The sequence below is a fragment of the Cornus florida genome, unplaced genomic scaffold, assembly GCF_030987335.1.
Source record: "Cornus florida cultivar Cherokee Brave unplaced genomic scaffold, ASM3098733v1 CherokeeBrave_3.0.0_Hap2_Chr06, whole genome shotgun sequence".
Taxonomy (NCBI): Eukaryota; Viridiplantae; Streptophyta; class Magnoliopsida; order Cornales; family Cornaceae; genus Cornus; species Cornus florida.
Window position 1 is genome coordinate 65,696,747 of NW_026775576.1, and position 144,179 is coordinate 65,840,925.

The 144,179-nt window shown below is 33.9% G+C and overlaps 6 protein-coding genes, 1 long non-coding RNA gene and 3 pseudogenes across 9 annotated transcripts; all 10 read left to right on the top strand.

The window, feature by feature from the left end:
• The first annotated feature begins 834 nt into the window (after nt 1–834).
• On the top strand, nt 835–2,378 carry LOC132311791 (uncharacterized). Its single transcript, XR_009483107.1, has 3 exons — nt 835–1,579; nt 1,679–1,782; nt 2,123–2,378. It is a non-coding gene; the product is annotated as an uncharacterized LOC132311791 (long non-coding RNA).
• A 15,437-nt stretch (nt 2,379–17,815) lies between these two features.
• LOC132311788 (tubulin beta-8 chain-like) lies at nt 17,816–22,454 on the top strand. 3 transcript variants are annotated; one of them, XM_059809891.1, is made up of 5 exons: nt 17,825–18,408; nt 18,579–18,723; nt 19,473–19,512; nt 21,874–21,985; nt 22,058–22,454. In XM_059809891.1, exons 1-5 carry the CDS (start codon nt 18,015–18,017, stop codon nt 22,114–22,116), a joined length of 750 nt encoding a protein of 249 aa, XP_059665874.1. In that variant the 5' UTR covers nt 17,825–18,014; the 3' UTR covers nt 22,117–22,454. The 3 variants fall into 3 exon arrangements, with proteins under 3 accessions (XP_059665876.1, XP_059665875.1, XP_059665874.1); XM_059809892.1 differs by lacking the exon at nt 19,473–19,512 and having other exon boundaries at nt 17,822–18,408; XM_059809893.1 differs by lacking the exons at nt 19,473–19,512; nt 22,058–22,454 and having other exon boundaries at nt 17,816–18,408; nt 21,874–21,989.
• A 3,874-nt stretch (nt 22,455–26,328) lies between these two features.
• On the top strand, nt 26,329–35,372 carry LOC132311787 (uncharacterized). The gene is made up of 5 exons (XM_059809890.1): nt 26,329–26,571; nt 26,680–26,810; nt 31,706–31,962; nt 32,738–33,183; nt 34,979–35,372. Exons 2-5 carry the CDS (start codon nt 26,698–26,700, stop codon nt 35,234–35,236), a joined length of 1,074 nt encoding a protein of 357 aa, XP_059665873.1. The 5' UTR covers nt 26,329–26,571; nt 26,680–26,697; the 3' UTR covers nt 35,237–35,372.
• A 2,172-nt stretch (nt 35,373–37,544) lies between these two features.
• LOC132311792 (vacuolar protein sorting-associated protein 60.2-like) lies at nt 37,545–46,755 on the top strand. The gene is made up of 7 exons (XM_059809894.1): nt 37,545–37,869; nt 40,823–40,974; nt 42,850–42,943; nt 43,796–43,867; nt 43,957–44,068; nt 45,563–45,723; nt 46,427–46,755. Exons 1-7 carry the CDS (start codon nt 37,801–37,803, stop codon nt 46,478–46,480), a joined length of 714 nt encoding a protein of 237 aa, XP_059665877.1. The 5' UTR covers nt 37,545–37,800; the 3' UTR covers nt 46,481–46,755.
• A 1,631-nt stretch (nt 46,756–48,386) lies between these two features.
• LOC132311793 (cytosolic sulfotransferase 5-like) lies at nt 48,387–49,704 on the top strand. Its single transcript, XM_059809895.1, has one exon. The coding sequence runs from the start codon at nt 48,479–48,481 to the stop codon at nt 49,454–49,456; it is 978 nt and encodes a 325-aa protein (XP_059665878.1). The 5' UTR covers nt 48,387–48,478; the 3' UTR covers nt 49,457–49,704.
• A 2,854-nt stretch (nt 49,705–52,558) lies between these two features.
• LOC132314222 (cytosolic sulfotransferase 6-like) lies at nt 52,559–62,397 on the top strand. Its single transcript, XM_059813113.1, has 2 exons — nt 52,559–52,598; nt 61,310–62,397. Exons 1-2 carry the CDS (start codon nt 52,559–52,561, stop codon nt 62,197–62,199), a joined length of 930 nt encoding a protein of 309 aa, XP_059669096.1. The 3' UTR covers nt 62,200–62,397.
• Nucleotides 62,398–100,622: 38,225 nt separating this feature from the next.
• On the top strand, nt 100,623–102,167 carry LOC132314895 (cytosolic sulfotransferase 12-like; annotated as a pseudogene).
• A 3,852-nt stretch (nt 102,168–106,019) lies between these two features.
• On the top strand, nt 106,020–107,290 carry LOC132314896 (cytosolic sulfotransferase 12-like; annotated as a pseudogene).
• A 21,091-nt stretch (nt 107,291–128,381) lies between these two features.
• Nucleotides 128,382–128,981, top strand: LOC132314223 (cytosolic sulfotransferase 5-like; annotated as a pseudogene).
• Nucleotides 128,982–133,811: 4,830 nt separating this feature from the next.
• Nucleotides 133,812–135,602, top strand: LOC132314225 (uncharacterized). Its single transcript, XM_059813114.1, has one exon. It carries the CDS (start codon nt 133,812–133,814, stop codon nt 135,600–135,602), a length of 1,791 nt encoding a protein of 596 aa, XP_059669097.1.
• Nucleotides 135,603–144,179: the final 8,577 nt, after the last annotated feature.

A 144,179-nucleotide genomic window follows, 5' to 3' on the forward strand; every position in this document is an offset into this window, starting at 1 on the left:
TAAGTTTTCAAGAAGATAAACTTAAAATAGATTTTTTCTTATATAATCTTATTATTATAATGACAATGACAACTTTACTTGACAGTTTAACAACTGGTCCAATTCCCGTAGAACGAACGGGAATTTAGGCTAATAAAGCATAGTATGCAACACCATTTATCACATGGACAGGCTAAAAAAATTCCATATAAATTTATTTTGGTGCATTTTTTTTTTATTTGATGTTCCAAAAATGACCTAAAGATTTATATCATAAATTTTTAAAAAGTCGTACCATGCTTGTATAAGATAATTTTTTGAAAAGAAAAGAAAATAATAAATCCTTCAGATTTAAAGAATTTTAAATTGATTCTTCGTGAGCGGTCTCCTCACATTATATCAGAGAGCAACGCCCTCACTCACATTCTACCTATTCTACAAGATGCTCTTAAAAAATTCAAATTAGTCAAAGATGAAAATTAGAAAATTAGAAACCGTAACTTAAAATTATTATTATGATATGTGTGTTTGAAATTTTAGAAAAGACAAATTGCGTAAAATAAATTCATGATGAATTGTAATGAAATAAGTACTCCCTCCGTATCGCTTATGAGACAGGATCCTATCCAGAGCTGGAGAGGTTCTGCATAGGTAACAGCCACTGGATAAATGGGACCCACTAGTGGTCTCAATTTAAGTGTCGCTTATAGGACAAGGATCCTATCCGGCGTTGGAGAGGTCCTACACAAGTAACAGTCACTGGATAAATGAGACCCACTAGCGATGATGCAATATCAACTGCTGTTACTTGTACAGGACCTCTTTAGCGCTGGAGAGGATCCTTGTCCGTCGCTTATGGGGTGTAGTAATTTTTAGGGGACCGTCCCAATTTAAGTGTTGTTTATGGGGAGTAGTAATTTTTAAGGTGACATGTGAGACATACATTATTTCCTACTAACTTGCTTTTTTAAGTTTTGAATATTCAAGTTTGAAAATCTTAATTCAAAGGATATATATAAAAATATGTGAAATATGTTGTTTAAAAAAGAAAAGTGGACAATTATTTTAAGACAGACAAAAAAAGAATGACACTTATTTTGAAACAGAGGGAGTATATAAAAGAGGAAAGGTAAAGTGCAAAAAAAAGCCAACCACATAAAAGTGTGCAAAAATAAAAATAAAAATAAAAATAAATAAATAAAACCACTCATACTATTTTAGTGGGTGCATATAAATTGTCAACATTTTAAAATATGTGCAAATAGCTTCTTAATATCTCGGTCAATTTTAAGCAGCTTTTTATATATATAAAAACTTCAAAATGTCATTAATAATCACTCTCTAATCATGAAATCATTGTTTGGCTGTTGGACACCAAACAGCCAAACGGCCACAAATGGATAATTCACACCGAATAATACATAGTATGACGTTACTGGGTTTTGAGAAGCCTACTGGTTTCGTCTGTGTAGATGAATTCCACCTTCTCTCGCTAAAAACACATTCTCTCTCTACAAATTTTCTACATTTTTTTTGCTTCTTTGGCTTCTCTTGTCCTACAACTCACACATATATTCTTTCTCGTCCTACAATTCACAAGGTATTTAATTATATTCCCAGATTATTATACTATTAGGGTTTGAATTTTCTCTCATTATCGTTGTTTGAGCTCTTGTTGCCCTCTCAATTGCGAATTCAGTTGAAGTTGAAATCATCAATGGAAGATTCGGGAAGGAAGAAGAATAGGGTGGTGGTGATTGGAGGGGGAGTTGCGGGCTCTCTTATTGTTGTTCTCATCGATTTGTAAGTTTTTATGCTCTCTACAATCTATTCTTTAAAAGTCCCTTTTTTTTTTTTAATTTAATTTTTTATACTCTGTTGTTAATACTGAAGAAAAATTGAATCGAGCTGAGCTTGCAAAAAATGTTGATTTTTTAGGTAGCTTTGTATTGGAATTTTATTTCCTGTCACATTACTGAATATGTTTGTTTTATGAGGTTTTTGGGAGTAGTTTTTGTTCAGTTACTATAAAATGGGCTGGATTGCTGCCCTCTCAATTTAAACCAGTGTGTTTAATTTTTCCTTTTTCTTTAATTTAATATAGAATTGAGAATAGTGAAAATATTTGTAAATGATGAACTAGGTGGGTGGAGGCATTTTGAGAACGAATTATGCTGTTGCAATCGGCAAGAACGACAATGTTTGGAAAATTAGAAGCGAGTCAATGTGATTAGGCGCAATTCTATATCCTTTTTCAATATTTTTGTTTGCTACACCAATATAATACAATGTAGAACTAAAAGAGTTGAAAGTTATTGATTCTGTACAGCATTTAGTGATTTTGTAAAACCTGACACTCAGTAACAGGAGAAAATATTGATTCCCAGAATTATTATACACGCCTAAGGGATGCTTCATGACTTCTGTTAAATGGAGCACTGTATTTCAAACTACTGAAAGAAGAGTTGCCTGGATGGTATCGGGTGCATCTCATGATACACAACTTGAATCATAACCAAAGTCCCAGGAATTAGTTGGATCCATCATAACTTATTTTGACCTTTTATTTATTTTTTTGTTTCATTTATTAATGAATGGATTCATTAAAACCCCCAAGGGGGACTCTTATGTTCCATGATGTACACACAAGGTGTGGCCCCAAGTGCCATCGCAGAGGCAAAAATTCGTGGTGTAATTTAGCCCTGTGACACAAGGCAACCATACAAACTATATTTTTATCGGTATCCTAAAAGAATCTATCAACAACAAAGAGTTAGCGGTAATTTATTATATACCCACACAGTGAATCTATCAAGTCTGTAACCATTGCACAAATGCGAAATGTGCCCACAAGTCTGTAGCCATTGCATAATTGTGAAAAGATGACCAACAGTCTTTTGATCACTTTTGCTCCTATTTGTTCATGGTCAAGATCCTCCCAAGAACATACATCTGTCCAAAGACAACTACTTTGCAATGCACATTACTGTGTCAAGTAGCTTCCAAGCAAAACCCTCTTAACCGCTACCTCCATTGAATCCACCTCAATGCATCATCTTGTCCACACAATTTGATCATAGAGTGCCCTGGAATGCCACTGTATCGTCCAAATCCTATTCCTGCACCAGCATATGAAAATTGCAATATTACATCCTAAACCTCTCCAAATTCCGAAACCTCGGAGTCTCAAACAAACCATTACAATAGCCTGACGATCAACCAACCATAACTGTATCAAGACCTGGAAAAGGGTTCCTTGGCACATCCATGGTCAAAACATAATATGATTTTTTCCTGTTAACAAGTTTTCAAGAAATAGTAACGATCTTCTTAATACTAAATATTGCTGTATAAAGGACCCAGGTTTAGCAGTGTATTGGAACGAACATTGTTGTTGGATCCGTGAAATTTTTCTAGTCATCAAACTTCACTTAAAATGTACAGACAACATTTTCTGATCCGGGATTTCCATAAATTTGGGTTTTTAATGTCTTTTACTGAAATTTGTTTAGTTTATGAGAATTATTTACAATGAAATAATCAGTTATATATTTTGCAGTCAAATTAGTGGTGAATTAACAAGGTTAGTGAGCGTATCTATGTCATTTGAGCAAGGTGTGGAATTAGTAGAGGAAATGTCAACCATTTCACAATGATGTTAGAAGATCTTGATGTATATATATTTTTCATTCTTAAGGAAAACTGAGAATGGTGTTAATGTCCTAAATTTTTTAGTAGCCCAATTGTATGTAAACGCCATTTAGAGTGGAACAGGGCCATTCATGTGCCCTAATTTAATGCTTCTGTAGGCACTAAAGAATGCTAGGGGCTGGGCTGGGCGGGGTATTAAATCAGGCCATAAATATGCTGTAGGTTGAAATACGCAGGACATATTTTTATTTTATTTTATTTATGGGGCTGGAAATTACTTAAGATTGAGAAGTTGTTTTGGTAGTGATTCGAGATTATAGCCAAGGAATATATGCAAAATGTTGAAGGTAGGTTTTTTTATAGGGTTTTTTAGACTGTAGGAAAATGAAGATTGAATATTGTTTGTCAAGAGTGTTTTTTGCCATTATTGACTTTTAAATTTCATCAAGATAGCCTTATATTTGTTCTGTTCGTCACTTTGGAGTTTGGAATGGACTGTCTGACAAGTTAACTAAGTAGGAGTAATTTGTGGGTGAAGAAAGGTCAAGAACATTGCTTATTTGTGGTTTGATTGGTTAATGTGATAATGCCTCGTAAGGGATCGATATGGCAGTCTCTCTTCCAGTCCCAACTAAAAGGAGAGGCAAAAACTATGAATATGTCGACACCATCGACCTATTTCCTCATATTATCCATAAAATAATTTTTTTATAATCATGTTGTCCAGTAACTTAGTTTCTTTATTTCTTCTCTCTCTCAATGAGGGTGGGGGTATAAGGTGGTGTCGGGAAACTGAGATGTGTTCGCAAGCTCTTATATGAAACTGGGTTGTAGTTGAACAAAATGTCTATGGGTGAGTCATTTGTTTACAACTGAAGATGAAGAAGATGCACTGACATTGGAGATCATATGGAGCCTTTCACTAAAATCAATCACATGGTTAGGTAAATTTCAAATGAGACTTTAATTGACTTAGGTATCTCGGTGGCTTAATTTATTATATAGTTGGACAGCCCATGACCTAAGTCTGAGCATCAATAAACATTTAAATTAAAATAATCTCAAGTATTTAAACAGAGAACTTCAATCAAACCCAAACGTGGATCGGTCCAGCACTTGTTAGAATTTTGAAAATAAAAACAGAATCAAACGATCAAAAGCCCAATCAATCAATCTTGTCAATCAGTGGCTACTGGTGTACTTTGAACAGTTGAACCTGAGGCCCGATTTATTGACCATCTGTAAGCAATCTTATTGATAGACATTTCCTATTTTTCTTAGGATTCCTATATTGGCTATTAACACATGCTTATAGTCAGTCTATGGTGATACAGAGAAAGAGAATTGAGAAATATAGAGAGAAAGAGCATAAAGTTCTGATATTCAATCTAGGGTTTTATATTTTTCCTTCAATGATGTTGGTGTCGGGCCTCTTAGAGCACCCCATAATCCACCATCGGGCACATGCACCATAAAGTTTTGATATTTAATTTAGGGTTTTATATAATCCACCATATTTCATATGTGATTGATAGAACCAAAGTAATGAGTCAAATTAAGTTTGTCAAACATCAATCAGGAGCAGAGGAACAACCGAGGGGAACAAATGTTGTTGATCGAGATGAGTTTCAAGGGAGAATATCGTGCGTGGGACTAGATAAGCGGTAACTAGGTGATTCTAGGGTGTATAATTTGATACCTAGGGTTTTCTATGTAAATCTTGATGTCTGTTTATTTTTGCTCTGTTGCTTATGTGTTTGAACTCACTTGTGATATTGAGACACATGATCAAATTGCATGATTAAAAATTGAACAATTAGAACTGAAGAATCAAAAAAAGCTGTTATTGGCAGTTAAATTCTTCAAGTATTCACTCTCCCCCTAGGAATGAAAATTCAGTTATGCCTCTCTTGCTTGGGTAGGCTCTTGCATCAAGGGCAGGCGAGGGGAGCGGCGTATTTAGAATATGACCTGCGTGTAGGAATGAATGGTTTGCAATTCGGTTATTCCTTTCTTGCTTGGGTAGGCGAGGGGAGCTTGTGGCGTGTTTAGTATATGACCTGCATGTAGGAATGAATGGTTTGCAATTCGGTTATTCCTCTCTTGCTTGGGTAGGCTCTTGCATCAAGGGTAGGCGAGGGCAGCTTGCCGCGTATTTAGAATATGACCTGCATGTAGGAATGAATGGTTTGCAATTCAATTATTCCTTTTGTTTGAGTATTTTTTTTCTCAAAGGGATCTAAGGCAGCGGTTCCCCATCCGCGCAAGGTCTGGTTTTTGTGTCAATTTTGCCCTAACAATTATAAAATCATAACGAAAACATCACATCAACACTAGCTACAATGCGCAGGCGGCAAACACCTCGAATAAAGGAGATAGGTACATGGCATGCCTAAATTGCAATGAAGATACATGCAATTGCAATTGCTTGTTTGCACTAATCCATTTGGAACTGAGGCAGCAAGGGATGAGCACTACCATCCAAACGTGAAAACTTGTGTATACAAGGCCTTTATAAGTGTAGCCTTTTTTTTTTTTCTTTTTTTTTTTTTTTTTTTTTTTTTTTCAAACCTTGTTTCTCATTCTGCAGGAATATGCTCTAGCGCTCATGGCAGCAATTCGTTCGTTTGGTTAGGCTGTTGAAAGGTGCGGCAGCAATCCAAAAATGTTTCTGATCTGATTTTTTAATTTCTCACTTGCATTTATGTTAGTTTATTTTAGGATTAATTACAACGACATCTCATGAGGTTTGATGTATTGACAATCATATATAACTTAGCTATTTTTTTTTGGACGATGACACCATTTGATAAAGTTAAGAAAGACACTCCCAAGGGTGGCCCTTAGAAGATGTGAAAAGACAAGAGTGCCCTCAATATTTAATTCATTTTAACCATAAAATATTAAACATTTTAAAAAGACTAAAACACCCACAGAGCTTAACAACCGCTTCATCCACTTCCTTCCCACGTAAAAACACCATCATACCTCTCAAAATCCACCCAAATCTGAATGTACTATGCAAAATTACCACCTCCTACCAACCAGATTTGGTGCTAAGAAACAATGATTCCATTATCTTCAACCAGACCACGATGGGTTTCAGCGTCATCCGTTCTTGATCTTCTTCGTCCAAACCCAAATACACCAATCTGTAATAAAGAACTTCATGTTCACAAATTTTCAACTAATTAACCTGCACATTTTCAGCTCAAGAGTGAAGACCCCAAAAAAAACACCCTCACACAAACCCTTATTGCTTGCTTCAACTCTAGAAACCTCCCGATTCTCATCTACCCGAAGGTCATGAGCTTCTAATTCCTAAAAAACATGACGAACTCTTCAGGTTTCAGCTTCACTGATCACTCACAGACAATCGAAGCAATAACCACCGAAATACCCTAATTTTGGACTTCAAAGGCACAAAAAACTAAATTCAACAGAAAAACCTTTGAGTAAACCAGATCTCCACACAAAATTGACAGATTCAAGTCAGCAATCGAGCATATTCATAGCTCATTCAAGCTACACATTACACAATAATATTGTTCTCTTCAAAGAAGACTTCCACAGTTCCACGTACATACATATATATATGTGTATACATATATATATGTGTGTGTGAAGGGAGTGAGAATGGAAAAAGACTTGGGCTTTTGCAATAGGTTTGGAGTGATTGAAATGGAAGGTACTGAGAATACTACTGAATGGGGCTGTTTGTGCCTCTGCTTTTACTTTCTCTCTCATCAATTTATCGGACGGTGGAACTTGGGGTTTCTGCGGTGGCGACCCACCCCTCTTCTTCTTCAACGACCGCGAAGACCCACCGCTCTTCTTGTTCAACGACGGCAACAAGCCCGAAGACCCACCACCGGTAATCAACTAAAAAATGAAGAAGACCACTTCCATGATCGGGGTGCTAATCGTCGATTCGTTGCGGACGTCGGCTGATGGTGGTGATGGTGGGTGGTAGTGGTGGCGATGGCTGGCGATGGTGCCGCTCCTCTTTTCCTCTCTGCTATACTATATATATATATATATATGGGCAATAGTGTATATAGTGTATATATGTTAGGGCAAATTTGACTTTTTATGAAATCTGATATTTTACAATAAAAATGAATTAATATTGAAGGGCAATATTGTCTTTTCAAACGTTTTAAGGGCTTGTTTGGATTACAAATATTTGTTGTAATTAACCCTTTATTTTAAATCAAAGTACTGCATTTAAATCAAAGTACTGCTTTGGTTAGGCTGTTGAAAGGCATGGCAGCAATCCAAACTATTTGTGATCTGATTTTTTAATTTCTCATTTGCATTTATGTTAATTTATTTTAAATCAAAGTACTGCTGGATTTTTGTTGGGGATCGCATGACTCGTGGGATTTCAAAACTCTCTTATGTTTGTTTTGTTAAGTGAAAAAACAGGATGTGTTACAAGGGCTCCTTAATAAGATTGTGTCTTGAAATTCATTTGAAATAAAATTTATTTTTATTTTTATTTTTATCCCCTTTTCATATTTCTCCAATGCTTCTCAATATGAGTCAAGTCCAAACAATGTATTCAAATTCTGTTCAAGAAATCCAAAATTGGAAACCCTATTCACTCCTCTCCCCAATCAATCTCCCATGAATAAATATATAAATATAAATCGAAACACTAGAACAGTCCCATCAATCGATCAATCAGCTTCCAGACCCTAACCCTAAATGACTCTATCAATGTCCTTGGATTTTTTAAATTTTCTTAAATTTTTATTTTTTAAAAATAAAAAAGGAAATGAAAACCTAAAACAAAAATTATTTTAAAGAAAACCTAAAAATTATTTTAAGGAAATGAAAACCTAAAACAAAAATTATTTTAAATTAATTTTTGAAAATTTTATATTAAAGGGCATTTTTTTATTATTATTACATCACTTAATGGTGTGTAATTTTCAAAATTTTCTTGAAGTTTTATTTTAAAAATAAAAAGGAAAAGATAACCCTAAAATGAAAATTCTTTTATTTTTTTAAATTTAAGGGACATTTTCGTCATTCGGGTACAGTGTTGCAACAATGTTAGGGGGGTTTTATGTAATTTGTCCTATTTTAAGGACAAGTACACTATTCTATGAGCATTTAATTTTTGAATGTATCCAGCCAGTCAAACATACAAAATTAATTAAATAACATGTAGTTGGAATGTCATCCGAACAGCGGGTCACTACACAACAAGCATATTTTCTCACATGAATAAAGACGGAACAATCTAAGTATGACATTGGCAAATTTGATAGTAATATTTACCTTTTGAGTGCAAGTATAAAAGCCAAGTAAAGCAATCATTCCTTCGCTCTCTTATTTTGTTTGAAGGTTGTCAGCTAGAGTCTTGGCTTCATAGTCGGAGGCTCATGAGAGGGAGAGGAAAAAAAATTTCTGCCGGAGGCTTATGATAAGGAGGGAAAAAATATATATTTTTATGCTCTTTTGTTTGTGTGTCGACCACTGATATACTTCGTGGTTGCATGTCTGTATTTGTTTTGTGGTCTGTGTGTATTGGTCCGTATAATGGATGGGTCTATCCTCCTGTTGTCATTGGTATAGCGAGAGTATTTATTGGACTATTGTGCTTGGCCAACAAGCAATTATTTTTTATAATGTTGAATATGATCCCAAATATTGGATAAAACTTGGAAAATAATTTATTTTAATAATATTGAATATTGTCACGAATCTTGGATATGACCAAAAAGGGAAAGAAAAAATGGAGCCTCTAAGCTAATCCTCGGTGCAAGCAATCTATTGGTGTAAAATGAGTGGGTGGTACATCACCTAAATTTAACTTTTTATTTCCTTTCTTCTTTCTTATTTTATTAACAGTGATTTTATATTTGTTTTACTAATAAGTTGGTATCACATAATTATAGGTTACACCAGGAAACCTTATAATCAGTAGCGGGGATTTGGCTACTTGAGTTGACATATATAATTATTTACTATAACTGTAGTTGACATTATGTTATGATACATATATTACATGCACAATCATGCTAGATACAATTTAATTATTAATATTATATAATATTTTATTATCCTTTTATTTTCCTTATTATATTCAGGTCCTGGCTTGATCTATATTATTAAATATTTATTACATGTATTTTCCCCTTATTCCTTTCATTTCTTTTTATTTTATTATTTTATTTATTTTTGTTATGAACTTGACCTAAGTTTATATTTTATTTTATTACTTTATTTTGCTGTTTATTATTTCTTACTTTTTTTTTATATATCATTCTTACCGTTATGGTTTAGACCACGGGCTGGCGAATGGATCCAGAATGATCAAACGATGGCCTAATCCCTGACCTATACATTCAATTAAATAGTTATTATTATTATTATTATCATCATCATTTAATATTTATTAACTTTTTATCAACTCGAGAGTTTTGACACATTCCGACACAAAGGAAAGGTCCATTTTTTATTTAGAGATTAAATTCAATCCTTTCTCAAGTTGTAATCAAACTTGAACGGGTTAGGGGTGCAAAAATTACGATTTTGCCCCCTGCATTGATGGAGTGCTACGAGTCGCATTACGAACTTGACTCTAGCTGTACCTTAAAGTTTTGGGACGTTCCAGATCTAATAGTGACATCTATTTTATAATCTAATGGTCGAATTTTCTGATTTTCCTAGCTTGGCCAAACTAGTTTTACTGGAATACCCTTACAAATGGGTAGGGGCAAAATGTGGTGTCTACACATGGACTCAACAAACACATAATTGATCAAATCAGATTTTTTGATTCAAACAGTTCTCACTCTCATTTCCTGAAATTCTCTTTCTTTCTTTACCTCCATCTTAGGCAAATTTTTAGCTTTAGAAGTCTTAGGTGTTACCACATTCTTTTTCTTCCTAGAACGCACATTTTTCTTAGCACGAGAATTTTGAGAATGAATTTTAGAAAAATCTTTCTTTTTCTTGTGTGAATTCGTTTTAGCACGAAATTTTTTAGATTTATTCCAATTTTGCTTTCTAGCTTGAAACCTATTTTGTGCAAAGGAATTATAACCATGAAAATCATAAAAAGTATTATCTCTTTTCTTTTTATAATAATAGTGTTGACTATGTCCATTTCTACCACAATAAGAACAATAAAGCACTTTGAACATTCTTAGCATACATAGGCTTAACAAAAACTTTAGGCTTAACAATAAGCACATTTAAGTTCATGGGTTTAACAAAAACAATTTGACCATTTTTACTAGATGAAGCTTTCATTAAAACCTAATCCAATCTGCCCAGAAGTAAAAACAATTAATTTCTCTTGAGATTTTTTCAATTCCAGTTCAAGAAAATTAAATTTGACAATAAAAGATTCTCTAGCAGAATTAGCTTGACTTCCCTCGCTCTCAAAGAATTTTACCTTGTCACGAAGATTTTGAATTTCAGATTTGTTCTCTTCAAACAATTTCTGCTTTTACTTATTCTCCTTCTTTAAGGAATCATTCTCCATCTTCAATGTATCTCTTTCCTTTTTCAAGGCATCTTTAATGCTTTCTAATTCTCTCAACTTCTTAGATTACTCATTGACATCCTTGCTCAATAACTCAAATTGGGTAATATTTCCTACATAAAAAGAAGAATTATTAACAGTATCATCATTAACATGAGCAATAAAAGCAATAGAAGCATCTTTTTTATTTTTCTTATCTTTCAATTTAGAATGATCTCCTTTATTACAATTTATATTCTTTCTATTTTTAAGGAACCTTCTAGAATTTTTAGACATAGTGAAAATAATTTTTGAAATAAATCAAAACTTTCCATAAAGATCAACTTAATGTATAGAGATTGGCTTTGTACCAATTTATGAGTCGTATGCAGCGAAATATTTAGAAAGTTTTGTTTATTTTAAAAACACATCTTGTGTTTTTCTAACTTTCTTTATTTTAGCAGTTAATAAATTAATATCATTCAATATAAAATAAAGTAAAGTAAAGTTGAGATGACACCAAGATTTTTAGTGAGGAAACCCAGTTGATAAAATACGTCAACTAGCTGTTTGTGTGGGAAAAATCTTGTGGACTGTGTAGTCTAAAGTAAACCGATCCACTACGCTTGAAACAAAGTACACTAAACTTTGACTCTGGCTTACACTCTATCGTTCTACTAAATACCAATTGCTAACAATCCTTTGGCTTTGTGACTCCCCGTCCAATAGCAACTTGACCTCAGGCTTATACTTGATATTTGTAGAAGAGGAGCAGGTAGATTAGACAACACTCCACGAATGCTCCAATCCTTTCAAAGTGTGATCGCTTTTACTTCTGTTATTCAATCGTCTAAATTCGATGTAAAAGTATATATGCTTTTGTCTGATTGATGTAGATGCAATTGTATGATCACAATCAGGATTTGAACACCACAACTCTAAACTCACTATGTGTTTAGGTGTATGTGTTCCTGAAAGATGACAGAAATCTTTTGGATTTTTTACAAGACTAATCTTCCTAAGGCTTTTAAAAATAATGAAGTTGTAGAACAAAAGCCGTAAATAAACCTATGTGTATGACATGGTTTATATAGAGGTTTGCAAAGTCCTATTCTTTCTAAAAATAAAAGAAATTTCGTGCATAGGACTTAGAAGGAAAGTTGGATCAAAAAGGAATCAAACAGAACAAAGAAACTGAAAACCTTTTGCTGTCATGACTTCTGAAACCGGTTCCCAAATCTTGGTACCGGTTCACAAAAGACAGAATGGAGTTCTCTTGAATCTCAGCTTCTGGAACCGGTTCCCAAATTCAGGTATCGGTTCTCACTTGACAGAATTCAATTTGAACTTGAATTTTCTGTTTTTGGAAACTCTGGAAAATATACCATATAGGTATTTGTGTCCTAAGTGGGAAACGATGTCCTGATGTGTTATTCTTTCCTTTTCGATGATCAATAGTACTTTCCTCTTCTTAATAACCTTCGAATTCTGCAGTCAATGTCGATTCTAATATGGTAACTAAAATTACAACTCGACTAGGACTTTTATTACCGAAATATGCCAATTACAAAAATATATCTCATATTCCTTTGTCACCAAAATATGGCTCCTAAGAGTGAACGATGACCTGCGATGACAAAAGTTGTCACCATAGTTTCAAAGATTCTGTCTCCAACACTGAATACCCCATCTTTTTGAATTATCATGATTTAATTTCCTTTAATTTGGGCAAACCCATATAAGAATTTGAAGGTGGGAAACCATGAAAACATGGAAAATAAATTCAAATTAGGAGATACATATTTGTCTTCAGAAATTTATGGTTGCCCGATTAAGATAGTCGCACGTTCGATCAGTCCTCGGAGATTTGGAGATCATCGGTGAGTGAAACCTAAAAAGGACTGGTAGAATGGAGAAAATGAAGTTAATAGATCAATTGGGTTTAATAATATAAATAAATACAGTTTCGTCTTTAGTGAAAACCCTTTTTAGTAATTTGAACGTTTACTCGTTTTGTATTATTATTGTAAAGGGAATTTTGGAGGGCATGTTCGTATTTTTACCTATCCCATTTTATTTAGAGGACTATAAGTCTTTCATTACTCATTTTACATACAACAACTACACTATAATTATAAAGGACGTAGTTATAAGCTAAGGTTTGAATGCAGTGTGAGGTCATTCATATATGAGATTTTAAACAATAAATTTGATGATGTTTATGATTTAATATTTTTTGACAATTGGTGTCTTGTATAATGAGGGCAGGGGATTATAAGAGAATGTATTAGAAGTTTCGACTTCTCATATAAAAAAATATAGGTTCAAAATTTTCTGTGATCCAATTTAAGGATAATTATGGATTGGTAGAACAGGGTTCTGAAATAGAACTGACGAGTTCTTTAAAGTGAACCTAAATTGCTGTTTTGATTAAAACATCCAATTAGTGCGAAATTGCTATAATTTTGGTTAAATACGAAGTGAGAGAGAGAGTAAATGATGAAAGATAAATAGAAGTAGAGAAGGTAAAGAAACCAAGAGTAAAAAGCAATCAATCTCTCAAATAAAGCTTATGAATAATTTAATTGAGATTGAAAATGGTACTTTGCGGGCAAGGTTAGAGAGAGAGACAGGAGAGAAGTCCTAAGGCAACGTTTGCCTTGCCGTTGATCATGCTTATTTTTTGAACTACAGTAGATTTTATTTTTTAAAATTGACGTGGCCAAATACTGTCCGTTGATAAGAGGAGCCGGATCCTTGACTCAGATGGCAACCCGTTAAAAGCCTAACAGTACTGGATATCCTTTGACTGGCCTACGTCAAGGCAGCTACGCTTCACGTGATTGATGTCAGCCTTTTGTTTTGAATGAAACCCTATTGTATCTATCTACTAATCTAGTTTGGGCAGGGCGCGCGAGAGAGAGAGAGAGAGAGAGGTAAACAATACCAATTACCAAGACAAACACCGAGTTAGAGCATTTCCAATCTTAAATGTCATTTCGGTCGTCAAATTTATATTCTGAGAGGGATTATAATGTTAAAATATTATATTTTAATAATTTGACTCCAATAATACATTTTATCCAAAATACTATATTTTAATAATTCTTACTCTCTATTAAACCAAGTCCAACTCACTTCTAACTTTTTAATCATACGAGTTAATTTCGAAAGTACCTTCCCATCTTAATCATTCATTGCATTACGTCCCACATAATATTTTTAGGGCAAATCATTTCACCCTCCCCAATCACCTCCATCTTTATTCTCGTTCTGGACTCTGAACTTGCCCTTACCCACACATACACATATACATATTACATGCATAAAGCCACACACACACACACATATACATATAACAAAATAGTGATTTGCAAAAAGAAAATTATTGCAGCCACCACTACCACCCTTAACCACCATCATTTCCCTGTTTAACCTTTATTCTGTCTACCCAACACCACCGACTGCTGCCACCGCTCACCCCATCTTTATTTCTCTCTCTTCACTCACCACCGTAACCACCACCCCCACAACCACCAACCTCTTCTCTTAATATGAGTTGCTATATATATTATTTATCCATATACATGCATATATATATAAACATATATAAACCTCTTCTCTCGATCTGGGTGTATACGAATTAGAATTTTCTGTTTAACGATATGGGATCTATTCCCTAATTCACACTCAATTTGATCTAAGTCGTCAATTTCACTCGCATCAATTCGAATATTCACGATGATTACCATCAAATTGGGGGAATTTTGAGTTCGATTTTGTGGACGAACTTGTTCGAGCCTCTGATTACTTCGAAGATCATGGCCTGGAAAAATCCCTAGTCTGATCAAGCCCTCACTCAAATCTGTTGCCATCACCGTTGGAAAATCAGTGCTCCGTTCGCCTTCTCTGCCGTCGCCGCTACTTATAAACCAAAGAAGTCTCTCTCTCTCTCTCTCTCTATGCAACTGCAAACTATAAAATCTACAAGAATCAGAAGTTCAAAACCCATATATTTTCAGTTTATCTATTTGTTTGCAGGAATCAAAAGCTCAAAACCCATATCGGCATATCATTTCAGATTGTTCAAAAAATCAAAACCCATATCCGCATATCATTTTAGGTTGTTCGAAAAATCAAAACCCATATCTTTCAATTTCAATCGCCCGCTGTTCCAGTTCGGGTTTGCCGTTCGCAAGCTTCAACCGTTGTCTCTCAACTCTCAAGCTTGCCTACCTCTCTCTCTCTGCAACTGCTAACTCTCAAGCCGGATCTGTAAATGCCATCTTCGACCATGGATAAATTGGAATCATTGAATTGAGAGGGAGAGATTGAAGTCAGATTTTGTATTGAGAGTTAGATATACAAACATACACATATATATATATATAGAGAGAGATTGAAGTCAGATTTTGGAAATAGCAACAAACTTGTCCTTGCAGATGAGAGGGAGAGAGAGAGATTGTTGAAGCAACCAGTCGGAAGAGGGGAGGAACATAATGGACAGTCTTAAAGCCGTTCCAAACGGCGTCGTACAGAGAGATTTTTTGGCAGCTCCTATATTTGAGAAAAAATATAATATTCTCAAAATTTGAGAGCACAAATGAAAGCCCGTTAGGAAGCCCATTTTCTACACCTCTCTCAAATTTTGAATTTGGCAGTCCAAATGAAAGGTGCATGGCAATCCAGTTCTCTATTCTATTCCCCAAAATCTACTTCTTCCCTTTGTCTCTCTCTCTCTCACTATGCGAAGAAGAAACCAGTCCACCTTGTTTTATCAGACCAATCAAAGATGAGAAATCAGAATGTAAAAATGAGGGCGTTTTGACATTCTGAAAATGATGAGAAAAATTAGGGTTTTGAAATCATGCAAAAAAAAATTATTTTTTGGATTCTTTTGGTTTTCTCTATTTTCTTGCTTACCAAACACAGTACAAAGGGTCTGAGTTCAGTTTGTTTGCTAAATCTATGGATAAGTAAATCAGACACCAAAGTGGTCAAGACTTCGGTCCCACCAATTGTTGAAAAGGAATCAATGCTTAATTCCACTCAGGCCCAAGTTCCGGCAGCAGCTTTTCTCCGGTTAAATCAACAATGCTTTGGTTTTTATTTATTTTTTAATCTTTGAAAGATAAAACTTTCTGACCTGAGAGTCAGTTTCTAAAAAGAATTTTTCTTTGTAATCTTTGTAGGAGGTTGAATTGGCGAGGAGTACTCCAATGGGTGACCCTCTTGAGTCAGCTTCATTTGATGACATGGATGACTATATCTTTGTAGAGACTGATGCACCCTTTGACTCCATTACTGAAGGATTGGTTGCAGCCTCCATACCTCAATCAACTATTGATGAAGCTAAAAAATTCTTTATAAAGATGTTATCTCGGGACCTATCAGAAATTCTTGATTTTGCCGCGCACATTACAAAATCCATCTGTGTCTTGTCAGAGTGCTGTGACCTTACTTCAGCCCAGCTTGCACAGTTGAACACCAATAAGGTCAATTTTCCAACAGTTCTCAGATCTTTGACTTCTAACCATTCTTTGAAGGAGGTGAGGAAAAAGTAGCAGAAAAGCAAGGAACAAAGAAGCCTTTGGTTGAGCAAATAAAGAGTAATGCATTCGCACTCCAAATGCAGAGGGCTATTCGGAAGGACTTGATCGCGAAGGAGGCCGAGCTTCGACAAGAACTGACAAAGATCTTTGAGAAGAAGAAAAAGTGCTGAGAAAGAGATCAAGCAACTGCACGAAAAGATGGTTAATCTAGAACAGTCTAGGTCCTCTGTTCTTGAGCTCTCCGTCATGGGTCCAGCAAAAGTGGACTGAGCTTAGGCACATATTCATGGAATCAAACAATTAATCTTTTTTATTTTGCAAGAAGAATAACTTTTGTTGGTCTACTGTCATATTTCTCTCTATAGACCATTTACATTCTACTTTTAATATCATGTTTTTGGATATTTAACTTATTTCTGGTTTATTGGGTTCAATATTAATCTATACTATTAGGCTTTTAGTCCTTTAGTTCTACCAGCAATGTGTAGGTGGCAAAATTGCGGACATCAAAATTGGAGTCTGGTCCTAGGTGCATATCAACAGAAATTTGGAATAAATCTTTAAATTATAAGTTTCAAATTACACTCTTGACTTAAATAATAAGTGTGATTGATATACATATTCGAAAAAAAAATAATAAATAAGCAACGTTGATTCCAATTACGGATAATAACAAAAATAAAAAGTACTTCCTTTTTTCTACAAAAAAAATGTTATAACATAACATTTTTTTGTGAACAGAGGGACTAATTAATATTTTAAGAAAGTAAGATGTCATAAAAAGTAATTTATTCTCGTTGAAAGAGGTCAATTTTGTAACTAATAAATTGATAAAAAATCATTTTATTCTCAGTTGTGACCTGACAATGTACTTGCAACAACGCAATGGCTGGTACGTGATCATCTTCAATATCACGTGTTATCTTTAACAATTTCATGCTCACAGACAACTGGCAGGATTTTAATATATTATTATCGGAGTTTGCAACTTGCATTCCTTTTCCACGTGGCAGTTGCGTTCAACCAAGAGCGTGTACGAATCAAAATATTCAAAATTAGGGTTTCAAATTTCAAATTTCAAATTTTAAATTCCCACTTAAACCAGACGGCGACATTACCATTCCCCTCCCAACTCTCTACGCTCACATAACGGCGGACAACGGCCGTTAACATACCCCCATAAAACCCCACCTCTCATTTCCCCCAGACGGCAAAACCAGACCTCCCCTTCTCTCTATCTAAACCCCCGATTCGCCGCCCCTCCTCTCTCTAAACCCCCAATTCGCCGCCCCTCCTCTCTCTAAACCCCACCGCCTTCTCCATCTTCGTTCTACTTTCTCTCTCTAGAAATGCGTGAGATTCTGCACATTCAGGGGGGCCAATGTGGCAACCAGATCGGGGCAAAGTTCTGGGAGGTGGTCTGCGCCAAGCACGGCATAGATTCGACGGGTCGATACCAAGGTGACACGGACCTGCAACTGGAGCGGGTCAATGTGTACTACAACGAAGCCAGCTGTGGCCGGTTAGTCCCACGCGCCGTCCTTATGGACCTCGAACCAGGCACCATGGACAGTGTCCGATCCGGGCCCTACGGCCAGATCTTCCGAACCGACAACTTCGTGTTCGGGCTGTCCGGCGCCGCCAGTAATCGGTCCACAGGTCACAATACTGGAGGGGCTGAGCTCATCGATTCTGTTCTTGATGTGGTTCGGAAAGAGGCAGAGAATTGTGTCTGCCTTCAAGGTAATATAATTATATATATATTTTGTGCTTTTAGACAGCTAGTTGTTATTTCTTTCGTCTGCCTGAATGGGTTGATTCAATTTTTAGTGATATTTTTCCAGTATTTAAGCAATTTATTCAGTATGTGTAGTGTAGATCTGATGATCTGACTATTCGTTGAATTAAATTAGATATGATGAGAAAAATCTATTGTGGAAAGAGAGACGGAGAGAAGAGAAGAGAGAGATTCAAGAGAAGAGAAGAGGCCTCACAAAGGAAGAGAAAGAGATTCAAGAGAAGAGAAGAGCCTGATTATAGCCTAGGTGGAAGGCAAAGGTGAGATATTCGATATTTTTTAACTTTGCTTCTCCATTTCTTTCTTTTCTTTTTTCCCCTTCAATGTCAATTCGATCTGTGAATCAGATCTTTTTTTTTTTTTTTTTTTTTTTCAAAGGCCATCGTTTTCCAATTCCTAAATCAGACCCCAAAGATCGATTCTTTTTTAGAATATGATAATCCAATATATGTTTCAATTCTAAGTAATTTTTCCAAGGATTGAGATCAAAGATCGATTTTTTTTAGAGTATGAGATCCAATATATCCAACATATGTTTCAATAAATTACAAGGATTGATTAAGTGAAGAAAATAAGATCCAATATATCCAACATATGTTTGAATTCCTAAGTAATTTTCAACATAGGAACGTTTTCAATTCCAATTTTTAATTAAGTTAAAACATATTTGTTTTCCAAAGATTTTCTTTAGTATTATTCTTTTTTTAATATATATATTTTTCTCAATATGTGTTGGAAGGACCCTCTGTCCCCTATATAAATATAAATCAAAACCCTAGAATAGTCCCATCAATAATCAGTCAGCTTCGAAACCCTAACCCTAAATGACTCTCTCAATGTCCATCTCCCAACCTCTGCTGAGCCCTTCTTTGGCTCATTCTCAGTCATTTCCTCGCTTGTCGTGGCACAGAGAGATTTCGTAACCTTTATGTGTTTTCATTTCATCTCACCTATCAAACTATGACCATAATGCAGGTATAATTCATGTCCCTCAATCTTTTTGATGCAGGTTTACATTTTGGGATGGGAGGAATAGGAAAAAAAAAGGGGTAAGCTCGTGAGATCTATTGTTCTATTTTCATTGTTTTTCTATCTTTATTTTGCATTAAAATACACATTTATTATAATATTATTTTTATTGTTTTTTCAACTTTGCTTCTTCCTTCTTTTTTTATTTATTATATATATAAAATTTTCCCTTCAAAGGCCATCGGATGTCTCCTTTTTTTCAAAGATCGATATCCAATATATGATTAAATTTCTAAGTAAATTTTCCAAGGATTCATTCATTCATTTTTTTTTTTTTTTTCCCATCATATTTGATTTGTGAATCAGACCTTTTTTTTTTTTTTTTTTTCTTCTAAGGCCATCGGATCTGTTTTCCAATTCCTAAAACAGACCCCAAAAATTGATTCTTTATTAGCGGCTAAGTCAAATCTGTTTTCCAATTCCTAAGTCTTTTCCAAAGATCGATGATTCAATTTCTAAGTAAATTTTCCAAGGATTCATTCTTTTTCCTTTTTTTTCCCCTCCTGATTAAATGTTAAATCAGAGATTTTTTTTCCATTCAAAGGCCATCAGATCTGTTTTCCAATTCCTAAAACCGATTCTTTTTTAGCTCTGTTTTCCAATTCCTAAAACCGATTCTTTTTTAGCTCTGTTTTCCAATTCCTAAAATAGAGATCTTTTCCGAAGATCAATTCTTTATGAGAAAATATTCCAATTATTCAAAAAGAATATGAAATCCAATATGTCCAATTAATTTTCAACATAGGAACGGTTTCAATTTCAATTTCTAATTAAATTAAAATATATTTGTTTTCTAAAAGATTTTTTTTTTTTTTTTTGAGTATTTTTCTTTCTCTATTTTTTTGATGGAGAATAATATATTTTAGAATCAAAACTCATGAATTTATTTCATGAATTAAACTATATTTGTGTTATGAATTTATGTCATAACACCTTTGCTGATCAGCAAGAGCTTGGTCGTCATTTACCGAACTGTTCTCATTTTTAGAGGTGGGGTTGCAGCTGTGATGGGCTCCTAGTGTTTGAGATCAATTGCAATAAGATATCAAAATAGGACAAAACGGCGTCTTCCGATTAAGAAGTACGTTCCGATTAAGAGATACGACCCTATCTCACTACAACAGAATAAAAACACCAAACCCGCCTATTTCACTAAAACAGAATAAAAGCATCAAAGCAGTTGTAACACATTTCTCTCTTTATCAGATGGCACAACATAGTCAATTATAGACTTTTCTTTTTGTTTTTTTTTTTATCGGAACAGATAGACTAGAGAAACGAGCCAATTTCACAAAAATTTTGAACAACTCGAGAAATTGGAGAATTGTTGCTGATTTTGAGGTTTTTCTTTGTTGTGTTTGAAATTTTGGGAATGTCCATTTTTTAGGGGAAACCATGATTTGGTTTGGTGTGTTCTTAGTTTGCTAGCTTTTGTGGGTGTTCTAGTTCTTTCTCTCACTCAAAATTTTAGGTTTGGTTGAGTTTCATACTGTGAAATAACTCCAAGCACTCCTAGTGAAACCCTAGCTGCATTTAGGTTTGGGTCACCATTGTCCGGGGTTCGGACTTTGGCATATCCCTCTTCAGGTCCCGCCGGATTGACAATCCAAAGTTGAACCACGTAGTCATGAACTGAATTCCCCGTCCCCCACAGTGAACTACCGTGCGCGCCGGTGCCCATTAGGCCACCAATGGTCAAGCGCCACCAGTATGGCGCATATGGCGGTGCTAGCCCAGCCTTGGCTGCCTCATTAATAAGTTGCCTCAATATTGTCTTGATCAACATTTAATGTGGTTTAAATACTTTGCGCTTATGAGAAGCCCATTGTCACCGTGAGGACAAACCAGCTCAGGAATGCTGTGAGAGAACCACTCTGGTGTGGTAGGCAACATTAGCGCTCAATCATTTATTTTTTCTGCTTGCACCTTGGGACAGAGAACTCCAATCTTCTCATAAAATGAGAGTATTTCTTGGGTAGATGAAAGGGGAGAGTGGAGCTTCTCTGAAATGAGAAATGAGAGTATTTGGGGAGAGGGGAGCTTCTGGCTCGTATTTTCTAAATTCAATTCATTTTCATTGTTCCTCCTAAATTGCATTGATGGTCAATGGTTTTTTCTTTTGTTGTTTGCACGGTGGACCTGTTTTTATAGAGTACCTGAAACAGTTATTATTAAATCAGATATTGTCGAAACTTTAGTGTTAATAATTAATTTTTCAGATTGTCATATTTTACTTACTCCCTCAAAGCTAAGGTCAATTTGAAAACATTGACAACTTTTTTCACCAACTATGATGTCGATGATGTAATTGTAAGTTTGACCTTTCTTGGGAGGCTCTCAAACATAAAATTTAGTTTTTAATTGTTACATATTTGTTGCAGATTGTTGAACACACCTCAGGAAAGAGGAAAGGGAAAGGGAAGTCAACTGGTCGAGCGTTCATTAAATTCGGAAATCATTTGGATCTTGCCTTGGCTCTAAAATATGAGGATGGTAACTGTTTTTCTGAATTTGTGTTTTTGTTAATTTTTTTATTTGAAGCATACTTATTGAATATATTTTCAGGTAAAAAACTAAAAATGGGGGCTACCACAATGGAGCAGAGAAAGGAGTATGACGAATAGCAGGTGTTTATTGAGGTTGCATCCTTATTATCAATAAGTTGTTACAGTTATTTTTATTTGATTGTGTTCTTAATTTTCAAGAAAAAGAGGCAGAGAAAAGGGTAGTGATGGATAGTCTGGATTTGGTTTCGAAGACTTTTTGTTCATCTAAATGGAAGGTAGTAAATATTTAGAAGAACTTCGGTTTTTTGTTTGTGTAAAATGGTGAAATGGTGAAATCGAAATCGTATTTGGTTATCCGTTCTAAGTACTTCGGTTTTTTGTTCGTGTAAAATGGTAAAATCGAAATCGTATTTGGTTATTCGTTCTAAGTACTTAAGTTTTTTGTTCGTGTAAAATGGTGAAATGGTAAAATCGAAATCTAAATTGTATTTGGTTATCCCTTAATGCGTGTGCTTGGTCATATTATCTAATTTATCTCTATGTATTGAACACAAATCTCAAATCTCTATTACTTAGTTTTTGAAACTAATGGTCCTTGATGTTAGGAGGAAATGTAATAAAGAGAAATGGATGTGTGCCCCTATCCCAATTCGTAGATAGTAAGAAAAGAGTAAAAATTGCAGGAGATGTCACTTCTATAATATGTTTTCTCCATATTTTTTTAATTAAGTTAAACGTATTTTTCTACATTTTTATAAATAATATTAGAGAAAAATATAAATAATAAAAAAATATTGGCATGTAATAATTGAAATTATTAAGTCTCAAACAATCTCTCTCTTCTCCTTTGAATTTATAATAATTACAATATTAGGTGTCTCTAGGGATTATAGTAGGTTAGTATTATATTGGAACATGAATTACAATAAAAATTAACACTTTATTTTACTATATTTCACTCCTTGAAAGAAAGAATAAAAAGTGAAATTGAATTTTTGGCCACAAGTAATTTCCTTCCTCACCTTTAGTAACTATAAATAGGTAACCATAAATACAATTTTTTTTAAAAATTTAAGCGACCCAATTTTTTTTTATACAAAGTCCCCATAAATAGCCCCAGTTCAATAATTAATATATTATATTTTACAACATTCTTAATTTAACTTTTTGCATTAGACTTATAAAAATAATTAATTAAATAAAATAAATAAATACTATAAACCTACTATAGATTTGGTAGTTCATTTACTTTTAATTTAGTAAAAAGTATTAAAACTCACATTAAAAAAAAAAAAAAACTCGGATTTTTTAAAGTTAAGTTTTCAAGAAGATAAACTTAAAATAGATTTTTTCTTATCTAATCTTGTTATTATTACAAGGGGTAATTACACGAACTTGAGGTTTTGTCAAGTTATATTGACCTCCTTTCTTGTTTGCCAAATAACAATAACCTCCTTCAAGATTTGTATATGTATAACAAGGACCTCTCCTTTATTAATGGAAAATACTATCGATACCAGAAAATGATGATGTCATCAAAATTTTATTATCCAATTTTCATTCTAACCTTCAAAGGTATGTAAATAAAGCAACGGTAAGTGTCTAAAATACCTTCACAGTTATTTCTCCCCTCCTCAAATTCTCTCTCCAATCTTTCTCTCTTTACTCTCTTTCCCAATCAAATCCAAAACGTGACAACCTTCCTCGAACCGCCCCGCTGGCGTTGACCACCACCGGCCGCTTTAAATGGCTAGGTCGACCTCTCCCTCTTCGACACTTTCGAGAGATCCCACGGTGACTGGTCTTCGAAACGAGGGCAAGAATTCCGATGGCGGTAAAGAGGACAGTAACTCGTGATGAAGAGGCGGCTGGTGCTAGCGAGCAAGGCAGTGCTCTGATGGGTCAATTTCCACAATTGCTTAGTGGATATTGTTGCATGATGACCCCTTCTGCTTTTAATTATTGTCCTGATCTATGAATTAGTTAATGTACATAATTTGGGACGGTGACCCACACGTGCATGGATAGCTAATTTTTCCAACTTATCATGATAGATTCAGTAGTGGCAATAATAATACTATGTTAGAAACAAAATGCTCATTTATTTTTCAAATTATTATTATTTTTATTGGTATAGGCGCATTTAAAGCTAGCTTTGTTAATTGATGGGTTTATGTTCTTGCTTCCTTTTTATTTGAGTAGAAGGCTAAGTAATGGTGCTCGGTGATGGAGATTCGGTGGTGACGGAATGGTGACTGAATATTCTGCTTTAATGGGGGTTTTTGGGCATTTTTGTCTTTTCAAATGACATTGTGTTTTTAATAAAATACAATATAAATATAAAAGGGTAGAAAAGTAATTTCATTAGAACCATTAACGCTATCAAACGAAAAGCTTTGACAGGTCATTGTTATTTGACAAACAAGAAAGGAAGTTAGTGTAGGTTGACAAAACCTCAGGGGAGGTAGAAAAGTAATTTCATTAGAACCATTAAAGCTATCAATTGAAAAGCTTTGACAGGAGTGGTCATTGTTATTTGGCAAAGAGGGAAAGTCAGTGTAGGTTGACAAAACCTCAGAGAAGATCAGTGTAATTTTCTCTTATTTACTTGACAGTCTAACAAGTGGTCCAACTCCCGTAGAACAAACGGGAATTTAGGCTTATAAAGCTTAGTAATGCAACACCATTTATAACACAAACAGGCTAAAAAATTTCCATATAAATTTATTTTGGTGCATTTTTTTTATTTGATGTTCCAAAAATGACCTAAAGATTTATATCATAAATTTTAAAAAAGTCTTACCACGCTTGTATAAGATAATTTTTTGAAAAGAAAAGAAAATGATAAATCCTTCAGATTTAAAGAATTTTAAATTGATTCTTCGTGAGTGGAGACTTGAGTCTCATCCCACATGATATCAGAGAGCAATGCCCTCACTCACATTCTACCTATTCTACGCTATGCTCTTAAAAAAATTTAAATTATTCAAAGATGAAAATTGAAAGTTAGAAACTATAACTTAAAATTATTATTACCTTATTAGAAAACATGATTAGTGTGTCTGAAATTTTAGAGAAGACAAATTATGTAAAATAAATACATGATGAATTGTAATGAAATAAGTACTCCCTCCGCCCGTCCCAATTTAAGTGTCGCTTTTGGACAAGGATCCTCTATGGCGCTGGAGAGGTCCTGCATAGGTAACAGCCACCGTTCCAATTTAAGTGTCGCTTATTGGGAATAGTAATTTTTAAGGGGACATGTACTGTTTTCCTGGAAAGTTACTAATTTGTCCTTTTAAGTTTTGAATATTCAAGTTGAAATTTTTAATCCAAAGATATATATGAAAAGATGTGAAACATATTATTTTTTTTAAAAAAGTGGACAATTATTTTAGGACTGACAAAAAAAAAGCATGACACTTATTTTGGGATAGAGAGAGTATATAAAAGAGGAAGAGTAAAGTGCAAAAAAAGCCAACTATATAAAAATGTGCAAAAAAAAAAAAAAAAAAAAAAAAAAAAAAACCACTTATACTATTTCAGTGGGTGCATAAAAATTGTCAACATTTTAAAATATGTGCAAATTGCTCCCTAATATCTCGGTTAATTTTAAACAACTTTTTATATATATAAAAACTTCAAAGTATCGTTAATAATCACTCTCTAATCATGAAATTATTGTTTATTTTTATTTTATCATTATGTCCGACTGCATGGAATTGGAAATTAAAAATTGAAATTGGTGAAATTAAAAGTGAACTAATTTTTTTATTTTTTATTTCAAGGCTTAAAATATTTTAAATATTTCAAATTTTAAATTTACAACACTCTGGTAGGGAGTTTTTTTTTTGAGCTTCACTGAGCTATTTTTACATTGTGTATATGATAGAGTCTTTGTTTTTACACTTATCCAAAAAAAAATAAATAAATAAAGAAGAAGAAGAAGAAGTTATAACAAATAAATATAAAATAGAATTATAGATAGACAATGAATCAATTAAATTTTTACAAAATGTGTATGCTGTAAGTGATATTTATTTTATTCATAACGATGTATATATAAATAAAAATTACTTTTGACACGTACATGGCAGACTAGGATTATAGTAGATAGGCATACGGATAAATTAATTATTGTTTTTTTTTTTAAAAAATGTATATAATTTATTTATATTTTTTTAGAGTCTACGTGAATATTTACAATTTTTTAGAGTTTATATAGATTCAACAGGCTTATAAAAGTAAATATTTAAATTCAAAATGTTTCGGAAAAAAAAAAAAAAAAAAATCAATATGTTTGTTTTATTATTTCGGCAAATTAACAAATTAATTTTCAGAATTCGTCATTTCAATGGGACACCAAACCGCCAAACGGCCACAAATGGATGATTCACAGCGAATAATACATAGTATGACGTTACTGGGTTTTGAGAAGCCTACTGGTTTCGTCTGTGTAGATGAATTCCACCTTCTCTCTCTATAAACGCATTCTCTCTCTACAAATTTTCTACATTTTTTTGCTTATTTGCGTTCTCTTGTCCTACAACTCACACATATATTCTTTACAAGGTATTTAATTATATTCCCTGATTATTATACCATTAGAACTATTAGGGTTTGAATTTTCTCTCATTCTCGTTGTTTGAGCTCTTGTTGCTCTCTCAATTGCGAATTCAGTTGAAGTTGAAATCATCAATGGAAGATTCGGGAAGGAAGAAGAATAGGGTGGTGGTGATTGGAGGGGGAGTTGCGGGCTCTCTTATTGCCAAAACCCTTCAAGACGATGCCGATGTTGTTCTCATCGATTTGTAAGTTTTTATGCTCTCTACAATCTATTCTTTAAAAGTCCCTTTTTTTTTTTTAATTTAATTTTTTATACTCTGTTGTTAATGCTGAAGAAAAATTGAATCGAGCTGAGCTTGCAAAAAATGTTGATTTTTTAGGTAGCTTTGTATTGGAATTTTATTTCCTGTCACATTACTGAATATGTTTGTTTTATGAGGTTTTTGGGAGTAGTTTTTGTTCAGTTACTATAAAATGGGCTGGATTGCTGCCCTCTCAATTTAAACCAGTGTGTTTAATTTTTCCTTTTTCTTTAATTTAATATAGAATTGAGAATAGTGAAAATATTTGTAAATGATGAACTAGGTGGGTGGAGGCATTTTGAGAACGAATTATGCTGTTGCAATGGGCAAGAACGACAATGTTTGGAAAATTTGTAATTCATGATCCATTCCCTTAAGGATGAAAGTAGAGTAAAATACATAATTCCCTGATGTAAAAGGAAGATATGCAGAGTCACCGTTGAAGAGCTTGTTTATTCATGAGAATATATATGGAGGTAGTTTAAGCAGTAACTTTTGGAGGGTAGCGCCTTTGTGTGTTTGGTGGTGCTTGTGGAAGTAACAGAATGGGAGATCCTTTGATGGTGAGGAGACTCTTATTGGGGCGATAAGTTCTATATTATTAGTTCTCTTTTTTGTTGAGTTCTTGGGAGAAATTGTAAATCCATGGGGGAGATGGTTGATTGTTCAGACATATTAAGAGTTTAGGGGCCCTATTTGGTCCTTGTGTAGCTTTTGCAGGATGTTTCCCCGTTTGAATGCTTTCTAATACAATCTTATATATATATATATATATATGGAGGTAGTATATGTGACAGGAAGCAACATTGGAGAGAATTGATAAAGCATGATGAAAATACTTGGAGGGTGCAGAAATTTCGGAGAAGTGGATGGATATGTTAAGCTGTGTATTTGGGTGACTAACGCGATAAAAAATAGAAAGAATTATGGCTTAAAAAAGTTTATGGCAGTAAAATGGAAGGGTTAGATAAGAAGACAATTTAAAATTACAAGCCAGGCAATTTGATTAGGCAGAAGGGGTAGATGAGAAGGTTCAAGGGAGATCTCCTCATGAAGCAGTTCTATATCCTTTTTCAATATTTTTGTTTGCTACACCAATATAATACATGGTTGACAGTGTGGAACAATAAGAGTTGAAGTTATTGATTCTGTACAGCATTTAATGATTTGTAAAACCTGACACTCAGTAACAGGAGAAAATTTTGATTCCCAGAATTATTATACACGCCTAAGGGATGCTTCATGACTTCTGTTAAATGGAGCGCTGTATTTCAAACTACTGAAAGAGAAGAGTTGCCAGGATAGAAGCTTCACAAAATAAGAATGCAAGCTCAAGATTAAAAGCATGGTATTAATTGCAGTAATGGTGTTGTGGTATCGGGTGCATTGCATACATAACTTGAATCATAACCAAAGTCCCAGGAATTTGTTGGATCCATCATAACTTATTTGGCCTTTTATTTATTTATTTGTTTCATATATTAATGAATGGATTCATTAAAACCCCTAAGGGGGACTCTTATGTTCCATGATGTAAGCACAAGGCAACCATACAGACTATATTTTTATCTTTGTCCTAAAAGAATCTATCAACAACAAAGAGTTAGCCGTAATTTAAAAACAGAGGAAACAAAATGAGAGCCAAAATAGGGATCCACTTTTCAAAGAATCTCCAATTTCTTCCTCCCAAATTGCACCACATAATGATGTTGCCTGCTACATGTTCTAAACTTTCCTCCCCACTCAACCACCTCTTAAACTAGTTAGCAGTTAGCACGTTCCCCATCAATCTTGGTATTACCAAATGAAGCCCAGAGGGAGCAAATAAAATTGCCAACAAGTCTGTAACCATTGCACAATTGCGAAAAGATAACCAAAAGTCTTTTGATCACTTTTGCTCCTATTTGTTCATGGTCAAGATCCTCCCAAGAACATACCTCTGTCCAAAGACAACTACTTTGCAATGCACATTACTCTGTCAAGTAGCTTCCAAGCAAAACCCTCTTAACCACTACCTTGACTGAATCAACCTCAGTGCATCATCTTGTTGTTCACACAATTTGATCATAGAGTGCCATAGAATGCCACTGTATCGTCCAAATCCTATTCCTGCACCAGCATATGAAAATTGAAATATTACATTCTAAACCTCTCCAAATTCCGAAACCTCAAACAAACCATTACAATGGCTTGAAGATCAACCAACCATAACTGTGTGAAGACCTGGAAAAGGGTACATTGGCACATCCATGGTCAAAACATAATATGATCTTTTTCCTGTTAACAAGTTTTTAAGCAACAGTAATGATCTTCTTAATAATAAATATTGCTGTATAAAGGACCCAGGGTGTATTGGAACGAACACTGTTGTTGGATCTGTGAAATTTTTTCTAGTCATCAAACTTCACTTAAAATGTACAGACAACATTTTCTAATCCGAGATTTCCATAAATTTGGGTTTTAAACGTCTTTTACTGAAATTTGTTTAGTTTATGAAAATTATTTACAATGAATTTATTTGTTAGACTCAAGTGAAGTATTAGTTGTGTTTCAAAGGTCTTGGTTCAGTTTGTATATATCTGCACCCAGGTGAAATAATCAGTTATATATTTTGCAGTCAAATTAGTGGTGAATTAACAAGGTTAGCGAGCGTATCTATGTCATTTGAGCAAGTTGTGGAATTAGTAGAGGAAATGTCAACCATTTCACAATGATGTTAGAAGATCTTGATATATATATTTTTCATTCTTAAGGAAAACTGAGAATGGTGTTAATGTCCTACATTTTTTAGTAGCCCAATTGTATGTAAACGCCATTTAGAGTGGAACAGGGCCATTCATATTTAAGAGACTTCCAGATGTGCCCTAATTTAATGCTTCTGGTACAGTAGCACTAAAGAATACTAGAGAATGGGCTGGGCAGGGTATTAAATCAGGCCATAAATATGCTGTAGGTTGCAAATACTTAGGACATATTTAATTTCTATTTTCATTTTATTTATGGGGCTGGAAATTACTTAAGATTGAGAAGTTGTTTTTGTAGTGATTAGAGATTATAGCCGGGAACATATGCAAAATGTTGAAGGAAGGTTTTTTTATAGGGTTTTTTAGACTGTAGGAAAATGAAGATTGAATATTGTTTGTCAAGAGTGTTTTTTGCCATTATTGACAAGTAAATTTCATCAAGATAGTCTTATATTTGTTCTGTTGGTCACTCTGGAGTATGGAATGGACTGTCTGACAAGGTAACTAAGTAGGAGTAATTTGTGAATGAAGAAAGGTCAAGAACATTGCTTATTTGTGGTTTGATTGGTTAATGTGATAATGCCTCGTTAGGGATTGGTATGGCAGTCTCTCTTCCAGCCCTAACTAAAAGGAGAGGCAAAAACTATGAATAGGTCGAAGGTGTCGACCTATTTCCTGTTATTATCCGTAAAATAATTTTTTTATAATCATGTTGTCCAGTAACTTAGTTTCTTTATTTCTTCTCTCTCAATGAGGGTAGGGGTACAAGGTGGTTTTGGGAAACTAAGATGTGTTCGCAAGCTCTTATATGAAACTGGGTTGTAGTTTAACAAAATGTCTATGGGTGAGTCATTTGTTTACAATTGAAGATGATGAAGAAGCAGTGACATTGAAGATCATATGGAGCGTTTCACTAAAATCAATCACATGGTTTGGTAAATTTCAAATGAGACTTTAATTGACTTAGGTATCTCGGTGGCTTAATTTATTATATAGTTGGACTACCCATGACCTAAGTCTGATCAATAAACATTTACATTAAAATAATCTTAAGTATTTAAACAGGGAACTTCAATCAAACCCAAACGTGGATCGGTCCAGCACTTGTTAGAATTTTGAAATCAAAAACAGAATCAAACGATCAAAAGCCCAATCAATCAATCTTGTCAATCAGTGGCTACTGGTGTACTTTGATCAGTTGAACCTGAGGCCCGATTGATCGGCCATCTGTAAGCAATCTTATTGATAGGCATTTCCTATTTTGCTTAGGATTCCTATATTGGCTATTAACACATGCTTATAGTCAGTCTATGGTGATACAGAGAAAGAGAATTGAGAAATATATAGAGAGAAAGCATAAAGTTCTGATATTCAATCTAGGGTTTTATATTTTTCCTTCGATGATGTTGGTGTCGGGCCTCTTAGAGCACCCCATAATCCACAATCGGGCACATGCACCATAAAGTTTTGATATTTAATTTAGGGTTTTATATAATCCACCATATTTCATATGTGATTGATGGAACCAAAGTAATGAGTCAATTTAAGTTTATCAAACATCAATCAACTGGGTACTATTGATGAACACGGAGCAGAGGAACAACCGAGGGGAACAAATGTTGTTGATCAAGTTGAGTTTCAAGGGAGAATATCATGCGTGGGACTAGATAAGTGGTAACTAGGTGATTCTAGGGTGTAGAATTTGATACCTAGGGTTTTCTATGTAGATCTTGATGTCTGTTTATTTTTGGTCTGTTGCTTATGTGTTTGAACTAACATATGATATTGAGACACATGATCAAAATTGCATGATTAAAAATTGAACAATTAGAACTGAAGAATTTTAAAAAGCTGTTATTGGCAGTTAAATTCTTTAAGTATTCACTCTCCCCCTAGGTCTAGATTTACTCCTCACATACTTTGATGTATTATTTAGGGTGCCCATCAACAGAAATTTGCAACTGTAACTAATTATAAAAGGATCTTGTCCTTCAAAAGTTAGACATCTTTGTAGAATATTCCAAAAATCTCGGTTTTCATTTTTTTACTTTTGATCCATTCAATTTATATTATTTATGTTTTGAGTTACAACAGGAAGGAGTATTTTGAGATTTCATGGGCAAGCTTGAGATCACTGGTTGAGCCGTCTTTTGCAGAAAGATCAGTCATTAGCCACAGTGAATACCTTCCTAATGTCCATCTTCTCTCATCTGCTGCAACCAACATAACTCAAAGTGAAGTATTAACTGCAGAAGGATGTTCTGTTGTGTATGATTATCTTGTGATTGCCACAGGTCACATGGACAATGATGCCCATACTAGAACCCAGAAGATTAGTCAGTATCAAACAGGTGAATACACGGAGTGCATAAAAATCCAACATTCTATACTTGGATTTATTTCTTGGTTCATTACTTTTATAGATTTACGGTCACGAATCATTGGGTGTGCAGAGATTAAAATTCTAATTCTCTGTTCGAAAATAATTCCTTCATTTTGTGCTATCAAAAATCAATGCATTGAAGCATGATTTCTCTTTGATATGATATTATACCCACACACCATATGGATTTAGGTTGCTGAACTAAATTTGAGGTGACTCGATATCAATCATGTGTATAAAGAGTATAAACAGAGTTGCAGAGTAGGAACATTTACTAAATAGTTTTGGACCAAATGCATAGGCCCGTAATTTTCTATCCTTACACCCATTCATGCACTATAAAAAATTCTAGTTCTTATTTTGGGACAATTTTTTAGACTCGGCGGTTGTGCTATCAATTGATCGAATCATGTGTTGTGTTCAATCTGATACTGGTAACTTTGTAATTTAACATCTGAAAGAAGATTCAAATCCCATTCTTGGATTGCAACTCCAGTAAGATCTGAAATCCAGTTGGCATTTGCACTTTTATGCCTAGTCAAACATTGAAGAGGGAGATATTTTGCTGTATGCTGAAAGTTTGATATCAATCAACTGAAGTTATCCTTTCCAGAAATACTCTTTTCATCTAATCATTCATCCACATTTCAAAAAAAATTCTTTCTACTGTATTACTTATTGTCAGATTCAGCTGTTTTTTTCAATTCTGCATCAAGTTCAGTCTTATTTTTCGGTGTTTGCAGAGCACGAAAAGATAAAATCCGCTAAATCGATATTGATAGTTGGAGGAGGGCCCACTGGTGTAGAACTTGCAGGTGAAATTGCTGTGGATTTTCCTAGTAAGAAGGTAATACTGGTGCATCGAGGATCAAGATTGTTGGAATTCATTGGATCCGAGGCTGCCAAAAAGACGCTGGACTGGTTAACGTCAAAGAAAGTGGAAGTCATCTTGGGGCAATCTGTTGACTTGAACTCTGTATCGGATGGTATTTATCGAACATCTGGTGGAGAAACAATCACAGCTGATTGCCATTTTAATTGCACGGGCAAGCCAATGGGCTCATCTTGGCTTAAGGGAACCATTTTGAAGAATAGCTTGGATATTCATGGAAGGTTAATGGTTGATGCATGCCTGAGGGTCAAGGGTCACAATAACATCTTCGGTATTGGGGATATCACTGATATTCCTGTAAGTTCATCCGAAACTTTCCTTTCCTATCATATATATATATATATATATATATATTTACTCGAGTTAATGGTTAATTCATACAATTCTACTTGGCTTACTGAATTTGTTAGTATGAGGATCTATATTATTTTCTACACAAATAATTCTCCACATCTATCACCCTGAAAAGATGAAAGAATTTTCACAATAGGGCCTCCAAAAAATTTATTGCCTAATGGTAGGAATTCTACATACCATGAGATATAAGTGTGTTCTTTATTGGAAAATATGTGTATTTACATATATATATTTCTGTGTGTGTGAGAGAGTCTGTGTGTGTATATCAAAATATTAGGTTACAGCTTACTCAACATCCGTACCTCAATGCCAGTGAAAGTTTAATTAAATGATTTTGTACATCTTTAGTTATGAATACCCGCACATGAGAGTACATCTTTTATGTATTGGAAGTGATTTTTTTATCCATCTCATTTAATCTTCTTGGGTTTTATACATTATTTGTTTGAAACATAACATTTAAGGATTCTTTCTTTTTTCTTTCTTATTGATAAAAGATTACACTTATGAATTAATTGCAGTATATACGTATAAGAGGGCATTTGAACTGAAAGACTTGAAAGGAGGGTAGGGGGGAGACGTTTAAAACGAAGATGAGAAGGAAAGTGATAGGAGGGAGGAGGAGGGGCTTGCTAACCCCTTAATAGTGTTTTGGGTATCCTTTCACAAGTGGGTGGGAGGAACAGAGGATAATGATAAGGGAGTTAGCAATTACTTGTTCTGTTACTACTTTATGACAAGTTATCATTCCACTCATTAACACAAAACATTTATTTCCTTTCACTATTTTTCTTAAACAAGTGAAGAGGTTACAATGATCCATTACTCTATTTTCCTTCCTTAGTTATCCAATATGAAGTTGAGTTAATTATATCCATTCCTTTTCCCTATAATAAGATATTTATCTTTTGATGGTCTGGAAATTGATTTTGTAATGCCATCTTCTATTTGAAATGCTAAACAAACCATTTTGTCTGGCTGTCTTTTTTTATCCCCAACTAATTAAGAGGGCAGGGGATCATTGCTTAGTTTGATGGTAAAAGCTCGGACTGACAGGCATGAGGTCACTGGTTTGAGTAAAGAGCAGCCACTATGTGCAATTTTTTTTCTGATAAGTAGTCACTATATGCAAAATGATGCCAAAAGATCAGGAATGTATCTGGTCTTCCTCTTTTGGCACTCATCATAGATGTTAGGGGGGATATGCACTGGGTAATTAAGAGGTTGAGGGGTACTTTAAGATTTCATTATGTACTGTTTTTCATCCGGGTGTAATATGCACTGGGTAATTAAGAGGTTGAGGGGTACTTTAAGATTTCATTATGTACTGTTTTTCATCCGAGGTGTAATAGTAATAGCCTTTTATGAAACAAATAGTTGATGCACAGAAGGAATGCAATGATACTTTTAAAAAATGAAATGGTAGTTACCTTGAGTAATATTTTGTCAGCCAAGAAGATTACATTAATTATATTATCTAATTGATAGCAAGTCCATGTATCCACAATTCCTATTAGTTACAGAGGCCCTTCAGTACTTGCAAAACTAAAACTGTTTTATTAGTTTTGATCACTACCAAACTTAAATTGAACCAGACCAGTTGTAGATCTTCTTGATTGGTTAAATCAGGCATTACAACCCTATCACTTTGGTTCGTTCTTGACTTTTTTTCACATATATGTTTTCCCACATTTAAGAGATTATTACTGTTTGATGACAAAATGCTCCTACTCAGGAAATCAAACAAGGGTATTTGGCACAAAGACATGCTTTGGTGGCTGCCAAGAATTTGAAGTTGTTGATAATGGGAGGAAAGGAGTGCTGCATGGCTACTTATAAGCCTGCTTCACCGTTGGCAATTGTTTCGCTCGGTAGAAAAGATGCAGTGGCACAAATTTTCTCAATTACTATCATTGGATGCATTCCTGGCATGATAAAATCCAGAGACTTGTATGTGGGGAAGACAAGGAGACAACTTGGGCTAAAAGCTTAATCTAGTTTATGCTAAAAAGTGAGATAGACTCTCTTTTATGTTTTGTTTTTTTTGGTGAGTAACTCTTTCTTATGTTAATTATTCCCTTTTCCTTGTTGTAAAAGTAATAATAATTATGTGATATGTTTTCTGATGAGATTTTATAGGGTGTGGATGACAAGACCAATAGAACTGAATTTCACAATAAAAACAGAGTATCCCTTCCTTTTGATATATAGAATTTTGGAAGTACACACACTAATAAAATAGATTATCTGTGCATAGCGAGCAGGAATTGTTACATACGCAAAAATTAAAAAATGCCTGCTAGTGTTGATTGCAGCGGAGTGCGTTCAAATTGTTTCAGCCCTGCATTCACATTGTTTCAGCCCTAAAAGATCATCCTTATCCTTGCCTTAGTCATCCATATGAATGGGATCGGTTACATGAATTTTCTCTCCAAATTTTTTTACGTGCTATTTTAAGAAATTTGCACGATCTTTTGATTTCCGAGGAGCTTTTCAGCACTGCAGTGAGCTGTAAGGGCCTTGTTGTGATGCCTGAGTTGGGAAAAAAATATGATATGATATGCAATTATAGCTGCATTGAGGTTATTCCCACTAGGGATATACACGGTTCGGTTTGGATTGGATTGGAAGTTTTTTGGGACCGAATCATTTATAACGGTTCCATTATTTTTGAAACCAGACCGAACCATAATACTCATGAAACCAAACCAAACCAAACCGTGAAAAACTGGTTTGGTTCGGTTCGGTTTGTCGGTTTAAGTTGATTTTCTTTTTATTTTATTTTATTTTAAAAAAACAAAATCTCTTATTTTTTCCTGTATATAATACATCAGGACAGTGACCATATAACAATCATATACGCATTGTCAATAATATCAGGCACATATGGAAGAAACAAACAGACAGTGACCAGATGACCACAAGGAAAAAAAATATAGCATTCCTTGTTTACCATTTATGAGGTATTGGGAAAAGAAAAAAAAAACTAACTCAAAATTTCAAAAAACTAGAGAGATCAAGTACAAAATAGCTAATGTTTTAAGTCCCTAACTATCATAATTATTTCTTGCCATGGCTAAAAGTATATAGACTTAGTTCACTAATCACTATGAAGTTATATAACGGTTTGGTCCGGGTCGGGTCGGGTCGGTCCAGCAGGACCCCAAACCAGGACCAAACTAAAAAATTACGGTTTCATAATTTTAGGTCCAGGACCGGACCAAACCGCTATACAATTAGTCCAAACCGCCCAACCTACTGTAAAGATTCTAAAAATTGAATGTAAATATGTAAGACACTATACACAATTTCAGTGAATTAATTTTCTAAAGTACTAACATAGGGTCATGTTTCACAGTAACGGCATCGATCGCTATCGTTGTGTAACGGACTCGGGCGAATATGGGTATAAATCGGCTGAACTGATCGATTTATAAATGTATGTAGTAGTATCGGACCTTTGAAAAAGAATTATGAACCGGTCGATAAGGCGAAACATGCATAGGACAGTTCAAAGCTTATTTTTAAAAATAAAAAATAAAAAATACAACTAAAAAAATTATAATATATTTTTAATTAAGTTACAGTAGTAATTTAATTTACCAGACTCACTGGACAATTAGAAAAAAAAAACTATATAAAAAAATTATCAATTTTGTTTTGTTAATAATATTTATTTATTATATTTATAAAAAAAATAATATTATTGACAACTTTATTACTCCAACTTAAAACTATTCTAGTTTGTTTCCATAAAATATGTTTACTTTCCATCCATATCTTTTCAGTTTTCCATAATATTTATTTTTCTATGACTCTCATTTTTCTTTTTTTTTTTTTGTTTTTTGGACCTGACATGTATATGGGATAGGGACATTTGGCCACAAGCACGCTGTACCAACACCCTACCACTGGACTATCACACCACACCCACCTCTCATTGTTTTCGTTTCTATAGTTATATAAATAATTAGTTTTGATCCTTATATCAACTAATAAATGTCAATGAAAGTAATAGATGAATGGTATACACAATCTAATTATATATAGGACATACAATTTAAAATGTCTCCAGAGTTGTTACCCATGTGGATATGTATAATTTAATATATATGGTGGTTGAAACTTTTTAATCGTGTACAAATATATTATATTAAGATGAAAGATACTTATATTAAAATGAAAATTAAAATAATTAATTACCTTATAGGTTAAAAGGAGATCCACGGTAAAGTAATAAATTTTTATTTGTCGACATAAATAGCAGGACTTTATTTATAATTATCTAAAAGCAATGGTAGGCTTGGCCTAGATTATTTCCATTGTTCGTGTCGGACACGCCTGCTCTGTTAGATACTCTCGTATCATCATCATCATCCGCGCTATTAACTTGGAAAGCTACTTTCTCTGTTTCCTTGTAAACGAAGTCAGAGAGACGACTTTACAATTCGATCATCTAAACCATCTCTAGCGGTTGGATCTCCGATCATCAGATCGATCAATCAATAAGACCCTTCTCCAAATCACAACGAAGGAGGAAGAAGAAGAAGAATAAAGATGAAGAGAGTCTTCGGCATTAAGAAAGACAAAGAACCCCCTCCTTCCGTTCAAGACGCCTCCGATCGGGTCCACACTCTCTCTCTATATATACACACACACACTCATATTCACTTATTGTTTCTATTGTTACTGCAATTGAATTGGTGAAATTTTTTATGTGTTCAAATTAGGGTTCGTATATGATACTCATATGGGTGTTTCTTAACGATTGGCATATCTTATGATTTTTTGTGTTCTAGAGCCCAATATTGGAGATTAAGGTCATGCATATGTATATAATCTTTGACGTGTAGATGAGCAGAGAAAGTTGTGCATTTTTGTTAAGAGGCATAAATTTGATATTTTTCGATGTGAAGTTGCTTCTGGGTATATGCTTGTTGTTGAGACTGTCTTGCTTGTCAAATACAACAATCTATGATTTTGTAGTTTGTACATGTTTTCTCAGGTGTATAAATGGGTACCTGCATCTACATTGATCGGGGCATTGCTGGTTTGGAAACCCAATATATGTTTTTTTGTGTTATGCACAATGTTAATTTTGACAAAGTATATGGTTGTTGACTTGGTGCTAAATTGTTGCAAATATTGAATAATTTGATATATGTTTAAATCTTTGAGAGATAAAGCTAACCATTGTCCTTGAATAATTTGATAAACTTGAGTCTTGACTAGCGAAAAATCTAAGATTGAAGACTAACTTCACATGTAAGGATAGCTTAATCGTGAAATGTATTGTTTCTCTGTTAGTGCATGTCAGACATGTTGAGATGACGTCGAGTCCTTGTCTCCAACAATCGTGCCGATGCTTATTGGGTGTTATGCCTTTTCTTAAAAACCTTTCTATGTAGTTAATATTGCTAACTGTTATCTTCTATGATTTGTTTGAATATGTAGACATACTTTAGCGAGATAAATGTATATGTTTGTTTGTGTTCTATTTTGATTTTTAGGGACTGCCAATGTTGAGATCTGGTGTCCACATTGAAACATGGTATTTCTGTCTGTGTCAAATTTTAGCTTTTATGTGGGAGTTTTTACTTTTTAATTGCAATAGTCTTCAAAGGGCTGTTAAATGTATAATTCTTGAATCATATGGCTAGCTCTCTCTATTATTAAGAAAATGTGTATAATAAAGTAGAAAAATGCAATTGTCTTGAAATCAAATTTAAAAACTACATCATTTTTCTTATTCCTTCTAAAAATGAAGTGGAAGTATAAAACCTATCATGGGGAGAAGAGGAATAATGAGGCATAGAGTTCCCAAATAAGAGTATGATGGAACCCTACTCTTGGATGAAAAGTTCATCTATGAGTTGCCTACATTAGATACTGGTTGAAGAAATTGACCTAGAATGATGGAAGGTCCATCTCCTTTTATAATGACAAAGCGCAATGGCCAAGAAGATGTGTTTGGAACATTGCACCAATAATTTGATTCAAATGTTGCGTTTCCTCAGACCCCCTAACACCGCCATTAGTTTTACTCTTGATCTTCCTACCATATGGTCCAGCCACAACAAAAAATGATATATATATTTTGAATAAACTCAATATTGCCATGTACCTTCAGTTTTCCAGGTACTTTTTTTTTGATGACAATAAAAATCATCGTCTCCTAACCCCATCCTCCCTTTAGACGTCCAACTAAAGAGTTCCCAAATAAGAGTATGAAGGAACCCTACTCTTGGATGAAAAGTTCATCTATGAGTTGCCTACATTAGATACTGGTTGAAGAAATTGACCCAGAATGATGGAAGGTCCATCTCCTTTTATAATGACAAAGCGCAATGGCCAAGAAAATGTGTTTGGAACATTGCACCAATAATTTGATTCAAATGTTGCGTTTCCTTGGACCCCCTAACACCGCCATTAGTTTTACTCTTGATCTTCCTACCATATGGTCCAGGCACAACAAAAAATGATATATATATTTTGAATAAACTTAATATTGCCACGTACCTTCAGTTTTCCAGGTACTTTTTTTTGATAACAATAAAAATCATCGTCTCCTAACCCCATCCTCCCTTTAGACGTCCAACTAGCACTTTAGTGCCCCCCCCCCCCCCGCGGGGCGGCGGTTGCATTTCCTTGGACCCCCTAACACCGCCATTAGTTTTACTCTTGATCTTCTTACCATATGGTCCAGGCACAACAAAAAATGATATATTTTTTTTGAATAAACTCAATATTGCCACTTACCTTCGGTTTTCCAGGTACTTTTTATTGATAACAATAAAAATCGTCTCCTAACCCCATCCTCCCTTTAGATGTCCAACTAACACTTTAGCCTCTATTCTCAAGAAACTTAACCTGATCCTCCCTTTGAACCCTCCCTTTTAACACATTATTACAATGACTTTGGATTTCGAGGTATTATTAATCAATCTGTGCCATGAATATTTCATATCAAGAAATGAAGCTTTTTTTAATTAAGCCTAACCTTAAGAGCTGTACTACTTATAAAAAAAAAAGAGCTGTACTAAAGGACTGATTTTTTGGTTGGACAATCCATATTAGTTGTGTTGTAAGAGAATTGTTCCTATAATCTATAAACCTTGGTAACCGTGTGGAGTGACTATGGACCACTTTGATTTTCACCTTTTCAGCTTCCTATGCATGAAAAATCTTGGAGAAGACAGGAAGAATTTTCTTTGCTTGTTTGTTTTTTTTTGAAAAGGAATATCCTTCCTCGGCTGCAATATCTGCACATAAATTTTCTTCACTTTTCAAATTGTAAGTCTGCTTTCTTCTAACAGTAGTTGGAAAAGATCTTCTCTTTTACCCTTTGTTTAGGGATTGTTTTTAAATAATAATATTATAATTGCTTATAATATTGTTTTCCCTTTTGAAATTTCGTTTACTGTATTCATGTCACTCGAAGCAGTTTTTGAATGACATTTTCACTCTGTTTATGTTCCTTTGTGATTTAATTATTTCTTGCCTTTGTAATCCCATGGCTTATCACTCTGAACTCTGAAGAAATGTCTAAATTATGTTCTTATTTTATTTATTTATTCAGATAAACAAAAGAGGTGAAACAGTGGATGAGAAGATAAAAAGGCTTGATGGTGAACTTGCTAGATATAAAGAACAGATCAAAAAGACACGACCAGGTCCTGCTCAAGAAGCTGTCAAAGCTAGAGCTATGAGGGTTCTCAAGCAAAAAAGAATGTAGGTCATCTTCTTTATGTTTCCTATAGATGTACTAACAGATTCACGGTATGCCAACTGTGTACTTTAGGTTTGTTGAAATTCGCATGCAATGAGAGATACTTAATAATGTGCTTTTAATATTCAAAAAGAAAGAGGGTAATGTGGGAAAACTGGAAAAGTGCAAAGAAACACTCTTTGACAAATTAAAATTGATGTAGGACAGCAATGAAGAGGGTTTTGAGGTTGATTATTGTTATTGTGGCTAAAGGTTTGAAAATTACACAATTTAGGGTTGTAACGATGTAAGATGAGAAAGTGTTTGGGTTCAATCATGCATGGAAAGATGAAGGTTAAGGACTGTGAGCAACAGGGTTACCTCGCATTCCTTTTGTGTGCTAAGGTTGAATGATTGGGTAAAGGTTGATCATGTCAAGCAGGATTTAGGGAATAGAATATGGTAAAAATTAACAAGGCGTGGTTGTATATTTTAAAGGTTTATGAGTTGCAAAAATTGAAAAGCTAAAAAAAAAAAAAAAAAAAAAAAAAAGAGTATTAGTAGAAGAACATCCTAGTAATCATTAGGCATGGCATCATACTCTGATTGTTAGAATTGCGTCACAGAATCCAAAAAAAAAAACACAACTGCTTTAAAGTTCCTGAAAGTTTTTCTTCATTTTTGAGGTGTTACATAGAAATGTATAAACTTCTAGCTATCTAGGTACTTCTAATTCTAATGACAGTTGGACTTCAGCTTTATATTTTAAAGACTCTGGAAACTTTGACCAGAAAAACCAATTTTAGAACTACTAAAACAATTGCTTGTAATGATCAAACACCATAACCTGAAAAAAGAATCATTCATCACCATTACAGCTTGTGTTGAGAAAATTTAGAAATGAAAAAAACTGCCATTGGCTCCTAAAGTTGAAGAAAACTGTCATCGACTCCTAAAGTAGAATTAAAAGTAAACAATCAATCAACATGGTATCCTGAAAGAAATGTAAAAAGGGACTTAAGTATTAATAAAACTTGATTAGGCAGGATCCAAGGTCCCACGCCTTGAAATGAACCATCTGCAAGGTTTTCTTCTCTAAATTTGTTCTTTCTTTGCGCCTGTTTTGGACTGTTTACAGAGAATAGTAATTTGCATTGGATATCGGTAATTGGAGAGAATTCTGTAAAAGAAAATGAAATAGAGTTTCCAGTTTTTTATTTGAGCTTCTTTGATTGGAAGATTTTGATTCTCTTGAAGTGGTCTTCAGAAAAATTGTGTGATAAGTATTAAGAAAATCACTTTATTTAAAGTTTTCAAAACAAATCAAATATTGCACACACACTGTATGCAAATTACTTTGTACAACATGGTGTATTATGCATTTCAAATAAGACATGTATTGGTGATACGTACTGTGTCAGGCAAAACATTTCGTCTTGTATGTATCATAAGCAATGAATACGGCTGAGATTTTTCAATCATATTTCGTGAAATTCAATTTTGGAAGTATTTAAGTTAATCTAATGACCTTTCACTTCTTCAAAATAATATTATAAATTGATTCTGAACCTTAATTACTTAATGAACTTTTTCATGTTTACCTCATGTAACTTCATGCTATATGAACCTGCAAGATATAACCATGTGGAACCAATATTGTCATTAGGGTTGAATATTGATAGAATTTTATTATTTGGACCATCTGGTTACATTAGGGTTGAATTCACTTTGTTGGAATTACTAAAATGAGTTCTTATATTTCCTTGTACAGCTTAATCTATAAAGCTTTGGTCAATTGGTATGCGTGCGCGCGCTTGCGCATACGCATTCATGCATGCACATTTGTTTCTTGTATTTGTCCGTCACATATATGCAACCCCATTTTCACTTCTGTACAGGTATGAAGGACAACGTGATATGCTTTACAATCAGACTTTCAACCTAGATCAAGTTTCATTTGCTGCCGAGGGAATTAAAGATGCTCAGCAAACAGTATGTTCTGGGTAGCTTTTAAATGTGTTTTCTTTTTTAACTATTACTTTCTTGAATAGTTACTTTATAACCTCTTTGGATTCCTCCAAGTTTTTGGCTTCTACAACCAAGAAATGTTAGGCTATCATGATAGTTGTGTAAGTGGAAAATTCTGCAATACGGTTACCTCATTAGTCATTACTTTCTTGTTCTTGGAATCTAGGTTGTGCGAGGGCAGGGATGGGCTTTTGACATGCTTGAGTAAAAATGTGTGACCATAATCTGATCTGATACTCTTGAAATTCAGGATGCAGGTGTAACAATTGTGGGCTTATCAGTAATCAGTGAAGGCATAAATAAGCTTGATCTAATGATTTCAATCATCCTTCCATTTTTTGTTCCTAGAGGGGCTAGACAAAAACTTTCCAGCCCTTAATTTATAATGGGACTCTCTTCAACATGGGCCCAGATGATTATGCTCTCCTGATAAATTTTAGTGTGGACGATTCAAATGAGACTCACATTGGCTAGAATGAGTATGATTAGTTTGGGGCTACAAGATATTCATCCTAAAATCTAAATTAGTTGTTTTCTTTGGTAGTGCCCCATGGGTAAAGAGTTTAATGCATGTGAGGTGGAGCATATTCTGTAACCTGCTGCCTATCTCATGAGAATTAGGGGACAACCCATTGGTCATGGGGGAGGGATTTCTCCCTCCCCCGAAACGCATGGTTCATCCATATTGTAGATATTCTCATACTCCATGTTATATTCAGTTTATAAGTAGACAAGTGTCCTTGAGACACTTTTTGGGAATCAAATAAATAAATAAATTATTTAATTTCTTCACCAACTTTGTTGCTTTCTTTCCAGATGTCAGCTCTAAAATCAGCAAACAAAGAGTTGAAAGGGATGATGAAGACTGTGAAGATTGAAGACGTTGATGTTTGTATTTTTTGACTGCTCTTTCCATTCCATTGTGACTTCCGTTGGAAATTTTCTAATGCTGGGTAGTTGATTCTATTTATCTGTAGAACTTGCAAGACGAGATGATGGACCTAATGGACGTGAGCAATGAAATTCAAGAGTCTCTTGGTAGAAGCTACAGTGTTCCTGATGACATTGATGAGGAAGACCTCATGGGCGGTAAGTGAAAATGTGATATATTATTAATAGTTTTTTAAAATAACATGTTTCATATGTAAACATAGATGTTGAAGAGAAAGATATATGATGGAGATTGTTACGAAAAGAAAAAGTAGTAGTTCTAATTAATCTTAGTGCTTCATGCTTTTCGTGGGAAGCAAAGGCTTAAATTTATTTTTTGTGCACCCTTATGTTACATGAACTTAGTTACGTGTAACGTTTACGGGTTATGTGTGTTGGATTTTTCCTGGATTCCAAATCTCAGGATAAGGGGATTCAACTTGTAATGTGTTCAAAAGTTATGTACAGGTAGTTAGACAAGTGCTACACACAGAGACGGAACTAGGTGGGGCATAGTGGGAGCAGTCACACCTACTCAATTTTTTTAATTTTAATTATATATATACTGGTCATTCCAAAATTGGACTTTTCAAAATTCTGACAAACCCTTTTATTCTTTATTGTAAACAACCCTTTCTTTTTCTCTATTTTCTCTCGTTTTTAACAAACCCCTCCTCTAGGCTCTAACTCTCTCCCTTGTTACTATGAATTGTCTCTCAACTTGTAGAAGTCCTCTCCAATTGTTCATCGATCTCTCCTTGGCTTTCTCAATCTCTCCCGAAGGAAGAAAAACAAAGAGAAAAAATTGAAGGGTTCAAGTCTCTTTTGGGGCACTAGTGAGTGTGCGTGTGTGCGTCTTACCTGCCAGCTGCCACTACCAAAAAGAAAAACTAGAAACCTTATTTTTTATATAATCTTGTTTTTGTCTATGAAATAGCAAGTATTAAGCTAAAATAGTACCAATCAATATTTAAGTTTTTGCATTCATCATTTTTGGTTCAGAAGTCTTTATCTTATTATTGTCCAAAACTAGAATTAATTCCTTGCCTTATCACTGATTGCACATTAAAATACCTTATATGCCTATAATAGTTTATGGATTTATGCAAATTAGAATTTAAATTAAATGTCATGTGGTAATGAAAAGGGTTGCCATCTATCTCTTGTGAGAAGCAGATGACTTCTCTGCTATCAAATTTGAGTATTTACTTCTTTTTCCATCAGAATTGAGGTGTCTGTTTTGGGTTTTATTGGCACATACTCTCTACCCAATATCCAGCGTCTTATCTTGTCGACACAGATAGCTTGATGGGAATGGGAGTGTAACACAGTTATACATGTATATATTATATATATTACAAAAGAGATATATACAATTATATATATATATATATATATATATATATATATGTATGTATGTATGTATGTATGTATGTATAAGGTCTCCTTAACTAGTTGTGAGAGGGGGTAGCCATTTATGATATTAGTTATATACATGAGAAAAAGAGCTACATATGCCATATAAGTTCTCTTTGAAAGCATAGAAGTTCGTTAGCAAAAGTGTCCACAATAAAATAAGGTTCCTTGCCACAGAATGTTAATGTTGGGTTTTGTGTATGCTGTTTCCTCATCCTTCCTGCTTTTGTGATGCAGAGCTTGATGCTTTAGAAGCAGATATGGGAATGGAGACTGAAGGTGATGGGGTGCCTTCATATCTTCAACCTGACAAGGAATCTGACCTGGAATCAGAACTCAACTTGCCCTCGGCACCAACAGGCCATGCAGCAGTTCCACCTGGCAGAGCCAATACCCAGGTAATTTTTTTTTTTTGATATACGAAGATGTTTATTCAATTGCTACGAGTGCACGAAAATGGAAATAATGATTCTTTAAGACCTGCAAGTTTTGGCCGTTTCCATCAAACTATGTTACTTGGACTCCTGTACTTGTATTGGGTATGCATACTTACGTGTCTAAATATCAGACTAAGTCCAAAATCGTAGGGGTAGGGGACATATTCGGCTTGAAATGCATCCAAAACTTGGATACAAATATGTAAACACATCTTGCACACTTAAAAAACAATATATGTTACATAAAAGTATTACACAGGAAAAATATGCTCAATGGTAATCCAAAATCAAATAGAATATGGTGAAAAAAAGAGAGATTCCATCTATCTCAGAAACAGGTAACACTTCTTTGTTATCACATTTGAGTTTTTCTTCCTATTGGAAGATCTAGTTGTCTGATTTGTGTGCGTGCCGGACTCATCCATACCCACAGCGTGTCGTGTTGACACAGGTACGTCTGGGTAACACACCCGTCTAAACTGAATCTGCAGGTCATTGTTACATAATGCATTCATCTCATCAACTTTTTGGGGTTCAAAGGTTGTTTCCACAATAATATATAGTCTAATGAGCAATGGAACGTGTATTTTTACATATCTATCTCCCGTGGAGTCGTGCATTTACTGTATCTTTATGTAATTTACATTTGCCAATCTGATGACAGGCTGAGGATGAAATGGGTTTACCTGCTGTTCCTCATGCATCCATTCGCGGCTAGAGGGGGAGTTGGCTGAAGTATTATTTGCAGTCTCTTGTCAGTTTGTTCATTGTTTAGGATGATTGATCATGTTGCGGGTAAGCCGTTGTAAACATAGTGTGCAGAATTTTTAACCACAATTACTATACTGATTGTATGAATATGGGAGGGTGGTTAATTCCTTTCAAATAATTCGAGTTATATTTCATGAAAGCACAGCTGTGGGCCTTGTAGATTGTTAATAGTTCTTTATGAAGATTTATTGAATTTTCACCTTCCAAAAAAAATTTATTGAATTTTGGTGTTCACCTGATGTTTGTGATGGAGTTGCTTGATTCCCAAGATGCAGGCCCATTTTACCAATCAAGTCCAACCCGGATGAGGTTGGACAATTAATTCTTGTTTTTTGGATTAGGGGTTTGATGCGAGAATATGTCAAATATTAAGCTAAGTTTTGAGCTGCCCAAAATAGACAACCATCCAAGACTTTTTACAACAGTGGTAATCCTAGATTATTTTGGAGAAAAAAAAAGGTGTTTTAGGTCAATTTTAAGAGAATAGCTTAATGACAAAATTCTTTTGTTGCTCCAGTTTGAATGCAACCACATATTACCTCTAGGTAATTTCTCGATAATTGCTTGATACATTTAAGACATGGCTTAATGCTGAATATGATTTAAAGTTTAAGGCGGAAAGTATAAAAATATTATTTTAATATTTAATAGTTCCTCAAATTTTTTAAGTCACAGTTTTTAAAACGGAAACTTATTTTGAAACCGAGGGAAGATTATTTTGAAACCGAGGGAAGAAACTAACTTCAAATTATGAGTATTACAAATTTAGAAAAACTAGAACTTCAAATTATTGGTTGATTTGAATGGGTATATCGGTAATTGGAGTCCTCGGGTTTGCCAAGAAAAAAACCAAAAAAGAAAAGGTAGGAAGGTGGAGAAAAACTAGGACACCGTGCCAGAGGTAACTTTTAAAAAATTAATTGAAACTTGAATATTATTAACTCTTTAACTAATTTTTATATTCCTAGTGGGGAACATACTGGTACACAGCTACGTTGATATTGCACGTATCGTGTCCATTATTAACATCGATTATTTATTCGTCTGCGCCTAGTGTGGGTCCATTATTAGCATCAATTATTCGTGTCCATTATTAGCATCAATTATTTATTCGTCTGCGCCTAGTGTGGGTCCATTATTAGCATCAATTATTCGTCTGCAGAATTCATTTCCTAACGTTTGAATATTTTGTCAAAATAAAGCATCAATTATTCGTCTGCAGAATTCATTTCCTAACGTTTGAATATTTTGTCAACATAAATAAAAAGAAAGAAAGAAAAAGAGTATATTGTCAAAATCAAAGTGGTTCCCTAACTAATGAGCCATATTAAATGTTCATGTTTAAAAATTGGAGTTTGTAAAAGGATATGTAATTAATATATATATATATTTTTAAATTACTAATTAATTCTTTTTAATTTAAATATGCATAGTTATCAAGTTTAAAATTGTTTTGAAAATATAAAAGAAAATGATGTAAAAATAAGATTTATTTACTTTTGACTTTTCAGAGTGGACAAATAATTTGGGACAATTAAAAATGAGATAATGGACTACTAATATGAGATAAGGTAGTTTTATCATCGATTATGTGAGAAAATAATAATAGATATCCATATTTAAAAATTAGAGATTTTATGGGAACATGCAATTAATTGAGTAAATAGATAAGGCTTATTTGTTTCGACTTTCCAAACTCACAACTAATTTTGGATATCTAAAAATGAGATGACGGAAACTAATATGAAACAGAGATAGTAATGGAGTAAATAGATATTCAGTCAAAGATAGGTTTGTTACTCTATTTCAACTTTTTACTACCCTTCCCCGAGATATAAATGGACTCACTCAACCACGTGATATAGAAGACTACCCTTGTTGATGTTTTTAGCTAGCTTTGGTCATCACCACCTTAAACTCTTAGCTAAATTACTACTACTAATTCATGGAAACCACAAAGTCACTGCTCATGCACTCTTCTGTTTCACTAAAGCCTTTACTTGCTCAGCTTCCTAAGGAAAGCTTCTGGGAAGGCTTGGATCTCTACCAATGGGAAGGTTTTTGGTACGTACCCCGGCACCTTGAAGCTGCAAAAACCGTTCAATCACACTTTGAAGCACGCGACGACGATGTCATATTGGCATCCCCTATGAAAACAGGCACAAATTGGCTCAAAGCTCTTTGTTTCTGCATCATGAAACGTGCTAAAAGTGACGACGACGACGACGACGACAACGAGGAGCCTCTTGTGGACGAACACCCCTTTTCCTACGTACGAACCTTAGAAATCCAAGTCTACACAACAAACGCACCACCTGATCTCTCAGGTATGTCATCTCCTAGACTCTTTCACACTCACTTGCCTTACAACGCGTTACCGGATTCAATCAAGAATTCCAAGTGCAAGATTGTTTACATAACCCGGAACCCCAAGGACACTTTGGTGTCAACATGGCATTTTTTCAACAGTCTCAGGACAGCTGAACAAGGGCCGTATCCGTTCGACAAGGCATTCGATAGCTTCTGTAACGGGGTTCACCTTTTCGGGCCCTTCTTTGAGCATGGGTTACAGTACTGGAAGGAGAGCTCGAAGATGGCTCACAAGATACTATTCTTGAAGTATGAAGATCTTAAAAGAGACCCCAAAGGACAGTTGAAAAGGCTAGCCTCATTTCTTGGGAGGCCTTTTGTGAATGAAGAAGCGATTGATAAGGTGTTGTGGACATGTAGCTTGGAGAGGCTTAAGAACATGGAGGTGAACAAGAATGGAGTGAGTCCATGGACGGGGTTGCCTAAGAGTTCTTTTTTTAGGCTTGGTGTTGTTGGGGATTGGAAGAACAACTTCACTCCTAAGATGAAAGATCAACTTGATCATATTACTTCAATGAAATTGGAAGGATCTGGCCTTGAATTTGAGACATAATTACGTTTTCGATCAATAATAATGTGGAGCTTCTTCAGTCACCTAACGGACATTAGTCTAGATGGTACAAAATCGATTGTTCAAGTCATGTTAGGGGTAAAGGATCCATAAGTGCATGTGTACTTGTGTTTTACAGTTTCCTTGTTTGAATAATGGCTTGTGCCTTGTTTTTACAGTTTCCTTTGTTTGAATAAATTTATTTACCGAAAATAATAATAATAATAGTAGTACCATGGTTGTGTATAGTTTATTCATGAATAATGCTTAGTTACTTACTTGTAAGTAGAGCTATTCACCCTTATTTGGTCCAATAATAAAATAACACATCACATTTAATAATAAAATAATTCACACCTAAAAACACAACATACGTTTATTTAATGGTTGATTTGAAAAAGTAGGGAAATGTGTACTCACTGATGAATAGCTAAGTATTCTCATTTATTTAATTGCTTAATTGTTGATAAATGGCCAACTCCAATATGAAACTGATAGTCATCAATGAAAAACATCCCCAATATTATATGTATAATAACCGTAGAATTAAAGCATTATTAATCCTGCTATATTGAGAACCCAATGTTGGGGAATTTTGTATATTTCATTCATATACAATTAAGTATATACAAATATATCTCATTCAATAAATTCACATGTTCAAAAAAATAAATCTTATAATATAAATTCAAAACATAACAGTAACAAAAAATACAATACTTAAAATAAATAAATTTCATCATAAGGGGTTGGCTTAGTTAGAAAAGACCTGACCCCGATATCTCATGAAATATCAAATATCATGATCGATTCTTCCTAAATACAAATAGTTTCTAAAGGGTCATGTTCGCAACGAATATCATTTTTTCAATTATGAGTGAAAGAATTGCAATGAATATTATATACTCAATTTCAAAACATAAATTTGACATTGATACTGGTAAACTATACTTGAACATAATAACAATATGATTACAATAATATGAATAAAAATAAAGTTAAATTTGATAAAGTAAGAAAATTAGCCTTTGTGATTCAGAGACATATTAAGTTCTGTACTAAAGTTGAAATTTCTTCCACATTATAGACCTTAGGAAGATGTTCCACGTCTCATTGTCAATGAACACATGGTAATATTAGTGAAATTTATGCGGAAGAAATAAGAGATATGTAAAGACAAGTGTTTCTTTTTACTCATGACAAATGAAATATGACCATATATTTAATTAGGGGTGGTAATTTGTGTTCGTGGGTCGTAATCGTGCCGTGTCAATTTAAGGGTATTATATTAAACAGTTCAATCTGAACATGACCCGTTTAATAATCGTGTCAGAAACTCTCAATACTAACCCGACCTATTTATTAAACAAGTTACACATGTAATCCGTTTAATGACCTATTTACTAAAAAAAAAAAAAATTTAAATTATTAATACTACTCAATAAAATAATAAATACTAAAAAAAATATAAGTTTTAATCAACCAAATTACTAAATAGTTTCTAATTTAAGAAGATTAAATTATAAGATACAAGTTTATATATTAATTTTAGAACTTAAATAATTTTTTTTAACGACATATATAGTTAAACGTGTATAGACGGGTTGATCCCCTCAACCCAAACACGAGATGATTAATCAAACGAATTAATTGTGTTGACTTGTTTATGATCCAAACTCGTTTAAAATTAACCCAAACTCATGTTTCAATTATGTTGACGAGTCGTGTCAACTTTTGCCAATCCCAAAATTTAATGCTTTATTTATAACTTTTTGGCCAAATAATGATACGAATTAACACAATAATAAATTATAATAAATCACAATAAATAAAGGTTTTATTAAAGAAAATTCAACCCCATTAAATTAAGAATAAAAAATATTCTGATGTATCAATCTAATATTAATATTGTTGCTTGTGGCATATTAGAATAATGGAAGTTACACTTGAACGTGTAAGGTGCTGTGATGTTTATCAAATACTACTTCAGTTCTATATTAAAAATTTTATGAGTGCCTCCCCAAAGTGGGCTTTAAATATGAAACCGGGGGAGTACTTAATAACATTGCTTTGATGTACTTGAAAATTTCAGAGGAATGTAATGGTTTATCCAATGGTAATTTCTCGTGTAAGAGGACAATAACTTTACGAAAAATTATTAAATGATTTTAGTTCATTAATAATTGATGAATTAGTTAAATATAAATTTTCAGATTAAAAAAATGGTCTCATAAGAGTGTGTTAATAAATTGCAGATTGAAAAAATAGTCCCATAAGAGTGTTAATAAATTACAAAGTTTTATAATCGGAGAATTTTTATTGAATTAGTCCACCAAATATTAAATAGATCAGGACCACCTAATAATTTCTTATAACTTTACGGTTCCTTTCCCCACATCTATTACAACACATTCAACCACAATTTTATTTATTTATTTTTTTTAATAATTATTGATGAGTAAAATCATGATCTCATGCACTCCAAAATTAAGTATTTTTTAACTGACCAAAACTCAATTAGTCAATTATACTTTATTACTTTATCAGACTTAATTATAATTAATAATATTAATTTTAATAATTAATTTACTATAATTAGCCAATACTTTTATTCAATCTATCTCAACCTTAATATCTTCTATCTTATTTGGAATCTCAATCACTATGCCGTATTCACACTATCACAGCTATCATCTTCACCACTACAGCCAAAGCACAATTACCATATTCATTCTCTAAAATAAAAGTGCTAAAAGAAGAGAGAGAAAAAGAGAGTGATCTGGAACTGATAGCCTTGAAGTCCTTAAAGTCCGATATTGATGACCGGGGGTAGAGAGAGAATGATAAGCCATTAGGAGCGGGGTAGAGAGAGAAAATGAGAAATGAATAATGAACAACAAAAATGAAAAATAAAATATGGGCCCATGTTGCTACAGCAGTCAGATTCGGCATTTATTGAGAATGCTGTTACAAACATATCAATAGCAACATATTTTTTAAATTGCTGTTAAAATTTTACCACCACAATACCACATCAATATTTTGTTGCAGTGTCCTCTTTCGAATGTTCAATCTCTTGTGGAACCATTAATTAAAATGGCATCCATGGAAGCTGTGGGAAATTTTAATGCACTCCCTTTTGAAGGTAATGATGAGGACCTTCTTGTCAAAAGCTATCTGAATTTATTTAAATACACTAACCTTACATTTTTACTCAACAAATTCATCACCTACGGGTATCAGGTATGATGCATTTTGTGGTTATTATTTCACTTTGTAGACAGGCAAACCTTTTTGGTTTGGTGCTCATCACATGATGGGTCCCACAATTCACGTTTTAAAGTCCCTCTCGTCATCGAGGTAGATAGCTAGCGAGGTAATCGGCCTCACACAAGTTTACGTTTTATATTTCTTTTTTGTGTGTTTGCCTTTGGAAAGATAGATAATAGGTAGAGAGAGAAACAAAGTTTTAGTACGCGAAAGTGACTAAAGAGATAAGAGAAGATGTCGAAAATGAAAAAAATAAAATAAAATAATAATAATAAAGATGCTAAAAATGAAAAATAAAAAATTAATAAAGGTAGCCTACTCAGATAGCTAGCCACAAATATGGAAAGCCATGACAGACCATTTACTAAATGTGGAGAGCCTATAGAGAGCACCATTCATCATACCAATTACTCCATATAAGAAGACAACAATAATAATTGAGTTAGATAGATATGCAAATATTTCTGTCAAAGAAATGTATGGTTGATATGTATCCACTCCAATGTATGCCGGTCCCCACTTATATCTTGTTATCAGTTCTTTTCATGTGTATAAAATGGATTCACTCAACCACATATGTAAACACAACTCTTGTACGTTTGAAATCTAGCTTAGTTTTGGCATCTTACATTCTTTGTAAATTATGGTCATGGAAAACAATGCTGAAAACACAGCATTGCTCATGCACTCTTCTGATTCTCTAAAGCCTTTTCTTGATCAACTTCCCAAGCAATGCTTTTGGGATGATCTTGTAATACCCCGATAATTTTAAAAGATTTATTAATTAGGATTAATTATTTTATTTTATTTTTCAATGATTTATTTTATTTTATTGAGTGTTAGATTAATTATCTTATTTTAATTAAGTTATATTTCGTGATTATGTATGATGATTGATTGTTTGTGTGGTTGATTTTTGATTGAATTATTGGTGTGTTGATTTTATTGGTATTATATGACTTAGTTGTAAATTCTTATTTATTTATGTGCTTCATGTAATTAGTTATTTTAATTTCTGTATTTAATTAATTATCTTATTTATTTAAATTAATTGGATTGGGTTTGAGGAAAGTTGGACCAAAAGATGTGGTCTTGGGCTTGTATGAAACCTTATTGGGTTAATTAATGAAGGTCCGTGGTTATTTAATTATTTAAATGATCACTTTTGTATCAATTATATTTATATATATATATATAGATATATATTTATTGATATTTATAAGTATATATGATTTAATTAACTAATGAATTAATTATGGAAGGAATATATATTTATATATATATATATGTTTATAGATATAAATTATTTAAAGATTATTATTTTAATTCATAATACTAGTTGGAATAGGATTTGGAATTTAAGGTGTATAAAAATACACATAAGGCTTTAGGGTTAAAGGTTTTACACGTTAGAAAAATAAAACAGACAGAGAGAGAGGAAGAAGAAGGGCTGACAAGGAGGAGGTCGGATCTGAAAAGGAGGACGTCAGAATTGGAAGAGATAATTAAAGCTTAAAGCGTCGGTTTCGTTTCGAAACCTTCAGGCGAGTTTTCTCTAACTTTCCTCTTAGAACTCATAAGGATTTCACCTTGAGTATCAAGGCTTTAATTAAATTTATTTGTTTAAAAATTATGGTTAGATCGGAATAATTAAAAAGGATAAACTATTATATTTGATTTTTAGATTATTGGATTTTAATTGATATATATAGGTGTTATGTATATTTTAAAATCAATCTATAGGTGGATTTGTGACCCAAGAGAGTTAATTATGGTTTCTTTATTTTCTAGAATTGTTCTGTAATTTTCTGGAATTTTTCTGATATTTTTAGGAATTTATTAGGATTTATTTTCCTATTATTTGTTAGGAAAATATATATATATATATATATATATATATATATATATATATATATATACTAGGTAACTGGCGCATGTGGAGCGGCGGCACAATAAAGAATTGATCCAGTGCGGCGCGGTGTAGGATAATAGGGTGTATACGCCAATTAGGGCCATTTGATTAATTAAACTTATGTGAATTGATATGGTGCATCGCGGCGCATAAAACTTTGGTGCGCATGTGTATCTGGACCATAGAAGTGGTCTGGTCAACTATGGGATTATTTGGTGTATTGCAGACCATGAGAAGATGGTGCACTCGCTGATCTGGACCTTAGATCTATTATAGTTAATAGAAAATAATCTAGTGTGAGCGTGTTCATTTGCGCACTCATTTATGACCATTGGATGCGGCATAAAGGAAGTGATGGATTCAGTGTGGTGAGCTCATGGTAGCTGAAAGAGCTTAGCCAATACCAGCACACAAGAAGGCTTGAATCCAGCGCGTGCAAGTGCATAGTAAGCACGTGGGCGCGTGTGGGAAACTATGTTGGCCTAATTCGACACTAGAAATTAAAACGGTCATAACTTAGTCATTTTAAATCGAAATTGGGTCATTCTTGAGCTCAAATTCAAGGATTTTTCGTCTTCTTTCCAATGGTACCAATTTCATTATCAGATTCCCATCCTACTAGGAGATATTTATGTTTTAGTGAGAAAGTGTTGGAAAACTATTTAAACCAATATGGAGTATTTAAAGGAAACTATTTCTGACATATTTAGTTGCACTAATTTGTGTAAATATAATAAATTAATAATTTGTTATGGAAGGAAGTGTATATATATATATATATATATATATATATATAATTATTTATATATGGGTATATATAGTTTAATTTGTCTATGAGTTGTATGGAAGGATGAATATATATATATATATATATATATATATGTATGTATATTGATTTTAAATAATCAAGGATTATTAAAGAAGGTGTTAAACACATATATACATTAAATAACATATGTGTAGGTATATATATATATAAATCATTTAAGATGATTAATATTATCATTCTTATTTGGCATATCTTAATAGGCTGGTTGTTAAATTAATGATATACGTATAATATGCATGTGATGGCTATGTATGATTTAGCGTATTGTTAATTTTAAAGTTAATTCATGGTTAAAGTGTGGGCATGGATGAATTGTCAAATGATTAAATATATTACCTAAATATTTGTATGAATAGAATACATATATGGAAAGCATGGATGAATTGCTAATTAAATGTATGAATAAATATACCTGTGGAGGCATGGTTGAATTGCCAATGTATAAATAAATATACTTATGGAGGCATGGTTGAATTGCCAATGTATAAATAAATATACTTATGGAGGCATGGTTGAATTGCCAATATATAAATAAAAATATTTGTAACGGCATGATTGATTTGCCAAAGCATAATTACGTTATTATGTGTTAGATGATTAAAATATCATCTATGGTTGTTGTATGTATGGATTGGATTAGGGTTAGATATTCTTAAATGAGAATAGTTTAGTACTTACTGGTTAGTGTATTAGTTTACATTAATAAAATAATATTGGGAAAGACGTGGATGATTTGTCAAAACTTGGATTTTGGATATGTGATTTAAACAATTAAAATCATTATCGGGTTGGGATTAAATAGAGTATTTCTTTTATTATAATTTGTTGTTTAAATGATTAAACAACTGACTAGGATGGGATTAAGGTCAAAGGAGTTTTTATAAAATGAAATGGTAGATTGGTCTAGGTATGAATATTATTTTAATAATTATTTAATAGGTATGGAAATTTAATAAACCTAATAATGGATGTGATTAGTATAGTATATATAATTATATATAGACATGTATATCGTGCTTTATTAAAGTTAAAACTTTATTAGGTTTGGTTTTGATCAGAGATGATCTGCTTATTGGTTTTCAGAGGCCTGGTAAAGTGAACTTGCTCGTAGGGTTTAACCCACGATTTATTTTTCAGGTTATTAGAGGTTCCAGTCTCGAGGTTGAGGATCCGCAGCTGGGAGACTGTCATTCGTCTATTCATCTTGTGTACTTTTAAATAGTATTGGATTATTGGATAATGTTTTAAGGGGTCCTTGAGTTATGGGATTTCCGAATTGTAATTGTTGGAGAATCATTAAGTAATATTTATTTATTAGTTTTCTTCAGCGGTTTATTTTTTCTTTATTATTCATCTTTGTATTCTGTGCTTGTTAAATACTTAAATTGTTTTGATATCCCTTGATTTTGTGCGCGGAGTTGATCAATCCGTGTTCCAAAATTAGGGGGTATCACAGTTGGTATCAGAGCACTCCAGGTTCAAGTGTCCCTAGGGTGTCTTTCGTTGTGTGACTTCCGCGTTGTGTACTCTTTTACTTAGAGCTTAAGTTTAGGATTCATTGTATTCTATATTCGGTCCGTTAGTGTGTCCTAATGGTAAATCATTGAGTCTTATCAGGAAAATGGTAAGACACCGATTTAGAAGGTATTGGTAAATCGTTGAGTCTTTCCCTAATTTTGAAGTATGGGTTTTATGGATTTATGCACCAACAAAATAATATGGAGGTATTTTAGGGACGGATTAACGGAATAGTTAAGTCCTACCTATTTATTTATGAATTGTATGGTTTAATACACCGGTATGGGACGGTGGCATTTCAGGGACGGATTAACCAAAGAAGTTAAGTCCTACCTATATATTTATAAGGGAACGGATTAACCATAGTGTTAAGTCCTACTTATTCGTGTCAGGTCAACGGAATAGTTGGATGGTATGCCATTGAAATAATATGGTTGGATAGTTTACTTTTATGTGGATATAATGGATATATATATATATATATATATATACATACACACACACACATATATGGGCCATGATATAAGCTTGAGTCTCAGGATCAGTGGTTAGGATGGAGGCGTATATTGCCGATTGAGATGGGTAGCTGGGTTTAAGGATGTGTGGGCTCTGGTAGAAGGAGGGCTCGTAATCACCTTTGTGTGCGTTTTACGTGAGATACCCACTATCCGGTTGAAACTGTTTTAGTCCAGTGAGAGTCTCTAGTGTGTACTTATATTTATCAATTATATAAATATGGAATTAGCTAATTACGTGATGTGTCTGCTAATAATGAATATGTGTGGATGGGTTAATTTCCACACGGATAAAAGGAATAATGAAATTTGAAATTAAATAATCAAAGTTTTTATTTCATGGATTTGTGAATTCCGAGGACGGAATTCCGTTTGTTAGGGGGGAAGAATGTAATACCCCGATAATTTTAAAAGATTTATTAATTAGGATTAATTATTTTATTTTATTTTTCAATGATTTATTTTATTTTATTGAGTGTTAGATTAATTATCTTATTTTAATTAAGTTATATTTCGTGATTATGTATGATGATTGATTGTTTGTGTGGTTGATTTTTGATTGAATTATTGGTGTGTTGATTTTATTGGTATTATATGACTTAGTTGTAAATTCTTATTTGTTTATGTGCTTCATGTAATTAGTTATTTTAATTTCTGTATTTAATTAATTATCTTATTTATTTAAATTAATTGGATTGGGTTTGAGGAAAGTTGGACCAAAAGATGTGGTCTTGGGCTTGTATGAAACCTTATTGGGTTAATTAATGAAGGTCCGTGGTTATTTAATTATTTAAATGATCACTTTTGTATCAATTATATTTATATATATATATATAGATATATATTTATTGATATTTATAAGTATATATGATTTAATTAACTAATGAGTTAATTATGGAAGGAATATATATTTATATATATATATGTTTATAGATATAAATTATTTAAAGATTATTATTTTAATTCATAATACTAGTTGGAATAGGATTTGGAATTTAAGGTGTATAAAAATACACATAAGGCTTTAGGGTTAAAGGTTTTACACGTTAGAAAAATAAAACAGACAGAGAGAGAGGAAGAAGAAGGGCTGACAAGGAGGAGGTCGGATCTGAAAAGGAGGACGTCAGAATTGGAAGAGATAATTAAAGCTTAAAGCGTCGGTTTCGTTTCGAAACCTTCAGGCGAGTTTTCTCTAACTTTCCTCTTAGAACTCATAAGGATTTCACCTTGAGTATCAAGGCTTTAATTAAATTTATTTGTTTAAAAATTATGGTTAGATCGGAATAATTAAAAAGTATAAACTATTATATTTGATTTTTAGATTATTGGATTTTAATTGATATATATAGGTGTTATGTATATTTTAAAATCAATCTATAGGTGGATTTGTGACCCAAGAGAGTTAATTATGGTTTCTTTATTTTCTAGAATTGTTCTGTAATTTTCTGGAATTTTTCTGATATTTTTAGGAATTTATTAGGATTTATTTTCCTATTATTTGTTAGGAAAATAATTATATATATATATATATATATATATATATATATATATACTAGGTAACTGGCGCATGTGGAGCGGCGGCACAATAAAGAATTGATCCAGTGCGGCGCGGTGTAGGATAATAGGGTGTATACGCCAATTAGGGCCATTTGATTAATTAAACTTATGTGAATTGATATGGTGCATCGCGGCGCATAAAACTTTGGTGCGCATGTGTATCTGGACCATAGAAGTGGTCTGGTCAACTATGGGATTATTTGGTGTATTGCAGACCATGAGAAGATGGTGCACTCGCTGATCTGGACCTTAGATCTATTATAGTTAATAGAAAATAATCTAGTGTGAGCGTGTTCATTTGCGCACTCATTTATGACCATTGGATGCGGCATAAAGGAAGTGATGGATTCAGTGTGGTGAGCTCACGGTAGCTGAAAGAGCTTAGCCAATATCAGCACACAAGAAGGCTTGAATCCAGCGCGTGCAAGTGCATAGTAAGCACGTGGGCGCGCGTGGGAAACTATGTTGGCCTAATTCGACACTAGAAATTAAAACGGTCATAACTTAGTCATTTTAAATCGAAATTGGGTCATTCTTGAGCTCAAATTCAAGGATTTTTCGTCTTCTTTCCAATGGTACCAATTTCATTATCAGATTCCCATCCTACTAGGAGATATTTATGTTTTAGTGAGAAAGTGTCGGAAAACTATTTAAACCAATATGGAGTATTTAAAGGAAACTATTTCTGACATATTTAGTTGCACTAATTTGTGTAAATATAATAAATTAATAATTTGTTATGGAAGGAAGTGTATATATATATATATATATATATAATTATTTATATATGGGTATATATAGTTTAATTTGTCTATGAGTTGTATGGAAGGATGAATATATATATATATATATATATATGTATGTATGTATGTATATTGATTTTAAATAATCAAGGATTATTAAAGAAGGTGTTAAACACATATATACATTAAATAACATATGTGTAGGTATATATATATATAAATCATTTAAGATGATTAATATTATCATTCTTATTTGGCATATCTTAATAGGCTGGTTGTTAAATTAATGATATGCGTATAATATGCATGTGATGGCTATGTATGATTTAGCGTATTGTTAATTTTAAAGTTAATTCATGGTTAAAGTGTGGGCATGGATGAATTGTCAAATGATTAAATATATTACCTAAATATTTGTATGAATAGAATACATATATGGAAAGCATGGATGAATTGCTAATTAAATGTATGAATAAATATACCTGTGGAGGCATGGTTGAATTGCCAATGTATAAATATACATACACGGAGGCATGGTTGAATTGCCAATGTATAAATAAATATACTTATGGAGGCATGGTTGAATTGCCAATATATAAATAAAAATATTTGTAACGGCATGATTGATTTGCCAAAGCATAATTACGTTATTATGTGTTAGATGATTAAAATATCATCTATGGTTGTTGTATGTATGGATTGGATTAGGGTTAGATATTCTTAAATGAGAATAGTTTAGTACTTACTGGTTAGTGTATTAGTTTACATTAATAAAATAATATTGGGGAAGACGTGGATGATTTGTCAAAACTTGGATTTTGGATATGTGATTTAAACAATTAAAATCATTATCGGGTTGGGATTAAATAGAGTATTTCTTTTATTATAATTTGTTGTTTAAATGATTAAACAACTGACTAGGATGGGATTAAGGTCAAAGGAGTTTTTATAAAATGAAATGGTAGATTGGTCTAGGTATGAATATTATTTTAATAATTATTTAATAGGTATGGAAATTTAATAAACCTAATAATGGATGTGATTAGTATAGTATATATAATTATATATAGACATGTATATCGTGCTTTATTAAAGTTAAAACTTTATTAGGTTTGGTTTTGATCAGAGATGATCTGCTTATTGGTTTTCAGAGGCCTGGTAAAGTGAACTTGCTCGTAAGGTTTAACCCATGATTTATTTTTCAGATTATTAGAGGTTCCAGTCTCGAGGTTGAGGATCCGCAGCTGGGAGACTGTCATTCGTCTATTCATCTTGTGTACTTTTAAATAGTATTGGATTATTGGATAATGTTTTAAGGGGTCCTTGAGTTATGGGATTTCTGAATTGTAATTGTTGGAGAATCATTAAGTAATATTTATTTATTAGTTTTCTTCAGCGGTTTATTTATTATTTATTATTCATCTTTGTATTCTGTGCTTGTTAAATACTTAAATTGTTTTGATATCCCTTGATTTTGTGCGCGGAGTTGATCAATCCGTGTTCCAAAATTAGGGGGTATCACAGATCTCGATCTCTATCAATGGGAAGGTTTTTGGTATCTACCCCCTCACTTAGAAGCTGCAAAAACCATTAAATCACACTTTGAAGCACGCGATGACGATGTCATTTTGGCGTCTCATGTTAAGACAGGCACACATTGGCTCAAAGCTCTTTGTTTCTGCATCATGCAACGGCAAACTGGTGCTAATGATGTTGAAGAAGAGGACCCTCTTGTCAAAATCACTCCCGCGTTGTGTATAAGAACCTTAGAGGTCCAGGTTTACACACCAAATCATTCACCAAATCTCTCAGGTATGTCATCTCCTAGACTATTTCATACTCACTTGCCTTGCAGTGCCTTACTAGATTCAATTAAGAATTGTAAGTGTAAGATTGTTTACATAACTCGGAACCCAAAGGACACTCTGGTGTCAATGTGGCATTTTTTGAACACTCGCAGGACACCTGAACAAGGCCCGTATCCATTTGAGAGGGCATTTGAGGGCTTTTGTAATGGGGTTTGCCCTTATGGGTCCTTCTTTGATCATGTGTTAGAGTATTGGATGGAGAGCTCAAAGATGGCTCATAAGATTCTATTCTTGAAGTATGAGGATCTTAGAAGTGACCCAAAACGACAGTTGAAAAGGCTGGCCTCATTTCTTGGTAAACCATTTGTTGAGGAGGAGGAAATTGATAAGTTGGTGTGGAGGTGTAGCTTGGAGAGGCTCAAGAACTTGGAGGTGAACAAGAATGGTGTCGAGCCTTCGACAGGGTTTCCAAATAGTGCATTCTTGAGGCTTGGTGTTGTTGGGGATTGGAAGAACAACTTCACTTCTGAGATGAAAGAGTGCCTCGATCAAATTACTTTGATGAAATTCCAAGGTTCTGGCCTTGAACTCTAGCCATAAAAATTTGGAGCAATTTGAAGTATTTGAAGCTTTAATTACTAGCCCTAGGCAAATAAACTTCTTAGTTGTTGTTATTTGGAGTAGAAAATGTTTGAACAAAAAGTTGCTAATCTAATTTATTAGATTAGTATTCTTGTTTTGTAATTTGATGTATTGATATGGAATTAAGTCAATGAGTGCTTATTTCGTTAATGTTGATTTTATTATTATTTCAAATTTTTTACTTCATACTATCAGTTCAACTCCTCCTCCGTGAAAAATATTTCTATATCGGTCGCTCTCGTTGACCATTTGCTACTAATTAATTTATCTGCTCTTTGAATGTTGATGATTTTCTGGAACCAATAAAAATGGATTCAGATTCTTCACACCAAAATGGCCCTTAAGAAGCTTATATCCATGGCAGCTGACATTTTCCGGATTCTATTCTATTAAATGGTTCCAAAACGAAGATTAGCATGTTCGTCAAGTATCCTCTGTTTATGTTAAATCCAAGTGTTTTTTTTTTTTTTTTTTTGGGCAAGAAACCCACAACGACTTATTTCTAATGATACTTGAACCATCAAATGGTATAGAAGAGGTATAGAAGAGATACCACTAGACTGCAACTTGGTTTATATTAAATCATGCTTGTTCATGAGCTTAATCGTCAATTTAATATTTTTTATAAAAATTTCTTTTTAGTAAGTGAGACTAGGTTGGTTGGGTTGGGTTCTTTTCCATTTTTTTTCTTTTTTTAATATATATATAGGAATACAATGAAGATACATGCAACTGAACTCCCAATAACAAAGAAGAGAAAGTAACCAATGATCTTTCACAACTTGATAGTTACATGGGTACCATAAGGACTCTCTTCTCCCTTTTAGGTGCACCTCGAAGGTTGATCTGGACAAAGCATATTGTCACACCCCGTCTATGGAGGTTATGCCACGCAGTCGACACTCGCACTGAGTAAGACGCTGCATGGCAATTGCATGGCTAGAGGAGTTTCTAGAATCTTCTGGAGTTATTTAGGATTGTGTGGAAGATTAAATATGTGTAGAAATGTGTAGAATATTGTGAAAGTGTGTGGAAGGTTCTAGAGTTCTCCAGAGTTGTGTGGAGTAGTATGGAGAGTTCTAGAATGTTGTAGATATTTGAAGATATGTAGTGAAGGTTGGAAAAAGTTTTAGAGGAACAATTTCCACCGTCTGTGAGATTGCATTTTAGCCATTTATTAGGGATGAGAGTGCCTATAAATAGAAGTAGGACTTCATTTTGTAGCCATCAAGTCCTAGAAGTGAGCTTGAGTGCCTTCTAGAGTGAGTTTGTAACTAGCCTTGTACAAAACATTCTTTGAAGCAATAGAAGTGTTCTTTCCTTGCCAACTTAAGTGTCTTAGTTTGTGTGAGTGTGCAAGACAAGTGAGGAGAGGGCGAGGGCCACTACAACACTAGTAAGCGCACGAGGGGAGTGCGTTGGCTAAGGTGGGCACGGGAGTTAGGCTGATCAAGTACTTGGGCGAGTAAAAATAACGTCTTGGTACCAAAGCTTAGAGCTCTAAAGAGACCACTCAAGTAGTTGAATAGGAAGACTATAGTGACATTTCATCTAGAGTGCAGGCCTGTAGAGAGGATCTTTATTCATGTCAGTCTAGCTTGGACCAGAATCCTATTGATGATCAATTGAGAATTAGAGAGAAGGGGTTGGTTGATAAGTTCTCTGAGCTATGCCTAGCTGAAGAAATGGTCTTCAAACAAAAAGCTCAAATTCATTGGCCAAAGGAAGGAGATCAGAACACTGCATTCTTCATGAGGAACTTCTCTACTAAATACAATAGAAGGAAGGTAGAGTCTATTACAAACATTGATGGAATCCAGCTCCATGGTGAGGAACTACAACAGGAATTCATTAACCATTTTCAGAGCACAATTGGCCAAACTTAACAGCAATACCTAGGTGTGGCATCTTTCTCACACCTTATCACAAATATTGTCCCAAACCACCTCATCCTATCCCTAACAGCAATTCCATCTGACCTAGAAATAAAACAATGTCTACTCTTATTCCACCCCTTTAACAGTCCAGGACTTGATGGCTACAATTCAAGTTTTTTCATTCACTCATGCCCATCATTGGTCAAGAAGTCACTGCTGCCATTAAGGACTTTTTTATTTTTAGAAAAATGCTCACTGAAATTATTGCTCCTATATTGCTTTAGTGCCCAAAATCTCCAACCCAACATCTGTTCATGACTTTAGACCTATATCCTATTGTAATTTGATTAACAAATGCATTTTTAAATTATTGGTAGCAGCAAAACTTAGCTTTACCTTGCCATTTTTAATTAGTCCCTCTCAGAATGCCTTTGTGAAGGGAAGACGCATCTTTGAAAATGTGATTTTGGCACATGAATTATTTAATGGATATCACAGAGCATCACATCTTCCTAATTGTTCAATGAAGGTTGATCTCAGAAAAGCCTTTGATAATATACACTAGCAGTTCATCATTGATTCCTTGAAGCTGATGGGATTTCCTGATTGCACAATCCTTTAGATAACCCAATGCATTACAACCCCATCTTATTCCATTTATCTCAATGGAGCACTTTTTGGTTTCTTTAAGGGACAAAGAGGAATTAGACAGGGTGACCCCATTTCCCTATTGCTGTTTGTAGTGGCTATGGAGGTTCTCACTCTCTCCATAAATAACTCAATTGGCAACAATCCAGGCTTTAAATATCATTGGAGGTGCATCAAATTGGCTTATCACATTTAACCTTTGCTGATGATGTGTTGTTATTCTCCCATGGAAACCTTTCATCAGTACAAACAATTTTCCAAGCTCTCAATCATTTCCTAGCTCTCTCTGGTCTAAGTATAAACCTCTCCAAGAACTTAGTTTTCTTTTCAGGAGTGGACAACCAAGTAAAAACTGACATACAATCCTTTTTACAATTTAGAACTGGTACACTACCTGTGAATTTCCTGGGCCTGCCACTTTCATCAAGAGCCATTAGCTCAACTGACTGTACTTCTTTAGTTGAAAGAATCACTGCAAGAGTGAAGAGCTGGACATCCAAATTTCTCTCCTTTGCTGGAAGAGTTGTCCTCATAAAATCTATCATTTGCTCTATGCAATCCTATTGGGCTCAAACTTTTGTATTACCTAAGAAGGTTATTTAAGAAGTTAACTGTAACGACCCGAACCGATAGGTCCGAATCGCCAATCGGGTCCTTACACGAACCCGAGGTCATCTAAGGACACCATTGTTATTTCAAATGTCAGGACACTTTTAACACACCTTTACCATCACATGCATCATAGTATCTTTATACAGCCTAGGAATGACCTTAGGAGAGATGGATTAGGAACAAAAGAAGACCAGCAGTTTGGTCATCCGAAGTGGCACTTTGGTCGTCCGGAATGCCCATTTCGGTCGTCAAAAGTGGACCAACAAGTCGACCGGTTGTGGCTAAAAATCTTGCGAGGCTACTGAAATTGATCAAAATGCATTCCGGTTGATTGGTTGGTCCACTTTGGATGACCGGAATGGGCCTTCCGGACGACTGAAGTGCCACTTCGGACGACTGGACTGCTGGTTTTCTTTTGTTCCTAATCCATCTCTCCCAAGGTCATTCCTAGGCTGTGTAAGGATACTATGATGCATGTGATAAGTTGTAAATGTGTGTTAAAAGTGTCCTGACATTTGAAATGACAATGGTGCCCTTAGATGACCTCGGGTTCGGGTAAGGACCTAGTTGGCGATTCGGACCTATGGGTTCGGATCGTTATATTAACCAAATTTTGAAAATATTCTTGTGGTCTGGTCTTGAACTAAAGAAATCATGTGCTAAGGTGGCTTGTGAGGTGGTCTGTAGGCTAAAGATTAATGGGGGTCTAGGCTTTCCTAACCTAGAAATGACAAACATAATTGCTAATACGAGGCATATATGAAAGCTTTTTACTAGAAGAAAGGAAAGTCTTTGGGTTTCTCGGTCCTATAGATATCTGATTAAGAATAAGAGCTTTTGGACTGTTAAACCTTCAGCTCTTAGCTCAGGCTTCTGGAGAAGGTTGTTGAAGTTAAGGGATATGGCAAGGGGCCTTGTGAAGCATAGGGTGGGGAAGGGTAGTGATACAATGATGTGGCTAGATTACTGGCTGCCAAATGGGCCATTATTTAACCAGCTCAACCTTAATGATGGGGAAATTCTTCAACTGGACTTGAGAGTCAAAGTTGATAGTCTAATTTTCTTTAATTATTGGGTTGTTCCAGCAACATTTGCTCACATCCCATTTTTCCAATCACCAAACTTTCACTCCCAACTGCATGAATTACCAGCTCCATCCAATGAACTAGACACAATCATTTGGGTACCCTCACCAAATATTAATTTCTCCCTTATCCAAACAATTAAATACTTTCTTCTACCCATATTCATCTTCCCTTGGCACCACACCATTTGGTTCAAAAATCATATCCCTAAACACAGTTTTATAGCTTGGCTTGCCATAAAAGGTAGATTAAACACATTAGACAGGAAAACAATGGAGCACAAACACCACATCAATGCTTGTAATCTATTTTTGGCCACAATAAGTCCTTGGATAACCTATTTTTCCAATTTAAATTCTCAAGGGAGTTCTGGTCCTTTGTTCAGCACTTAGCAGGGTTTTACATCCAACCATCAAGCTGGAAGGATTTAATTGCATGGTGTGCAGCAAATTGGAGGTCCAAAAGCTTTCTAGTGCATAGACTACTGCTCTCTGCTGTAGCTTATTTCTTATGGATGGAGAGGAACAATAGGGCTTTCAAAAATTCCTCATCATCCACTACCTCTATCATTAACTAGATAAGGAAGTGTATCAGAGGAAGAATTGAATTGCTTCAATCATCCTAAAACGAACAACAGACTTGAGGAAAATTGGTAAAATTGAGGATTTACATAGGCTATTCAGTGAAGGTTGCTGCTTTGCCAATGTTCAAGCTCTTGCATTTGACTAATTAATGCATCTGTCATGGCTCAATGTGTTGTCCATCTGTGGTTAGTGTTGTGAGACACACTCATTCTTTGATAGTGTTTGGTCCCAAGCTTCTGTTGTCTAGTTAATTGCTGTGGTTTGTGTACGTTGTGAGGCATACTCACTCCAAGCTCCTGTTTAGCTTGTTGCTTTGTTTGGCATGAGTTTTAGTGTTGCTTTTTGGTTCATGCCTCAGGCAGCTTGTTTCATCCTACTGGGACCTCCATGTACATTCTTTTACCTTCTTAATACAAGCTTATCCTTTAATAATAATAATAATAAAAAAACCATCTTACTGCCGCATGGGAGTAGCTAGAGTAGTGCTGAAACTCTAACCCCGTGACAATATGGACACCCCATGCTGATCTCTTTTGCTCAACATACATCCTTTAATTGATAATTTTCCTCCCATTTTCATTGATTGGATTACCACTTTTATATCTACTGCCAACTTCACTATCTCTAATAATGGGGAATTGTGTAGCCTTTTAAAAAACATTTGTTAAAATTGCGTGTAAGCTTTTTAAAAAATATCAGTTAAAATTGCGCATCTTGTTATCTATAACATGATAGGTCTTTAGGATGTTAGCTACAAGATGTTAAAATTGCGCATCTTGTTATCTATAAGCATGATAGGTGTTTAGGACATTAGCTACATCAACTTGCGTGTCTTATTGTCTACAACATGATCTGTCAATATGTTTTCTTTTCAAAACTGTCCACTTGCATGTCTTGTTGTCGCATGATCCATAATCTCCTTATTTTTATGTATTTTTTATTTATTTATTTAATTTTTTTATGCAATTATTTCACCTTTGAAAACCAAATTTCATTTACCATTGGAGATGCAAACCTTTGAAAATATCACAATTGTCATTTGGAGATGACACTCTCATGTTCGTTCTATGGGAATTTATATTCAGCCAATACCCTCGAAGTAGCTCTTACAGAGCCAAGAAGACTATGATGCAGCACTTCATGTTCCATGTATACCATCCCATTTATATTTCATATATATATTTTCATTTGCGCATTCATGCGGATATATATATGTGTGTCAAAACATGATGCACCCTATTGCGATTGTTTTGGTGATTTCAATTCTTCTATGGTGGTCTTGATGATTCAAGTGAGTGATGACAAATTAAGGAGATGATCAGATCATATGGAGAATGAGAAGCCTTTTGTTCTCTCATTGCAATAGTCATAGTTTTTCTTATTTTCTCTCTACATCTTTTCCTTTTTTCCTACCTAACACAACATAACTTTTTCTTTATTTTCTTTTACTTTTCAAATTATTTTAATTTTCTTTATAAAAAAAAGTCAAATTTTCATTCCTCACACTCTTTACTTTTTCATTTAAAAATTCTCTCATTTTTCAATTTTTTTTTTTCTTTTCTACTTCTTAAAATTCTTCATATTTGAATAATTTTTTTGTTCTTCCTTTATATTTTATAGGGATAATTTCACTTACCTCCCTTGAGGTTAGGCCTAATTACAGGCAGTACCCTTAACATTTCAAATATTACACCAACCTCCCTTCAATGTGGCCGGCGTTAGATTCCAGTAGAAATTCAAGTGAAAGTACTAATATACCCTCTATTATTATATTAATGTAAAATATTTTCAAATTATTTTAACAAATGATCATTTGTACCCTTGAGCTTAGATTTTTTTTTTTTTTTTCCTAGGAAACAAAAACAAAACAACCAAACAACCTCATGCTACCTTTATGGAACAGATGAACAATCAAAGAATAGGGGATGGTTTTTGGGTTTAGAGTTGGATCTTCTGGATGCATGTGGGTTCAATTGGCCAAAGTGAGCTGAACAATCCCATAGGTAAAGTAGTTTTGGAAGGAAGACATATGGATAGAAAACAAGAAGCAAGCAAGGACTGGGGTTTCGAGAACAAAGCACAGAAAAAAAATTATGAAGCAATCTGGGCCACTGGATCTCTCCTGTCACTTGTTTCTCTTTCTCTTTCTCTTTCTCTTTCCCACCTCTCTGGCGAAGAACATGTGGTCCAACCCGTTGGCCCTCTCTTCGCCGTCCTCGGTTTGTTCTTCTTCCCCTTCACCTAGTCCGCACCCGGAGGCCCTCATCACCGCCGAGATTGCCACCGCCTAACCCCAGCAACGACGGCCTAGAAATTCCTCTCCGTCTTTGAGAAATCTTCCCCGTCTTCAGTGACCCAAGTAGAGACCCAAATTGGGTTTCTTTGTTTCCTTTTTTTTTTTTTTTTTTTTTTTTTTTTTTTTTTTTTTGTTATCAGAAACTCCTATATATGGCCTTCCCTTTGACAAAATGTTTAATATGGTAATTACCTTAAAAAAAAAAAATGTTTAATATAGGTTTTCTTGAAATTCATTGTTTACTTTTTGGTGTTTGTTAATAAATAGATAAACATATGGCATTAGAGAGGTCTTGTATATAGAATTTTAAAGAGAAATTCTATATATAGACATGGTAGTTCAGAGAGACTCATACAGAGGAGATGATATAGTATATCTATATATATATATAGACATAGTAGGTCTTTTTATCTTTATATTGAGGGCATTAAAGAATTTTAAATCAAAAGTGAGGTTGTAAATGTCTTTGCAACCTTTTTAAGGACAAATGTGGTATTTCACATTGAGAAGAGGCTGACATCATCAAAAGACGGTATTGACTACTAACGGGAGGGGCAGACTGTTATGACGGAGCTAACCTGGAGGGAGGTCGGTGTAATATTTGAAACGTTAAGGGTACTGCTTGTAATTAGGCCTAACCTAAGGGGAGGTAAGTGAAATTATCCCTATTTTATATTTGTCATATATATATCTATATTGCACAGTGTCTTACTGACTTGCAATCCTAACTTCGTTGTTTGGTGGTTGTATGACTTTGTGGACCACACGGTCCTAAACTACTTAATAAATTTCCTATTTTGCCTCTTTTAAGTTTCTCTTAGCCAACAATTTTTATTTTTATCATTTGTAATCGAGGGATTGACCATTCACGTACGTCCCACTGAGACTGTGGAGCTAAGGAGTTCTTTCTTTTCTCATTTGAAGCGAACTCTGTGTTGTTACGACAAAATTATATGGACTCTCCCAGTGAATTTTTTTATTTTTTATTTCACTTCAAATGAAAATATGTTTTTATGTTTTTCTCACTGTTTGCTTGAACTAATTTGAAATTTTAGAAGATACGTTGAATATTTGTATCTTTAAACTAGTGTGTTTTGCTCTTTGTCAAGTGATATGCATAAATTTAGGAGGAGATACACTTATAATTAGTCATCCTTTGATATGCATAAATTTAAGCGGAGATACACTTGTAATTATTCACCCTTTAAATTGGCAAAGTCTGCCGATTCGGAAATTGATTGAGTGTGGGCGTGCCAGAATCGAACTCGGTTCTATCTGATTAACCTGAGTCTCTTTTGTGAAATAATTTACAAAATAATTTAACCCCACATGATTGTAAAAAGAGAGAACATTGAACTTTTTTTAATGGGTTCAATTGCTTAAGTGAAAATGAAATTAAATGGGTATATATAAACTGAATTGAAATGAAAAACTGTTAGGAAATAACAGAGAGTATGAAATAAATTCTAAGAAAGAACGTAAACAAAAGAAATTAAACTAGGAAGCTGACAATAATTAAATTAAAAAAACATGATTGAAATGAAAATTGTATTAATCCGTTTGATTGAGAGGTGCGACATCCTTTAAACAGAATAATACTACAATTATTTATAGTCTTAAAAGAGTCCTAAAATCCCTAACTTTCTAAAAAACATATAAAAAGATAATAATTAATTCCTATGCAAACTCCATGATAAGCCATCGTAAATCCAAACTCCCATTTGTCTTCTTATCCTTCTAATATGCATCAGTTAATTTCCTAAATCATGATAATGCCCAACAATCTAGTATCGAACTTTATCACTTGATTTTTTTGAATGGTATAACTTTATCACTTACTTGTACCCACCAAAAATATACTATCGCTATTGCATACATATCTTTTCCCTTGCAAGTTGTCTTGATGAATCTCGCCACTTGCCACTTGCCACTTGCCACTTGCCACTTGCCTGTAGGCTTTTCCAGTTATCCCTTACATATCTCATCCATCTGTTTTTAGTTTAACACAAATAGAACCTCATACTTAGGCATAGGGACGTTTATTACCACTGGTACATGTGTCATAAATAGTGAAAAAATGAGAAAGTGTGTTTAGAATGTGAGAACGCATTGAGAAAGATTATATGACAAGTTATAATTAATCGTGAAGTGTGAAACACATACTGAGTTGTACGTATTCATATTAACCATTAGTTTGCATTCATATTAACCATTAGTCTGTCATTAGAGCATATCTATTGTCATCTCTTCTTTTTGAGGAGTCTCAAAATACTTGTTCACTTGCTATATTTAAAATATTACACATTATTTCATTACTTCCCTTTAAATGTTTTAAAAAAATCAAACTTGATTATATATGTATTTACACTTGAAAAATATAATAATTTTGAAAGAGTATGCATTAATTGCATATCCCCTTAAAAAATTTAAAAAATTTTATTCCCAAAAAGGACATCTATTATAGGACAGAGGAATCATTTTTGAGTAAATTACATTGAACTCCTTTAGAATTTGGACAAATTGCGACGTTCAACTTTTATTACTATGACCTCTATTGAGATTTGGTGCATATGCTCAACAATACTCTTAATATTTTCTTTCTATAGATCTGTTGACCAAATTTCATAAAATGATAATTTTGCACTTCCCTTGTATAAAATGCAATAAAATATATAATTATAATACAAGAATATAATTGAATTTTCATGTTTAAAGTCACTTTCTGGTCGCCGGGTTAAAGTAATAAAGGTTGAATAAGCTATCCATGTATTATGGGATAGAGGAAGTATTTTTTGAGTAAATTACAATGACCTCCTTTGGAATTTGGGCAAATTGCAGAACAAATAGCACACGTTCAACTTTTATTACAAAATTATGGTTTTTTTTTTTTTTTTTTTTTTTTTTTTTTTTTTCTGCCACTTGCAAGAAACACACACTTAGGGATGGCAAAAACCTTGCCATTTTGTATTATTTTTATTTGAGAACTTCTATGTATTATTTTAATGTTCCTACGATAGTATTAAGTCTAAAGTTCCAATAGAGAAGTTGAATTTTGTTTTTATCAAGACAAAAGAGATTTTTTTTTTAATTTTTTAATTTTATTTTTTTATCACCATAGTTGAAAATTTAATTCATTATTCACTTTCGTTAGATTCGAAATACAATTACAAAAGTACTTTACAAAATTCGTCTCCGCCTTGCCCGTTTCGTTTAATAAATGGTTTTGTGGTTAGGATGGGGGTAGTTATGCTAAACAGGGATGGAGATGGCGTTCCCTACCCCAAATCGCCCCGTTGTCATCCCTATACACACGCTTGCTTTGTCTCTTTTGGGGATTCAAACTCTCACCATTTACTTTGAGAGATTGAGGAGATACCACTAGGTCACAAAGCGCTTGCTTCAAATCATGGATATTTGATGACTATAATGGGTAGCATAGAGCCTAATAACATTCATTTTTGGGGGATATTTTGGTAATTTCTGTACTTTTTATGTTGTCCTAATACAAGTGTATTTATTAATTTTGAACTCTCTATATCCGCTGCTATTTTTGATCATTATACGCAACTTTTGCATGTAGCCCTAATTTTTAGGTGAACCAAATAAAATAGGTGTGTACTTATTTTGTGTATTTGATCTCTTTTATGTGTTTTTTTTGTTTAATTTCAATACATATACTCATTTACTTTTTGCTGCACAAAGAAAACGCGATCTTTCCCGTCACAAATCATGCTTTCACTTTCAGCCGGACAAACGTAGTCTAATGATTTACCTTTTCTCTTTTTCTAATTTTCAGATGTAGTTACTTATTTAGTAGTGAATTAGTCCTGTAATTAATATACTATATGTAAGATATTTACTTAGATTTGTGGCCCACATAATTTGGACACGTGATTTACTTTTATTATTTGGTGGTTAGATAAAAATGATATCAGATTAATACTATATTATTTGGTCAACTTATAAATTACCTTTTTGGTAATTAATTATTGGTGAAGTGTTTTCTTATTTATTCCTTACTTTGTTGGAAAGTGGAATTAAAGTTATTAAAAGGAAAACTGGTCATCTCTATGCCTTTATAAAAAAGCATATTCTCATCAGTTATATACGTTAATGAAAACAATACATATAATATTTATGTGTGCAAAAGGTCAAGAGAGAGAAATCGGTTTCCACGCTTTGGCTATTGTTGTTTAGCATGTTATTCGTTTCGCAGAAAGGATTTTGACGTTTGCCTTGATCTTTACGAAATTTACAATTACAGATCGATGTATTTATATCTAACTATTTATTTATGCATTATAGATATGTGAAAATCAATAAAGTTCTAAGATCTTGAGATTCATGTAAATTTGTGATAATGCTTGACATGAATAATGTGATACCCCTCGACTCCGATACATGGGTTGATCAGACTCAAGCCTAAGCCCGAAGAAATATCAAACAATTAAAGTATTTAAACGAACACATAATACAAAATGAAATAAGAATAAAGAATAAAGCAGAAAGAATACTAATTAATAAATCCATTAATTAATCCAATAATAAACCTCTAATAACAAAATCATCTGATACCAGTAATTAATTAAAATTAGAACTTAGAAATCCATCATGTGGACCCCTAATCCAAAATCCAACTGAAATAAAATAATATATGACTAAAACAATAATAAGGAAATCCTACGTTAAGATGGAGGAGTGAATAAATCGTCTCTACTTAGCACGAACAATCCCTAAGCTTGGAACTGACGAACACCTGAAAAATAATGGTGTGTTAGGCTTACAAACAAGTTCTAATCTACTACATCCCAAACAGAGATTCAAAACTTATATACATTATAGTCAATCCAACAATAACTACATAGTCAATATATATATAGATACACACTAAAGGAACCTCACTAGAATATAGGGTTGTCTTAACCTGAATAGTAGGTAACATGTAAAACGCACATATAGTGGTCATGAGTACCTAGACCCACCAGGGTACACAACTACACTATATCTAGCTACACATCACTGTTAATATACACACCCTAACTATGATCTTGAGACTCAAGCTCATATCATCACATATAATTACTATATATATATAATCCGTCTTATCCAAACATAAAATAAATATTCGGTATGTCATCCAACTGAATCGGTTGACCTGACATGAAAATATGTAGGATTTGACATTTTAATTAATCCATTCAGTTATACATAAATAGGTAGGACTTAACATTTTTTGTTAATTCGTTCCTAATATGCCACCATCCCATACTGGTGCATATAATGCATAAATCAATAATTAATGCTACAGTTATAATATCACATCAAATAAATCCATACATAGCATGATATAAATCATACAAATATTCCTTTGCATTTAATTGAGCAAAATGTAATAATTCTAAGTAGCGTGCATTGAATTTATCTCATAAGAAACTAACATGCATCTCAATTAAATTGTACAACTCTATTATTTGATTAAATTCATTTAAATTCAAACAATTGAATAAAACAATTTAATCCTATCATATTTAATTAACTTAACATTTTCAATTGATTAAATTCCATACTTAACATATAAACTTTAAATCATGCTTTTTAATATCTTCATAATCTAATTTAACAATTTAAAAATCATTAAAGCAGATTAAACAATATATATACACACACAGTATACAAAACCCATTATATAAATTATATATACTGTAATTTCAGAGTTTATCATGCAAATAGGTTCAATTAATTAAATTAAATATCCTGAAATTAATCTAGGTCTATACAGAATATGAATCAAAAGGGAAGAGAAGAAAAGAACTTGCCTTTAAGAATTTGTTAAAAACCCTAACCTTTTTCCTCTTCACTTCCTTCTTTCTTTTTCTAAACCCTCTGTCTTTTCCTCCAAAATATAATACGTGATTTATTTCTAGCCCCCATATACAAACCTATAGTTATATATTTATAGGCTAAATAATAATCCTAATCTTTTTCCCAAACTAAGTCAACTTAAAACAGAAAATAATAAAATTTAAATATTAAAAAGGTAACTAAAGATTTATTACGTATATAATCTATGTATATCCTTATTATAAAAATATAAAAATATATACATCAGATTGTTAATTCTAAGTTACAATAATATTAATTAATTAATTACTTTTCTTTTATATATATATATATATCTATATATATATAAAACTATCCATGTGTAACTAAAAATATGTTATGTATATATATAATCTATATATATTCTTACTATATAAATATACATCAGATTATTTATTATTAATACTAATGTTATAATAATATAAATTAATAAATTATCTTCCTTATATATATATATATATATTGTGAGATATATATTTTGTAATTGGCTAATTTCATTGTCAAAATAAGTCCGATTGAGTTGTAATTTTTTGATTTACAATTTCAAGTTTGAAGATCGGATGCGGATTTGAAGAAGTTTAAGTATTCATGATCTACTACACTCTGAGATGATGAGAATAATGCTTTAAGAAGTTTTGAGAGGTAATGAGAACATTTAGGAAGGGTTTTGAAAGGTTTTAAACAAGATTTTACATTCTGTCCATCTTGAACTGGTTCAACATCAGCAGACCTTCAAGACTGACCATCTTGAACCGGTTCAATGGGGCTGAACCGGTTCAAGAATCCGAGGGATTCTTTGCTGGTCATCTTGAACCGGTTCAAGAAGTCTTGGTATTATTCCAATTTCAGTTTCCTTCTTCTGAATGTTTCATTTTTGATCCCAACTTTTTTCCAAGTCATATGGACGAATTTTTTTATATTTTCTTAGGGATTAAGACTTTACAAACTCTATATAAACCTTGTTAGTCTTCTAGGTTTATTTCACGGCTTTCGGGAAAATCAATTCTATATTTTGAGAAAGCCTTTTAGAGAGAAAAAATTCAGAAAATCAAATTTGATTCTTCTGAATTTATTTATCAGAGCATACACATATATTCATCAGTGATTTAGTAGTGTTCTCTATCTCATCGGAATTGGAGCTATATTGAAGATTCAGATATTCCGTATGAAGAGTAGGAGTTAATTCTTCTACATCGAGTTCAGATTTTGATGAACATAAGTAAAAACGATCACACTTTGAAAGGGTTGGAGCATTCGAGGAGTGTTATCCGATCTACCTGCTACTCTTCTATAAATATCAAGCATAAGCCTGAGGTCAATTAGCCATTGGACCTCCTTCCTGCTTCGTTTTACATCATCTGATCATCTCCGGCCTCTTCCTACCCTTTTATTCTTCCTTAAGACTAACTTTAATAGTCTAATATTTATACATTGCCATCCCAGTACTTCATTTACAACAGTAAGTACAACAACAACAATTAAAACCATAACAGTTTCATGCTTTAAAACTAACCACAAAGAACAGAGATGCAAGGAAAATTTCAGACATATTGTAAACATATACAGATGATTAAATTGGCATATGATAGGCATGCAAAAACTCAATTAATATTTAATTAAAACCCTAGAGACCATCTAAGAGTGCACAGAACACAGGCCAAGGGGAGAGAGACAGAATAGAACTTGCCTTTACAGTTTTGGATTCAAAACCATGTCGCCGTCTTCCTAAACTTTCTGACAACGTCCGAGTACTGTCAACTCCACCTTCCACTGCTCAGCCTTCCCTTCTCCTAAGTCCGAACCCTAATTCGCAGCCGAAACCCTCACCTAGGTTACTCTGTTTTTCTCAAACCCTCTCTCTGTTTTCACTCTAAAAACTCTCTGTAAAATAAACCCTTATATACGTGAATAGGGTCTGTGTTTTTTTTTTCCAACCCTAAGGCGACATATTGTTGTATTTATATAGGCTTAAAGAAAACCTAATTCCAATTCTGAGAGGAGACACGAAAAAATAAAATTATACTAAGTCGGCTAACTCGTGAGATTAAACGAAACCCTAAAATTATAATATTCATTTAATAGTAATTTTCTAATTTAATTATTAATAATTCCTTATAATTAAATTAACCCAAAACATACATATATCCCCATAAATACATAAATATAAAATCATGAGTATTAACCGTACCCATGTAATCCAACCTATCCAATCGGCTAAAAATAAAAATAAAGCAACTAACCACAATTAAATCAAATAGACTAATTAATCAGATATGAAAAACTCAAATACACTATAAACAATTAAATCAAGTAAAAAAAATAAAACAATTAAACACATAACCAATTTGACACATAAGCACCTAGCCACAAAATCAAATTAAAATTGCACATAGAACAAAATTTAAATTCCAATCTTATCCTTTTGAAAACTAGGGGTATTACAAGTACTTTATGTATTTAATAATTTATTAATTTTTAGAAAATTAAAATTAGAATACTCGATCATTGATTGACAAAGTCAGTCAACTAAGCAAATATTTAATAGACATTCGTATATTCATGGTCACTTGTTGATGAGCACTGAAAAGTGCGCATTTAAACCCGTTAAGTTTAAGCATTCTAGTACCTTTATCTATCTTACTTTGCCGTTTTAGACTTATTACATGTTATTTATATTTTCAGGCACTAATCCCAAAATTGAGCTAATTCAGCCAAATAAGAGCTTAATTGAAACAATCCTGAGATAAACCAAAGGAGGGAGCAAAGTAGAGAAAGAAAGGAGCAAAAAGGAATCAAAGTTGTGCAGCTGAAAAGTTCGATCAATCCAACTTAGAGTTCGATCGATCGAACATCTATGATCGATCACAGTGCTTCTCGATAGATCCAACCTTAGCCTTTGCTGAAATTCCAAGTTCGATCGATCTAACATCACCTTCGATCGATCGAACCCTATTTTGTCTTATTCAAATGATTGATCTTATCCACAGCTGTACGCCTACCAACCACTTTTGTCCTTTTCCCCATAAATATCTTCGAAATATCTCAGCCTTGTCCTTATCCGGAGGAGTCAGACCACTTCGATCGATCCAAGATGCAGTTCGATCGATCGAACCCATCTTCGATCGATCCAAGTTAAGGTTCGATCGATCGAACTTCCTCTAGCGAGAAAAAGTTAAAGTCCAGCTCATTTATTCCGTCCTTCACCCAATCATTAGAGAATATGCCTTGCACGACCACAGCTCATCATAGGGTGTATTTGACCTACCTATATAAGGAATATGATACACTTTTTGGAGGGGGGTCTAGAGTCTCTTGTCACACATTGAAAATCATCTTGGAGGCTATTCTTGGAGAGGAAGAAGGGAGGAAGCTAGAGCAACCATTGGAGGAGATCTTCATCTACAAGGAGCAGCCATGGAGTTAGCCCTTGAGGGTTGGATCATCACTACCATGAGTGGCTAGACATCTTCTTGGGGCTAGAGTTAGCCCCAAACATGCTTTCTTTACCTAATCTTGTGTAATTTTGAGGGATTTGTGTTGTAATGCATATTTTGATTCTTGAACTTATGAAGATCTTGATTATTCATTGAGTTCTATGGATTAATACTTCTAATTGATCATTTTCTCTATCTATATGTCTATGTATGCTAGAGTAGATGCTCACCTCTAGATTTAATGTTATTGATGCATGTCTATGTGTATTAATGCCTTTAATCTTGAGATTGCCAAAATATGAAATTCTTAATGTAATGCTCTTGTTATGTCTCTAGATGGTTCATACTTATTCCTTGATGGATTGTGTTTCTCTTTTAAGTAGTGTAGTGTTAGTTGGGGAAAAAATTCATGCTTGTTCTTTGATGTTCCATGCTTTTGAATGCAAGAAGCATATGCTCTAATTTTGTGGTGTAAAGGAATTTTGAGCTTAATGAAGGATTAATGATTAGTTATGATATGTTGTATCTTTCACATGTGTTTAGACAATTTATTCCTCTCCCAATAGATATTTTGTACCTCTCACATGATGATTAGATAATGCATGTTTAACTAAGTCATCCTTATGGATTGCTTGGACTATGAGCTTAATGAAAGGTTCAATGACTTGAATTCTTATTTTGTTATCTTCACATGATGTTTAGATAATATATTCCTCTACCAATAGATGTATTGTGGCCTCACACATGTTGATTGAGACAATTTGCACTTGTTGAGTCACCCTTACCAATTGAATGTCTTTTACACACACAACATTGTTGCAACACATTCATTTCCCTCATTAGTCACTTGATTATGGTTTGGAATAGTATTGTTTGGTGGTGATCTCTACACCCCAAGACCTTTCCTTCTTACTTACTCTTTATCTTATTGCATTGCTTTATTATAGTTTAGCTCATTTAGTATAATCAACCAACCAACCAATTTTGTGATCACTCGACCTACTAACCCTAATTACCATAGTTCACAATTCGATACACCATCAAATCCCTTGGGACGATCCCTACTCGCCCTATCTATATTTTATATAGAGAAAGGTAGTAGTGGCCTCTTATAAATGTAAAACTTGGCCACCTCCTAAACACACACAACTCTCAAGCTTTGTTGGTTGTGGCGACTCCATCAAAGAAACCGACAACACTTGTATATGGTTATAACTAAAGCATGAATATAATATATATATATATATATATATATATATATATATATATCAATTATATATACATATGTACACATATGACACATGTATCAGTGACTTCCAAGTGAAAGTAAGTTAACTTTCACGCAATTCATTAGGCTCGAAAATCTAGATACGCAAACCAAAATTGTTTGGTCCAAACCAAACCGATTAATATAATAGTAAAATTACAGTACTATATTAATTACTAGTTCTTTCCAAGTCACATATATTAGAGGACATACTTATAAAAACAATTAAAACATACCTAGCATGTGTCCATATTTATGTGTGGGGGTGATTCCAAACAACTAGACCATACAAATTTTATCTTAAATTTATACATATTATTTATGCAACTTTATAAGAAAATAATGAGTTTGTAAATCATAAGCTCTGATACCACATGTAAACTATAATTATTTGTAATACCCCTAATTTTAAAAAGATAGTTTCGGTATTATTTTAAGGGCTAAGTGCACAAAACACCCCCGCTATATACAAACGGTGCAACCCCCAATTAGAAAACAAGTGCATATAACACCCTCTATAATTTATCTTTTAAGCAAAAAAAAACCCCTGTTGACTAGATCCATTGAAAAAGAGATATTGGTGGCATCATATTTTTTTTTTTTAAAATCCAAAATTGTCCTTTTTATTTGACAATAATGCCCCTATCAATTTTGTATTCTTTGTGCTGCCAAAATTATATCTCCTCTGGCGTTGCCTTTTCTCGAACTATATTTTACCTTTTATCTCTATTTTAAACGTCTCACATTCTAAATATTTTAGACGAGGACTAAAACGGCAGCCGCGAAATTTACAGGCGTGCACTAGATTTTCTCTCTCTGGCCTCTTCTCTCTCTGACCCAATTCCAGTGTTCTTTCTGGTTCTTCAAAGTCAGTATTGTTAAATCACCTTCAAAAACTCAACCATTAGTTTATTATCATCTGATTTTCCTTCAAAAACTCAAATCCTCTTATAGAGGGAAAGAGAAAGACGGCTCCAGAAGTGGGGAGCCAGCTCCCCCTTTGCAGAGCCGGATCCAAGGGCTAGGGAGCCAGCTCTAGGATACTTGGAGCTTGCTCCACTTTTTTTTAGAGCAGGCTCTATGATGGTTTTCATGTACAGGGTTGTTTGGATGGGTTCTGGAGTAGTTTTTAGGCTCTGTTTGGAATTGTGTGGACGATTCTTGAATCTAGAATTGTGTGGGAAGTAAACTAAAATGATTAACATGCAACCTACGTATTGTTATAAGCTCTCAGTGCATAAGAGATGCAATTATGCAAGTGGAATAGGAAGTAAAGGAGAAAGCCCAAAGGAAGAAAGAGAAGGCTCTAAAATTTGGAGCTTGCTCTAGGTGATTTAGAGCATTCTCCAGTTTTTTTAGAGAAGGCTCTAGGTGGTTTAGAGCCTTCTCCAGTTTTTTGGAGAAGGCTCTTTTCAATAATGTTTTCAGAATTTTATTTTTACGAACTGTATTGTTACTGTTGGAGCATGGAAATTGTTTTGTTGACTCTGGGGTTTTACAGAGGGGAAGGTTGGTTTAGGGAGTTATTAAATCTTTAAATTGAGTGAGGTTGACCTCTAAGTGAATGGAATTAACAGTGTGCTAATTAATAACTTTGCGTGCGGTTAACGGCGGGAAGGAAGTTTATTGTCTAGTTTTAATTTGGCAATTTAGGGTGCTATATAATGATTCTAAATTAAGTTTAAAAGCACAGTGAAGTCTTTTAAATTAATAAATTGGACTTGGGCATAGTGTCTGGCTCTGTGCTAAAAGATAAGACAGAATACAAGTATATAACATAGTACGCTGTTACCGGATGGAGGGAATTAAATTACTTAAATTAATGTACCAATTTATTGGACTATAATATGATTATATAATTTATTTTAAATGCATGATAGAGTCATTGATATATTAGATTTGATCTATGCATGCTCTGGATGGTAGTTGCTGAATTATTAATTGTTTCCTGCAACTATATGGTTTAACTTTTGGATTTAAATTGCTGAAATACTAAATACTCTTCTACAATTATTTGGAATGGTTTTGGACTGTAAATTGCTACACTATTATGTATATGTTGTAATTTATATGGATATGGAGGATTGTATGCACCGATATGGGACGGTGACATACTAGGTATGATTTAGCTCAAAACGCTAATTCATACCTTATGGATTTTAATTGGTGAACAGTTTTACTTGTTCAATCAATTATATGGATTTTGTGGATTGTATGCACCCGTATGGGACGGTGGCATACTAGGGACAGACTGATTCAAAATACTCAATCCTACCTATTTTGGAATAAGGGTACGGGTTGTTAAATAAAATCCTCCTTATATATATGAGTCGGTGCGGTTGAATACGCCGAATAACTTACTGGATTTCTTATGGATGAATGTGAATGGATTTTATATATATTATTATGGTACCGCGATCTGAGTTTGAGTCTCATAGTCGACGGTTAGGGTGCGTATATGCAGTAGGATGCGTAACTAGCTATGTTGGTTGAGGTATACCCTGTTAGGCTTAGGTAGTCATGCCCACTCAGGTGCATATTGCATGTTGCCTTCTATCAGATTGAGACCTTCAGCATAGTTTAGTGAGAGTCCTGTAGTGTGGATATATATTTATCTATTACGGACTATATAGATATGGTTGAGACATCTAGGATATATCTGCGTATCGGGTCTCTGTTTGAATTGTAGTTAGGATAGAACTTGTTCGTGGGCTTGACCCATTATTATTTTTCAGGTAACGGACGGTTCCAGGTCTTAGAGCTTGTTCGTGCTGAGCAGAGATGACTACTCATTCTACTGACAACGTAGGAGGTTTCTTTATGGTTTAGCAGTGGACTTCTTTTCAGTTGTTCACCTTTCGGTTTTGATTAAGGGTCCACCAGATAGATTCCCGAGTTGTATTGAAATTGGAAAAGTTGGATGTATCAGATTAATACTTTATTTATAAAATTTTATTTTGAGGTTTTCAGTTTTGGATTATCATTCTAGTTTCTTTTCAGCAGTTTTATTTATTCCTGTTTCTTTAATTGTATTCTGTGTTCGTTTATTACTAATTTGTTTGATATCCTCGGGTAATCGGGCGTGGGCCTGGCCAACCCACATCCGGAAATCCGGGGGTGTCACAGTTGGTATTAGAGCACTTTAAGTTCTAGTGTCCTTAGGAGTGTTTTCGTTATAAGACTTCCGCATTGCGTCTCTTAAAACTTAGAGCCATGATAGGATTCGTTGTACTCTCGTTACGGATCGTTAGGAGGAGTTGATGTCAATTGAATTCTGTAGATACAGAGTGGTTGACACGAGAAGGAGGATGGGGTTCAAGGCGAAAGCGATACGGACCCAAAGGAGTAACGGAAAAGGTTGTCGAGTTCTTTGCCAGAAACAGAACGTAGGATCGAAGGTTTAGTTCCAAGGTTGGTATTACTTAGAAAGTATACGCCAAGGAAGGATTAAGGTGTAGGTGTTAGGTCACCGCTTATCGGGACCAACACAACTTCAGTTGTTCTCAAAAAGGAGGTAAGTGAAGAGTAGGATTCTGAAGAGGATCCTAAGGGAGGAGATATAAGCGTTTCCAATAAAGGGGATATTGAAGCTTGAAGATAAAGGATCGCACGAGGGTGCTCACATTCACCAATAGTATAGTGAATGGTACTAGTGGAGTTGGTGTGAACCAATCTACATATAGTTAAAGTTTCGTAACATCTCTCCGGGAGTTATTTGCGAAGTACTCTTTAGAAGTTTGGGAATCGGATGGAGTTCTTACTAGAACGAAGACGTGATTTTATATTACATTCCGGAGAGTATGTGGATTAGGTTGTGACATTCTAAGTTGGTTTGTAAAGCCACGATAGACGGTTTACATTCCGCATATTAGGAGGATGATGGTTAAGCCTTTGGATATTTGTTTAAGCAAACGATTATGCAGTTAAGCTACGGTTAATGGATAAGTTTCAAGGTTGGATAATTACCAACGAAACTATGGAATGAACTTTTGCGAACTTGAGTTCAAAGGAGGTTTTCTTCTCTAGAATGGAATATGTCTTAAGTGGAGTTATATTTTGGTTGTTTTGTGTATTGTGTGTACTACGTGTTTCATCTTTGATTGTTATGTGTTTCAGTTTTGTTATTACGTGTTTCATTTTTGTTAATTAGTCCGGATTGGGAGTATGGATTGGTTGGGAACACAAGTATGTGATCAACCAACTATTATGTTGATGACATGGATAATAGTGCTATGTACGCTAGGATTTGTGAAAGTATGGTCATAAGATTGGGTAGAAATACAAACTTTTAGCCAATCTAATGGATCTGGATATGCATCAATATGGTATGCTAGTTAGGATGGGATAGTTAAACTATCAAAACGAGTCAAATAATCGAAAAGGATTAGTTTGATATGCTCAATGCTAGGTGGGGATTCGTTTTTACAACGCTATAAAAATGGTGGTTGTTAGTGTCTTGGGGATTCGTGAAGTTGTGGTAGGTAAAGATCACTGTAATGCCACTATGGTTCAGACGGAGGATTTTGTACTGGTAGGTACTTATTAGAATGACGCCGAGAGAGGATAGTAGGCTGATAAAATCTTTAGCAGTCTATTCGGAATCAAGACATGATTTTTTGAGGGTGTCATTTAGAGGAGTTATTGGTGTTGCACTCGGAAGAGGAACCAAAGTTTCTACACTGTATAAAATGTGGAATTTTTTATTTTTATTTTTAGGGTTATCTTTTGCAACAATTAGCTGTTGCTCCGATTTTCATGCCTCTATGGAGGATGGAACAATTTCATATACATTTGAAACGAGCCAAGGAGTCAGTTTAACACTTACCTATATTAGAGAAATAGGATGTGTTAAGGACAGAAAGGAGAGACCGAACGTCTATATAAGGAAGCGGTGCACAGTGTGTGTGGACAGTCATAGTGAATTGACTTTCGCTGAATGGAATTACCGGTTGATTTTGTTATCGGTATGCTTATCACTAACTGGTAATGCGTAGCTACAGTTGCAGGGTTAGCTTTTGAGGATGCTCCGTTGTAAGCAATGGGTGTAAACAAAAGCTAGTGGTACCAGACCAGTTGGTATTTCCTGTAGGCAAATGGGATGAAGGATGTAAGGACTGAGATTCATAACTCTTAGTTCTTTATTCATCCTGGTGGAAAACAAAACACTTTACGATATAAAGCCGAGGTTTTGGGAATCGGTAAGTAGAGGGACATAGTGTTGACACCATCTCTAATATGATCGAGTTGGACCATTCGAGATTACTAGATCCTTGTAGACATTTTTATGTTCAGGAGGAGATGATAGAACCTTGTTATGGATTTAGATGAGGAGTTACTGACTTTTACAAAAGGTCAGGATTTTGGTTGGGATGTTGGTTCGGTTTTATTTTAAATCAGCTTAATTCTGGTTATTTTGGACTGGTAGGATATTAGTTCATATGAATAGCGGGGATTCCAGGATGACTTAGATGCATCAAGGTGGTGATTCACACTTTGCATTAAGTTCTGTCTGGTGGAAGGGAATAGGGAAGTGGACGTTCTCAACAACCGCTCTTCTTAATGCACTCGGACGATTATAAAGGTGCATCAGGACATCGACTGTCTGGTCACATGAACCGGGTGATGTAAGACAGGTTTAATTTGTCTATCTGGATTGGTTGTTTATTTAAAATTAATGTGATGTGTTTGATATGCATGTTCAGACTATAGGTGATTCAGTTCTTTGTTCAGTTTCAAATCGGTATATGGTTACATTAAGGCATAGTTGATTTGCCAAGGTATAACTAAATAGAATTAAGGTGGCATGATTTATTTGCCAAAGGCATGGTTGAATTGTCGGCATGGTTGATTTGTCAAGTATAACTAAATATACTTAAGGCGGTATGGGTGATTTGCCATAAACATGGTTGAATTGTCGGCATGGTTGATTTGCAAAGGTTTAATACAATATCTGAAAAAAAGGGGCATGGTTTATTTGCCCAAGTATAAATAACTATACTTAGGGAGGCATTGATTAGTTGTCAAGTTCTGACTTAATATATAGGTACTGATAGAGCTGAGTCCACACGAGCACGGAAATGAATTTTAAAAGAAATAATTCAGAGTTTCGTGAATTTCGAGGATGGAATTCCTTTTGTTAGGTGGGAAGAATGTAATACCCCTAGTTTTCAAAAGGATAAGATTGGAATTTAAATTTTGTTCTATGTGCAATTTTAATTTGATTTTGTGGCTAGGTGCTTATGTGTCAAATTGGTTATGTGTTTAATTGTTTTATTTTTTTTACTTGATTTAATTGTTCATAGTGTATTTGAGTTTTCCGTATCTGATTAATTAGTCTATTTGATTTAATTGTGGTTAGTTGCTTTATTTTTATTTTAGCCGATTGGATGGGTTGGATTACATGGATACGGTTAATACTCATGATTTTAAATTTATGTATTTATGGGGATATATGTATGTTTTGGGTTAATTTAATTGTAAGGAATTATTAATAATTAAATTAAAAAATTATTATTAAATGAATATTATGATTTTAGGGTTTCGTTTAATCTCATGAGTTAGCCGACTTAGTATAATTTTATTTTTTCCTGTCTCCTCTCAGAATTGGAATTAGGTTTTCTTTAAGCCTATATAAATACAACAATAGGTCGCCTTAGGGTTGGAAAAAAAAAAAAACACAGACCCTATTCACGTATATAAGGGTTTATTTTATAGAGAGCTTTTAGAGTGAAAACAGAGAGAGGGTTTGAGGAAAACAGAGTAACCTAGGTGAGGGTTTCGGCTGCGGATTAGGGTTCGAACTTAGGAGAAGGGAAGGCTGAGCAGTAGAAGGTGGAGTTGGCAGTATTCGGACATTGTCGGAAAGCTTCGGAAGACGGCGACATGGTTTTGAATCTAAAACTGTCAAGACAAGTTCTATTCTGTCTCTCTCCCCTTGGCCTGTGTTCTGTGCACTCTTAGATGGTCTTTAGGGTTTTAATTAAATATTAATTGAGTTTTTGCATGCCTATCATATGCCAATTTAATCATCTGTATATGTTTACAATATGTTTGAAATTTTCCTTGTATCTCTGTTCTTTGTGGTTAGTTTTAAAGCATGAAACTGTTATGGTTTTAATTGTTGTTCTTGTACTTACTGTTGTAAACGAAGTACTGGGATGGCAATGTATAAATATTAGACTATTAAAGTTAGTCTTAAGGAAGAACAGAAGGGTAGGAAGAGGCCGGAGATGATCAGATGATGCAAAACGAATCAGGAAGGAGCAGCTCTCAGAGAGGGGAAGAGAGAGACGGCTCCAGAAGTGGGGAGCCGGCTCCCCCTTTGCAGAGCCGGCTCCAAGGGCTAGGGATCCGGCTCTAGGATGCTTGGAGCCTGCTCCACTTTTTTGTAGAGCAGGCTTTATGATGGTTTTCATGTACAGGGTTGTTTGGATGGGTTCTGGAGTAGTTTTTAGGCTCTGTTTGGAATTGTGTGGACGATTCTTGAATCTGGAACTGTGTGGGAAGTAAACTAAAATGATTAACATACAACCTAGGTATTGTTATAAGCTCTTAGTGCATAAGAGATGCAATTATGCAAGTGGAATATGAAGCAAATGAGAAGGCTCAAAGGAAGAAAGAGAAGGCTCTAAAATGTGGAGCCTGCTCTAGGTGATTTAAAGCCTTTTCCAGTTTTTTAGAGAAGGATTTAGGTGGTTTAGAGCCTTCTCTAGTTTTTTGGAGAAGGCTTTTTTCAATAGTGTTTTCAGAATTTTATTTTTACGAACTGTATTGTTACTGTTGGAGCATGGAAACTGTTTTGTTGACTCTGGGGTTTACAGAGGGATTATAAGGTTGGTTTAGGGAGTTATTAAATCTTTAAATTGAGTGAGGTTGACCTCTAAGTGAATGGAATTAACAGTGCGCTAATTAACAACTTTGCGTGCGGTTAACGGCGGGAAGGAAGTTTATTGTCTAGTTTTAATTTGGCAATTTAGGGTGCTATATAATGATTCTAAATTAATTTTAAAAGCACAGTGAAGTCTTTTAAATTAATAAATTGGACTTAGGCATAGTGCATGGCTCTGTGCTAAAAGATAAGACAGAATACAAGTATACAACTTAGTACGCTGTTACCGGATGGAGGGAATTAAATTACTTAAATTAATGTACCAATTTATTGGACTATAATATGATTATTGAATTTATTTTAAATGCATGATAGAGTCATTGATATATTAGATTTGATCTATGCATGCTCTGGATGGTAGTTGCTGAATTATTAATTGTTTCCTGCAACTATATGGTTTAACTTTTGGATTTAAATTGCTGAAATACTAAATACTCTTCTGCAATTATTTGGAATGGTTTTGGACTGTAAATTGCTAAATTATTATGTATATGTTGTAATTTCCATGGATATGGGAAATTGAATGCACCAGTATGGGACGATGACATACTAGGTATGGTTTAGCTCAAAACGCTAATTCATACCTTATAGATTTTAATTGGTGAACAGTTTTACTTGTTCAATCAATTATATGGATTTTGTGGATTGTATGCACCGGTATGGGACGGTGACATACTAGGGACAAACTGATTCAAAATACTCAATCCTACCTATTTTAGAATAAGGGTACGGATTGTTAAATAAAATCCTCCTTATATATATGAGTCGGTGCGGTTGAATATGCCGAACGACTTACTGGATTTCTTATGGATGAATGTGAACGGATTTTATATGTATTATTATGGTACCACGATATGAGCTTGAGTTTCATAGTCAACGGTTAGGGTGCATATATACAGTAGGATGCGTAACTAGCTATGTTGGTTGAGGTATACCCTGTTAGGCTTAGGTAGTCATGCCCACTCAGTTGCGTATTGCATGTTGCCTTCTATCAGGTTGAGACCCTCAGCATAGTTTAGTGAGAGTCCTGTAGTGTGGATATATATTTATCTATTACGGACTATATAGATATAGTTGAAACATCTAGGATGTATCTGCGTATCGGGTCTCTGTTTGGATTGTAGTTAGGATATAACTTGTTCGTGGGCCTGACCCACTATTATTTTTCAGGTAATGGACGGTTCTAGGTCTTAGAGCTTATTCGTGCTGAGCAGAGACGACTACTCATTCTACCGACGACGTATGAGGTTTCTTCATGGTTTAGCAGTGGACTTCTTTTCAGTTGTTCGCCTTCCAGTTTTGATTAGGGGTCCACCAGATGGATTCTCGAGTTGTATTGGAATTTGAAAAGTTGGATGTATTTGATTAATACTTTATTTATAAAATTTTATTTTGAGGTTTTCAGTTTTGGATTATCATTCTAGTTTCTTTTCAATAGTTTTATTTATTTCTGTTCTTTAATTGTATTCTGTGTTCGTTTATTACTAATTTGTTTGATATCCTCGGGTAATCGGGCATGGGCCTGGCCAACCCGCATCCGGAAATCTGGGGGTATCACAGCACGTGTATTTATTTATTTTATTAGAAATTAAAATTTTTAGAATAACGTGTGATGCTAAAAATTTGACTTTATTAGGCATACAAATGAATTATTATTTTGTACCCAAACATATATACATGATGTGGAATCAATTTTAGATTGCTTAAATTATGATCTTTAAGTCCGAAAATAAAAATTATATGTTTTATTAGGTATATATAAAGTAAAATGATATTTTTATTGAATTTTTGGACTATTAAGTTTCTGGAATCTAACATATCTAAATTTGGATTGATCAGTATGAGTATGTGTATATAATGTTAAATGGGTAACTTAATGATGAATTAATTACTGTCTAATTTAATATTCATATTATGTGAGGGTTGGTAGCTTCCAAAGTGGTCCAATCATAATGATTAATGAATATTAATTTTGTAGTAAAAATAATTAATAATAATGATAAATTAGTTACTAACTAATTTAATATTCATATTATGTAAATGTTGGTAGCTACCAAAGTGGCCCAACCATAATAGTTGTTGAATATTAATTTTAGTGGTAAATGTAATTACAATATTTCATGAATTATGATGCTTATTATTATTTTTTTTTTTGTGATATTCATGAATATTGAGTTTATTTAATTATGAGAAATAATTCCTCAAAGGGAATTGATTTTCAAGTGATTAAATGAAAATTAAGGAGTTGTATGCATTTTTTAATTAGGTAGATATATGATATCCATAGGTAACTTATCTATTTAATTAAATAATGTATCACCAATAAAGGTACACATATAAATACAAATAAGCATCGTTGTTAGTATTTTATAACTGCCACCCAAAGGGGTACTATAGTTATACATTGTATTTATATTTTAAGTTATATATACGTGTTGTTAACTCAAAGCATTATTGTTGTGATCATTTTATCTTATTATGCTTGTTTTATTACATCCTTTAATTCGCATGCTATATTTGTTCTGATTTGTTAATATATAAGACTAACTTCTCATAATGGAATGAGTAAGTTAAGTTTAAAATTTAGATGTGTTAAATCTTGATTTAGTATTTTAAATTGACAAACCTACTGTTATTATTGATAAAGACAATGAGGAAGAAAAGATTCTCCATAAAGCTTGGGAGAGATCAAACAAATTAAACATTATGGTTATGCGAATAATTGTTCCCTATAGTGACAGTGCTAAGGAATATTTGACTATAAGAATGTTTTCATATTGTAGATATTTATCTAAAATGAAAATTATTGATTGATATCACTACTATAATTTTTTTTTTTTTTTGGTACTCGTACCACGTATGAACCTAATCTTGAAATGACTACCAACAGGCCAGTGGCCTAGCGATACCAAACCCCTATTTCTCAAAGAGAGGTCAGAGGTTCGACCCTCCGTGGAGACATGTGTGCGTGAGTACCCAACTAGGGAAAAAAAAATAATCTTGAAATGACTAATGTTATTACAAAATTGAGAACCTTATGGATGATTGTTGATGAGAATTTTCTTATTTAATTTATTCTCAATTTTTTGTCTACTCAGTATGGGTCATTTCGAATTAACACTATTAAGATAAGTGGAAACTGAATTAATTGACCATTATGTTAACTTAGGAGGAGACAAGGCTTAAGTAGTAAGGTAATCATTATGTTAATTTGATGACTCGAGAAGTTAGAAAGAAATTTGGGAATAAGCCTAAAAAGGAATTAAGTGAGCAATACCCAAAATTAAAAGATTTAGGTCAATCTACTAAAAGAAAGGAATGTAATAATGCAAAAGTGTCATTTATGTATTGAACACTTTTAGAAAGAATACATTAAACATAAATAATGATTCGAAAAGAAAGATAAGTCTTTTAACTTTTGTATATTTTGAATCACTTAATAATATTCCTTCTAATACATGATAGGTTAACTTAAGTACTAATGTTTATATTTCTAATAGATGCAAGGATTTTGTGATGACCTTGTGGGCGGGTGTGCCATGGGCGCATGCGAGACACTGGCAGGCTACTATACTGACGAGCTACGGGTGTACAAGCTCACATCGCATGGGTAAAGGAAAGGTGAAGTGCTTATATGTAGGTGTGTCACTCTAATCGGTATGAGACCTTTTGGGGTAAAGATCAAGAGCAAAACCGTGTGGGCTTAGGCCCAAAGCGGAATATCATCCCATATGGTGGAGTGGGTCATTACAGAATGGTATCAGAGCCTGACCCAGCTAGAAGTGTGTCGACGGGGACGTCTAGCCTCCAAGCGGGGTGGATTGTGATGACCCTGTGGGCGGGTGTGTCGTGGGCTGGTGCGAAACACTGGCAGACTACTACACTGACGAGCTACGGGTGCACAAGCCCACATCGCCTGGGTAAAGGAAATGTGAAGTGCTTATATGTAGGTATGTCACTCTAATTGGTATGATACATTTTGGGGTAAAACCCAAGAGCAAAACCGTGCGGGCTCAGGGCTAAAGCGGATAGTATCATACCATATGGTGGAGTGGGTCCTTATAGATTTCTTATGGCCTAAATCACAAATTCAAATTCAAATTTATTATTTATGAGAATTGGGAAAGAGTTTTGTTGAAACCATTAAGTTATTTTGTTTAGTCTTAGACAATTGATTTTATTTAAATTGTTTTAAACTTTTTATATTTTTTCAATTTTATCTCAATTTGATTTTATTTCAAAACTTTATGTTAATGATTTTTACTTTAAGTTTGATAATGATGTTTATTCAAGAAATTCTAATTTGTGAGTTATGGTATTATTGTTGATGATTTCTATAAATTCAAACTTGATAGTTTATTTATTAAAACCATTTTGACCTTGCATCATAATGTTAGAATTAAGTGTAATACCCCTAATTTTAAAAAGGATAGTCCTGGTATTTATTTTATTGTTTCAATTGCATTTTTAATTGTTGACATGCATATGTGTTAATTGTATTGATTTAATTGAATTTACTTATTTAATTGTTTTAATTTAATTAATTTAATTGCTGTAATTGAATTTAATTGTTTAATTATTTTTACTCGAATTGTTTTGATTGAATTAATTTACTTTAATTTAATGGTTTACTTGTTTTAATTTACTTGTTTAAATTGAATTGATTTAATTTCATTTAACTATGTTTTCAACATGACTGTATGAAGGGTGGCACTCATCCGACGTTGGAATATAACCTAGGTTGTTTTATGGGTCGAGTTTCAGTTTAGGGTTTAGTTGGACTTAGGTTTAAGGGTGGCCTATAAATACATGTATTACGTTCTATTTAGGGTTTTAGAATCCTATTCACGGCATACAGAGAACAGATAGACGTGTAGAGGAATCTGGGAGAGAACAGAGAGGGAAAAAAACCAAAGGATCGCCGGAAAAACTTAGGAGAAAGACGTTGAGATTTTTGAACCAAATCTCACAGGCAAGTTTTATAACTAACTCTATCTCTTTGGCCTATGTTCTTTGCATCCATAATTCAATCCCAGGATGAAATAAAAGTTAAATTTATTTTTGGTTGCACGTAGTTTGTTCAAAACAGTATGTGTTTCCGATTTGGTATTTTGTTTGTTTTAATCTGTTTTGCATAATTCTTGTTCTTTTTGGAGTTGATTAATGATTAATGATTATAATTAACTCTGGAACACACTAGAACTTAGTTTTAATCAGTAAGAAACTTGGGTTGGAGGAACGGAGTAATTGGACACTGCCGGAATTGAAGAAGACAAGGGAACAAGGGAAGAACCTGCTCTATTTTGAGAAGAGCAGGCTCACCAAAGAGTAGAGCAGGCTCCACCATGAGTGGAGGCGGCTCTTAGGGCTGTGGAGGCGGCTCTACCGTGTGTAGAGCCAGCTCCACCATTTTTTGGAGGAGGGAGCCGGCTCCTTCGAAGGTTTTCAGTTTTTTTTTTTGTTTTCTGCGAGACTGTTAGCTACTGTGCTTGGATTAATGGGTTTCCAGGGTCAACTGAGGGTTTAATTAGAGGTTCTCAGTGATGTTTAAATTCCTATTAAAACTTTAGAAGGCATGGATATACATATTATACCATAGGAGGTTAGTATAAGGGACAGTATAAAACTTTTAAGAAAGTTTACAAGGTTACTTTGTTGCGGATGATTCAAGTTGTTTAATTTTAAATTAGCAATTGAATTAGGAGTTTGATATTTAAATCATGTAGCAGGGGTATGAGATTAAGCATGTCAACTTACATAAATTTTGTGGTGCTTAATAAGGAATTAGTCGATGTTTATAAAATTGTGGTTCTTATCAACTTACTGAGTATGGTATCATAGTTACAAGCAAGCATGTTAATATTATTATTATTATTATGCTTATTGTGGATTACATGATGGTTATATTTATTCTCTGCGTTTTAAATTTGTTAGAGAATCATGTACTAGTAGTATTGGACAAGCATGCTATTTACACATTCTTGATATACTTGCATTGGATATGTTGATATTGATATGTTTACTGTTATCTATATTATCAACACTGGATGGATAGTTTTTATGCACCGGTATGGAACGGTGACATACCAGGGGGATTAAGGGATGAATTAACTACAAAAGTTAAGTCCTACCTGTATTTTGTGTCAGATCACTAATATTTGAGTGACACTTTTGGTTTGGAATGGATTTTAAATATATTTTTATGGTGCCACGATATGAGTTTGAGTCTCAGAGTCGTTGGTTAGGAAGTGTATATGCATTGGGATGCATAGCGGCTATGATGGTTGGTGTGTACCCTGCTAGGTCTAGGTAGTCATACCCACCCCTGGTGCACTTTGCATGGTGCCTACTAGTCAGGTTGAGACGGGCCTATAATCCAGTGAGAGTTCTGTAGTGTGAATATATATATATATATATATATATATATATATACGGACTATTTAGTTATTGTTGGATTGGTTAGGATGTACATGCGTATCGGGTCTCTGCTTGGATTGTAGTAGTATAGAACTTGCGTATGGGCTTGACCCACTTCTATTTTTCAGGTACACAACAGTTCCAGGCTTAGACGAGATCGTGCTGAGCAGAGATTTCTACTCACTCTACTGACGATGTAGGACTTCTCTCCATAGCTTATTTCGGGATGTTCTTTCAGTTATTTTTATTACAGTTCGGATTATTATTAGGGGTCCACTAGAAATGGATTCCCGAGTTGTTTAATCTATTGAAGGTTTTGGATTATTGGGATTTAATTATTTATCTTTAAAGGATTTTATTTTAGGTTCTTCCAGCTTGTAATATTTATTCTTATTTCATTTTGTCATCTGTGTTCGTTTTTAAAATATTAATTGTTTAATATTCCCTCAGGTTTGGGTCTGGGCCTGATTAACCCGTGTCTCGGATCTGAGGGGTATCACATTAAGCGTAGCTCAATTTAATGAAAATTCATTTATCTTGTGACATAAAAAAGACTGGATAATATTCAGTGAAAGGTTAGGAAAATTAGTAAAAGATTTGATTCTTCTGTATCTAAACTTTATTAATTTTGGTGCGTGTAGATTGTATTAAGGGTAAACAAACCAAACATATAAATAAATGAGCCACAAGAAGTACAGAGCTTCTTGAAATTATTCATACAGACATTTGCAGACCTTCTGATGTCCCATCTTTTGGTGGAGAAAAGTATTTTATCGCCTTTATAGTTGAATTTTTCACGTTATGGATATATCTATTTGTTGCATGAAAAATCTCAAGCAGTGGGTACTCTTGAAGTATACATAAATGAGATTGAAAAACAACTAGATAGAAAAGTGAAAATCATAAGGCTATATAAAGGTGGTGAATATTATGGAAATTATGATGAAATGGGTTAATACTCTAACCGTTTGCTAAACTCCTTGAAATGCATGGCATTTGTGCTCAATATACTATGCCAGACATGTGTGATACCTTTCGATTCTAGAGCCACGGGTGATCAAGTCCGAGCACATATCCGAGGGATACCAAACAATTAAGTATATAAACAAGCATGAATATAAATAAAGAATAAAGAATAAATAATTAAATTCGCCGAAAGAATTCTAAATAATAAATCCTCAAAATATTAATAAAATAATCCAATATTCCAAAACCTCCATCATTATTACAACTCGGAAATTCATCTAGTGGACCTCTAATAATATCCCAACTAGAAAATAAATAACTGAATTAAAAAGGGAAAACCAAAACTAAACATAAGTAATAGTCCCACGTAGTTGGAAAATGAGTGAGTGTTTTTGCTTAGCACGAACAACCTCTAAGACTGGAACTGTTTGAAACCTGAAAAATAATAGTGGGTCAGGCCCACGAACAAGTTCTACTCGGCTACAATCCAAATAGAGACTCGATACGCAGATATATCCTAGACAACTCAACAATAGCTAAATAGTCCATATATGTATAAATACACACTATAGGACGCTCATTAGTCCATAGGCCTGTCTCAACCTGAATAGAAGGTAATATGCAAATCGCATATAAAGTGGGCATGTATACCTAGACCTACCAAGGGACCAGGTGTCTACTATATCCAGTTATCCATCCTAGGCGATATACGCACCATTACCATGATCCTGAGACTCAAGCTCATATTATAGTACCATAATCATATATAGATATAATTCCATTCAAAAACTAAGGTATGTCATTCAATTGTTTATTGACCTGACACAGATATAAATATGACTTAACTTTAATAGTTAATCCATTTCCTTTTAATAGAATAGGTAAGACTTAGTGTTTTGAACTAATCCATTCCTAATATGCCACCGTCCCATTCCGGTATATATAATTCACAAATCCAATAATTGATGAAGGAGAAATAAATAGTTCATCAATCATAATTCAGAATAAGCATAATAAAAATTTGATATGTATATGTCCATATTATGCATCCAATACAAGATTTAAAAATTATGTCACAGTCATTTAAATTGCTAAAAATAAGATTAAGCAATTAAATCCTCTATATCTGTTAACAACATGCAAACTTGTTTAAACTTTCATATTGTTCACATCATTAGCATATAGATATAAATTATGCATTATGGGGTTTTAATATATCATGAAATATTATTTAGCATCCCATCATTAACCCAAAACAATTCTGGAATCCCATAACATCCAAACAGTGCCTAAAAAAAACTCCAATACGTATCAAGGCAAAAGAGCATGCTCTTTTCGAAAGGAGCTTGCTCTTTTTCAAAAAGAGCCGCCTCTCGACCTACTGTAACCTTCCTTCTCCATCTCCGGCGACCTTCAACCCCTCTGTTCTCCATTGTTAATGGTCCTAAGGGTTTGAACTATGACTCGAATAATTCCAGATTATTATATAAAACCCAGTATGCATCACTAACAACAATGAAAACACATATGATGAAACAATTGATACGATAACCCAATTTCAATTTCAAACACAATATAAAGTTTAATTTATGGATTAACATGCACACAAGACCAATTTTAATGTCTGATTAATCTTGGAGATTATCTATGCATGCATAGAACACAAGTCTAAGGGAAAGAGCAAGAGAAAGAACTTGCCTCTGAGATTTCGGATTAAAATCTCAATGTCGTCATCCTAGATTTTTCGGCAAATCCTCGACTGTTCTCCACTCCTTTACTGCTCCTAGTTCAACCCACAAGCAGTCTTCAATAACCTCCCCTTGGTTCAGCTTTTGCTCTCGGCAAAAACCCTAGCTCGTTCCCTCAGTTCTCTCTCAAACATCTCTATAATATCTCTCCGCCTCCACTGTTACGTGAATAAGGTTCTCAAACCCTTGGCAGACATACAACGTATATATATATAGGCGTATAAAACCTAATTTTAATTATATTAAGAGAAGGAAAAGAAAAATAAAATAAAGTATATACCTAAGTCTACTAGCCCACAACGTGATAATCCGATATAAATATTAAACCCTAAGACTATATAATAATGTATACTGAATATTACCTCTTATTTAATCATTAATTATTATTAATAATTAAATTAACCTTATATACATATATACCCATATATATATGTATAACTATCCATGAGTAAAACTGTACCCATTTAATCTCCTATCCAAATAGTCCATGAGACCCAAACGGTTGGTCCATTACTACTGTCCAAGCCCAACTCCTTAAAATAAAATAAAATAAATATTTAATTTAATTAATGTCAACAAAACACTTAACACATAAAACAGATAGCACATAACATTTAATCACATTATTCAATTAATCAATTTATTCAAATAAAGCATACACTTTAAATTAATAAATAATTAAAACAAATAATTCAATTAGTCACTTAAACAATTAAAGAATTATACAAATATTCAAATAATAAAGTTAAAAATTCACTAAAACCATAAAATAAATACCGAGACTATCCTTTTAAAATTAGGGGTATTATAACGTGCCACAACAGAAGCGTGTAGCTGAAAGGCGTAATCGTATTCTTATGGATATGGTTAGGAGTATGTTAAGTAATTCCTCGTTACTCATAATGTTGTGGATGTTAAGTAATCTAAAGGGTACAAGTTTTACTATCATAAACATAGTACGATAATTATTGAAACCGGTACTGTCAGATTCACTGAGAATGGTGAAATCAGTGGGAGTGATAAAAATAAAAATGTGATCATTCCAGAAGTTATGGTATAAATCTTTTTGCCTATAACTTCTAAAGAAATAATTGTTCCTTCAGTTGTTGAACCATATAACAACGAAGAATAATTGAATGATCAACAACTCCATGATGAAATTGTCATTAAGGAATAAATTGTAAAAGAACCACAAAGAATAACATTAAGACGATCTCAAAAAGGAGATCTGCTATTCCGGATGACTATGTGGTATATCTGCAAGAATTTGATTTTGATTGATTTTCTAAATGGGAGTTTAGAAAAAAGGAAGTCTATATGGATCAACCTGAATGCTTCACATTAGAAGGTAAAGAATATATGGTCTATAAACTTAAGATGTCAATATATGGACTTAAACAAACTTCCTGACAATGGTATATTAAGTTAAATGATACCATTATTTCTTTTGGTTTCAAGGAAAACATAGTCGATCGGTGTATATACTATAAGGTTAGTGGGAGTAAATCTATATTTCTGATTATATATATATTGATGATATTTTGTTTACTAGTAGTGATTTTAGTTTATTATATGAAACTAAAAGTTATCTCTAAGAACTTTGAAATGAAAGATATGGATTAGGCATCTTACGTAATAGGAATAGAAATATTCTATGATAGATTACGTGAATTTTTAGGATTGTCTCAGAAAGTATATATTAAAAGAGTTTTAGAAAGATTTGGTATGGAACATTGTTCAATCAGTATTGTTCCATATATAAAAGGGGATAAATTCAGCCTAATGCAATCCCAAAGAATGAGTTAACTAGAAGGTAAATAAAAAAAAAAAAATATTCTTTATGGATGTATTGTGGAGTTTGATGTATATATAAGTTGGTAAGGGATAAAAGATTATATGCTCACACTTAAGAAGACATTTTTTTTTATGAATATGTGGATAATAATTAATCCACAATTAGTTATTTGTTCTTTTTGCCTAGAGGAATAATATTATGAAAAAGTACAAAGTAATTTATTGTTACTTTGTCCATTATGAATTTTTAATTTGTAGCATGCTTTTGAGGCTACAATTTATGATTGCAGAATTTATTTCAGGACTTAGAGTTATGGGTACCATTTTCAGATTGTTGAAAATTTATACTGCAATTGTTGATCTTCTTGTATGAAAAATGATAAGTATTCTAAAGTTGAAATACTTTATCATTAAAGAATATGTTTAGAAACAACGAGTGTTTATTGAATATATAAGCACACAACTTATTATTGCAATCCATTAATGAATGAACTACCACCCAAGACATTTTATGGGACATATTGAAAGAATGGGTCTTGAATATAGTCAATGATGGTTATTATTTTTAATTGTGGATTGCTTAACAGTGATTATATATATTTGACATTTTGCGCTCATTAAATATGTTTCTAATATTTTCTATTAATTAATGTACATGTACGTATTGCTTTAATATATGGTAATAGGAATAGTCTTGGAGAAGACATTATTTTTAGATTATTATTGATACTTCTCATTTGTAGACTATGTTGAATAGGTTACTAGTGTTGTGGTATATGGAAGAGACTGTGTCATTTAGTGATATATAATCGCCATGACTCGCATTGGTAGTTTATTTATCATTATATTTATGATGACCAGCTTAATGAATCAATCTTATTTATGATGCACATTAATGACTATTTTACTAAACCACTACAGAAGTTATCATATGGGTCAAGTGGGAGACTATAAGATATTTTCTTACATTTGTGCCCCACATGATTTGGACACGTGATTTACTTTTATAATTTTCATGGTTAAATAAAATAGATATCAGATAAATATTATATTATTTGGTCAACTTATAAATTATCTTTTTGGTAATTAATTATTGCAAAAGTGTTTTCCTATTTATTCCTTACTTTTATGGAAAGTGGAATTAAAGTTACTAAAAGGAAAACTGGTCTTCTCTCTGCTTTTATAAAAGTGTATATTCCAATTAGTTATGTATGTTAATGAAAATAACACGTATAATATTTATGCGCGCAAAAGGCCAAGAGAGAGAAATCGGTTTCTACACTTTGACTATTGCAGTTTAGCATGTTATTCGTTCCACAGAAAGGATCTCGACATTTGCCTTGATCTCTACGAGATTTACAATTACAGATCGAGATATTTATATTTATTTATGCATTATAGATATGTGAAAATCAAAGAAATTCTAAGATCTTGGGATTCATGTAAATTTGTGATTAATGCTTGACATGAATAATTATAGTTTACACTATATGCTCATGGCATGAACACCGCTCTTATTGAGATATTCAGGCATCTTACTTCCTCAAGTGTCATATATACATATATATATATAGAAACAACAACATCATTGATCACACACTCTAAATTTTTTAAACCATTTCCAAATCAAATCCTTAATGTTTGGTGGTACCTCTTTTTGCATTTGGTTACGACTTATTAATACAACAATTTCAGAGGATTTAATGCTTCCCATGCTAATTATTATTCCATATAAGAAGGCAACAACAATAATTGAGTTAGATAGATATGCAAAGATTCCTGTTAAAGAAGTGTATGGTTGATATGTATCCACTCCAATGATGTATGCCAGTCTCCACTTTTGCCAAATATCTCTGTTGTCAGTTCATGCTGTGTATATATGGCTTCACCCAACCACATATGATCTTGTTTGAAATCTAGCTTAGCTTTGGCATCTTACATTCTTAGTTAATTATTGTCATGGAAAACAATGCTGAAAAAACAGCATTGCTCATGCACTCTTCTGATTCTCTAAAACCTTTACTAGATCAACTTCCTAAGCAATGCTTTTGGGATGATCTCTATCTCTATCAATGGGAAGGTTTTTGGTATATACCCCCTTGCTTAGAAGCTGCAAAAACCATGCAATCACACTTTGAAGCACATAATGATGATATCTTGTTGGCGTCCTCTATGAAAACCGGCACAAATTGGCTCAAGGCTCTTTGTTTCTGCATCTTGCAACGACAGACTAGTGCTAATGATGATGTAGAAGAGGACCCTCTTGTCAAAATCACTCCTGCCTTATGTGTAAGAACCTTAGAGGTCCAGGTTTACACACCAAATAATCCATCACCTAAACTCTCGGGTATGTCTTCTCCTAGACTATTTCATACTCACTTGCCTTACAGTGCCTTGCCAGATTCAATTAAGAATTCTGGGTGTAAGATTGTTTACATAACCAGGAACCCAAAGGACACTTTAGTGTCCATTTGGCATTTTTGTAACTCTACATTAAGGACACCAGAACAAGGCCCCATCCATTTGAGAAGGCATTTGAGGGCTTCTGTAATGGGGTTCACCTTTTTGGGCCCTTCTTTGATCATGTGTTAAGAGTATTGGATGGAGAGCTCAAAGATGCCTCACAAGATACTATTCTTGAAGTATGAAGATCTTAAGAGAGACCCAAAAGGACAGCTGAAAAGGCTGTCCTCATTTCTTGGAAGGCAACTCGAGGAGGAGGAGGAGATTGATAAGTTGTTGTGGAGGTGTAGCTGGGAGAGGCTCAAGAACTTGGGGGTGAACAAGAATGGTTTGGAACCTCGGACAGGGTTCCAAATAGTGTATTTTTGAACAAGGACGAATCCAGAAATCGTCAATGGGGAGTTAGTATTGAACATAAATTTAATTACACAATTTCATAAGCAATTTTTTTTTTTTTGAATGGGTTAAAAAGGGGGCTAATACTGCTATTAAATTTATTTATTTATTTATTTTTAAATTGGGCTGAACATACTATACTAAATTTTTTTTTTTTTTTTTGGGCGGGGCGTGTCTGCCACTGTTTTGAGGCTTGGTGTTGTTGGGGATTGGAAGAATAACTTCACTGCTGAGATGAAAGAGCGCCTCGATCAAATTACTTTGATGAAATTACAAGGGTCTGGCCTTGAACTCGAGACATAAAATTTGGAGCAATTTGAAGTACTTGAAGCTTTAATTACTAGCCTCCAGACAAATAAACTTCGTAGTTGTTGCTATTCAGCTGGAGTAGAAAATGCATATTTGAAGAATAAAAAGTTAGTTGCTATGGATATCATGTGTGTTTATTTTACTGAAGATCTTGTAACTTTATATTCCTACATAGCTTTTCTTTCAGTTATTTATTTGTTTCACCTGAAGCTAATCCAGCCTTGTTGATTTCACCCTTAGAAGCAATGAATTATTCAACGTCCACTTGAAATTGTTATATATATATATATATATATAGATATCGTCAATCTTTCCAGCACTGTTGCATCTTCAGCCGTTATTCTTTTAGTACAGTCTTGACATTACCAAATGAATCTTTGGTCATATACTATTCTAATTTTCTTAAAACCTTTTTTCAGACAACTTGTAATTTTTTTTTTTAACAAAAATATGTGGGCTAGGAGTTTTCGAAAAATCTAATTGATTGGAATGGTTGAAGGGACATATAGTAGACCGAATAAGCTCATTCTTACTTAGGGCAGTCAGTATAGCATTAACAATACCGACTAGCAATGTATATGTGGCTTGCCAGACGTCAGTAATTGTGTTGATGCGGCTAGCAACGGTGTGTTGCTATCTATTTTTTAAGGTATAGCTAATCACTATTCTTTTTGTTTCTCATATATTTAAATTTTTTTTTTTTTTGGTTGCCTCTTCTCAAATATTCGTTGGCACATTTTAAAGAAGTAAAATTCAAAAGGCAAACAAAAAAAATCATATATATCTTTTCAAAATTAAAAATAAAAAATAAAAATAATTAAAATTATAAATATATATATATTTTTTTCACATTTTTTAGCCCATGAAATTGATTATTATTATTTCCAAACATTGTAATTTATTTTTGTTAATTGACATAGCGGTTGCAAGTTAAAAGAAGAAGAAGAAACAGAGTTTTTGTAAAGTTAAAAATAGAGCCATTAGTAATTGTTGACAATTAGTTACGCGTGGGACTGTTAGTGGCTAGCAACAGTTATGTTACTAGCAGGGACGGGGCCAATGAAGGGCAGGCGTTCCTCCCTCCCTCAATAATATATATAGTAATTTTTTATATATTTTTTTTATATGTATGAAAAAATTTATACAGTGTTCCCTAAATTTGTGATTTCTAAAATTATCTTTTTATTTCCTCTTTTACTCTTCGAATTCCTTAAATTTCGTTAAAAATAAAAATAAAAATATTCTTCCTCAATTGAAACTCTTAAAGTTCTCTCATTTTAAAGTTTTCTCATTTTTCTTTTCTTTTTCTATTTCTACATCTTAAAATTCATCTTTTTAAGTACATATTTGAATAAAAAAAATTTTCTTCTTCTTTTTGTATTTTATATTTGTAATGTTTATATATATATATATATATATATATATATTTATTTATTTATTTATTTGCACGGCGCCTTACTTGAAATCCTGACTCCGTCTCTAACTATCGCTACAAGTGGTATTGCTAGCCTTGCCATGAGACATACCTTTTGCTATCCTCACACGATTACAGATCTTAGCAATACTGACAATTAACTAGTAAAAATTGCTCCTATACCGGATGCTCTTAATTAATTGTGATCAGTAAAGTCAATTGAGCTTCGTGCACCGTACTATTAATATAAAGTTTCTTAATAATTGTGGGTCTTTTTGGTAGCAATCTTTTATGAGTGTTAGTGAAGCTCGCTGCTTCAGTTTTTTTTTTTTTTTTTTTGAAAGGTAAAATCAATTTTTATAAAATAAAAAGATATATAATACAAGTTAGTCGAGGCTAACCAGATTACAAACCATGAGACCATACAAGTTAGTCGAGGCTAACCAGATTACAAACCATGAGACCATACAAGTTAGCCCATGAGACAGCCCAAAGCACAAGAGCAAACAACCCCGTAACTGTCATGAGTCGTGCTGTGATACTTTAGACTTTTGGATTTATTCTTGTTGTTGGTTAATATATTGGATCTACCAATTAGCCTTTCTCAGCCTTCTCGCACGGTATATTCTACCTTTATTTATAAAATTTACTTGGCCTTTAAAATTAAAAATAAAAATAAAAATAAAAATCTTTTATGAGTTAGGAGTTAGAGTGGAAGTTATCAACGTTCAAATATTTTTATTTCATACTACGTACCATTAGTTCAACTCTTCCAAATGAAAATTTCTAATTCCCTTCCTCCACCATTTACGGCAAATTAATAGTTCCTCAATGTTCAATATCTTGTGGAATCATAAATTAAAATGGCATCCATGGAAGCTGTTCGATTAATTAGTTTGTATAATATCATTTTTCCCTTCACAAGTAGGAAATTTTAATGTACTCCCTTTAGAAGGTAATGATGAGGACTTTCTTGTCAAAATCTATCTGAATTCATGTAAATACACCAACCTTATATCTTTACTCAACAAATTCATCATCACCTATCAGGTATTTTGTGGTTATTATTTGGCTTTGCAGAAAGACAATTTTTTTGATTTGGCGCTCACCACATGAAGGACTCAACAAATTCACATTTTACATAGATTCACGTTTTATTATTCTTCTTTGTGTGTTTGCCTTTGGAAAGATAGATAATAGGTAGAGAATAAAGTTTTAGAATGAGAGAGTGACGAAGATGCTAATTATCGAAAAAAAAAAAGTGACGAAGATGCTGAAAATGAAAAAATAATTAAATAAATAAAAAATTAATAAAGGTGAAGAGTCCATACAGCGCACCTACCTCATGCTCTATTCTCTCAAGTACATCATCCCCTTGATTATTTCATGCTCATTTGCCTTACCGTACGATAGCTATTTGCAACGGAGGAATTATTAATGGGTTAACTTAAGTTATAGCTTACGTTCAATTAAAAAAAAAAAAAAAAATTTGTATTACTATTCATAGAAGCGTAGTGTATTTATAATTAATTTGTAATATTACTCTTTCTTTTCCTATTAGCCTAATTATTTATGTGTTTATCTAAGCTATATACTACTACTATCCCTGTTATTTGAATTGTTCCTGTATTTATCTTTGATTTTTTTCTCTTAAGGAAAAGCATAAATTATGTTAATTAGAAATCACAATTCAAAACATTTACAACTACTAGAAATGGAGGAAACATTCAACTTTTCATTTAAATTAGGACATAAACCCATATTCCTTAGAACATGGGTACTGTTATTTCAAAATCTAAGCACTTTTGTCAATTAATAGTTGAATGGATATTCAAGATTCAATTAGATAATTTTTTATTTTATTTTTATCCGGAAAATGAATTCCAATGGGTACTTTGATGGTGGATAACAAACATGTTTTTATACTTGATTTTAAGTTGAGATCTAAACTTGATAAATTAGATTTTTAGGTCATTTGGGATCGGATCTTAGTAAAAAAAAATTATCAATTTCATGATCTAATTACTTAGACATGGAAGTAAGACCATATTGCACATAATATACCCTTACCATATCTCACTTTTACAATTATTTATTTATTTGTTTAATATTTTACAACTTTTATTGTATTTATCTTCAAATTTTTTTTTAATCTTTAGCCTCCCTTACTTTCCAATCCTAGCTCCGCCGGTCTATTTGATGACTGCTAATTCACTTATTGCGTTAACTTTCCTGTCACAAATCAAGCTCACTTTCCAGCCGCCTGACAAACGTACTCTAATGATTTACTTTTTCTAATTGCTTATTTAGCAGTGAATTAGTCCTGCAATTAATATACTGTATATGCTTATGGCACGAAGACCACCCTTTTTGAGATCTCCAGGCATCTTACCTCCTTATATATATGTGTGTGTGTGTGGAAAACCACATACATCAAATCCCTAATGTTTGTTGGTACCTCTTTTTGCATTTTGTTACCACTAATTAATACTGCAATTTGGGAGGATTTAATTAATGATTCCAATGCTAATACTCCATATAAGAAGACAACAATAATAATTGAGTCAGATAGATATGCAAATATTTCTGTCAAAGAAATGTATGGTTGATATGTATCCACTACAATGTATGCCGGTCCCCACTTATATCTTGTTATCAGTTCTTTTCATGTGTATAAAATGGATTCACTCAACCACATATGTAAACACAACTCTTGTACGTTTGAAATCTAGCTTAGTTTTGGCATCTTACATTCTTTGTAAATTATGGTCATGGAAAACAATGCTGAAAACACAGCATTGCTCATGCACTCTTCTGATTCTCTAAAGCCTTTTCTTGATCAACTTCCCAAGCAATGCTTTTGGGATGATCTCGATCTCTATCAATGGGAAGGTTTTTGGTATCTACCCCCTCACTTAGAAGCTGCAAACACCATTAAATCACACTTTGAAGCACGCGACGACGATGTCATTTTGGCATCTCATATTAAGACAGGCACAAATTGGCTCAAAGCTCTTTGTTTCTGCATCATGCAATGGCAAACTAGTGCTAATGATGTTGAAGAAGAGGACCCTCTTGTCAAAATCACTCCCGCGTTGTGTATAAGAACCTTAGAGGTCCAGGTTTACACACCAAATCATTCACCAAATCTCTCAGGTATGTCATCTCCTAGACTATTTCATACTCACTTGCCTTACAGTGCCTTACCAGATTCAATTAAGAATTCAAAGTGTAAGATCGTTTACATAACTCGGAACCCAAAGGACACTTTGGTGTCAATGTGGCATTTTTTTTAACACTCCGGACACCTGAACAAGGCCCATATCCATTTGAGTGGGCATTTGAGAGCTTTTGTAATGGGGTTTTGCCCTTATGGGTCCATCTTTGATCATGTGTTAAGAGTATTGGATGGAGAGCTCAAAGATGGCTCATAAGATACTATTCTTGAAGTATGAATATCTTAAAAGTGACCCAAAAGGACAGTTGAAAAGGCTGGCCTCATTTCTTGTAAACCATTTGTTGAGGAGGAGGAGATTAATAGGTTGGTGCGGAGGTGTACCTTGGAGAGGCTCAGGAACTTGGAGGTGAACAAGAACGGTGTCGAGCCTTCGACAGGGTTTCAAAATAGTGCAGTTTTCCGGCTTGGTGTCGTTGGGGATTGGAAGAACAACTTCACAACCGAGATGAAAGAACGTCTTGATCAAATTACTCTGATGCGATTAGAAGGGTCTGGCCTTGAATTCTAGAGAACAATTTGGAACAATTAACTTGAAGCTCTATATTTATCAATTAGTGACGAGGCAAATAAGCTTTATTGTTCGTTGTTGCTATTAGTATTTGGAGTAGAAAATGTTTGGATGAAGTTGCTACTTGTTTATATATATATATATATTTTTTTATATGATGTTTTGGCTATGAAAATCATGTGTGCTTATTCCATAAAAATCGTTTTTGTTTTTGTTTTAGTCTCTCTCTTTTTTATTTATTTTTATTTTTATTTATTTATTTATTTTATTTTTGACCCGAGTCTAATCCAACTTTAATCTCATGGTTTTTGTCTGAAAGGACTTTAGTCTCATGGTTCCAATCACAACTTTAATCCGAAGGATCCGATTCACTAACGGCCCATGAAACGATTTTTGGGTCCTTTCCCGAACCCGAGGTACGCTATAAGCAAAACGGTCATTTCCCGATTCATTACGGCCTTTATTAAGTTTCATTTAATTTGCTAGGGTTCATTAAACATCTTTAAATTATCATGCGGAGTCAATGCACTAGTCCAAGAACTTATGGTTCCAATAGCCCTATGATTGAGCGCAGGTGTTGCAATCTATCAAAGCTTGCCCAATCTGCGTGCTCTGTTCACAAAGAAAGTTTCGTATTTCAAACCCTACGATTGAGCATAGATGCATACGATCAATTATTCAAATCCAAACTTTCTGTTGAACAGAAAAAATCAATTTTGGAATTGAAACCAAGAGGCTAGGATCGATCGTAACTTCCTTACGATTGATCGTACCTGAGAAATTTCCACAATATATGCAAATCTTCAAGTGTGCATTCCTCCTAGACCATTATGATCCTTTGAATCCCTTTACACCTGTCCTAATCGCCTGTATTCTATATAATGAAATGAAAAAGGAGGGTCAGGGATATTACAATGAGACCCTAATCTCAAAACAAAACAGAAGTATAGCAGAAGTGGAACTCGTCAGTGGTCTAGCAGTAAGCTAGTGCACTTAGATAAGGACTTTGTTCCTGCTTATTAACTGGGTTCGATCAAAAAGCAGTCTTCTTTTGTCTCTTCCTTAGTGGGATATGGAATCTCTGTACACTACGGAGTGTGGTAACTGAATTGGCGAGGGGGCATACCTTGACAAGGTGGTTTTCTTGCGCCACCTATATAGGGTTATCCGCTGTTTGCTCTTAGTTTTCTGTTTCTCTTCTGAAGGTTAGAATCGATTCAAATGGAAATCTTCTCATCAAAGAAATGAAGGGATCTATTCGACGATATATATAGACAAATACAACATACATTTATATATATATATTTTGGTTAAAACATACATTTATATTGATACCATGCATATATGTAAAAGTAAATCCATTCCTATATAGGTCATACATATAACGTTCTTTTTTTACAACGTACATAAAGTCACCAAATACATGCCAAACGGAATGAGGTACATAACAAAACTATTCCTGTCATCATTGCTTGCCATTTTACACCATTGTCATTTAGAATGACTTTACAAATTTAGAATGGAATGACTTTTACAAAACACTAGATGTAACCAAATACATTCCAAGAACCAAATCCGCCCTCTTCTAGTTATTTTGGAAGTTATAACTCCATCATTCCACTCTCACCTTAAAGTGTTAATATATGATGGGGTGAGGATGACTAAAACATGATCCTAAGGCCGTTTGAATGACACATCATAAGAAGAGGAAGAAAGAAGAAGGGATTATTAATTCTCTATGGTGAAATTCAAGAAGTAAGCACACCAATGACGTTGAAAAGCAATAGAATCAACAATTATACAAGCACACCATACTAGAGTCCAAATGCGCGCATCATGAATGCCATATGTCATGAGAATATGTCCAAACACACCGACTATGCTATGCAATGCATACACGACTCAACCCCAACGTTACGTCCATGATTACTAACCAATGCAACTCTCACCAAGACCGTTAACACAAAACAATGCAACTCACACCATTACCAACCACGCGACTCGACAAGGTATCTGCGTAAACCAAGAAAAAATTCGGTATCTATCCCTAACATAGAACCCTCTAATACCATTTACGACCTAAACTACCCTACACAAGTCACCGAAAACGGTATTCGTCAATATTCCGGTTCTAAGCCAAACTTTCCCCCAAACTTTTAGGAAATCAACGTCTTGGGATTTCATTCTCCTCACACGAGTCACCATCAGGGGCGGAAGCTGAGGGGGCGCCTGGCCCCTCCAAAAATTTTCAATTGTTTTTAATACCCTCTAAAAATTTGTTATTTTGTAAATAAACCTCAATTGGCCCCCAAAAATTTTTCAAAATTGTTTTTATACTTCTTAAAAATTGTCATTTTGTAAATAAACCCTACTTCAGGGTCCAAACTCATTAAAATTTTCAATTAACCTTCTCAATTTTTTTTTTAAAACACTTATTTGTTGGCCTTAATTATAGTGAGTTTGGAAATAAATACAACTTATATTTTTTCAACTTTCATAGAATTTTAATTAAACTTTTTTGGCCAAGTCCAAATCTCCTAAAACAAAAGTGTAAATTTATTATTTCGGTAGTCCTTATTATCATTATTACATTTAGGCGTAGGCAGAAATTCCTTTCAGTGGGGGCAATTTTTAACAGCAATAATATATATATATATATATATATATATATATATATATATATATATGTATGTATATATGTATGTATATATATTATTTGAACCAAAATAATATATGTAAAAATTAAACAGTACTAAATATTTCAAAATATTTTTCATATTCTGAAAGGAGTTTTCAAAATGTTCATGGCATAATAATAGTAAATTTAGATGATAAAAAAATATATATCAGATTACCTGTCTCTGCACTGCAATATTTGTTTGGATTTTGTGAATTTTTGAAATATTGAAGACTCACCGAAAGAGAAATGTTGAAAATTGAAAATGTGATGGAAATTAACAACGCATTTGTTTGTGGTAAAGTCAAAAGTGTGAAAGAATATATTATATTTTTAGGGAAAGTGGGAAAGAATATAATATTTTGAGAAAGTGGCAAAAAAAATCATATTTTTTGGAAATATTATATTCCTTTTTTTTTTTTTTTTTAATAATATCGTGAATGGTCATTTGGTTATATATATATATATAGTATATATATCTGCAATGTCAACTTTTAGTGGGGACAATTATACAAATTTAAAAATCTTTCCATATAGAATTAAAAAAAATTAAAAATTTAGTAGGGGCAGCTGTCCCCACTTGTCCCTATGTGGCTACGCCATTCGCCAATTTAGTCCTTACCGCGAGCCGATTCAGTCTCGTCGTCACCATCATCGTTCTTCGCGGGATTCTCAGCAATCAACATACTTCTCAGATGGCCACCATCCACAACCATGGGACAACCTCGGAAACAAATCTAACAATCAATAAGCTCTGTTTTGCAGCCTCCGATGCGATGAAGACCATCCTCTGAAGTCGATCGGATTTGCCGACGAATAGAGAGGCGACGTTTAGGTCACATGAGGGGCATTAATGGTATTTCACGCTGATTATTTATTTCAAGTGCAAAAAGAAAATTTATGACCAAGCATACCTAGCAACCAGCAGAATTTAGGCCTGCAACAACCTTCTTACGAGATATGCATCTACAGGGCAACATGACTTCACAACAAACTGGACCCTTCACGCCTCAGGGGATTTAAGTTTCTTGCTCTCTACAAATCTCGTCTCCTATATAAGCCCCTATATATTTTACATTTGTATATATATACACATTTATAATATCAAGTATATGATGTTTAATAAAGATACACAAATGACAAACCTTCTTTGGAGATTCTGTTAGATAGTGTTAAAAAGGAAAAATATCCAAAATTATGTGCTGATCTCCATCGAGTCTTTGTAGAATCGGAAAGTAAGAAAAACTAAAGTGTAGTTACTAAGATAGCCTAAATGCCAATAACAAATGTATCATATATGTATTATTTTTAGTTTTTAGTTGTTAAATGACAAATTCTATAGTTATTCTACAGTACCTTTCTATTTTGTTGTTGATAATCATTTTCCTTTATTAAATGTTGCAAGATTTTGTTCAGTTAACGTGATACAAAAAAAAATTGTATATCTTTCTCCCAAAGTTGAAACAAGAAAATTTAATTTTAAACAATTTATTTTTTACCATTTATCATATTGTTAATTATACCTTCCTCAATATATATACTAAGGGTAATATTATAGAAAAAATTATACTACAATAGATTTCTAAATATTTCAAATTTTATTTACATAATTTTAATTTCACCCCTCAGACCAAAATTCCTAGCTCCACCCTGTTCACCAACCATACTCAACCCATAGTATACATGAGAACAATGCAAATGATAAACTCATACCTCAATTCATCATGAGCCTCCACTTCACCGATCAATTCAACTACTCGTAAAATATACTCCCTCCGTCCCATAAAGAATGTCATTTTTAGGGAACCGTGATTCTCATAAATTAAGCTGCTACAATTCTCGAGACATGACATTTTTTTTGGGACGGAAGTAATATTTCAACTTCAACTTAAAAGTTTACAGTATAGATATATTTTCAACTTAAAACTTAAAACTTAATATTTAAAACATATGGTTTCATGAATGGTTACAACTAAATAGACAGATATGCTCCGATCATGATGACAAACGAATGGCTTAGTATGAAAATGTACAAAGCTAGACGAGCAAGCTTGGGAATGGGGGGCAACTGATAGGAAAAAATAAAATAAAATAAAATTACTGTTCAAGTGAACAGTACCCCGCTGGCACTATTCCCGAGGAAACAGTGCCCAGGGCCAAAAAAAAAAAAAATTTCCTGCTCACATGAACTAAAAAAAATAAATAAATAAATTTTACATTCTCAAAGCTAGACGAGCAAGCTTGGGAATGGGGGGCAACTGATAGGGAAAAATAAACCTAACCTACCTTGACCAGCCGCCAGACCTTTTCGATATATTTCGTTATCAAAAATAAAGATTTCCATCGGATAAGAATGATGACATTTCTTATCCAGGATAATGAAAGACGACGTGGCTCAACAGGGTAAGGATAACCTTCGCATAATTTGAGAAAGTCAAAGGAGTAAATCATATCCCCAACAAATATGGTAACAAACGGATCTCCTCTGATCTCACACAAGCGGATGATAAGGGAGACCTTAACCATCAACATCGGCGGAACCAATTTGGTTCCAATCGATAACCATAAATAGGGCACCAAGCCATTAAAGAAGGTACGAGAAAAAACCTCTAAAGAGAATATACATAATTATAATGTGATACGATTACAAGTACTAACTTGATCATCGGAGGGTCCTCGGCTGGCACCCCACCGATGCCATTCGAGATGATGTCCTTTTGTTTTACAGGTAAACGTCGTCGTTCCGAGTTGCGAGGATTTTCGCATCAACAATAGATATGCTCTGATCATGACAACAAATGAATGGTTAGTACGAATACGTATAAACAGTATGTGTTTCACATTTTTGCGATCAGTTATAAGTACTAAGAGCATCTCTAATGCTAAAAGTCATTTTCGCCTACCAAATCTATATTTTGATAGGTGCTATAGTGTAAAAATGCTACATTTTAGCAATTCTGCTCCAATGGTGCATTTCATGCAAAATACTATTTTTTGACACAACCACCATTCTTTTTCAACTACCATTCCCACCATTTATATTTGCATCAGTAATATTAATATTAGGCACATTACAAATTAGGTTATAGACATTAGAAGGAAACTAAAATTAAACCTAATTAAAAAGAAGGACCCAAAAATATATATATATATATATATATATAAATTTATATATTTGATTATATTATTATATAATTTTTTTTCTTTTTCAAAAATTCATATATATTATATATATACGTATATTATATATATTTGATTATATTATTATTAAAATATATATATATATATATATATATATATATATTTTAGGGCAAATCAGCCTCCCAAATTGCCTCCATCTCTATTCTCGTTCTCAACTCTGAAATTGCCCCATCTCCATCTCTCTCTCTGTGCAACTGCAAACTACAGAATCAACAAGAATCAGAAGTTCTCTTTCAGTTTCCATCGCCCGCTGTTCCAGTTCGGGTTCGCCGTTCACAAGCTTCAACTACTGTCTCTCAACTCTCAAGCTTGCCCCCCTCTCTGTCTGCAACTGTTAACTTGTATGTATGGGTTTTGTTTTAATTTTTTTTCTAAATCAACTAATCAAGGTTTGTAATTCTTGTTTTGCAAACTAAATCCTTTTTAAGTGTGTACAAAAATATCAAAGATTCATCAAAATTTACAGAAATTTTGAGTTTTTCAACAAAATTTACAGATCTGAGAAGATATATATATATACATACATATATGAGGATGAGAGGGGAAGAGAAAATATAGATCTGAGAATTTACCCGGTTACCGTCGCTGTCGTTGCAGATGAGAGGGAGAGAAATGTGGTTGTAGATGAGAGGGAGAGAGAGACAACAGGGCAATGCAAAGTAATGGACAGAGGTACAAAGCCCTTCCAAACGGTGTCGTACAAAGAGAAGACTTGCCAAAAAAATTGGCAACTTCTATATCTAAGATAAAATTTAGCATTCTCAAAATTTGAGAGCTCAAATGAAAGCCCATTGGAGAGCCCACTTCGTACATCTCTCTCAAATTTTGAGTTTAACAGCCCAAAATGAAAGGATATTGGAGATGCTCTAACTTGTCTTTCTCGAGCATATTTTCAACTTTTTGGTTGTTGTTTGCGAAAAAAAATAAAAAAATAAATAATCGTGGTGGTACTTATAGCTGGTGGGTGTTGGGTCCCACCAGTTGGTAGACAATCCACTCAATATTTATATGGTTTTGGGTAAAGTATATTTAAAATAAGTGGAAACTGAGTTGAATATAAATATTGTTTTGGGTGAATAATATTGAACCTCTGTCATCATGATCAATGCACTCACCCCCATTTTTCTCTCTCAAAAATTTTTAACTCACGATCACTTCTTCCTCTCTAAATTTGTCTATCGGTCTCTCTTCAATTCCCTTTTTCTCTAAAAATTTATTGTCTTTTCTTCACTTCTCTCCTTCTCAAACGAGTCCATAAATATTAATGAGTTTGAATTTTTTTTTTATATATAAATATTATATGCATATCTCTATATTTCTATTATACAAAATAGTAATACATTAGTATTATGATAGTAGTGATGCATATGAACTTTTAGTTTAACTTGAAATTATTTTTTTTGTCAAATTTTGTCTCTACAAAATGCCGATCATTGGAATCTATACATATATTTTGACCAAAAAAAAAAATTATGTAAGGCGTGATCATACGCATATGATCCTGTTTGTTTGTATTTTGGCCCTGTCAATTGTTCAGTGAGTTGGACAGGGCATTTGTTTTCAATTTGGTCATTTTTACATCATTTGTTTCTCTTCCACTTTAATACAAATTTTACTTATATATATATATATATATTTTAAGAGTTCCCTGTTTAACTTGAATTCATATGAGTTAAAGGTTGAAATTTAATAAAATAATATAAAAGTACAATTTTTTTTTTTTTTTTTTAAATATTAAAGAATATATATGTACGAAATGGATTCTGTAAACTTATTACTTACTTTCAACCCATAACAATTAAAATAATTTTTTCCTAATTTTTAGTAAAACAAGATGGAACTAATAGTCAAATGTATATATTTTTTTCTTTATTAAAAAATAAATAAAAGGATGAAAATGGGTCATTGGATCTTACGGGTTGACCCAACCCATATTTGACCCATTGTAAATGGGTTGAGTATGGGCTGCAACCCATTTTCAACCTGCCCATATTTGACCCCTATCCAAACCCAACCCAACCCCCCCGTTTGCCTTCCCTACTTATTCTCCTAAACTAATCGGTGTGACTCATTTTTTTCAAAAATATAGTTTCATGTATTTTTTTCCTCTGTAAATGTGAATATTTTATTGAAAATAATTCTTGCACTGAATAGTTGCAGTGAATTGCTAGACCCATTCTTTTAATTGGTCAATAATGCAACAAATAAGGAAGTTGAACCCTCTACTTAGTTGTATTTGGAATAAATAGCTAATTAAAAATTATTCGATTAGGCAATTCACTGCACGTGTTCGATATGAGTGTCACTACTCATATTTTATTTTTGGGTAATTAATAAGCATTTTTTCCTCATATTTCCATTAATTAATAAGCATTTTTTCCTCCTATTTCAAGAAACTTAGTCATTCTTTTCATTATTATTAAATGTTATTAAGGTGAAATTACAAAATTAGATACTTAGTAAAAGAAAAAAAAATGAAAGAATTTGTCTACTTCTTCCTCCAAGCTTCATCTGTAATCACTAATCAGTCTCCTCAAATTGAGACGGCAAGCATATCAGTATTGTTGTTGATCAATCCATTATCAGTGATGGCAAAGAACACATTGGGAATGATTTGGATTACTATATACAAACTCAATCAGTCTCCTACATATCTTAATTTATGATTTACTCCTCTACAGAATTGCAAGGTCTTTTCCTTGGTCTTTCAATTAGTCTTTTTTTTTTTTTTTTTTCGACAACAGAAGCCCTACGGCATTTGCAAGAAACAAAACAACAAAACAGAAACCACAACCAAAACAACCAAATTGAACAACCCAACAAAACAAAAGAACCAAAAAGATAGCCTTAAAACAACACAGAATTGAACATCAGTTGCATTGAACAGGCCCATACTGGCTTGGGCTAAACCACAACCAAAGAGGCCCATTTGGTGCTGCACACGCCAACAACCATTAGGATCTTCACCAAGGCCCAAACTACATATTCCAGCGTGGCCAACACGCAAAGACAACCCAAAACCATGAGGGCAAGAGAAAGGACAGATGGACGGCCCACAATAAAAACAAAACAGTGGTTCTGGCAAAAAGCAAAGCACACATCCACAAATTGTATGGGCACCGGTAAAACAACCATCTGATTACCTCCAACTAGTTTTTGAGGATACGAGTTAAGCCACCCCTCGGAAAAACAGAGCCCCAAAATGACGTGTCCACCAGGCTGAGGCAACAGAGCCATCATGACTGTGGACTTTTGATTGGCATTCTGACAGCCAATTATAGTATGAAGATATCGAGAAGGACCCTGCACCGCCAATAACCGAGAAGGACCCAGAATCTCCTGCAACCGAGAAAGTGCCATGAACGCCGGCAACAAAGAATTAGGAAGAGGTGATTTCGCCGATTAATCCCGACACAGTGAAGCCTACACAACAAAAAAACCACGGCGACCCGGAAGAGCCACCAAAACACCATTGATAGGCCGATGATGTGCCGCCCGACCAAAATATTTTTGGACACACAACCTCATACAAGAAGTGATGCTATCTAGCACCACCAAGGAGGCAAGTGATGAACCGGTGCAGTGAGAAGGCATGAACATGGTTGAACCCGACGGACTAGCGTGGCTGCACACAGAAAAAGCAAAACCACCAAGGTGATAGAATATTGAAAAGAGAAAATCGGATCGAACCCACCGATTGTAAAAGAACATACGGTTTGATCAATACCAGGATCAAAAGGGTATTTGGTATGGCCCTCCTCTAAAACAGTGCCAAATCTCCAAAACTTTGAAGGAACACCATGATCACACTAGAAGCACGAAGAGCATGGGAGGAAAAAGAAGCCATCCCAAAGAACACCGAACCACGGTAGTAATCGCCAACCTCATTATCGATAGAGAACCTCAAAAGAGAGAGGAACCTTTACAGTGAGAGGAAAACAGTGAGGAAAACAGGAATACTATTAATTCGTCTTTATTCATGTGCATGTACATATACACATTATCTTGATGAGTTAGTAACTCATGTGCAGATGGACCACCTATACCGCCGCACCGCCACCATCACCACCTACACCTCTGCTGCCACCCCCTCCAACATCACAACCGATGGCGGTGGTTGGAGGAGGTGGCAGCAACGGTGTAGGTGGTGATGGTGGTGGTGCGGCGGTGTCAGTGGCAGTGGTGGTGGAGGAGGTGGTGGCAGTTCGGTGGTGTAGGTGGTAATGTTGTTGTAGTGGCAATAGAGGTGGCATCGTGGTGGAAGTGTTGGGGAAACGGAAGTTTTTAAAACTTTTAAAGGGATTTTAAAATAAAGATCTTGATTCATGTGTAGACAAGTTTTATGCATGAAGAATACGATGATTCATTCAATTTAAGAATAGAAAACTTACATTAAGGTTTGAGTAAACCTTAAATCTCTCCTTTAAAGTGAATATTCTCACTTATTGTAGATCCCTTAGTTAGATGCCTCCTCCTTGGATCTCCATCTTCTTGGTAATGATCTTGCTTTAGAAATCACCCATAAGCCTCCATGAATGACCTTGGAGAGCTAAGCTTGTGGGAGCCTCCATCAAATGAGAACACTAATCCTAATTTCTTAATAAGAAAAAAACTTTTCTTGTCTTCTAAAAATTATTGCACAAAGGCGTAACCTTAAATATACATAGACCAGTGTCTATATGGGCAAAATAAAAATAATAATTAAAGACAATATATTTTTTTCAATCTTTCTCAATCTCTAAAATTAACGTGATATCTCAAATTTAATGGCTCTTCAATATCAAGTTGGGCTATGAGTGAGAACCCTTTAGGCTTATTATTTTATTGGCTACAATGAATTAATAATTGATCTGGTCCATGGACCCAATTCAATTAATTCATAAATTAATTTCTACTCCACAAAAAGAAATTAATTGAACTCCAATTAAATAATAAATAACCTTTAAGTCAATGTTGCACTTTGACCCATCTATGCACAATTAGTTATCGGATAAATAAAGCCATCAATCCGACTACTAAATTAATATATTTATTTTGGTACCTTTGATATTTCCGACTTGATCACAATAAAATATTTGTTTGACAAAAATAATAATTTAAATAAATAAATATATAGAAAATCATTTTGTCTAAAAACACACGAATGACTTCGAATTTACTTTGTGATCAACCATAATCAATACAAAATAAATACAAGTAGCAATGATGCAAATATTGAAAATATAACCCTCAAATTATTAATTAAATAATTACTCAAAGTGCCGGTTTATGGATTCCGAAGATTCTGCCGAACAAATCAAAATAATTACTAATTAATAAGAGAGTCAATACTTCTCTCATACTTAAGCGTTAAATGCCATGACAGTGATAGGGATCAATTGCATACGACAACTCTTGTAATATATCTCAACCTAATGCGGATCCAGTTCAAGTCTTAGTTAATAATGAGTTTATCCATAATTACCGACAATGAACTATTTATGATTACTATTTATGTTCATGTATTAATCGATATTACATACATATATAAATATCTCTTGTAATAAAGTGGACACTATTAATTTCATAATGAATCGAAACATAATATATTAAATTCACCAATTGAGTATAAATATTTTAGACATATTATGAACATATGTCACTTTAATCCAAATAGGAATTTGCTATGTCAGGGCATATAAATCCCAACAGGAAGGCCCCATGGCAGATCAAAGTTGGATAGGAGGTGGCAAGCGTCAGGAACGGAGCCAGGATTGCGAAGTAGGGGAGATAAAGATAATACAAAAATTAAAAAATGAACATAATAATTCTTGTGATAAATATATGTTATATATATTTAAAAATAGATCAAAAAAATGATCATATTCTCATATATTGAATCAAGTTTTTAAGGGGATAAAAATTAAAAATTATCTGTAAATAGAGTTTCCTGATCTCAGAGAGATTATTCTTCTTCTACATATTCTCTTCACTGATTTTTTATCTATATTTGTTCAAAAAGATGAGAAATTGGACCCTCTTTTAACTCTCTGCAATTTCGTTGCTAGACCCCAAACAGGCCAAACCCTATGAGGGAAAATACCACCGCGTGTTAAGAGGAAGTGGTCGAACAGCAGTAAAAATTGATTACATATGGTTTGGGTTGATAGGAAAAGTAAGAGTAGTATTATGGATTGGGCTAATAGAAAGAGAAATAGTAGTATGTACTAAAAATTGATTACATATAAACTGGGCTAATAAAAATAGTAGTATTTCTTAAAAAAAAAATTGAACCTGGGTATAGCCCAGGTTAGCCCATTAAAAGCTCCGCCCATGGCAACGGTGGTATAGGTACGTGGTGATGGTAGCGGTGCAGCAGTGTAGATGACAATGGTGGTGGAGGAGGTGGTGGTTCGGCGGTGTAGTTGTGGTGGCGATAGAGGTGGTGATCATCGTGGTGGAAGGCGCATCGTGCACCGCATATAGGATTAAAGAAATTAATAATTTTTTTTCCTTTTAAGATACCATCTTCATAGTCATTTCACATTTAATATGTAATTAAAGTGATGTCAATTTCTTAAAAGAACTTCTACTTTTAATTAACAATAGGAATAGATTCTATAACTTTTTTCACCGTTAATCAATAGTATTTTAAAAGTGTAGTTAATTTCTTAACATTTTTAGATTTTTAAAAAATATAAAATTATTTCATTAAATACTAAACATTAAATCACTTTATGATTCAAATAATTTTCAATTTTTCTTTATAAAAATTCCAATAACGTGTCATTAAATTAGCCTATTTAACTCTCACAACTAGAAAAAAGAAAAAAAAAATGTAAAAGGAATATAAAGCACACCCTTTTTTATTTCTAAAATACACATCCATTCCACTTCAAACATTTTTGCTTATTTTAAATTTAGAAAAATTGTTAACATATATATTAACTGTATAATGATTCATAATGTCTATATAAATGTTATAACACTTTAGTTTCTTCTCATTACGTGTAATGATTATGTCTCTTTAAATTTTACGATATAACGGCGGTTCCAAATGAAAAATCCTTTAATTTTTTGTTATTACATTAGATTGGGAGTCTATACAAACACACCAAAATTATCTACCAATTTATTTTTAATTTATTTACAACCTTTCTGAGTCATATAATTTCCAAATTTTATTTATTAAAAACCTCAATTTTACGTATCATTAATTCACCTTATTTAACTCTTTCAAATAAATAGTACTCCTTAATAAGAAAAAAAGATAAAAAGAAAAAAAAAACTATAATATTCCCACTATTTAAAAATGAACAGTTCCTTTCCAAAAATTTCGTCCCAAAAATTCTAAAGCCTAATTCACACTATTCCAAACAAAACAAAAAATTGTAGAAGAAAAAAAAAATGTACCCTATTTGTTTAAAAACAAAACAAAAAAAATATTAACGAAACAAAATGAACAAGAATAAGAAAAACATAAAAGGAAAATACACATCCACTCCACTTCAAACATTTTTGCTTATTTTAAATTAAAAAATTGTTAACATATATATTAAATGTATAATGATTCATAATGTCTATATAAATATTATAACAGTTTAGTTTCGTCTCATTACATGTAATCATTATGTCTCTTTAAATTTTACAATATAACAGTTTCAAATAAAAAATCATTTAATTTTCTATTATTACATTTGATTGGGAGTCTATACAAATGCACCAAAATTATCGCTAATTTATTTTCAATTTATTTACAACCCTTCTAAGTCATATAATTTTCAAATTTTATTTATTAAAAACCTCAATTTTACGTATCATTAATTCACCTTATTTAACTCTTTCAAATAAATAATACTCCTTAATAAGAAAAAAAACATAAAAAGAAAAAATAAAAACAATAATATTCCCACTATTTAAAAATGAACAGTTCATTTTCAAAAATTTCCTCCCAAAAATTCTAAAGCCTAATTCACACTATTCCAAACAAAACAAAAAATTGTAGAAGAAAAAAAAATGTACCCTATTTGTTTAAAAACAAAAACAAAAAAAATATTCACGAAACAAATGAAAAAGAAAAAGAAAAACATAAAAGGAAAATACACATCCACTCCATTTCAAACATTTTTGCTTATTTTAAATTTTTAAAAAAATTGTTAACATATATATTAAAAGTATAATGATTCATACTATCTATATAAATGTTATAACAGTCTAGTTCCTTCTCATTACGTGTAATCATTATGTCTCTTTAAATTTTACGATATAACGGTTTCAAATGCAAAATCCTTTAATTAATTTTCTGTTATTACATTTGATTGGGAGTCTATACAAATGCACCAAAATTATCTACTAATTTATTTTCAATTTATTTACAACGCTTCTGAGTCATATAATTTCCAAATTTTATTTATTAAAAACCTCAATTTTACGTATCATTAATTCACCTTATTTAACTCTTTCAAATAAATAGTATTCCTTAATAAGAAAAAAACATAAAAAGAAAAAAATATATAATATTCCCACTATTTAAAAATGAACAGTTCCTTTTCAAAAATTTCCTCCCAAAAATTCTAAAGCCTAATTCACACTATTCCAAACAAAACAAAAATTGTAGAAGAAAAAAAAAATGTACCCTATTTGTTTAAAAACAAAAACAAAAAAATATTCATGAAACAAAATGAAAAAGAAAAAGAAAAACATAAAAGGAAAAAAAAAAAAAAAAAACATACATTTTTTTTTTTAAAAAAGCATGCCCACCCCACTTCAAACATTTTTGCTTAATTTAAATTTTAAAAAATTATTAACATATATATTAACTACATAATGTCTCTATAAAAGTTTACAACCCTTTAATTTCTTACTATTAAGCGCAATGATTTATTTCTTTTTAAATGTTACGATATAAAGGTTACAACCCTTTAGTTTTCTGTCATTATATCTGATTTGGAGTCCCTCTAAATGCACCAAAATTATCTTCCAATTTATTTTTAATTCAATTGCAACCCTTATGATTTATATAATTTCCAACTTTTCTTTATAAAATTTTTAATGATGTGTCATTAAATCACCTTATTTAACTCTCACAAATTAAAAATAAGAAAAAAAAAACATACAAGGAAAAAAAAAAAACTATGATATTCTCACTATTTAAAAAGGAACCTATTCCTTTCCAAAAATTCTAAAGCCTAATCACATTATTCAAAAAAAAAAAAAAAATGTAAAAGGAAAAAAAAAAGTACCGTATTTGTTTAAAAACAAAAATAAATAAATACACGCAACAAAAAGAAAAAGAAAAAAAAAATGCCAAAGAAAAAAAAAAAAAAACATACATTTTTTTATAAAATTCCAAAGCCTCATTCACACAATTCTAAACAAAACAAAAAATTGTAGAAGAAAAACAAAATGTACCCTATTTGTTTAAAAACAAAAAAAAAATATTCACGCAACAAATGAAAAAGAAAAAGAAAAACGTAAAAGGAAAATATATATATATATATATATATATATATATATATATATTTGTTTTTAAAACGCATGCCCACCCCACTTCAAACATTTTTGCTTGAATGTATATTTAAATGGATTCGTTCAACAACATAGACTGTAAGAAGAAATCTAGCTAGCTTTGGAATCTTCTTACATTCTTGAAAAATTATTGTCATGGAAAACACAAAAGCATTGCTCAATCACTCTTCTCATTCTCTAGAATCCTTACTAGATCAACTTCCTAAGCAATGCTTTTGGGATGATCTCGATCTCTATCAATGGGAAGGTTTTTGGTATCTACCTGCTCACTTAGAAGCTGCAACAGTGATTCGATCACACTTTGAAGCACGCGATGACGATGTCATATTGGCAACAAAGCTCTTTGTTTTAGTATCATGCAACGAAAAAATGGTGCCGGTAACGACATAGAAGAAGAGGACCCTCTTGTCAATATCATTCCCTTCTTATGCATAAAAACATTAAAGGTCCACGATTACGAACCAAATCCGTCACGCAATCTCTTAGGTATGCCATCTCCTTAAGACAATTGATCCAGAAATTGTTGGAGATAATTAGACCTTCTTAAGCACATTGATGTCAAACAAAATACAGACTTTGAGGCGTGTATTCACTTTCCTTAAAGTATTATTTGCCCCCACTCAAATTGAGTTTACTAACGGGTTCTGTAGCAAAACACTTCCAGGATACAACAAAGCGGAATATGCCGTTAGTAATACGGAAGAATTCCCTTAAACACTCTGTTGAAACTATTGTAAGAATGACTGAATATAAAGTAGGAGAGAATATAGTAAGGATTATATTTTTTGTATATCAAATCTGAATTAGCCACCCCTATTTATAAAGTACGTAAGGGTGCATACAACAGACATGACTCTTGGTGCAGAGGTTGTTGCTTTTAGTTCCAAAAGTCATGTCTCTTTGTAGAAATCCAATAGGCATGTCTCTTCGTAGAAATCCAATAGGCATGACTGTTGGTAAAAACCCAAGAGACGTGACTGGTACATTCACTTAACTACCTTTCTCTCACTCCTTATATTCATCTATGTGTGTGTGTGTATATATATATATATTACAATACATTCAACAATCCCCCACTATATTATAATATATAACTACTAGTCAAAATTATAGTAATATCACCACGTATACAAGAAGGTATTTCTTGATTTAAACCTTCAATTAGTGCAAGTACTTCAAAGTTTTAACGAAGAACAATAGTGGCCGCGGCTTAAACCAAGTCTCCTTAATGTTAAAACTGAAAATACCACACACATGAATATATCCAATTTCTATGAGATGTTCATAATTTCTTTAGCACTATTATAGCCTTGTGCTTATCCTAGTTTCATGAACATTTACAAGAGTAAATCCTAATAACCCTTGCTAAAAGCGGCACCACTTCTTATATTCATATAGGAGAAGTTCCAATATGTGTCCTTACTACTATAGACACTTCAAAATTTTAAACTTCTTTTAGAGTATATAACTCATCCTCAAAATGTAGAAGTCTGCACTGAACATCCTAGAAGGGGCAGTTTATATATATATATTTCCAGTGCTTATACAACCACATATCAGTAACTTGTTATTACCCATTAAACTTTGGACTAGTGGTATTCTAGTACAAAGTCAGGTTACCATTACTGGTGATTTTTAATAAAGGGTTTTAGCCCCATTCCACTAGATGTAATTTTTACCAAATCTCTCGAGAGTCCCTTAGTAAGAGGATCTGCTAAGTTATTACTTGACTTAACATATATTATGTTAATAACTCCATCAGTTATTAATTGTCTAACATACTCATGTCTCAAACTGATATGTCTAGACTTTCCATTATATATTTTATTATATGCTCTAGACATAGTTGCCTCATTATCGCAGTAAAGAAATAGATGGCATCGATTGTGGCCACAACTCTATATCTAATAACAAAATTTTCAACCATTCTGCTTCCTTGCCGGCTGCCGCTAATGCAATAAACTCAGATTCCATTGTTGAATGTGTTATGTACGTCTGTTTCTTAGATGCCAAGAAATGGCTCTTCCACCAATTGTAAATATCCATCCAGACGTGAACTTATTATCAGTCACACTAGTAATCCAACTAGCATATGAGTATCCTTATAGTACTGTTGGAAATTATAATAAAACAGTCCTTGGTCCACTGTTCCCTTAAGATATCCAATGATTTTAATAATTGTTTTCCAATGAACTGTACTAGGATTACTTATGTACCTAGAAAGTTTGCACATAGCAAATGCTATATCTGGCCTTGTAGAATGCATATCATACATCATACTACCTACAACACTAGCATACTCAAGCTGTGCAATTGCTCTGCCAGAATTTTCAAGCATTTTAATACTTGAATCATAAGGGATACTAGCTTCTTTAATTCCCAAATAATTATATTTAAGAAATATCTTTTCAATATAATGAGATTGACACAATGCATACCCCTTTTTCATATTTCTTTACTTTAATTTCTAAGATAGTATCTACTTCATTAAGATCTTTCATTTTAAAGCATGGAGTTAGATACTTCTTAGTTTCAGAAACACCTCTCATATTTGTTCCAAAAATTCACAAGTCATCAACATAAAGATAAATAATAACACCATAATTATTTATGAATTTAGAATAAATGTATTTATCAGCATTATTATGCTTAAAATCAAATGATAGGATCATTGAATAAAATTTCTCATGCCATTGCTTTTGTGCTTGTTTTAAACCATATAATGACTTTACTAATTTGCAAACTTTCCTTTCATTTCCGGGGAGGACAAAACCTTCTGGTTGTTCCATATATACTTCTTCCTCAAGATTACCATTTAAAAATGCAGTTTTTACATCCATTTGATGCACATGTATATGATAAATAGAAGCCAAAGCAAAAAGAACTCTAATAGATGCAATTCTAGCCACTGGTGCATAAGTATTGAAATAATCAATACCTTTCTTCTGTTTAAAACCCTTGGCTACTAATCTGGCTTTAAAGGTTTGAATAGATCCATTGGTGTTATACTTGTAAATGATAAATAAAAGCCAAAGCCAAAAGAACTCTAATAGATGCAATTCTAGCCACTGATGTATAAGTATTGAAATAATCAATACCTTTCTTCTGTTTAAAACCCTTGGCTACTAATCTGGCTTTAAAGGTTTGAATAGATCCATTGGTGTTATACTTTTTCCTAAATATCCATTTACAACTCACAGGTTTTGATCCTTATGGTAATTCAACCAAAATCCAAGTTTGGTTTAACAACAATGAATCCATTTCATCATTTATAACCTTTTTCCAAAAAGCTGCATCTCTTGAAGTCATTCCTTCAGAAAATGTTTTAGGATCATCTTCTATATTCAATAAAATGGGTATTTTATTAAGAACTTTATTTCTATCTCCTTCTACTAGAAATATAATAGCTTGAGATGAAATAAAATCAGGATCTAAAGCCTTTTCTTTTCTAATTCTTTGACTTTTCCTAGGTCTAGTCATTTCCTCATTTATTTTCCTTTGTCTCTAAGAGATGTATTAGATTCCAAATCATTAGATTTTCTTTGAATAGGTTCAGATAAAAAATCATGACAAAATTTATTTTCTATAAATTCAACATCTCTAGATTCAACAATGACATTAGAATTTAAGTCTAATAGACTATATGATTTAGAATTTTCAACATAACCTACAAAAACACTTTTTATTCCTCTTGGACCTAATTTAGTTTTCTTTGGATCAGGAATTCTATAAAAGGCTAAACACCCCCACACTCTAAGATATTCTAAGTTTGGTTTTCTTCTTTTCCAAATCTCATAAGGTAGAATATGTGTTTTTCTAGATGGAATTCTATTATGCACATGACAAGCAGTAAGTAAAGCTTCACCCCATAGTTTTATAAGTAATTTAGCATTCAACAACATAGAATTAACCATATCAACAAGTGTCCTATTTTTTCTTTCAGCCAAACCATTCTGTTGTGGAGTGTAAAGTGCACTTTTTTGATGTATTATTCTATGTTCTTCACAATAAGCAAAAAAATCGTTAGAAAAATATTCACTACCTTTATCATTACGAAGAATTTTTATTTTATTTTCCTTTTGATTTTTAATCTCAGCCTTATACCGTGTAAACATGTCAAAGCTTGATCTTTACTAGCCATTAGATATACACAAGTAAATCTAGAACAATCGTTAATTGAATTTCACAATTTTGCAATGTCAACTTCTTTCCTGAAGTAAATTGAATTTCAACATTTCCTTTTCCCAAAACTTTGGCAGAGTTGTGATTTCTAATCAGAACTTCTTGATCATCTACAGATTCATAAGTTTTGTAATGTGATTTATTATTACAAACATGGATAGTAGCCCCAGAATCAAGCCACCAATCTGAAGACTTAGTTACTGTTGCCATGTTCAACTCAGTTATCATGCCAATTTGCATGGCAGACACCATAGCAACAAGATCTGAAATCTTCTCTTCCATTACATTAGCATTGTTTGAATTGTTGGCATTCTCTTTCTTTTCGTACTTTTTGTACCTGCAATCACGAATAAAATGTCATTTCTTTCCACAATGGAAACATGGTCCAGAAGGAATTTTATTCTTATAAGGATGATTCCATTTGAAAGTCCCTTTATTTTTCAATTTGAGTCTTTTATGATATTTATTTGATTTGTCTCCATCCATATAATTCACTTTGGAAGAATCTTCAACATAATATTTCTTATCATAAATTCGAGTTTCTTTTTCAATTTGCAAATGCTTCTGTATTTCTTTTAGAGTAAATTCTTATGTCTTATGCAGAAGTTTCTTTTTATAATCATTCCAACTAGGAGGCAACTTTGAAATGATAGCCCCCACTTGGAAGGATTCTGGAAGTACAATTTTCACTTCCTGAAGCTTTGTGACTAAAACATGTAATTCATGAACTTGATCTAAAACTGATAGATTATCAACCATTAAAAATTTAAAGTACTTAAATATTAAAAATTTATCTGTACTTAGTTTCTCAGTTTTGTACTTAATTTCTAGTGCATTCCAAATTTCCTGAGGAGACTTCATAGGAGTATAAAGATCGTAGAGTCGGTCTGAAAGTGTATTTAGAATTTGACCTCTGCAAACCAATTCATCTTCATCTCGTTTCTTCCTATCTTCAACCATTTTCTTTGTATCTTTATCTGTTAGCTCTGGGAATGGTCAGAGATTTGGATCCAGAACATATGAGATTTTAAGAATAGTGAGTTGGAACATTAATTTATCTTTTCAATGGGTAAAGTTAGATCCATCAAATCGATCTAACTTCACAAAGTCTTAATTCATAACCTTGAATGTAGTATTATCTGATATAGTCTCCATCCAAATAACACTTTAAGATTGTTAAGACAATTGATCCAGAAATTGTTGGAGATAATCAGACCTCCTCAAGCACACTGATGTCAAACAAAATACAGACTTTGAGGCATGTATTCACTTTCTTTGAAGTGTTATTTGCCCCCACTCAAATTGAGTTTACTAATGAGTTCTATAGCAAAGCACTTCCAGGATACAACAAAGTTGGAATCTGCCGTTAGCAATACGGAAGAATTCCCTTAAACACTCTGTTGAAACTGTTATAAGAATGACTGAATATAGAGTAGGAGAGAATATAGTAAGGATTATATCTTTTGTATATCAAATTTGAATTAGCCACCCCTATTTATAAAGTACGTAGTGGTGCATATAACTGACATGACTCTTGGTGTAGAGATTGTGACTTTTAGTTCCAAAAGTCATGTCTCTTCGTAAAAATCCAATAGGCATGACTGTTGGTAAAAACCCAAGAGACGTGACTAGTACATTCACTTAACTACCTTTCTCTCACTCCTTATATTCATCCGTATATATATATATATATATATATATATATATATATATATATTTATATATTACAATATATTCAACATATTTCGTACTTACTTGCCATACAGTGCCTTACCAGATTCAATTAAGAATTCCAAGTGTAAGACTGTTTACATTACTTTGAATCCGTAGGACACCTTGATGTCTATGTGGCATTTTCTTAATACTCGGAGGACGCCTGAACAAGGCACCTATCCATTTGAGAAAGCCTTTGAGAGCTTTTGTAATGGGGTCCAACTTTTTGGTCCTTTCTTTGATCATGTGTTAGGGTATTGGATGGAGAGCTCAAAGTTGCCTCACAAGATACTATTCTTGAAGTATGAAGATCTTAAAAGTGACCTGAAAGGAGAGTTGAAAAGGCTGGCCTCATTTCTTGGAAAGCCATTTGTTGATGAGGAGGAGAATATTATTGATAAGTTGTTGTGGAGGTGTAGGTTGGAGAGGCTCAAGAACTTGGAGGTGAACAAGAATGGTTTAGATCCTGCGTTAGGGATTTCAAGTAATGCGTTTTTGCGGCTTGGTGTTGTTGGGGATTGGAAGAACAACTTCACTGCCTAGATGAAAGAGCGCCTTGATCAAATTACTTTGATGAAATTAGAAGGGTCTGGCCTAGAACTCGAGAGATACAAATTTGGAGGAATTTGAACTTGAAGCTTTAGTTAATAGCCTTAAGGCAAATAAACTACTTAGTTGTTGCTATTTAGAGTAGAAAGCGTTTGAAAAAAAGTTGTTGCTTTATGTATAATCCATTAGCGGGAGGGAGGGGGATTCAAATATGGGTACACGTGCTCAGAGAGCTGTCCACTTGCTCTATCAACTAGGTCACTGGATAATGCTCTATGTATAATCCATTAGATTGGCATCCTTGTTTTGTAATTTGATTGTATTGCCATGCAAATCATGCATATGTGTTTATTTTTTTTTAATTTTAGTTAAAGGTATATGTGTTTATTTTAATATCATCATTTAATTTTTTTTCCCAATATAACTTTTCTTTTCAGGAAATTCATTTGTTTCACCTTAAGCTAATCGTTTTTAAGACCAATAATACCAGTGAGCCATTTTCTTGTGTAAAAGTGCATGCTATACTTCCTTACTATTGAGTTATGTTCGCAGAATTGCATGAAATTGTAGTCGCGGAACCCTAAAACAACAATCTTCGAGGAATAAAACAAAGCAATCACGAAAAAAAAACTATCATACATAATCAATACAAACTTTGGGATGAAGAATTTCACTATGAAAAATATTAAGGATTACAATGAAAAATTTCCTCTCAGTCTCTAGCTCGCTCTTTCTTATGTAGACACAATAATTCTCTGATAATTGAATCACCCACCAAAATTCTGATTTAGGTTCACATTCGAGGCATGTTGGATGTACCCATCCACAACTTCTATGAGCTTATGCAAGTTTCTCAGTCATTGTCTAGCAATAATTATTTATTTATTTATTATTTTTATTATTTTTTGGTCTCTAATATATGTTATGATAATTATGGTCTTCATTTGTTGGAGAAAAATGAAATGTCATGTGTATGTTGTTTTAGGAATCCAATTCCATCACTGGAGAAATTTAGCAATTTTCCTATCCTTTTGGAACGAGTTAAATGCATTGGGTCATTACTTTTTTGGGTGTGCAGGAAACTGACAATTTCATAAGAAAATTTCTAAAACAACATACACATGGCATGAATGATCCAGTGATGAAGTGGATTGAAATGGCGACAACCATGAATAATCTGGACCACTTTGCTGAAAGTCGTCCTAGAATGTCGACGGAGAAGATGATTGAAAAATTATCTCTATCCCTTTTTGTTTTTGCAGTCGAGGGAGAGCCTTTTGTTTCATTTTTCTCATCTATTTTCTCTCTCTATCTTGAAGCCCTCTTTGTTTTTTTTCCCGTCTATTTTCTCTTTCTATCTCGTCTATTTTCTCTCTCTATTATCTCTTTCCCTTTTATTTTTGCAGATTAATTTTTTAAGTTAATTTTTTTTTTTTTTACTAATAATAAAATGTAATTTAAAGAAATAATATAAATTCATTCCATTCCAACTTTCTTACTAAACATAGGAATGAGAATGAACATTCCATTTTTACACATTCCATGTTTGCAACCAAACGGTAGAATAAGAATCATCATTCCCATTCCATTCTCTTCTCATTCCATTCCCACCTTCCATTCTAATTCATTCCACCACACCAAACATGCCCTAACTTGAAAGCTTTGATTGAACTCTAATTGACTTGATTTTGGAAGAGATATAAACCTCTATTTATAGGCTAATTAAACCCTTAGTACGAATTTATTAATTAACATTCATCTCCCTTTTCATGATTCATCTCTCCTTATATGATTTATCTCACTAAACAATCATTATTGTAGATCTAAAAGTCACACAAGAAAATACATTAACCATACTCAACCATACATGTATGTAAGACTATGCATGTACGGAGGAAAACACAGTAATCTAGCTTAACTTTCTAATAATTAACCCTTTTATCTTTTATTCTCCATATTTGGTTTTTTCTTCTCTCATTACAATATATATATTTTTTTCTATCCTCCACTCATAATGTGATTATAAAATCTCAGTCTTACCTTTTCTTTTCTCCACTCGTTACATTCTCACTATCTTATTCCGGTTGAACTCACTTGCATTCTCTCATATATTTTATTCGTCACGATTTCTCTCAGTACAATGCTTTTTTTTTTTCCTCTTCTCCATTAATTACAATCTCACTATCTTACTAGCTTCATTTTTTAACTCACTTTAATTCTCACATATTTTGGTACTGAACAAGTATGTAGTAATTTTTTATTATTAAATCTCTACTATATTGGTTGAAGTCTAATGATATTGACGTGGGAATTTTTTACCATTAAATCTGTATTATTTGGTTAAGGTCTAATAATTGATATTTAAGAGTTTTAATAGATGTAACATTTTATTATAACAATTTATTCCTTTTTCCAATTTTAAAACGAGAAGAATAATTTTTAAATAAACATTATTACTATTAATTTATTCCTTTATATACATATCTTTTAAGACCAGCAGCCCTGTCATCCAAGTCTTGTCGTTTTACATGATTATGAATTGATAACAAACAAAGATATAAAACAAAGAGGGCAAAGCTCCATGCGTACTAAACGAGCAAAGAATGCTAAAAACCTAAAACAAGTACTCACATCTCACATTCATTTTGAATGGTTTTGCAATTTCTTTGCGTTCATATGGTGGAAACAATAGCAATATATATATATATATATATATATATATATATATATAATGCTTGTGACAAGGGAAGTTCAAATACTGAGTCAAACCGTGTGTATATATATATGTGACAAGGGAAGTTCAAATGCTGAGTCAAACCGTGATCCTTTAATTAAACATTTGGCCGCACAAAGAAAACGTGAACTTCACTGTCACTCTGTCAGTAATCATGCTATCACCTTCCAGTCCAATAATTCATCTTTTCTTATTAATATTTCCTTTTCTTCTTAGTTCATTTTCTTTTTCAGACGTAATTGCTTATTTAGTAGTGAAGTAGTCCTGCAATTAATATAGACACGGAGGGAGTACTATATTCTTGTGCACTTAACCCAAGTATTAAAAACCACCTAATCACTCCATACAATTAGACAATAAAAATAATTTTATGGTCCTATGCACTAAATAATTTAGATAGATATGCAAAGAGTTCTATGAAAGAGATGTATGGTAGATATATAACAACTTTGTCGGTTAATTATGGAAAAAAAAAACTTTGTCGGTCTCCACTGTTCATGTGCCATAATTGGCCGCTTCCAAGTGTATATGTAAATGGATTCGCTCAACAACATACACTGTTAGAAGAAATCTAGCTAGCTTTGGAATCTTCGTACATCCTTGAAAAATTATTGCTCAATCACTCTTCTCATTCTCTAGAATCCTTACTAGATCAACTTGTTGGAATTTTTATATATATTTATATTTAAATAATAAAAATTATTTTATGGTCCTATGCACAAAGTTTTTTAAAGTAGGATTGTAATGTAATTATTGATACTTGATGGATTGGGTTTGTACTTTCCAATTTGGTGGTCTAATTAGGAGTATGGTTTTTATACCGTTATATTGTGGTTTTCTAACTTATTTGGTGTGATTTAATTATAACCATTGATATTTAAGTTTTCATGATAGGAAGGGAGACTTAGGTATGCTTGTTTGTAGATAAGCCGTTTCCCCCAGTTGTTGTTATATATAAGGGTTTCAAAACCTTTATTCAAACTTATCGTATAGACAACTTTCAGAAGGGAGTAAAGCGCTCTAATATTTTACAGAGGATTATATGGATATTCTAAAAGTATATGTGCGTTAATCATCAATCAGATACGAGTCTAAATTACTCTTTAATTAATTAAAATATTTTGATTTCTATATGGATTAATTTGATTAAAACTCAACAATTGGTATCATAGCAGGTTAGGGTTTAAATTTTTTAGTGTAGGAATCAACAAATATTGCACAAATTATATTGATGTCCGTGGTGATAGTTAACTCCAGGATTACGTCGTATTATTGCGCCTACCTCTGTGTATGTATATTATAGATATTAGATCAAATCTATGACATAACTTGAACAAATAACATTAGTAGCGTATTGTCACACCCCGCTACCAAGAGGCTATGCCACGCAGGCGCCCAGCAGACGATGACATGGATCCTGCATGGACTAGAGCTTTCTAGACTTCTCTACACAAGTATGGAACTTCCGGAATTCTCTAGATTAGTGTGGAGTTGTCTAGCCTTTTCTAGACTTGTCTAGAGTTGTATAGAATTCTCTAGAATTCTCTAGACTTGTCTTGTACATAGTAGATAGTTCTAGAGTTGTGTAGATATTTCTGGAGGATTCTAGATACTAAATCTAGGCCACACATTTGTACACATCTAGAATGTTCTTGTAAGGCCAAAGGCCTATAAATAGGAGGTGAGAGTTCATTTGCTCCTCACCAAGCAACCAAGTTGTAATCTCTCCTCTCAAGTAATACAAGTTCTATACATTCCCAAACTTTCTTGCTCACTTGCCTAACCTCTTCCTACACACCCAAGTAAGCAAAACACTTGTCTAGCCTTAGTCTTCACTAAGCTAGCACACTCGGGTAGGCTGACTTAGCGCTTCAAGGGGGCTTGAAAGTGTCTAAGGCCGCACGGGAGCTTGAAAAGGTTCAAGTCCGTGACAGTTGGTATTAGAGCTAAGGTCGTGAGGCGTCACACCTTGTGTGGAGGAAGCTATGGGGGAGCTATCAGACGTGACTGGCACCCAAGAGGAGACTCTACGTGGAAGGGAAACAAATCCCCCTCCAGGCGGAGTGAGGACGAGGGTTAGGTCGAAGGACATCATGGCGGGCTTAGAGGCACGTGTGGCAATGATGGAGGGGTCCATAGCCAACGTGTTGGAGCAGCTTGAGGATGCTCACTAGCGCATGGATGGACTGGAGTCGGAGGACGTTGAGGTCCAAAATGCTGTCAAAGGGTCACTCAATGCCCTAAGTGGTGACTTTCGGCAGGAGCTCCAAGCACTTCGAGAACTTATGTTGGGGGAGTTTGCCACCCTACGTGGCTATGTTGATCAGGAGCTTGGCACTTTCCACGAGCAAATGGAGGAAATGCGAGCGGACTGGACATTGTGCAAACGGGCGGTGGCGTCCGGCACAGCTACTACGGGGGTAGTAGCAACCCGGGTTGATATTCCCAAGCCTAAGTGCTATGGTGGGAACCGGGTAGCGAGGGAGTTGGAGAACTTCCTCTTCAGCATGGAGCAATACTTTGAGGCTACGGGTATGACCGATGAGACCATCAAGATACGCACGACGACCCACTACCTCACCGACCATGCCATGCTATGGTGGAGGAAAAAGTATGGTGACATAGGCAAAGGTACGGTCTCTATTGATACTTGGGCTGATTTCACTAGGGAAATTAAGAAGCATTTCTATCCTGAGAATGCCGAGGATGAAGCTAGGGGCAGACTCCGAAGGCTAAAACAGGTTGGGTCGATTCGGGACTATGTGAAGGAATTCACTAACTTGACTCTTGAGATCCCGGATCTATCCGACAAGGACTCTCTTTTCTTCTTCATGGATGGATTGCAGTTGTGGGCTAAGACGGAGTTGAGGCGGCGCAACGTGCAAGACCTTGCCACAGCTATTGCAGAGGCGGAGTCCTTTATTGATTTCAGCTCCAAGAAGGAACCCTCGTCCAAGCCAAAAGACAAAGACAAGGACAAGGGGAGGTATGCCGGCAAAGGTGGGGGAGACAAGGGCGCTGCACCCCACAAGGATTGGTCCTGTAAGCCAGGTGGTGGCCATGGAGGCAAAGAGGGAAGGGAGAACAAGGAAGGAGCACCCAAGCCTAAGGGTTCTTGCTTCATATGTGATGGACCACATTGGGTACGAGATTGCCCAAAGCGGAAGACCCTCAATGCCATGACGAGCCGCTATGAAGAGCAACAACAGGAGGAGGCGCAGATGGGTTCATTGCAAATCCTTAATGCCATCAAGGCTAAAACTGAAGTCCCTAAGGCAGCAGCTAAAGGGCTAATGTTCGTGGAGGCGAGCATCAATGGGACACCCACACGTGCTTTGGTAGACACGGGTGCATCCCACAACTTTGTAAGTCTTGACGAGGCCAAGAGGTTGGGCCTCAAGTATAGCAAAGAAGGGGGCTCCATGAAGGCAGTTAACTCGGCGGCAAAGGCTATACATGGCATGGCACACGGCGTCCAAGCATGCATTGGCGAGTGGGGTGGCCACATAGATCTATCAGTGGTACGCATGGACGACTTCAAACTAGTCCTTGGGTTGGAGTTCTTAGACAAGGTGAGAGCCTTCCCCATTCCTTTTGCTAACACTATGTGTATTATGGAAGGCAACACAGCATGCATGGTGCCGGTGGAGCGAGGTGCTAAGTTGGAAGCCCAAGCTTTGTCAGCTATGCAGTTCAAGAAGGGCTTCAAGAAGGGAGAGACTAGCTACCTTGCTACGTTACTGGAGACACCCGATGATGAGCTAGTCCCTTCTACACAAGAAGAGGTGCCTAAGGAGATACGAGCCGTACTAGACGAGTACACGGATGTGATGCCTAAGGAGCTGCCCAAGAAGCTTCCACCTAGGAGGGAGGTGGATCATAAGATTGAGCTGGAACCGGGTTCTAAACCCCCTGCTTTGGTGCCCTACCGGATGGCACCCCCAGAGTTAGAGGAGTTACAAAGGTAACTTAAGGAATTGTTAGATGCGGGCTATATTCGACCATCGAAGGCCCCATATGGCGCACCGGTGTTGTTCCAGAGGAAAAAGGACGGGTCCTTGCGCATGTGCATCGACTACCGGGCGCTCAACAAGGTGACTATCAAAAACAAGTACCCCATTCCTCTCATTGCCGATCTCTTTGATCAGCTTGGTGGAGCACGCTACTTCACTAAGCTTGACTTGCGCTCGGGGTACTACCAGGTGCGGATAGCGGACGGGGATGAGCCTAAGACTACGTGTGTGACGAGCACCACTCTAGAGGAGCACGTGCAGCACTTAAGGGCGGTCTTCCAAGTCTTACGGAAGAACAACCTATATGTGAAGACGGAGAAATGCTCCTTTGCCCAAGAGGAGGTGTTGTTCCTAGGGCATAAGATACGGGATGGCAAGTTGATGATGGATGAGGCAAAGGTGAGGGCCATTCAAGAGTGGGAGCCGCCCACTAAGGTGACAGAGTTACGCTCATTTCTTAGGCTTGTCAACTACTACCGTCGCTTTATCAAGGGTTACTCGGCGAGAGCAGCCCCATTGACAGACCTTCTCAAGAAGGCGCGTGCTTGGAGTTGGACAGAGACATGCCAGGGGGCATTTGATGACTTGAAGAGGGCAGTTACAGAGGAGCCGGTACTTAGCTTGCCCGACCACTCCAAACCATATGAGGTGCACACAGATGCATCAGACTTCGCTATTGGGGGCGTGTTAATGCAGGAAGAACACCCCATAGCTTATGAGAGCCGCAAGCTTAATGACACCGAGCGGCGCTATACGGTGCAGGAGAAAGAAATGACGGCGGTCATCCATTGCCTACGTACTTGGAGGCACTACTTGCTCGGGGCACAATTTGTGATCAAAACGGATAATGTTGCCACCAGCTACTTCTAGACACAGAAGAAGCTTAGCCCCAAGCAAGCTCGTTGGCAGGACTTCCTAGTGGAGTTCACTTATCATTTTGAATATAAGCCGGGCAAAGCCAATGTTGTGGCGGATGCGCTTAGTCGTAAGGCCGAGCTCGCAGCTATTAGTCGGCCCCAGCACCCTTTTGTGGAGCGGATCAAGGAGGGGTTGCAACATGACCCTCTAGCCAAAAGCCTTATTCAGCTAGCTAAAGAAGGGAAGACTCGGCGCTTTTGGCTGAGGGATGATTTACTTCTCACTACAGGGGACCGAATCTTTGTGCCCAGGTGGGGCAACTTACGAAAAGAGTTGATACGGGAGTGCCATGACACCAAATGGGCTGATCACCCAGGTATGCGGCGCACACTAGCACTCCTAGAAGATTCTTACTATTGGCCTCGGATGCGTGATGATGTGGAGACATATGTGAGGACTTGCCTTGTGTGCCAACAAGACAAGATTGAGCAACAACATCCTGCAGGCCTATTGGAGCCATTGCCTATTCCAGAGAGACCATGGGAGAGTGTCTCTATGGATTTCATTACTTGCTTGCCCAAGTCAGAAGGTTGTGGGAGCATTATAGTGGTGGTAGATCGGTTTAGCAAGTATGCCACCTTCATACCCGCACAAGCAGACTGCACAGCAGAGAGGGCGGCAGAGTTATTTGTCGACCATGTGGTCAAGCTTTGGGGAGTCCCACAAAACATTGTCAGTGACAGAGACCCGCGTTTCACGGGTAGATTTTGGACGGGGCTCTTCAAGAAGATGGGGATAGATCTCAACTTCTCTACGAGTTTCCACCCCCAATCAGATGGGCAGACGGAGTGCATCAACGCTCTCCTGGAGCTTTATTTAAGGCACTATGTGAGTGCCAACCAGCGAGATTGGGCCAAACTCCTTGGAGTGGCACAGTTTTCTTACAACTTGCAGCGGAGTGAGGCTACCAATCACAATCCCTTTGAGGTTGTTACCGGACGGCAGCCTATGACACCCAACGCCATTGCTTCGACTTACGATGGTAAGAGTCCGGCGGCCTAAAAATTTGCTAAGAGGTGGCATGAGCAGTCCGACTTGGCTAGGGCGTACCTTGACAAGGCGACAAAGAAGATGAAGAAGTGGGTCGACACCAAGCGAAGGCGGGTGGAGTACATAGTGGGAGACCAGGTGATGGTTAAGCTACTACCCCAACAATTTAAGTCCTTTCGGAGCGTGCATAAGGGGCTAGTAAGGAGGTACGAGGGCCCGTTCCCCATCGTCAAGCGGGTGGGCAAGGTCTCCTATATGGTGGAGCTTCCACCCAAGTTGAAGATACATCCAGTCTTCCATGTCAGCATGCTCAAGCCTTATCATAAAGACACGGAAGACCTTACTCGGGGCATATCGTATAGGGCACCCACGGCCGTTGTCACATCCTTTGATAAGGAAGTTGATTGCATCCTTGCAGATCGTGTGATGAGCAGGAGAGGTGTGCCCAAATATACAGAGTATTTAGTGAAGTGGAATAACCTGCCAGATAGCGAGGTGAGCTGGGAGCATGAGGATACACTATGGCAGTTCGTGGAGCATATCCAGCGGTTCAAGCAAGAAGACGCGACGAATGCGTCGCGAGCTTAGGTGGGGGAGAATGTCACACCCCGCTACCAAGAGGCTATGCCACGCAGGCGCCACACAGGCGCCCAACAGACGATGACATGGAGCCTGCATGGACTAGAGCTTTCTAGACTTCTCTACACAAGTATGGAACTTTTCGGAATTCTCTAGATTAGTGTGGAGTTGTCTAGCCTTTTCTAGACTTGTCTAGAGTTGTATAGAATTCTCTAGAATTCTCTAGACTTTTCTTGTACATAGTAGATAGTTCTAGAGTTGTGTAGATATTTCTGGAGGATTCTAGATACTAAATCTAGGCCACACATTTGTACACATCTAGAATGTTCTTGTAAGGCCAAAGGCCTATAAATAGGAGGTGGGAGTTCATTTGCTCCTCACCAAGCAACCAAGTTGTAATCTCTCCTCTCAAGTAATACAAGTTCTATACATTCCCAAACTCTCTTGCTCACTTGCCTAACCTCTTCCTACACACCCAAGTAAGCAAAACACTTGTCTAGCCTTAGTCTTCACTAAGCTAGCACACTCGGGTAGGCTGACTTAGCGCTTCAAGGGGGTTTGAAAGTGTCTAAGGCCGCACGGGAGCTTGAAAAGGTTCAAGTCCGTGACAGTATGGTGAAAAGAACCCTCTTTCAAAGACCTACAGGCCGAGTTGACAAAGCTGATGGGTAGACAATTGACAAATAATTGGTATGATAACTACATGTACAAGCGTGTGTGATGAAAGTCAATCAGTCTTCCATGTGCTGTCATATCATCACAACATTAAATTAGGCTGTCTTTCTTTTTCGAAGCAGTTTTAATTGACCCGGCATGTAAAACCATGTTAAAGTAATTTTTCCTAATATTAGTTTTCTAAAAAGTAAATTCATTATGTTATCCAAAAACCCGAATAATCACTTAAGGAAGAACTCACCAAAATTGCACCTGGAAAAGCAACTGTTGCTAGTGGAAAACTTGCACTTTGACTCTCAAATTTCTTTAACTTAATATAAAGTTTTTTCTGGTCAGGAAGAATATTCAAATTATTTTTTTTGTCAATCAGGAAATATGTTTTGTGCGTAATTCCTCTGCATAATTGCATTGATCTTGTGTTAGATTCATCTTTAGATTAATCTAGATTAAGGTTACTAACTTACTGAATAGATGTGCGTGTTGCATATATATGAAAATTTAGAAATTTGAGACTATAATATTTATTTAGTTGATTTGATTCAAAAGAATGAGATTCCTTTTGAATTGTTTATTATGGAGTAGATTGAAATATTGCATTATAGGTACTAAATATATGTTCCGTTGTAAATATTAAGCTTACGATGTTTTGTCTATTTTCAATACAAAATTCAAATACTACATGCATATTCAATTTATCTTCAGATTATTCAAAAACTAACTTAAAAGTGATTTCTTGAATGTTATATTATTCCAATAATTTATTGGTAAAGGAAGAAACAATGAATATTTGAAATCTCTACTATGAGGTATTTATCTTGAATTACATGCTCAATTGATTTTAGTTTAATTTGATGTTGCGTGGTGGTTTATCTTGTACAATTTGCTTGCGTTTCATAAGCAATCAATATTAACCTAATTGATTTAAAGATGTAATTACTTTAAATTATTCATCGGATGTATAATATACATGCATCAAGTTTTTGTTATTTTATTTTAATTAAAGTATATCAAGAATTGAGATTTTTAAATCTTGATTGATATGCATGTTATTATTATATTGTTCACTATAATTTCTTAACATGCATGAGGAGGCTTTATTTTATTTGTATTAAAGTCATTTATATTATAGTGAAATTAATCAAGTGTTTCATAATATTTGGGTTTAGTTTATGTGTATTATAAAGAAATTGTTGACTTAAATAAATGGAACTTCTGCAATTTAGGTTCTTCCTTGGGGTTTAGGAAGACTTGTAAAGTGCCCGTTTCAAATGTGGTAGCCAAAGTGGGTGATGTCTGCCAAAAGGTGACACTCTCACGGAGGTTATTATTTTGAAATTTTAAGACATTGGTCTTATTGAGGTCTCACAGTACACTTACCTACATGAGGGCATTTGTTCTGTCAGAAGGTGATCAATGTCTTAGTGTGGGATAAGTGAGTAGAATATTTGAAAGCGCTTAAATTATAACTAAATAACCCTCTTGTTAAAAGGTAGTGGAAGTGTTTAGTAATAATTCAAGTATAATTAAATAGGCCTATGTGCGATTTTATCACAGGTTTGGGGGTAAAGTAAAAATCTAAAATTATGTCAAAAGGTGATTTTAGATGGCATTTATTTGTTCCCACAGGGTGGATAGTTTTTGCACATAGTAAAACACCCTGAGAAATTCGGCTTAAAACCCCAAGCACGAATTAAAGAAATAATCCCTAAAGCTATGACATATTATTTTATATGTTATTTATGTGGTGTTATTCAATATAACATTTATTCAGGTTACAGACACTTCCGCAATTTAAAGATATAGGGATTGAACCATTGAATGGTTAAAATTATATTGCCCAGAAGACAGGTTTTGAAATTATATTGGGTTTCTTATACCACGAGTCTATGTTTTTTTCTTGAGGAAAAAACCCATATGCCCGGTGCGGAGTCTTCTTAGGTGGAAAAATTGTTGCAATTTTAGGTAAACTAAAGTTACTACCATGCCATTAGGTTAATTTATGCATCTATTGGTGATACTATTCAGGGTGATATTCTAGTTTTTGATACTGCCAATGGACTTCTTGATTTATCAAGAAAGAGTTAATGGACATTAAGAAGCAACTACAATACTATTATTTGACATGGTTTATGTTAGTCAGATATGATGGCATTGGTTCAGTGAGGGAGTACATCTATATGATATGCAAGCTGGTTAATGATCTGAGGTAGTAAGGAATCATATTTGATGATAAGTTATTAGTCCACATGGTGATATATTCTCTACTTAAATTGTTTCAGTTTTTTCAAGGTGAATTATAATTTACAAGAAGTTAAATGTGGCATTAACCAGCTGTTAGCATTTTGTGTTATTGAAGGGGAACGACTCAAGGGTGTTAAAACTGAGTCAGCTTATCTTGCGGTGATAGTAAGAATAGTTTCAAGAAGAAACTAGGTGGCAAGAAAGTGTATAAGGCTAAGAAAGAAAGGCAGAACAATACATGAAAAAACATTGATCATTGAATGATAAATGTTAGTTTTGTAGAAATAAAAGGACATCAAAAGAAAAATGCTATTGTGGTGAAAAGAAAAACAAAGCATAAAAGAAAATTTGCCATGTTAATAATTGAGCCTAACTTGGTAAAAGTATAAGTATAGACATGGTGGATGGATTCGGGTGTGATCCTACTTGTTTTGTGTTTTTCTATAGACTCGATACCTTTTGAATAAAATTGTGCTTTAGTTAGAGAGGATTCATCTATGCTATGCATAAGATATTAGAGAATGTCTCTCAAAAGTGACTTGAACGCTTGGTCAATGATGAGATTATTGGGCCACAAATTTTATGCGTTGGTTGTGTCTAAGGATAGATGCTAAGAAACGCAATTTTGAGGCTAGTCGGTCATTTAATCGTTTGAACTATATTTATAACGACATTTGTAGTTCATTTCTTAGTGTAGCTCGTTTGCGGCAAATGTATTTCATTATCTTCATTGATGGGTTCTCAAGGTATAATTGTGTACTTAATTCACTAGAAGTCTGAAGCACTTGATGTGTGTAAAATATACCAGACTAAAGTTGAAAGTAGTTGGGTATAGTGTTTATGGTTTTAAGATTGGACTAAGGTGGTGAGTTTTATTGGGAGAATGGTAATAAGGGTGTAAATCGTAGTACTTTTAATACATACTTAAAAAATAGGGCATTGTGCCACAGTACGCCATTCTTAGTTCTCCTGCGCAAAATAAAGTTACAGAAAAGAGAAAGTGTGGGGAAGTCTTATAGACATAGAATTATATAATTCTGATATCAAGGAGCTTGATACTCGCACTGTCAATGATTTTTTTTTTAATTGGGCATCTTGAAAGATTAAAGGATTTGAGATTTTATTATCCTGTTGACCTATGGAGATTATTGGAATATGTCATGCATATTTAGTGAGAGTGGTGAATCCAGTGGGAGTTTAAGATATTATAGTTTCTTCTTGCAGAAAAGTTTTTTCAACATATATTCTATTTATTTCAAGTTTCACTCCACTTTCTTTAGTGGTTTCAATTAAAGCTCATATTTCCACTCTTTCAGTTATTTTTCCTTTGCAGACATTTCTTTCAGTTTCCAATCTAGTTATTAAGCTAGTTTAACTTAGGAGATCTTCTAGAGTTTGGAAGTATGCTGTAGTTGGTGATTTTAAGGTATCTGGTCGATATAAGAAAAAAATTGATGGCCAAATGCTTAAGCAAAAGTTAAGTGTTGATTTCTTTAAGATTTTCTCCAGTTTCGTTAAAGGACTCTTTAAGAGTTGGTGTGCCTTGTCGCGATGCACCCAAAGCTTGCAAAGTGGACTAAGATGAGTGTGGCTAAGTTTTACATTTATAATTTGCCACTACTACCTTTCACTAAAAATATAGTTAGGGCGAGTAGGGATTGTCCCAAGGGATTGGTGGGTCGTATTAGGTTGTGGAATCGAGATTAGGGTTAGTAGGTCGAGTGATCAAAAGATTGGTTGGAGATTGAATTATACTAAGATGCAATTTAAACTAAAGTAAACAATTAAATGCGATAGAGAGAAGATAAGAGAGAGAGAGATCTTGGGGTTTAAAGATCACCACTAAGTATAGCTTTTCTACACCCTTAATGAATGATTAATGAGGGGAAAAACATGTATTGCAACAATAATGTGCGTATGTGGTTGTTTCAACAAGCATGAATGACTAATTAAGTATATATTGTCTAAGCAACAAAGTTGATAGCACAATATATCAAACTAAACCATTAATCCTTTCTATAAGCTCACAATCCAAACACATGACAAGGTTAGAGACATGTGCTACTTGTTTTCATAAGTATAGAACATCAAACAACAAGCACGGATTGTCCTCCCATTTAACATCTAAACTACAACTACACTATAACTAAGCTAATGACATGAAATTAAATTAAAGGAGAGGCACAATCCATCAAGAAATGAGTATGAACTATCAAATAAACCATAAGAACATTCTATTAAGTACTATGTCTTGACAATCTCTAAATCCATAGCATCAATATACACAGACATGCATCAACAACATAAGAAGTATAGGTAAACACATGAACATCTATTCTAGCATACATAGACATATGGATAGAATGAAATGGTCACTTGGAAGAATTAAACCACACAAATCATTGAATAAACAAGATCTATGTATAAAAAGATGTCAAAACATGTATCATAATACAAATCCCCTCAAAAATACATAAATCAAGATGTAGAAAGCATGCTTAGGGCTAATTCTAGCCCTAAGAGAATGTCTAGCCACTCACGGATGGTATCCTCCAACCCTCAAGGGCTAACTCCATGGTAGAAATTCCTCCTCTTCTTGGTTAATGGAAGAACTCCAAGCTTGTGTCTCTAGCCTCCTCTATTCTTTTCTTCCTCACTAAGAATATGATATGGAAATTGTGTCAAAAGTCCTCTTGTAAAAGTGGCTCATATTCCTTATATAGGTAGGTCAAATGTCACCCCCAATGACCTGGGCTCGTACACCAATATTCCCCCCAATGATTGGATATGAGACAGCTTTTAATGAGCTGGAAATTAAATTTTCTCGAGCTTGGGGAAGTTCGATCGATCGAACATGGCTGAGATCTATCAAACTTAAGCTGGATCGATCCTCTATAGTGGCGCTATTTTGGATAAAGACAAATCTGAGATATTTTTGGGAAAGAGACAAAAGTGGTAGGTGTGGTGGTACAACTGGATAAGATGGAATCTCTTTGATTGATCGAAAGAAAGTTGGATCGATTGAACTTTGTGGGATCTTTGGATAAGGACAAAATAGTTAAGATCCATCTTGAAGTGCTGAGATCGATCAATGTTGGATCGATTGAATATTTCTTGAGATCGATTGAA

What these genes read in the sequence shown, in the direction of transcription:
- LOC132311788 (XM_059809891.1), top strand. Translation starts at nt 18,015, where the DNA reads ATGCGTGAGATTCTGCACATTCAGGGGGGCCAATGTGGCAACCAGATC. An exon ending in GAATTGTGTCTGCCTTCAAG is followed by an intron (nt 18,409 to 18,578) that starts GTAATATAATTA and finishes GAATTAAATTAG; the next exon opens with ATATGATGAGAAAAATCTAT. An exon ending in GGAATAGGAAAAAAAAAGGG is followed by an intron (nt 19,513 to 21,873) that starts GTAAGCTCGTGA and finishes TATTTGTTGCAG; the next exon opens with ATTGTTGAACACACCTCAGG.
- LOC132311787 (XM_059809890.1), top strand. Translation starts at nt 26,698, where the DNA reads ATGGAAGATTCGGGAAGGAAGAAGAATAGGGTGGTGGTGATTGGAGGG. An exon ending in GATGTTGTTCTCATCGATTT is followed by an intron (nt 26,811 to 31,705) that starts GTAAGTTTTTAT and finishes GAGTTACAACAG; the next exon opens with GAAGGAGTATTTTGAGATTT. An exon ending in GGGATATCACTGATATTCCT is followed by an intron (nt 33,184 to 34,978) that starts GTAAGTTCATCC and finishes GCTCCTACTCAG; the next exon opens with GAAATCAAACAAGGGTATTT.
- LOC132311792 (XM_059809894.1), top strand. Translation starts at nt 37,801, where the DNA reads ATGAAGAGAGTCTTCGGCATTAAGAAAGACAAAGAACCCCCTCCTTCC. An exon ending in GTTCTCAAGCAAAAAAGAAT is followed by an intron (nt 40,975 to 42,849) that starts GTAGGTCATCTT and finishes ACTTCTGTACAG; the next exon opens with GTATGAAGGACAACGTGATA. An exon ending in CTGGCAGAGCCAATACCCAG is followed by an intron (nt 45,724 to 46,426) that starts GTAATTTTTTTT and finishes ATCTGATGACAG; the next exon opens with GCTGAGGATGAAATGGGTTT.
- LOC132311793 (XM_059809895.1), top strand. Translation starts at nt 48,479, where the DNA reads ATGGAAACCACAAAGTCACTGCTCATGCACTCTTCTGTTTCACTAAAG.
- LOC132314222 (XM_059813113.1), top strand. Translation starts at nt 52,559, where the DNA reads ATGGAAGCTGTGGGAAATTTTAATGCACTCCCTTTTGAAG. An exon ending in TAATGCACTCCCTTTTGAAG is followed by an intron (nt 52,599 to 61,309) that starts GTAATGATGAGG and finishes TTCCAAAATTAG; the next exon opens with GGGGTATCACAGATCTCGAT.
- LOC132314225 (XM_059813114.1), top strand. Translation starts at nt 133,812, where the DNA reads ATGGATGGACTGGAGTCGGAGGACGTTGAGGTCCAAAATGCTGTCAAA.